Consider the following 120,542-nt stretch of genomic DNA (forward strand, 5'->3'; position numbering starts at 1 on the left):
TTAATAGACTCTCGAATTAAATCGCATAATCCGCAACTTAAACTTAAAATTTTTATTTTTTTTATATATTTGTAGGTTCATAGACACCTCACCTAACTGATAATTCAGTTCGAATTATATTGAATTGGAAATTTTTTAACTCACCATATTACATTACGATTTTGGACAAACCTATCCACCCCCACCTTGGACTAGGGGTGAGCAAAAAATCAGTTAAACCGAATAAATCGATCAAATCGAACCAAATTTTCGGTTATTTTGGAATTTCGATTATTTTTCTAAAAAAAATTAGTTAATTCGGTTCGATTTCGATTTTAAAATTTCTTACTCGGTTAAACCGAATAAATCAAATTAAAAAATAATTTATAAATTCTAAGTAAATAAATTTATAAATTCATAATTCATTAGTAAAATATTCATAATATTTTAAAAAAATTGATTAATTCAGTTAATTCGGTCAAAAACCGAATTAACCGATAAAATACTAGTTCGGTTTATTCGGTTTTTATTGAAAAATTCAGTCGGTTTGATTGGTTCGAAAAAAATGGATTTATTCAGGTTTCGATTAATTCGGTTCGATTCAATTCGGTTCGATTCAATTCGGTTCGATTCAATTGGTTTTAACCGAATACTCACTCCTACCTTGGACAGGCCCGTCTGATAACTTCGATATCCATTGATATTTTATTACCCAAAGAAGTTTTATCACTTCATAATTTTAACCCCTATTTAATTTTTAATATATATTTACATAATCTACTATAAAAAAATAATAACAAATCTTGAATGATTCATTAAAGTAAAATAATAAACTCTAATACATATGTTCTTAATTTATTAATATTTATAAAGAAAGACTATAAATTTTTCATGAATAATATTTATGAATTAAATTTATAAATTATGTTCATTAATAATTTTTTAATTAAATTTGTAAATAAATAAAACTTTTAAAATAAATAAAAAATTAAAATATCATATTTAATAACTACTCAACTTAAAATAAACAAGTTTAAAATAATTTTAAAATTAAAATTAAAGTTTTAATAATATCTAAATGAACGAATTCAAATTTAAAAAATTAATTTTGAATAACCGTTTTAGTGCTTTAACTAATTTTAGATTTAATTTTACTTAATTCAGTTAATTTATTAAATAATTTTTTTTCTATTTTTTTAAAATTATATAATATATAAGAAATAAAAAAAAGTTTTTTTAAAATTATATAATATTTATGAATTAAATTTATAAATTATATTCATTAATAACTTTTTTTATTAAATTTATAAATAAATAAAACTTTTAAAATGAATTAAAAATTTTAAATATCATATTTAAAAATAATTTTAAAATTAAAATTAAAGTTTTAATAATATCATGAACGAATTCAAATTTACAAAATTAATTTTGAATAACCGTTTTAGTGCTTTAACTAATTTTAGATTTAATTTTACTTAATTCAATTAATTTATTAAATAAATTTCTTTTTTTTCTATTTTTTAAAATTATATAATATATAAGAAATTAAAAAAAAAAGCCGTGGATTTCCCATCATGGCACACGTTAGTTATCCTACTCCTCCGAGGTGCAGCTTAACGCTGCGACCTTTATTACTGCGTCGGTGTCGGAGGGGCTTCGCAATCGCCGGCGGTGTCTCTCTCCCTATGGCCGACGAATCAGCGCGAGTTTCCGCCGTCGCCGGGTCGTCCTCAACCCGGAAGCGCCGAGGGCGGCCTCCCAGCGCTAAGAACAAGCCCAAGCGGGTCTCCGAAGTCATAATGAATCATTCAAGATTTGTTATTATTTTTTTATAGTAGATTATGTAAATATATATTAAAAATTAAATAGGGGTTAAAATTATGAAGTGATAAAACTTCTTTGGGTAATAAAATATCAATGGATATCGAAGTTATCAGACGGGTCTGTCCAAGGTAGGAGTGAGTATTCGATTAAAACGAACTGAACTGAACCGAACTGAATTAATTGAAAACTGAATAAATCCATTTTTTTCGAACCAACCGAACCAATCGAATTTTTTAATAAAAACCAAATAAACCGAACCGATATTTTATCGGTTAATTCGATTTTTGACCGAATTAACCGAATTAACCAATTTTTTAAAAATATTATGAATATTTTACTAATGAATTAAGGATTTATAAATTTATTTATTTAGAATTTATAAATTATTTTTTTAATTCGGTTTATTCGGTTTAACCGAATACTCATCCCTACCTTGGACAGGCCCGTCTGATAACTTCGATATCCATTGATATTTTATTACCCAAAGAAGTTTTATCACTTCATAATTTTAACCCCTATTTAATTTTTAATATATCTTTACATAATCTACTATAAAAAAATAATAACAAATTTTGAATGATTCATTAAAGTAAATTAATAAACTCTAATACATATGTTCTTAATTTATTAATATTTATAAAGAAAGACTATAAATTTTGTATGAATAATATTTATGAATTAAATTTATAAATTATGTTCATTAATAATTTTTTTTATGAGAGGTAATCCTTGTCACAACAGATTCCTGTCACAAATTTGTGACGAGAATCTGGACCGTTCGATTTTAAAATAGAAGATTAAATCCAGATCATCGCAATCACCCATTCAATTTACGGTCTGGATTTAATCTTAATTTTAAAATTTAACGGTCCAGATTTGTTGTGACAAATTTGTGATAGGAATTTGTTGTGACAAGAAACTTTTTTCTTTTTTTATTAAATTTGTAAATAAATAAAACTTTTAAAATAAATAAAAAATTTAAATATCATATCTAATAACTACTCAACTTAAAATAAACAAGTTTAAAATAATTTTAAAATTAAAATTAAAGTTTTATTAATATCTAAATGAATGAATTCAAATTTAAAAAAATAATTTTGAATAACTGTTTTAGTGGTTTAACTAATTTTAGATTTAATTTGACCTAATTCAGTTAATTTATTAAATAAACTTTAATAATATAAAGTTTGATTCGAGTCGGAGGTGGATAGATCAACCGGGCCATACAAAGTTCGGTTCAAATTGACTCGAGATTCGACCGGGCGGCTCACTCGGCTTAGATTCCCGAACCGGCTTCGTAAGGCGTTCGGCCGACTCGCGGTGGTTGGTCGGCGATAGACACCGGGTCGCCTCTCTATCTCATCTTTCCCGTTTAAAGCAAGCGTCGATGCGCCGATTAGGGTTGTAGAAGAGTAGGGATCCCGTCGATGGACGACTCCGACGACGATGCCGCCAATTCCCGGCCTCCTAAGCCTAGCACGTACCTTTCCTCCTCCAATCGCCCCAAACCCCCCTTCGGCGATACCTCGCCCCCTCCTCAGTTCGGCCGTCGCTACGCCGAGCCGGATGACAACGACGACGAAGAGGAGCAGCAGCAGAACTACCCAGATCGGCCTTCGGAAGACGAAGATGACGACGCGGGTGGTGGCCACCGCCGCGCCAGGGATTCCAGTGGTGAGGACGATGATTCCTCATCCGAAAGCCGTGGGAAGCGTCGGAGGATCGATAAGCTCGCTTTGAGGTTCGAATTTGCCCCGAGACTGCCCCCGCCGTCCGCGGCGCCCCCAACCAAAGCTCCCACCCGGACCTTGCCCCCTGAGTGGTCGGAAGATTCGACCTTTGTGCTCTTGGATGCCTGGGGTGATCGCTACGTTCAGAATGGACGGAAGAGTCTCCGAGCGGATCAGTGGAGCGAGGTGGGTAAGAAGGTTTTGCAGGCCTCCAAGATTCATCGGACGGACGCACAGTGCCGGAACCGGATTGATACCCTGAAGAAGAAATACAAAAAGGAGAAGGCAATTTTGACAGCGCATGGGAAATTTGGAAGCAAGTGGGTTTATTTCAAGAAGATGGATGCCTTGATGTCGCCACCATCGCCAGTACCATCAACAGGAAAGCAGTCGCTTCAGCTGCCTCCACCACCACCACCAAAGCTGCCTTATGGTGTTGATGCAGGAGAATATGTGTTTGCTAGATCCAGTGCCTATCAAGATCGTTGTAATGGTAACGGTAAGATGAGGGACAGTCCAGATAACAGTGGAAGTGAGGATTACTCTGATGGGTTCCCGCCAAAGAGGGAGAATGTATCAGAGAGTTCAGATTCTTCCTTTAGAATGCTTGCTGAGTCAATTAAGAAATTTGGGGAGATTTATGAAAAGATGGAAAATTACAAAAGGCAGCAGATGTCAGAGATTGAAAGGATGAGGAAGGAATTCCAAAGGGATTTGGAGGTGCAAAAAAGACAGATTTTGGAAAAAGCACAGGCAGAAATTGCTAAATTAAGTGAGGAACAGGGTGAAGAAGATGACGCTGAACACAGGGAGGACGACGAGGATGAAGATGATGGTTCTGCTGAGAATTTGAGCGGGTAGTGTGGCGTCACTTCTGTTGAGTTGATTTTCTTTTCCTGATTGGTTTTATTGCATTAGATCCTTTTTAATTTTCTGACAATACTTATTGCTGACCATTTGCTTGGAAAATAGATTATAGATTGCACCAATTTCTCCTAGAAATTTGAATTTTGCATGATCCAGATTACTTTAATGGTTAGCTTATATACTAATGGCTTTATAATAACATTTTTTTGTATGGCTTTATAATAACATTTTTTTGACTATGTTGCAACATGCATACATATGTTTTAGTCCACATTGAAACGAGAACTTTATCCCAAAACTATAACTATAACTTCCAGCCAAATGGAAGTTCCAACACTTTTTAATATTACTACACCCATTGGGACTAGAATGTTCAATGTAGCAGGGAGTTCTAGTTTCACTGGACATAGTAACATTAAAAGTGGTTCTTAATATGCTGATGAAGGGATTGATTCATTTGCGTGGGGACATTTGTAATTCATAGGGTATATTCGCATTCAAATTTTGGTAGTTTAATCTTATCAAATCCGTGTCAATTAGCTTATTATCGTCCATAAATCATAGAGCTCTATCTCCGACATATTAGCATACGAGAAGGAAGATCATCCATAAAGGGCATATAGCTAGCCCTTCACATGAATCCTATGGTTATATATTGTAATTGTTGATGCACATACTTCGACATTTATGACTGTTTATCATGGTATTTAATAATTGCATAAGCTACTTTTAAGCATCACTAGGATATGAGATCATGAAATCAAATGAATCTGGATTTTAGAAATGGAAATAGTTTCTTCTTATTTATGTCTTTTCTGGGACCAGAAGCTGATTTTCATTTTTGGAGAAGTTCTCTTCAATTTTGAGGCATGTTTAGTGGATTGAATTGTGTAGGACTTGGGCAATTTGGCATTTTCTTTAGAACTCGTCAACTTCTTTGCAGATTACTGTATTGATTAATTTCTGTAAGCTTTTAACCTTCAATTTTCTTTCACACTGTGTATTTGTTCGCAATTTTTTAGGTACAGATTGTTCTAGGCTTCTGATCCATTTTCTTCTTGTAGGGTTATATCTGCTTCCCTCTACCTTACTGCCTTTGTATGATAGATGAAGTGATTGCTTAGCTTCGATAGGCTATTGGGGATGGCTCTGTGTATCTACAAGTAAAGACTTACGACCAGATTTTCTGCTTCATTGTGGAATGTATTTTTATTTGGAAATAATTTAATCAAGTGCTAAGAATGGAGAACCACTCAGCCTTTGGTGGATAGTAAGCTTTGTATTTCTATCATGTTGTTAGCTAACTTAAGGCAATCTAGAGCTTATGGCAAACTGCCTGTAAACTTCTACATTTGCATTATTAATTATTTAAATAACTTTATCATCTCTCCTTGCATGCTGATGAAAGTTGAGTTCATAACTCTGCATTTTGTTTATTCTCAATGACCTGTTGCATGATCCTCATGAAATAATTTTCTGATTTGTCAACGGAATCCGATTCTTTCTTCGAGTATAACAGTGACAATGTATGTTTGGAATTTAGTTTCTCTGGTAAAAATTACAATCTCGGAAAATCTTACTGTCAAAAGGATTTTAAGAGTCTGATTCCTGCATCTGTGGCCATATCTAACATGATATTGTGATAGTTCTTTGTTGCTGAAAACTTCTATGTGCTGTTGGCCCAGTAGCATGGTAAAGCTTTGGTTTTGTTCGACTCATTTGCATCCCAAGTCTCAGAAAGAATTCAGTATCTGTGACAAGTAGCCGAATTACTGCAAGGAAGGATCTGAAGGTGAATTGTGCTTCGAAATAACACCAGTATCAGATGTATGAGGATGAGAATGAAAGAACAAAGCAGCAGTTAGTTCTATGCTTTTGCAGGTAAATGCATCATTTGCCAGCACTTCTGGTGACTTGAACAAACTAGCATCGCGCGCGACCCGGTAAGTAGCCGATAAGAAGTTATTACATTTGCCCTACTTATTCTGCCATTGAGCATTTCTTGCACTGGTAGATGCTAGACCAGATGTAGAAGTTCTTGAGGTTTTCGTGTGCCAGAAATCATGCAAGTTTTTGCCTTCAAATTGATATTATGATAGATGAATGTATTCTACACTTCCTATGATGTTTATGAATGATCTCGTTTGATCACTAGCACATGTTTTCTATACAAGTGTTTTTGAGTTCATGTGTGCCGATAAGCAAGAGGGCCACCGAGATGGTTGATCAGTCGACTGATTCTGTTCCTGTCTATACATAACTACTAAAAGGGGCATGTGTTCGCCAAAGCAAAGCCACAAAAATAGCAAAGAGTGTCTGTCTCTGCAACGGCAAAGGTTGAACCTCCTCTCCTCTCTTTCCTTTCCTCAAATATTCTTTCCTTCCATTTCCGGTGGTCCAAATCTTCATAGTTGAGTTTTCCTTCCATTTCCGCGGTGGTAAACACAGCGTAGTGATTTATCTTTTTATAAAAATCTTATAAGAAAACAGACACTAACACCGCTGTTCGCTATTCCCACTCCTCCACTGGCTTCGCCGCAGGCCCGCAGCTCCTTCCTCGCTATTTCATTTCTCACGCTGAGCCACGCCGAGGCCCAAATTGGGCGTCGGAATATCATCGTCGACCTCCCTCCTCACTTCACGCCGGCGATCCCGAGCTCCTCTTCCGGTTGCTAATCTGTCGCCTCTCTCGCCGCATGTCTCAAACCCTAACCCTAAGTCTCCACCCGATGCCCTCCCCAGCTGCTGGCTCGCTCAATGCGTCGCCATGATGATGGTCCTGGCATATCTATTCGCTCAGGTGATTCCTTGCCCTATTGTTAGAATGAAGCTTTTCCAGTGGTGTACTTGCTCTTACATTCCTGGTCTAACTCCGCGGATAGCGTGTTCTCTCGGTATGATTCTTCCGCATTTGTTCGGCGAAATCCGTCAGTTCTCTGGCGCTAAGCTGGTTTGGCGGGTCTGATGGTTGCCTGAAAGCTAGGGTTTGGAAACAGCAAGAAAGGGTTTTCCGCTATGCATAAGCATACATTTGCAGGATCGAATTTTCTATTTTAGGACTGAAACACATGAGTTGAAGGCAGCCACAACTTGATCAAGATGACGAGGTTGAGATCCCAAACCCTATGAAACCTGATCTGCATCTTGAACAGCATGCTGAAATTTGATCCCTTTGTTGATTGCACGCGTAGTTTGTAGCCTTTCGCTACTTTGTAAGGTCCCTGCACTTCCTATCTTTGTTTGATGTTCTTGTGCTACTTGATTACTCATCCATGTGCTCTGCAAACCTGAAGAATTAAGAATGACAAAAAGCTCATTGAAGAACAATGGCTGCCTTACACCAAGGCAGTATTGTCCATGTGGAGATCAGCAGTGTTACATAAGAACCGTCAAGGAAGACGAAGATATCTCAGCGGAATCGGCAGCTATTGCAGAGTCGAACCTTGTGCAGATAAGGGAGTATAATACTTCTGATGCCACTACGGTGGAGATGCCTTATGTAGGACAGTCTTTTCGAACCGATGATGAAGCTCAGGAATATTATACCAACTTTGCCAGGAAGAGTGGCTTTGCTACCCGGCGAGAGCGCTCAAAGGGAAATCAGGCACATCCACTTGGAGTTTATAAGCGGGAACTTGTCTGCCATCGGGCCGGAGTTCCTCTTCCCCGGAAGACTGCAGAGCTCAAACGTCAAAGGAACAAGAAATCGTCGCGCTGCAAGTGTGAAGCACAGATGATCATCAAGAAGAATGTTTCAAAGGGTACAAGCTGTTGGATAGTCGTCCATTTTAGTAATGACCATAACCATGAGTTGTTGGACAGCGAGGAAGTTCGGCATCTTCCTGCCTACCGGACGATACCTCCCGCTGTTCGTGAGCGCATTTTGGTTCTAGCAAAAGCCGGTTGCACTGTGAATCTTACGATGAGGGCACTTGAGATGGAAAGAGGGGTAAAGCCGGGTCAGTTATCCTTCACAGAAAGGGACTTGAGAAACTTTCTTCAAGCCTCCAAGAACATCGATCGCGATACCGAAGGATCAGAACTTCTTAAGGCCTGCACAAACATGAAGGACAAGAACCCAGATTTTCGTTACGAGTACACTTTGGATACAAATAACAAGCTTGAGCATATTGCCTGGTCATATCCTGATGCTATTCATGCATACAAGGTCTTTGGAGATGTGGTTATTTTTGACATAACCTACCGATTGTATGCTTACGATAGGCCTTTCGGAGTATGGTTTGGCGTCGACAATTATGGTAATCTCATATTTTTCGGTTGTGTTCTATTGCAAGACGAAAGATCAGCTTCACTGAGATGGGCCTTCCAGGTGTGTTCTTCTACTCATTTTGTTATTTCCCTTTGCATTCTGTTAACATGTTAATGCTTTTATTTCGCAGTCGTTCTTTAGCCTTATGGACGGTAAGTTACCGCAAACAATATTGACGGATTTTGACTTGGTATTGAGAGAGGCTGTGATGAATGAATTGCCAAACATCAAACATGTTTTCGGCATTTGGTATGTCTCACAAAGATTATCATGCTGGTTTTCTACCCTACTTGGATCGCAATACAACTCTTTTGTGAATGCCTTTCATCAAGTTTATAACTTGGAAACTGAGACTGAGTTCATGCACCAGTGGTCTCACATGGTTAATGAGTTTGGATTAGCATCCGATCGACATATAGCCATGCTATCACTTTATCAGTCTTACTGGGCATTGCCGTGCTTGCGCGGTTGGTTTCTCGGGAGTTTGTCGACAGGTTCTTGTTCTTCAGCATCATCTATCAAGTCATTCTTCAAAGCATTTCTGAATGCACAAGCCCGTCTAAAAGATTTTGTGCATCAGGTATTGCAGTATCATCTTAGTTGCGATTTTCGAAAACTATGACAACACGACGCTCTTTTGTAGGTGAGAATTGCGATCGAATTGCTGGATCAAGCCGGAGAGGAAGCAACGATGAGGCAGAATTATCAGAACATCAAGATCAAAACATGCATGCCCATTGAAGAACATGCTCTCGGCATACTCACACCTTATGCATTCAATATGTTTCAGAAAGAACTAGTATCGTCGACACAGTTTGCGGTTTATGAGTCGCAGCCGGAGACATACCTCGTTCGCCATCGATTGAGCACAGACGGAGGCCATATGGTGCACTCTTTTCCCTCGGAGCAACGGTTACACTGCAGTTGCAAGGAGTTCGAGTCCTCTGGGATCTTATGCAAGCATGCTCTTCGAGTGCTCTCTTTGAAGAACTGTTTCATGTTGCCGGATAAGTATCTGCCAATGTGTTGGCGACGCAAAAGCTCCTTGTTTCCGAAGAGCACGGGCTACCAATATCGGTCCCAAGCTTTGCGCTCCCTTTCGTCTATCATAATACAAGAGTCATCCACGGTGAAAGAACGCTTCACTTACGTGCAATGGCACATGAGTAAGCTCCTTAACCATGTGAGGACCATGCCGACATTCGATGAAGCTACCTCACAAACGGAAACCGTGGAATCGATCGATACAACAGTCGGCTACCAAAGGTCTAGAGCAAGACCAAGACAAGCAAAGAGTGCTGTCGAAATGCCAAAGGATAGACGAGAACTATTGGATTCGCAAGCATTCCCTGAAACATTCGACTTGTCGGAATTACCTTAGCCGATGATGATTGTTTGTAATCTTTTGTTATATATATGGGTCATACGTACTACAAGTCTATTTGTATGAATCAATCAATGGTAATTTTTTGCTTACATATTTATTCATAAATTAGAAGAGAAAATTTTAAAGAGTTTTAATATATATAATATAATAATTATAAAAAGTATTTTAAAAAATAAATTGTTTTATATTTGAATTTGAATTTGAATTTGAATGGTTAGCGTCGCATTTGAAGGAGCGATGACGTGTGCTGTACTCCTCGTCCACACGCTCCGCATCGAGAAGCTTCGCGAGAATTCCACCGCCATCGAGGGCCTATTTATTTCGATCAGATCCGATCTGCTTCTCTGCGAGGAGTCATGGCCGCTGCGAGTTCCTTTCCTTCTCTGTTCCCCAGATCGAGCCCTCCTTCCGGATCGCCAGCTCGCTTCTCGTCTCAGCCGCGGGGGAAGCTCTCCTTGATCCCTCGCGCGGCTACTCCCTCCTCGAACCCCTCGCCGCCGGTGACGGTGGAGCCTCTTCCCCAGATCGAGCTCGAGTTTTTCGGAGTAAGTCCAACTTCACCTCCCTCTACTCCGCTCCGCGATTCCTTCGTTGATTTTTAACCTAAATCCGTGATGATTGGGTTTGCTTGCATCTGTTTGTTGTTGTTGTTCGTAGCCTAAACCAGGGCCCGATGGAGCATACCCAGTCGACAAGGCGACCGCGATCAGTGGAGAGAAGCTTCTCCGCAACATTATGCTCGACAATAAGATCGAGCTCTACGCCGCCTATGTACGTGTCCGGATCTTGCTTCCTACCATCGATAGATCAATAAATTCTCCCATTGACAGATTCGCTGAACTGGTGACTTATCTAGGGGAAGGTGATGAACTGTGGAGGCGGCGGGAGCTGTGGCACTTGCATTGTGGAGGTAACGACCTATACAATGTATTTGTTCTTCTCATATTCATGTGCATAGATGTTCAAATGTTGGTGTGAATTAATCAAATAAACTGGATTAGGATACAACCTGATACAACTTTTCTAAGCGTTACATGTCTAGAATTCCTGGGATCATTCATATGTTTCAACTTCAAGGGGATGATTGACTAGCTAAAATAATTATTCTTTCTTTTTCAACTCAGGATTCACTGATATAGTCTACCATATGTGATACAATTATGCATTGTTCATACTTGTTCTTAAATTTAGATTTCTAATAATGCTGTTCATAGAATCCTTTGGATGCCTTGTAGTAAAGGTCATTCTGCATTTTAGTAAGCATCGCTGGATCCACAAGTGGAGGAGATGATTCCAGCATGAATCACTAATTGCTCATCCTAACTCTTCATTCATACAAAAAGCCAGCAGAACTATTTCTATCGAAGTTGTACTAGATCATAGAATTTTTCTCCAAGAATCTTGTCAAATTTCTGACGCACAAGAAAACATCAGTTTCAATCTAATAATAAATACATATGAAGTGTTTTGTGATGCTATACATACTTGCGTATGATCGCTATTCTGGTTTTGAACAATGCTGCAGATTCTTGATGGCGAGGAGCTTCTTAATGAGAGAACAAACACTGAAAAGCGATATCTGAATAATGTGAGTCATTTTTTTTTTAGCATTCTCGTTGATTTTCAATTGTCTATTTTGTAATGACATATTATTATTATTATTATTTTGTACAATATGTTTCCTCGAGCAGTTTGTAGTACCTCCACGTATTGATCTTAACATTCTTATTATATCGTCAAGTGATTGATGAAAAAAATTATCGCAATGTTTTTTGTGAATCTTTAAAGAGAGCAATCTGAAGCCTGCGACGCCTTCTCGACTTTCAACATTGTGCAAAATGCTCATGGGTGGATTTCTTTCTCTTTTATTTAGTATTTGAAATAGTAATTCATGCATTAACATATTGTTATGTTCTTATGATAACCACAGAAACCTGAATCTTGGAGGCTCGCCTGTCAAACTATTGTTGGGAGCAAGGAGAACTCGGGCAAGGTATGCTGCATGATAAATTTTACCATCGCTTCAATTAGTGTATATATAAGGGGTTTCATTTCGTTCAAAACTAAACAATCAAATCAAGATAAAGAGTTCGATTGGGTTTCTAGAAATTATAATAATATCTGAGCTGAATCAAGATTTTGAGTGGTTAAGTCGTAAACCAAACCACACTGAAAAATCGAAATAATCTACTTTAAATAATAAGGTGTATATTTCCAATAGAAATTTGTTGACTAAATTAAGATTCTTGAACTATATATATGCATATTAAAAAAAAATCAGTTAAATGTATGTGTATGATTTTTGAAATCGCGGTTTGAAAGACACTTTAATAGTTGGAGAAAGATTTTAGCTCAAATTAAACTTCGTTAAACTTTTTTAAATGGTTCAATTATTCTTAAAAAAAAGTAGCGTAGAAAATTTTAGATTTTATCCTGGTACGCTGTATAGTGAAATCCATCCGTAAGACGGAATGTGAATTTTATTCTTTGGATATGCGTGATGATTCCCTGATTGCCGACGCCTAACGTTCATTAGTTTTGCCTTCAGGTTGCTGTTCAAAGAATGCCCCAGTGGAAAAAGTAATTTAGCACAGCGCAAATGATTTTTAATTTTTTTTTCCTAAGCAACGACATTGTTTCCTTTTCCGGTAAAATCGTACAGCAAGCTGTGCATATATTGTATATTGAAAATGAAAATTAAATAAAAAATCAACCAAATTAATTAGTTGAGGTATATTTTGTCTGAAGTTACTTTTCAGTTTTGATATGATTTTTAATAATAGAAATCATGCAATTGTCATTTAGCCCTTCAAATTCAGAATTGCAGAAGGTTTTTTTCTAGCAAAAATAATAGCAATCAAAATTCCCTATAAAATGCAATATCGTAACCATAATAAAAAGCCCCTACAAAAAAACACGATTACATTCTTTCCAACAATTAAACTGGTAGGCAATGCTTTTGTAGCTATATTCTTAAACTGCAAAGCCAGGAAAAAAATTGCCATGAACAATGACCGCCAAGAAAATTAATACAGAGCCTGGCCATAAATTTCAAAAGGCAAATTTATTTGGTTGAAGAAGCTTTAGTAAATGCTAATTCGCAAGCCAAGGCAACATGATCGCTTCCCCATTTCTAAAAACGATTAAACAAATAATCAGTGCTCTATTTCCAATAGATTCACTGGAAAATGGTCAGACGGGATCCAACTTTACCTTGGTCGGGAAACCATGTGTCTGTCGTAGAACATGTTTAGGGAGCGTATCAAGCACTTTGGCTGTCTGAAGACCTTCAGAAGACCTGCGGAGTGTTATCCATTAGCAAAATGAAAACATTCCATATATTTTGCTTATCCATGAAAGAGAGATTTCACGGTCCTACAAAAGCTACAATGGTAACTATTTTTTTTTATAATCCAGTATTAACTTCTTTTGAACCAACTAATCTCGTAAATGACAAATCTAATTCAATGAAAGTTTGCTATCGTTCCAGAGTAAATCGGAAAGTATAGACGGTGTATCATTCCGCAACTAACATTCCAAGATTAATTTTCCCACCGGAGGAAGTTATTCCGTGGCTACAATGCATAACTAGTACCATATATACATTACAGTTATGTAAATCTATGGGTACTCCTTGCGTATGAAATTGCTTTGACCCAATTAGATTCAATGACATAAAACAAGAAACTTGCCATTTGGAGACAAAATTGACAATAGTCAATGTGGACTCAACACTTAGCATGACTATGATGCTCCATGATGATTTAGAAATTGTCGTATGACAACTTATTCCTCATTTTATTTCAATTTTTAATGGATTGACTTAGACATGAACCTATTACTACATCGATCACATCAACTTACTCAAATTGTACTATTATGATGACAAATTGAATATTATGTTATTTTCCAGATTTCTGGATAACAAAACTTTTTTTTAACAATTTATCATTTTTTATCTGAACCTTACGGTTCATAATTTGAAAATTCACCAAATCAATTAATAGTGTACAAACACAACTAAGTACTAGTGTTCTAGCCTAAGAACATGTTTGCCCCTACAGGTTGTAGTGGAATTGGTACTTGGATGGTAGAATTGTCACACAACAATGTATCAAATGTTGTGGCACCCACGTGACTAAATTCTCTACCAAGATTTTACCACATTATTATGCTTAGATTGATATTTTTTAAAAAAAGGACACATAGGTAGAAATGTAAATATCCTTTGTTATGTAAAAATTGGCAAACGTGGTAAGAAAAACACACACAAAAAGGGAGATGATTACCATATATAGTCTACTGTGCCCATAAATTGCCTGTTGTAACTGGTTACCTGGGGTTCTCTGGAAGGTCCCTTTGTACCTGCATAGTCCTATCGAAAAGAAAAGAAAAGAAGAATTTTATTCTCTCAGACTTGAACAAAATTATATCAATGGACTGAAACTTGCATTTGCATGTATCTGGATTACTTGATCATTATAGGTATGTTAAACCTGCCACGCTTTGTAGAGATGAAGAACTAAGCACTAACTTTGGATCCAAAAACAAAAACTTTAGCTAATGTGATAAAATGTAATTCAAGTGTTCCTTGTGATCAAACTCCTTACAGAAAATTCAAGAGAATAAAGTTCATTAAGCTTAAGCAGAAATAGTTGGGAGTAATATAGCTTGGTGATGACAGTTGATGATGAAGGGAAATTATTGAATCTTTTGAGTAGAAGAGTTGAAATGCCAAAGAAAAAGAGTAAACCATTTACCTCTACGTCAGTGTACACACTCCTCAGTTTCAAACTGTGCTCAAGATAAGTGCAATCTGTACTTCCTGATGCAATTTCAATTTCCACAGGGGTCCATGAATATGGATCGTAAGAATGCTTATCAGAATCATCAACCAATGAACATGAATTATTGGCAGATTCTTTCCAAGCTTCAATCCTTGATGGATCCAAAACCGGATCATCACCGAAATGGCTTACCTCATCAGTCCCCAAAAGTTCTCTGAAAAAGTTTGGGTCGGAATTATCCTCTAAATCAAAGGTATCTCTCAATGTATCGGCCACATCACCCACAGTGTTGTGATTTTTTAAATCATTGCTGCCAAGATTCACTTTAGAATCAAAATCTGACAGATTGACCGTTTCTGAAATTGATTGTTTAGGTTGACAGCATGCGCTGATTGCATTGTCAGATATGGCAGGGACTGATACCGAAATCACATCTGATGAGGATACCTTCACTGAAACATCATCATTGAGTACATTTTCAGAACCAGATCTCCAGATGTTAGTGTCACTCCATGGAGCTACACTGTGGTTACAGCCCTCTTGTATTTTGTTATGATCAAAGGCATCATGATAGGAAATACCAGCTGCAGCAGCTATTTGCTTTCGCGAATTGAATAGCTCTTCATTTTGAAATGATGATGACTCACAACCACCATCCAAATGATGGGTCAGAATTTGTTCTGAATGAGGGAACTCTGAAGACCTTCCACTTCCAGCAGCTGATTGATTAATGTTGGAAACTTTTGAAGTGGATCCTTGAATACGTTGCTCATTGCATCTGCGAGAATCAGTATCACGTTGTACAATACTAGAATCAGCAGAACAAGAGTCAGTACACAAGGTTTTTCCTTCGCCTATTTGGTTTGCAGGTACTTCAGGTGTTTTGTTCGTCCTATAAAACATTTGATTGTCAGAGCAAAGCTGAGATACATTTAGCGGGTTATTGTCATTTTGAGGCAGGCTTTCAGTAAGATCATTTTCTGCTTTAGTTTGAGGTTCGCAATTACCCTCAGTACCTACACTCATAAAGGGCTGAGCCCTGTAACAGATTATCAACATTTTGATTCACTAGCAAAGGTAAAACGTATGACTTAATAGAATATCAGTTACCTAGTGAGTGGTGCGGGGCCAGTGTATAACCTTGAAGAAGAAATATGTGCAGAATATTGTCCAGATATCTGATCCTTGGCAAGTCCAGAAAGATTTAGCTGCAAATTGGATAATCAAAATGAAAAGAATTAACAAAAGAGTATCAACTCTGTAGCTCCTGGTAGATATCCACTATAAAAAAGTACCTTTTGCTCGGCTATAAAGTCATAAAGTGGACTCTGAAAAAGAACAAAAAGGACAAGAATGGAATAAAAAACAGCAAAAAAGAAACATTTACACTAATTAAGGAAAAGCACTCTCATTGAGGATGAGAGTAGAACGATAATTAAGCAACAAACCTCAGGTGTAGAATTGAAATCTCCACAAACAACAACAGGCGCATCATTCCAGTTCTTAGAAATGGCGTGAGCTCGATGAAGGAGCGTCCTTACCTGTTCACCAACAGGCATCAACCAATACAAGTATGTTTATTCTGTGCTCTTTATGATATGAAGAGTTAAATATTCAATAAAATGCCTGGACAAATCAAAATAACTTTCGAATTAAAGTACAGTTATGTTAGTTCCATCAACTACAATCACATACAATTTGTCTTAATTTCCACAAGCAGTTCTTATGTGCAAATGAACATAACTGGACGATTGATGAAAAAATCTCACTAAAATACACAATGTTAATTTCTGTCCTTTAATAAAAGTAATATTGTGATAAAAATGGGTAGATATATGTGCAGATGAACATAACTGGATGATGGACAAAAAATTTTCACTAAATATATAATGTTATTGTCTGTCCCTTACTACAAGTAATATTGTGATGAAAAAGGATAGATATGAAATGCATTAATAATAACTGAAAATAAATGTGACAGGACAAAAAAAAATGAAAATATCTTTATGAGAAATTTTACAGTCTCGCAGTACCAGGTTTATGTTCTTAATTAAATGACTTAACATGGATAGAGGATATACAATATACCTGACCGAGCTTGATCTCTCCTCTCTTGGGATTGTAAAGAACATGGATATTACATACCACAATTAGACTAGCTCCACTTGATTGCTCTGAGCTGCAAAAACAAATAAATATTATATGCACTGATCAATACATAGTAAAAGCAACTAGAAATAGAAGAATAAATGTCAAACTGTGAAAAGAAGAAAGTATAATATAGAGCGGAACATCATTCACTGGACTACCAAGAACGCACAGTATGTTCCAAAATATATTTATCAGAAAGTAGACAAAGGGAAATCATTTCATGAATTTGAGCAGGATATAAAAAACACACGGACAGAAACTGGTTGTGAAGAATAGTTAGAGTACAGCCGCATGAGGTTCTAGTGCTCAAAAGATCAGTCAAGTGTTTGAAGGGCTTGAATTTGTTCGGGTTCACATTATGACCAGAGCAACCTTACCATTTCACCAAAGTTGTACACTTCATGGTAAAGAATGATGAATCAGAATACAAAACTGAAAGAAAAAATAAAACACATGTACAACACTGCCAAATACCAGCGAGTATAACAACACTAACAATTGTGAAAAAATATATTAAAATAAACCATACCGGCAGAAATGTACAATGTAAGACTAGCTAAGTAAATGATACCTTTTAGAAAAAGATGCAGTTTCATTATCAGCATGGCTTATGATCCTTGACTGGCAAATTAAAAAAAAAAAAAGATAATTAAACATAATTGAATATTGATATCAACTGAAAAATCAAAATCAGTAAACAGAGTATAAATGTGGATCTTAACTAAACCATTAGGACCTACTTCCAGTACACAAATCTGAGCAACATTATCTCTAAGCCCAAGTTTATTGAACTCAATTGACTCCTCATACTTCAACACAAATCTGATTCAGTATAAAACAATAAGGAGAATATTAATACAATGTTCCAAATGCCAAATAAGTATTAACAGCATAATAAAATATTTAGAAGATTGATACTGTGTATTAACAGCGAATTAAAACTATGTATATCCATCTGATACAAAAGAAAAAAGTCATTAACCATACGTAGACAATTGGAAAATATATATATAAAGATTCCAATTGAACAATAGATCCTAGATCATGCATTAAAGATTAGTGTAGATGAAGAAATACATGATTAATTTGTTGTTGGTTAATGTTGGCTTAGAAGCTACACCATAAAAGTTCACATTATTAAGTTCTAACTGGATGAAAATATATTTCGATCATATAAGTGCATTCTATTACTATATGTCCTGTTACAAAGCTAGAATTACCATGAATCATATACGGCAATGAAAAAGGGAAGGAGATATTAACTAGAATATTGAAATTTTTTTTCATGCTTTCATTTCAAGGCCAAGCGTGCCCATTGATCACACCATAGAAAGAAGAGGTGACAAGAAGACAGGTAAAGAAGTATTGTAAAAGTGCAATTGCAAGATCATCACACGCTCTATGCAGGAAAAGCATCTCCCTTGTCTTTCGTAAACTAGAGTGGTTGGTATTCGAATCCCCACATCTCCCTTACAGGAAAGAAATATTCTAATAATTGCAAAAACATTAAAGAAAGCATAGAAACTAACAAACTAATATAGTTTAAATGTGTGACAAAAACAATGAAACTAAGAGTTACAAGTGATCATGCCTGTTAGTTCTCCAAAATATGGCACATCCATCTACTGCATTTCCAGTTCGCATCTGATAATCAATCAAAATATCATTAAAAATGATAGAAGCAATAATCAGAATGTCTCTTCATTTTTTTACATGCACTCTTTGTATTTCTAGGATGACCAGCCAAGTAGTACAATCGCTCCAAAAAAAACAATAAACTAAAATAATATACTATGCATCAATGCATGAACCATTGAGTTGTGATACGAAGGCAATATTTTATGCAAAACCAGGGTAAGACAAGCATAACAACCTTCCAAACACCAGTATATCCTTGAGTTGAAAGTTGTTCTTCCAGATCATGAAATCTGTCAACTTCCTGAAAAGAATATTGAAATAAATTACCCGTGCATTAGAGCATACTTATGTGTTAGTCATAGGAAAAGAAGGTGAAAGTGGTTCAAACAAACAACAATCAAGCCCAATCCAAGAACAACTCAAGCAGTTTAAAGAAAAAGAATTACATTCTTAAATGTAATATTTGCAAACCAGGTATTTTTAGTACTTCATGACACAATCACATATCCACATGACAACAACAAAATCAATCAAAGAAAAGTAAGTGGCAACACAAAAAAAACAAAGAAGAAGATGCTGAAAAGTTCTGTCGACACATTGTATAACCATCTATCAGGTATATGTCACCTATAGAAACAGGAAATAAAGAACATCTACAGAACTTCAAAACTAGAGATTGCAAAACCATTTCAAAAGTCATCTAATACTAAGGATAAGAAATATGTTAAAAACCAATAAAAATTAATGATAATGCAGTTGAAAGACAAAGATGTATATGTATTTAAAAGTAACTATAATAAATGGTTATATGACATCCTTTCAGAGATGATATATGACTACCTTATTCCAAAAGGTAATGCTGTTTATATTAGCCATATGACGTTATGTAACCCCTGTCCCAACCTGACCTGACTGAGGCCATTTAGCCAAGCCATATAGCACGAACAGGACAATGGTTGAACCAAAAAGTCACAATGCGGTGTGGCAAAGAATCTTTTTGCCTTGTCCCATCTCACCTCACTTGTGCAGCTTATAATTAATTTATGATATATATTTTCCAAATAATTTTTTTTTATCATGTATTTTACTATTATGCCCTCAATCTGATTGGCATGTGAAGCAAGGTGGAGGATGGGGCCCCTCTTGTTATATGAGAGAGATGGAAATTGAAAAACTCACTCCACCCCACCCCGCCCTGCCACTATCTCTAATTGTTGGTCTCACAAAAATGAATAACCTATAGTGGTTTCTCTCAAGCAAAGCAAGAAAGTTCATAACAAATTATTTTCTGTTGTCCAAGTATAAGGAGAACAATCACCAAAAACTAACCTTTATGAGCAATTGAGCATAGAAAGGCCAAAAAAAAAGATTGCAACATAAAACCCTCTTAATCTAAACATGATTTAGAGTCAACAATGTACCTGAAGACACATTATGTCTGGGGTCCATAGTCGAAATTCTATAAGTAATCTTCTCTTTCGCCATTCCCAATCCAAAATGTATTGTGGTATATGAAAATAAAGCTTGGACCTATGATCTCTGGCAAGGTAGTCCGCAAGGATATTATAAGAGAGCACTACAAACCGCTCTGGTAGAATAATAAATTTAGTAAGAGAATACAACAAACCAAAGGTTAACTTGTACCCCTAGAAAAAAAATGCAGAATTGTTGATATAACAAATCTTAAAACCCACATACTTTCTTAGGACAAACATATATAGAGATTTTTAGAATGATTTCATGGATGGCAACTATTTCAAAACAATGAATTGAAGCAAAGATTTTGAGTAGGTAATGATTAGAATCTTTAAGAACAGATCGAAGTATCAACAACATGTAGCATTCAGGACAAAACCTTGAGCTCTAATGAGCAAATGAACATTAATAAAGGCTTTCATTCAAGTTTGACGTATGGGAATTTGATGCAAAAGTTCATTTGCTCATTTGGATATGCACATGTTACAACTATCTTGCATATATCTAGCTCTTAGAACAAATTACAACTATTTTGCATATATCTAGCTCTGGATTTGGATATGCACATGTTATTCTACAAGTATCAGTTTAAAACACGAAAAATTTTAGTTGGAAAGTTAATTGCCGAAGAATGTCTTTTTATGTAATATGCATTCTTATTCATGTTTAGACTTAGAAAATAAGCCTATTTAATGGAATGATTTTGGTGCAAACTTTGCAAATAAAGCATACATATAGACTTTTCTAGAATCGATGAATAACTAGAAATTGCAACTGACTCCTAGGGTTGAGACTAGCATCAACCTGGCTAGAATCCACCCCATTGACATTAACCTTACAAGCAAAGAGAGAAGGGGTTGCTAATAGAATTTTCTGCCTCACCAAGTCTCACCCTGTCAAACTCTATTTACACGCCTAAAATCTAATGTTAACTTTTGTACTTAAACCTCTAAAAAAATAGTACTTCATATATTTTCTTGCAGCAAGCTAGGGTGGAATGCAAAATAAGATTGCTTTACCATATCAACCATGGCCCACCTCATTTTTTGCAGTGTAGATTACTAAATTAATCTCAGCACAAGCTATTGCCATGATAAGTCACACCATGCAACCTTGCAGAAGGTTGACTAAGAAAGATGAAAGTTTGATACTATCAATTGGATTCCATGTCTAGGAGACTACTTAGTAGTGATGTATTCAGCAAATTTATGAAGGACAAGGTAATTTTTGTGAGACTTCCACTGAATCAGAAAAATTAAAAGTTTTATTTCGACGTTGCCAAAAAAAAAGGAGGGGGGGGGGGGGGGGGGGGGTGGGGTGGGATGGTCTTATTGATATGATAAAGGTAGTGTATCTTAAATACTAGTTTTATTGAGAACTACATGAAGTGTTGACAATTAGCTACTAGCATTTAATTTTATCGAAAATCAACTTTACTGTTTTTTTCACATATAGCCAATGTAAACTTGTTAGTCATTTTAAGCTAAACGCTATGGTTTGTCCAATTTACTGAAAAGAGTATTTCAATAAAATGTAATTGAGCTAGGATTACATATAAAGTTGAATTATATAGGAAGCTTTGAAATTAAAGTGCTATGCAAGAACAATAGTAAATGTATACACACACATATATATATAAAGGCAATATTAAGAGAAGAATGAGGGAACAATTAGGATGGATTGATAAATGCTACTTGTGAAGAATATATATATATAACTGCCTTTATAAATTGATGACAAAGAAAGATAGATGAGTGCTTCATCCATAAAGAGAATTCTCTTTTCCACTAGAAAAATAAATGAGTGAGACTTAGACTACTAGAAATATGATGAATTAATTTAAGTAAACCGGTTTATTGCCAATTATTCAAAATCAACTATATAAACTGTATCCCACAGTGAGTTCACTAGAACGTGATTTAGATGGGATTGATGACTGACATTCCCGTGGATGGATCATGCATTATGTTTAGCCTCTTCATGTAATTTGACCTTTCTCAAAGAAATGAAATGTATATAGCTTCACTACTTTGTTGAGCCAATTCCTTCGAAATATTGCCCATGATAGTAGTCCATTATGAATTTCATGTTTCTATTTTCTTCACACACAGAATCTCTGTTCCTGCCCAGCTTGAGAGGGCAAAATTAATGGTCACAACTCAGATGGCTAGTTTCTACACAATTTCCTTTCCAAGTCTGAAATGATAAGTGGCTAAGCTAAGTCGTGAAACAAAAGAAACATGAAACAAAAATAATAAAATCAAGCAAAATTTACTGCATAGGATCTGCACAATAAAGAAAGGAATTGAATTACCACATTCAGGAGGTGGTTGTGAGGAGCAGAAGCTCCATGTCCTATAATCTACCGGCCTATAAGGCGGACCTGGTTGGTGTGCCTGTGTGGGATAGGCAACAGGAGAAGTGTTGAAAGACGATTGAGGACCAAACGGGGTGGAAGGAGGATTGTGAGACGGCGGAGGATGGCCATAAAATGGAGCAGGAGTCCTTATTATCTGCGAAGGACTGCAGGAAGGATGGGGAGGACCATAGTAAGGCACGGACGGAAACGCCGGCTGGTGATGAGATGGATGATGACGTCCATCGGACGGTGGCTGCCACTGGCCATGGGATTGCGCCCTCGCGGTGCCATAAAATGGAGCAGGAGTCTTTATTATCTGCGAAGGACTGCAGGAAGGATGGGGAGGACCATAGTCAGGCACAGACGGAAACGCCGGCTGGTGATGAGATGGATGATGACGTCCATAGGACGGCGGCTGCCACTGACCATGGGATTGCGCCCCAGCACCGCGAGGGCGCCAAGAGCCGCTAGCGCCGCTCCGCCAACGCCGAAGATTCTCATTAGCCTCCCGAACGGTCCCGATGGGTGAATCCCCGCTGACGAACGAGGACCCAGCAACACCTTCCTGGGCCACAGCAGCTGCATCCGGAGGCGGAGGCGCTAGGTCACAATAACCGCGTTGCCACTGATTACGCGCCGGAACCTGCGGCAAGCAAAGAACTGGATCGGGATTCTATTCGAGCGCGAAGTAATTCTTCCACAACCTAGATCGACGGCAGATCCACGGATAGGATGGGCAGGAAGGGTTTGCTTACCTTCTTAAAGCGGGAGGAGGAAGACATGGCGGTGCAGGAGTTGGCGGCTTGAAGAGGAAGAGGAAATCGCATGGCTACCGTGCCCGGCACTTGCTCGCAGGGCCGCAGCTATGGATGGTGGCGCCGGTGGAGAAGACGAGGCGCATCGTCGCTGCGCCGCAGCACCGCCTCGAACCGACCGACAGTCGATCGGCTCTCGTTGCTGCGGTATTAAATCGAGAGCGGCCGGCCCATTTCCAAGCCGGCCACGACGAACCTGGATCTTCAGCTGAACCGGGTTCGACTCCCTAACGACTCGATCCCGCTCATAGTCGGATACAACGTTCACATTTCGAGCAGCCGGGTATTCAAATTTTGAGATCTTTTGAATGTTTGCTATTTTAGGCTTCAATGAGTTCCAGTCTTCATCATTGAATTGGAGCTCTTGAACTGGACATAAACGATTCAAATTCCAAGTATTTTTTAACCTGTGAAAAAAAAATGGACGGATTTAAATTTCAACCTTCTCTTCTCTTGCAAGTAAACGAGAACTATCGACAAAAGTTCTTTTCTTCTGCCCTAAATTCATCCAAGTAATCGCATAAGCATCAATTAGGAAACACAGTACATGCAAGAAATGGGGTTTTATCATTTGATCTAAATGCAACACCTGTTGATGAAATCTTGCATAATAAACCAGACGCAGGCAGATAAATCGACCGGTTGCAGAAAAAAAAAACTTAGGTTATTGGCTCAAATTGTAGCGGCAAGAAAACTCTGGCCTTGCACCTTGTTCCCAATCTCCAGTACAATGAAAGAAACCTGATCAAAATCATAATTGTCCTCCATCTGTGATCAAGAAAAACAAAGAAAATGATCCATCAGTAGATGCTAATGTTTATCGATTTGGAGCGGCATGCAACTTGCTGAAACTAAAGTATACAAGCTAAAGCTACTTCAGGTAATATGAGTACATGGCAATGAGACCCTAGGAGTTTGGGTATCGATGAGCCATCCTAGTTGTGATCGTACATCCTTTGCCAACAACATGATGAATAAACCTTTTTATTGCGGGAGAGATCAAAGTTCATACACATAACTTAGTTTGCAAAAAAAAAAAAAGCAGAAAACTGATGTAGCACACAAGGTATAATGCCAAAGTCGTACCGATAATTGCCTGTCAGAGTGAAATAGAAAAAAGTCCTTGATAATGTTTCAAATTACAAAACCTAGTATCAACCCCCATTTCTCCTGCACGATTCTGCAAATTATTGGTCTTGAATTATTTCTCCATTTCTCAAATTTTGATGTACATGACTCTGAAACTCTCCTCTGTTCATCAAAAAAGGTGAAGGCCCATGATCATGAGTCTTATCTGACTCTCTGTCTCTTCTCATCTTCACCATTTTCATGTCATAGGGTTTGAGCTAGTGAAATGAGCAATGAACTTGATCGACTTGTCATGTGGGTCCAAACCACTAAAAGGTCCAATTTTGGTTGGTCGATAAAAATATTCAAAATCTTCTTGGTTTCAGCACCGAGCAGTTTAAATCTAGTTTTCTTATTCAGGCGAAGCTACTAAATTCTCAAACCATGTGATGACTATATCATGCTTGGATAAAGTTACACCTCGTTTTCTAATCAGGGTTGAATAATAACATAGTACTCTGAGCAATGATCCTTCAAAGGCCATATGACACATAGCTTCCTTCCTTACCAAATAATTCTTAGCTCCATTATAATGGTTCTACATAACTGAAACCATGTATTTTGTCAATAAAGTTTCGACTAAAGATAAGGAAATAAGCTACGCTAGGCAACTTCTACACCTACACTGAGTTAGATGTTAAAGTAATCTTATCGAACATGTGTTCGGTTAGCAACCTAAACAAGTTCTAATTCTCATTACTCAACCAGTAACAATGAAAATGCACAACTGCCGAGCCTCATGCAAATACAAAGACACTATAGTACTCTGAGCAATGATCCTTCAAAGGCCATATGACACATAGCTTCCTTCCTTACCAAATAAATTTTAGCTCCATTATAATGGTTCTACATAACTGAAACCATGTATTTTGTCAATAAAGTTTCGACTAAAGATAAGGAAATAAGCTACGCTAGGCAACTTCTACACCTACACTGAGTTAGATGTTAAAGTAATCTTATCGAACATGTGTTCGGTTAGCAACCTAAACAAGTTCTAATTCTCATTACTCAACCAGGAACAATGAAAATGCACAACTGCCGAGCCTCATGCAAATACAAATACACCTCTGAAAGTGCCTCCATTTTGAAGAACATTTTATACTTATCATTGCTACAACTTGTAATGACCGATGCACCTCTTACAGATTACAGACAAGAATTACATTGCTAAAGTTCATGATTCTTCATCCTTAGTGAACTCAGACAGGTGTCTAATAACTATTAAGATAAAAATTTCAGAAGGAAAACATACCATATGATTTTTCATACATAACCCTTCCCAAGACAGTTCAAGCACCTCTGGATTCTAGCAAAAGACAAGTTCATGGAATCGTCAGTGAATGAGAGAGAGGGAGAGCTGAACCATTACACACTAGTTTAAAGTTACCTTGAGTAATTAGGTCTTAAAGTTGTAGAGAAGAAAGTTAAGATGAAATTTCTTTCTAGTAACTATACTTAACAAGGAACGTTGATGCCAGTGATCGAAATATCAACAAAAAAAAAAAGACAAAACAAAATTGCAGCTATCAAAGAATACCGACTTGTTTCCCTCACAAGTTGGGCAGAGACAAGGGTTGATAACTATAGGATCGTACATGGGAGACCACTCGATGGTGGATTTCCCCTTGCATAGTTTGCATCCATAGAAGCCTGTTCCTTTGCAAGCTGCACAGGCCGGAGCCACCTTCTTCTGCAAGTAATTGAAAGGGGACAAAAAATTTGAAGGCGTCGACGTAAACCTAAAAGGGGAAAATGACGAGATCGGTCTCGTTGAACTCACTCTCTTAGCTTCCATGAAGGACTGCAAGGATCGCATAGCCACAGAAGAAGCCAGAGAGAGGGTGAATAAGCCCCCAAAGAAGTACCCGGCGGCGGTCGCGAGCATCCGCAGCGGCCGAGGGGGGCCTCCGCTGGACATCCTGATGGAGATCGAAGAGGGAAGACAGCGCCGGAGGCCGGGAGAGAGATGGAAGTGCCGGCGACGATGGCGGACGCGACCAAGCGCCGTTGGAGGCGGCGATCGAGGGCACGGCGTGGGACTGTGGAAATGCGGTTGGAGATAAAACTCGAGCTCCTAAGTCCCGAGATTGGCTCAACCTTAACGGGGCGGATTCAAGACCGATCATTAACGGGGCGGATTCAAGACCGATCATTAACGGGGCGGATTGAACAGAAGTTAAAGATATTTTTTATTCTTAATTTATTCCCAGATTATTTTTAGTTAGATTTTAGATACACTAAAAAAGAACAGGCCCTTCGTCGTCTAGTGTAACAATATGTATTTTAATTTAGTTTTATCAAATTCTTATTTTAAGAAAATTTAAGCTTTTTAAATCAATCCAATAACAAAGACATTTCCTTTAACTAGCATTTTTGTTCCTTTTTAAAATTTTAGTGTTTTTGCTTTTTTTTAATTCCCAAGTGTGACGTCATCAAATAGGACGGCTCAGGTGCGCATTACGTGTGATGATTACGCAGAACAGAAATAGTTCCACGCCGTTCGTTCCCGCCTTCAAACGCCGCCTCATCTGACGGCGCGGGAAATGCCACGTCGACGCTTAAGCAGAACCAGCCGCTATTTTACGAATCAGTCAGGTGAAGGTAGACCGAGCCCGGTCCAATCACGAGCATTTGAACCCGATCACATCCCTAAAAATAAATATACGATACAATAAATAATATATTGTTACTGGAAGTCAATAAGATAAACCTTAACCAACATTTTGTACATTATAAAATTATTTTCTAAAATAAATTTGAAGTTAATTGATAAGAAAAAACACAATACAGTAAATTAAGCGCTGTTTAAGGGAGGAAATATTTAATAATTTAATTGATTTTCTACTTCTCGCTATAAATAACAGCTAAAGTGTCTTTAATCCACACTCGCTCTTCTAATCTACTGCCTCTTCTCTCGTTCCACAGTGAGAATCAGAGAGGGTTCGAGGAAAAGCAGTAGCAAAAGCAGAGCAATGGCGACCGGCGATTACCATTTTCCATCGCTGGCCTTCAGGGTGCCTAAGCGCCGGCGAACGGAGCGTCGCCGCCCCTCGCCTCCGTCTGATTCTGCGTTCACCGAAGCCGAGGAGGAGTGTATCCTTGCGCTCCTGGCCTTATCAAGGTCTCTTCCGTTGCCATCCACCAAAACAGCAGCAAGAGATGCCTCGTCTCTGTCGCAGGAGGATCAGCCGCTTCCGCTACCTCCTCTGTCTCCTCCTTTTGTATATCTGGCGCCGACAGAGCAGCAGAACCAGTCGCGCTATGAATGCACCGAGTGCGGCAAAGCGTTCTCTTCGCGCCAGGCCTTGGGAGGCCACAAAACCAAACACCGGAAGCGCCCTGCCGAAAACAGCGCCACCGCATCCGCCGCGTCAGTCGTCACCGGAGAAACAGATCAGAACAAGCCTCACACTTGCTCTTTGTGCCACAAGTCGTTCCGGACGGGGCAAGGACTAGGCGGGCACATGAGAGCTCACTACCAGAGCAATAAACGACAAGCCACAGCCGAGAGTAGTCCGGTGGCAGTAGCGCCGTAGTCTTCGCTGACGGAGTGCTCGACCATGAAGGGCCTGGGAATCGACCTCGACCAACCGGCGAAGCCGGAAGCCGATTGGGCTACGGAAGAGGAAGCGGCAAGCTTTTAGCCGGCGGCGGCGGCGGCGGCGGCCACGTCTCAACCTCCTCGCTTCTTTTGTTTCTTCTTTTTAAGTCGTTAATTAGTTGTTTGATTAAACTTAATCACGATTAGCAAGCTAATTAACATGATTAAATTTAATAAATTAGTTCTTTTGAAAAGTTTAGTTCTCTCAGTTGTTGCGCCTTAATACCGTTGGATTGGAATTCAAGGAGCAGGATTAGTCCTGGCGATCCACAACCAATTACGAGCATTAACTTAACGGAAAATAAAAATGGAAAATATTTTAACTATATTTTTTATTTTTTTATTTTAATCTTCTTTTTATTCTATTTTTAGTCAGAAAAAAGAATTAGTCAATAAAATTACTCACGTAAGTTAGATTTTAATATATATATATATATATATATATATATATATATATATATATATATATAATATGTACCATTATTTTCTTAAGATATGTATTTGATAACATGAATTAAAATGATCGAAATCCTGTTGAATTACGACTGTATAGAACATACAATAGTAATTGTTTACATATATTTAGTTCGCCAAATAACATTTTAGTCTATTTATTTAACAGAATTGCATGTTTATATATCACACATTATGCTTTAAAATATTTCGACCGGTCGATAAATATTTTTATGAAGACTGTTACTGTGTTGCTTAATGTGTTCGATTAGTCTAAAGAACTTCCTCTTTGTTAGACGTTGAATAGGTTAAGTATTTATGGGATGCTGATTGTGGATAAAGAATTACTCGTATTTCTAAATTTATCCGATTAATTAAGCTCAAGATATAAATATTTAAATTATAAAAAAATAGATAAATAAAAAAAGGGCCGTGATGCCTTTTATAATAGATCTAAAATGTTAATGAAAGTATTCTATTCGCTATTCAACCCTTGCACCCCATGGGAGGGTATTTCAAAGCATCTTTTTGCTCCTAAAAAAAAAAAAAATCTGTATCTCAACCACCCTCAATTAGTCTTATGGATTATCTCCATACGGAAGAGTATTTCCATGACCTCATCAGGATTCAACCCTTGCTATCAAAGTAAATGGGAAGGTATTTCAAAGTCATATCCTTTTTACTCCTTTGAGAAAGAAGGATTTCTACCTCAATACTTTTATAATCGTTTCCCACAAATAGCTGAAAGAAGATAAATTTAATTATACAGATAGAAAATGTATGATATAATGAATGATAAATTGTGAGTTCTTACGAGATTAGCCCTATAACATCTAAAATGTTACAGTTTTAGATCTTTTTGCTCCTTTGAGCCTTCCTTTTGCTTGCTTGTCCCAGCCTTGCCTTTTGCTTGCTTGTTCATGATTTCGCATTTGCTTGTTAGAGAGGTTGGTTTGGTTCAAATAAGTGGATATTTTGGTACTTGATTTGGTAATTTAAAAAAATATCAGGGCGATTTGGGTATTGGATTTTTTTTTTCCTTCTCGTATCTTCGTCTTTCTCCATCCTTTTCTTCTTCTATTCTTCCTTCCCTCTGCTCGGTCCGATCAAATGTCTGTAACTCCCTCGGCTTCCTCTCTCCCCGTCTTCTTCTTCTCCTTCGGATTGGTTCTCTTCCTCACCTCGATTCCGTCCACCTCCGGCGAATCTCTCACATGCCTCGCCGTTTACAGGGAGGGCGGCGCGCCCGCCGTCTTTCAATCGGCCAAGTGCCCGAGGTGGACGCTCCTCCCGGACAGCCATCGCCGCCCACCGCCCAATTGCCAGGCATCGGTGCACCAGGGCCGTCGCCGATCCCAGGAGGACCGCGTCGTCTGCGCCATCGGCATGCGGATCCCTTTCGCCGGTACGCGATCGCTTTGCTTCGACCCGACGTTTGGTCTTATTTGGGGGTTCTTAGTGTAGGATACCAGAATTTAGATCAATACAGATTGCAAGTGACCATTTGATTGCTTTGTTGATTCTGCTCGCTGAAAATCTAGTCATACATTCCAGCACCGCCGTTGCACTACATTATACTGTACTCTCTTGAGATAGGCTTTGTATTTTCATCACAAATGCACATGAACTGCTGCTTAAACTCAACAACATGAATTCAGATTTTAAGTTATAGCATGTTTTAAACTGGAGCTGGAAAACCTCTACTTCTTTAATGCAGAATTGTGGTGACCATAGATCTAACATGGCCTCGAAATAATCTTGCGTAGTTTTTGTCTAAGTGCGTATTGGTCCATCATTTTAATTTCCAACATATATTTTTTAATTGAATAGGTAGAAAAGGAATTGAGGAGCTTGATGTTGGACTAGTAGCTATTTTTGATGGACATAATGGGGCCGAGGCAAGCGATATGGCTTCAAAGCTTTTGCTAGAATACTTTATCCTCCATCTCTATTTCCTTTTGGATGGAATATATTCATCAGTTATGAAGAGATCTACTCATAAATTGATATACGAAGAGAATGGCTTGTCGTTTGAAATTGTTAGGCCTTTGCAAATGCAGAAATGGCAGTACCAATATCCAGAAAGGTACTCTCTCTCAATAGCCAATTAACCATTACTTCCTTTGTTCATGTTTTTGTCATATTTACAATTTGTGTCGTGTTTGCTATCTGTTACTGATTATCTTCCAGATCCTATGTTAATTTTTAGCTCCCTTATGATCTAACTTCTTTATGGGATGGTTTGCTACAATTTTTATTATCTTCATCTGGCTAACATCTACCTATTGGAGGAACACATTACTTTCTCCACCATCTCACAATAGTATATATAATTAAATACTGATTTAGTTACTGCATAGAAGTGGTCCAATCAACAAAAATACCTGATCATTCATATAGCCTGCGACAAACCTGATCATCCTGATTCTGATAATTCACAGCACAACACATTTTTTACATTCATGTAGTTACATGGTCTTTTTGAAATTTACTTGCCTTCATTGTTTTTAATCACATCATTGACATGATTTTAAGTAGGTTAGAAATAGAAATCTTTTGAATAATATGGTATTGTAAATCACAGATCCATCTGGATATCAACAAGAATATTTGATCGGACTTTTCATATGGAGATACTAAAAGAGTCTTTGTTGAGGACAATCCAAGACATCGATGCTACATTTTCCAAGGCAATTATAGATTTTTATTCTTAATTATCACTGTAATTCATGTGCTGCCTCTTGTGGACTAAAGCAAAACTCCTTGTTTATAACTTTGCAGGAAGCTTTGCAGAATAATTTTGAGTCAGGGTCAACTGCTGCTGTTGTGCTTATTGTAAATGGTGAAATTTTGGTTGCTAATGTTGGTGACTCGAAAATACTTTTGTGTACAGGAGACTCAGACCATCATAATCGAAGAGGTTTCTGTTTCTTGTTAGATTCCCCTCTTTTGCATACCATTTTACTGAAAACTTTAACTCTGGTTCTCTTTTGAAAATCAGTTTTAATTTAGAGTAATCAAGCTAACATTTTTTTCTCCGACTTGCTAACTTACTAATCCATCAGTTACTGTCACTTGGGCCTGTTGCATTCTCTTGTGAAGTTATTCCTGTAGCAATTGGTATATGAAAACAATAGGCACTGAAGGAATCTGATAATTATTCTAAACAAAATAATTATTCTTGTACATTGTAGGTAACTTGTCGAGGTTAATTAGACGAAGAAATGAAGGTGCCATTCTCCCTGTTGCTGAGCGCAAACTATTGAAATTGGCAATAAAAAGTGAACCAGTTTATTATGTTAAAGAGCTTACTGTGGACCATCATGCTGATAGAGAAGATGAAAGAGACCGAATTGAAGCTGCAGGTGGGCACATTGTTGAGTGGGCTGGTGTGGCTAGGGTGAATGGCCAGCTGGCTGTATCTCGGGCTATAGGTGACATTGGCTTTAAAAAGTAATACTCTTATCTCTAAAGTGGCCAATAACCTCTTCTTCCTAAATATAGATATAGATGGATCATTATCCTCTATTCTTGAATGATATTTCTAACCATCTAGCATTACTTATCTGGCCTCAAGGTCATGTTCCAAAAAACATGACATTAGAGCAATAGGTAAAATTAAAAAGAAAAAAGGCTCATGATGGGTATGTACAAATAATCGTGCATTCAAAGTTAAACTGATTCTTTAACTTGCAAACTATGGAACGATGAATGACCGTCTTAGTTCTGAAATAATATCATATAGCCTTTAAGAGTCATTGTGATGAAATCTTATTTGACTTGGCCTGTGAAATATCTTTCAATATGGTCGGATTCATCCTTATGGTTACTCATGTCTGAAATCCCATGGAAATGGCCACATTTTCTTTGATTATATGCATTGGACAAGTTTCGGATGGTTCAGGGAAGTATATTCTAGATTCTTTGATCAGTATTTGAGATAGTTAAATGTAGCAATATCAACATTTTAATTTTTTTTTAGTTTTTATTGGTTATTTCTGCTTGATATTTTTGTACTTTTATTTTCATTTTGAATCATCTCACCAAGTGTTGCTCCTGATCATGGTTAGATATGGCGTGGTCTCTACACCTGAGGTAACAGATTGGCAACACATAACAATGAATGACACTTATCTGATCGCTGCATCTGATGGAATCTTTGAAAAGCTTACCATGCAAGAAGTTTGTGATCTGTTATGGTATGAGAAAGTAAAAGCTAATGCACAGTCGGAATACAGCAACAACATGCCATACTCTTTGGCTGATCTTTTAGTTAATACTGCTTTTGAAAGGGGAGCCATCGACAACATGGCTGCTGTAGTCATTCCTCTAAAACCTAATAGTATATCTAGAATTTATGTTGAAAATGAGTTTAATGTAGAAGAAATCTCTGGTTCATCATCGCTGCATTTGCTGAAAGAATTAGGTATTGCACAATTTCTGGTAATTGTTTTGATTATTAGCTTTATTAATCTTATAGCATTTGCAGCTGTTGTTGCATTTAAGATATGCTTTTGAGTTCTTCTCCTTCTTTTTATCTAATAAACTCTCATTTCTTTTCTTGCCAATATTGCTAGAAAATGATGCAAGTGCTTCAGGTGTCATATCTATTGAATATTCGAACCAGATATTATCAAAGTTCAATAGGTTTTTGGTGAGAATTCAGTTCTAAAATTTGTATTATCCATTTTCATTTATTCTCCATTTTTGCAAGTTGTATGCAAACTGTGTGGAAAAAATGCTGATACATGTCAGCTCTATGTCCTGTAACTGTCAGCCACTTAATAATCTACTTATTTCAGTCATTTTGTTCATGAAGAGCTTAATTTGTTTAGGTAGTGGGATCTGTATAAGGTATATTTTATTTATGGTTTATTTTACTTAACACAAATTCAATAGCATGTCAAAAAATTAAATAATTAGAACCTAGAGCTTTTGATCATATTTCTTCCCTCAAACTTAACTGCATCCTTCATTCTAGCTTAACTGTTATTTGTACTCACTCTTATTTTAGGTTGAAACAGAACAGAGGAAACTTGGTTGTTTCTATCTGTCAGAAAATCTAAATGAGCACACAGATTATGTTTTTGAATCACCAAAAGTATTTCAAAATCGTGGAGATCATGGCTCAGTAATTGACTCAGAAGTACCATTTCATAGTAAGTCATTCCTCCCTATTCACAAAAAATTGAAATTCCCACGAAATTTTGATTTATGAAAACATACATTCCTGTGATCTTTTCTGGCTATCATTTCTATCTAAAGTTGTTACAGATTAACCAGTTTAGGTTACCACATTTAGGTTCTATAAGTATTTCAGAATGGTGTAGATCAACATTTCACAACCATTTATGGGAAATAACCCTCAATTTTAGTGCATCTAATTTTAAGTAAAAGCATAATAACTAAACTTCCATTTTTTCAAAGTTTTGGCTTGATGGGCAATTCACGTGGCACACTAGGAATTCTTCTGTCAAATGCAATTTATGTGATCAAGAGTAGCTTTTGCATACCTGGCTACCTATAAATTCAAGCCACGTTTTTAAATTAATACAAATAAAATAAGATGATGATTAACTAATATGCATTTATTACAAACGAGTAACTATGACATTGCAGCTTCCTATATGTTACTTACCAGGTGTTTCTTTTTCTTTTTTCCTTTTCATTTATATTTGTGGATACTAAGAAACATGTTGATACTTTTTTTCTTTCTTATCTTGATGGTTATAATATTTTTAATTATAGTGACCTTTTCTTATATTATTTTACTCTCTGCTGAGCTTTATATATGTTTCTCAAGTGTTGGCACATAATTATCTTGCTAAAACATTCTTAATTCTCCATATATGTATGTTATATTTCTGCATTTGGCATGTCATATATTTAGAATTTAGGAATCGTGTAGGATCAGTTATTGTCCAGACTTGATGATTTTTCCTACATGTTTCACATTCCATAATTCATACACAGCAACTGCCCAGGTCCAGCATATTGAATATTGGTTTGAGATTTGGCGTTCCTTTATTATCTTTTTAGTGGTCCTTTCTCCTGTATTTCTTCTCCCTACCTTTTCAATTTTTAACAATTGTCTTTTTGGATGATTATTGTTAGATTTATTCGAGATTAATGTGTTATTTTTCATTTTTAAGTTGCATAATTAGACTTATTTGGGGGTTAATGTGCTGTTTGCCATGATTTTATGTGGCTTCTATTTGCATATCATGTGTTCTCAGACAACTACGAACTATCTTATGCATTTTGTATTCCTTTGTCACTTTGGATTCACGACAGTAGTTTATTGGAATGCTTAGGTGGAGGGCCAGTGAAACTTTATAATGACCAGAAACTATGCTGGCATTTTGGGATCCATGATGGAGACAGGGGCCAATGCACTAGTCCCGATGTGTTTGTAAATTTTCTAGGTTTGCTTGACTCAATTCCTTACAGTGATATCAGAACTGAATCTTCAGAGTCATTTGGATACAAATTACCTAATTTTAGGTATCTCTCATTCTTGCTCAATGGAAAAACTTTCTTAATTTTTACTTATTACCTAATTTGTGTTGTCATGCTATGAATGTTTGGGAAAGCTGTGGACCTTCTTTTGTTATATTTAAAGAATGGGAATCTTGAATCTTTTGGTTCCTAAGAGGTCGAGAACCAAATGGTAATTGAAATCTTTTTGCAATTCTGACATCCTTGATAAGCATGTTGAAAATCCTTTCTGTTGTCAAAAACATATTGCTGGATTTTGAATATCCACGTCTCTCTTCTTTGCATTGACTTGTATGTGGTATTTTGGCATTGCAAGACTTGAGCAAAGGAAGAACTTAGTTGTTCAAGGCTTCAAGCAAACCCCACTTGCTCAACTCATATCTTACATGTTGTGCCACCTAGAAAAAAACTAAACTGATTTCGATTGGTCCAACATTGAGATTCATAATGACTCAATCCTATGTTACTTTCCCTAATAGGCTTGCCTAGTTTTCAATACTATGCTAGCTATTCTATAGCGATAGAGAGAACTAAATGGTCTTGCTTTTTAGGTGGATCCCCAAAACACTTGAAGGCAAGAAGAATGGTGGTTGTGACTTCAGGGAGATGAGGTGTATAACGTACGCACATCCATATATAAAATTTGTGGCCAACCACACCATTACTTATCTCGAGGTGAAAATGAGCTATAGAGGTTGAGGTGGAGCATGGATATATAAAGCAATAGTAACAATTACTAAATGGGTTATTCCCACTGTTTGGGTATGACCACTATTACGACCAACCACACCATTACTTATCTTGAGGTGAAAATGAGCAGTGCGATTGGAATGGAGCATGGACATATATTGTAGCAACAACAACAAAAAAACATGTTAGTGCCAACTATTTTGATATGGACATACTATAAGGCACCATATTCAAATTTAAACTCAGATAAACCTAGCCTCACACTTATATGCTTCATTGAGGTGCAAATCTATACTTGGAAAGGACGGGTCTAAATTAAGAAGAGCTTAGTGGGAGCAATTGCCCCTATTTATCCTAGGTAAACGAAGATAAGTTATATTTTCACAATAGCTCTTCTACAAATTATATGCAAGATCAACTTAACGTATGCTTCGGTATTGTTCCCATTATTATCTTGCCTATATCTCTTGTTTAAATCCTGAATCGGTTGGGTGCGTTGTAGCACTACGAAATATTAGATACTACACATGTTGTAGCAGCTACGATATTATAGCTACTACAACTACAACAGTTGTAGCTTGTAATTGTAGCAACTATGGTTTCATAGATGCTACAACTACAATAGTTGTAGCAGTTATGAAACCATAGCTGCTACAACATGAAAAATAACCTTAAATAAAGAGGACTAAAATTCTTCGGAGCCTTTGAAAAAGCTTTCAACGATATTTTTTGGGCCTAAGACTGGGTCGTTACTGGTTACACTCAGTAATAAATGTAGATTTGTGAATGAGTTTCGATTTGATATATTGTGTGTCTCGTGGTTAAACCCGAGTCAAAAGTTATGGTCTCTCAAAACTTTTCTGGCATTCACGTTATAAGCTATGGTTTCGTAGTTGCTACAACTGTGTAGCAGCTACAATTTACGAAATTGTAGCTGCTACAACTGTGTGATAGCTCAGTTGTAGCAGCTATGAAACCGTAGCTGCTACAACACGCTCCCGGTTCAAGATTTAGATGGGAAATATCGGAGAGAGATAATAATGGGAATAGTATAGTGGAGGGTAGTTGGGTAATTGTATATGAGGGTGGGGTGCCTTTTTGATAAAAAATTAAAGTAGGGTGCTATCTTGATGATTCAAAAAGTAAGGGGCGTCCTTTTGACTTTTGCCCAAATATTATCACTTTTTTTTTTTACAACAGTGACATTTTATGTGCAAAAGTTCTGTTGAGAAGGAACTTTTGAGTACGGTTATGCCTTAGTGAATTGTAGTTTATAATGGTTTCTTGTAATTTTCATGCACAAAGGTCTTGGATCCATAAATTTCAAAGTTGATGCTGTATGCAATCCTATCTACAGAAAAGAGAAAGGGGAGGACATAACATGACCATTCCAATTTTTAGCCCATTGGGTGAATGAGGAAGAAAAATGGACTTATACTGAATGCTAAGTTAGTATCCTTTGACGTGAGCCTATTTACAGAAAAGAGAACAGGGAGTTTGTAACATGACTGCTCAATTTTTAGCCTGGTGGATGAATAAGTAGGAAGAGAAATGGACTCAAACCCCTCCCTAAGCTGGTAATTACTGTATGTGTTAACTATTGCTATGCATCTGTGCCACTCTGTTTTTTTATTATTCTGTTAGAATACTTGGCTCTCTACCTTTTCTAGTTTTTGTTGTTTTGTTATATTTTCCTAACTAGCTCTACTATTTCTTTCAAATATATCTGATATCTTAGGTATGTTTTAAAGAGAAGGTTTGATCGCGGATCTTATGGTGAAGTTTGGTTGGCGTTTCACTGGAATTGTTCCTTGGATAGTGATACATACAAAAGTAGCCACAAAAAGTTTTATCATTTTGCTAGCACTATACAAATGGAGGAATCTAAGTGTAGTAGCAATGCAAACACTAATTCATCTAATAAATATTGTTTTTCTGATCAGAATGATGACAATCTGTTCATTCTGAAAAGGATAATGGTAAGATACTCTGCAGACACTTATTTTATCTGTTTAATTTTTCAGAATCTCCAGTGAGAGAAAATTTGAATCCTTTTGATTCCCTAGACATTTAGTGAGTTAAGGGCTTTTGGAATGTCAAAGAACTTGAGAGATTCATACAGTGATGAGTTAGTAAATTAGCCTTTTTATTCATGCTTCATTATCTTTTTTTTTGTACTTTATTCTAGATTTATTGTAGAAGAAACTTGCTAGGTATGGGTATATAAAGATTTCAATTGGTTGAATTTAGGTCGACTACTTTGGTGAACATCTTTTCTATGTAGGGTTCTAATTACATTTTAGGCAATAATGCAATGGATTCTGAACTTAGTCTACATGGTCTTTCTCAATATTTAGTTAAAAGTGATCAAAAGATTTAATATTAGTTGGCAGTATAGTTGACATAGAATTGAATGATGCATTCATGTACCTGATCTGAATATTTGAACTCATGCTTTATTGTTGTTAGTAATTTGTTGTGTGGCCCTTGGTTTTTTAAACAGGGGAAATTGTTCCAGAATATAAGTGAGCTAAAATAGCCTTTAGCCTAAATTATAATTGTCAGAAACAAGTTGATAATTGAAACGGAGGTGGACATGGAACCCCAGGAAAGTTTTAATCATAGAACTTTCCTACAACTATTTTGATGACTGCTAATGTATTTTTTTCTATACTAATTCATGCAATGAATATTTTTCTGGAAGTCCTAATTGTTATGTTTCTTCACATGGCATCTTAGCATGACCAAAGTGTATGGCATATGCCTGATGGAAGCCTAGTGCATGAATCTCCCACCAGTATCTTAGTTTTGGTTATCTCTGTAACTAGAAAGTATCTTGCGTGTGCTATGCTTAGTTCAACTAACATGGCAAAATATCTTTTTGATTGACAGCAGAGTAGCTTCTAAAAGAATTGTGTTGCGAAATTAGTAAGCACCATGGACATTATGCTTTATTTGAGAAAGAAAATATTTACTTTGGTTGTGGATGTTTCAGACGATTACTTTTCATATTATTTCTTTGATGCAAAATTATTGTTTGTGTAGATTTTTTACTTTTCTTATATGTGAACATTACAAGTTTGACTTACTGATATATTGTTAGGTGGAAAGAGGAAATAATGCTTATTTGAGTGGACTGCGTGAAAAGTACTTTGGCGAACTGTTTCTAAATGCTTCTATGTCTCTTGTGGGTACTGTTGGTGAATCACAGATTACCTTATATCCTATGCAATCTGATTCCTTTGGTTTTTGTCAAAACAATAATTCATGTGCTGCTGCCATGGATGATATGTTCAATGCGAAACCCAGAAATTACAGAGTTAGCTATGAAGAAGGTTTAAATAATATAGCTAGATATATAGAATCATTTGAGTCAGAATCCAAGGAATTGTGGCTTGTTTTTAAGAATGAAGGGCTGTCTCTATCGAAGTTAATATATACAGCAGAAGAAACAAAGTTATTCTCAACTGAGGAGACAGATGGAAAAATGAGGAATGTGCAAGTATTGCGTCCCTCTTCGTGGTGGCATTGGTTAAGGATGACACGAGATGGGCAAATGGGAATGAAAAATCTCATACGGCAATTGGTGTGTGAATATTTCTTGCGTTCTCTATTTATTTCCCTTTGTTAGCACTATACATGTCATATTTCTTGTAAACATATTAGCCACAATGCTAGTGGTACCATTAACATCTTTTGCTTTTTACAGATACATTAAGAACAAATTTTCATGTCAATTTTGTCCACAACATAGGCATTATTTCAACAATCTACTGCTATATATCCATTCATTATGATCATCAAGCTAGAACTAGCATAAAAATAGAACTGTCTCCTTCCCAGAAGTATCCTTGAGGCATGCCTCACATCTCTTGAATTGTTTGATTTCTGTTAATTTTGGGTTACTTAAAGAATTTCATCTATTTGTCCATGAAATATTGAAGAAGTCTACATTTCTGCTGCAGTTTGGGCAAGCACTTATTTATATCTCTGATATTGAATTACTGAATTGGTGGGTAATATCTCAGAGTTTAAAGGTGTCCGTGTCACTTTGACATCATCTTTTTAGTCAAAACACAAGCATAAGCTTTGAATCATCAAATTCAAGTACTGTTGGTGAAATGATCTCTTGATGCTGTTGCATAGTCTGCATAGACAATCAACAAGAGTTACCCTGCATTGGGCCTGACAAAGTGATCCACTGTCCTTATATTTTGCAGTTGATTTTCTAATGCCTACATGTGTGTTAGGCAATTAGGGGTATAAACGAGCCAAGCCGAGCTTAATTGTGTTCAAGCTAGTTTATTTACTTATTGAGCTTGTTCAAACTTGAGCTCGATCCAATCTGATCTAGATGGTATAGTTGTCATTAAAGACAATGTTCTGATATTATATCTCTGGTCATTTCTTCATAGCGATATTGCACATCGCTGTCCTTTGCATGGAACATTTTTGCTCATTGTCATCCCATTTAGTTTTATGCTTTTATTTGTCTAAAATGTAGGAAAACTTGTTGGATCAAAGTGTCTTAGAGAACATCCATGTTGGCTATGGAAATTCTTGTTTTGCTTAATACTTATTTTGCCTTGTCACGTTTGTTTCCTTTTTTACCTGACTAGTGTCTTTTATGTTTCTTTTTTAATTTGACTAGTTACTGGCTCTGAAGGCGTGTCATGATCGTAATATTACTCATAGAGATATTAAGCCTGGTATGCATATTACGACCTTGTTTCTTGCTAGCATGTTTTAGTTGCTAATCCTAATACATGAGATTCATATTTCTCTCCTATATCTACTTTTGAACTTTGTAATTATGATATACAACAAGTAAAGGATCATTCCACTCCATTATAATGCATTTTTAATTCTCATAGGCAGCAATCATTTAACTCTATATTTCAGTTACACTTAAACTCATAAAATCTTGTTTCTAATTTCCTTATACTGATAGTTTTTCCTGTGGTATTTTACTTCTGCCATGTAAAATGCAATTACTTTTTTCTTTATGTTGACACTGAGAGCAAATTAGTTTTTGGTAAATATAAATGACATTCAATTTCTTTTCATGTCATTCCAAATCAACTGATGATGCAGCCTCTGTTAGAGGATACCCTTTTAGGATAGACATAGAATTCTGCATCAACCAATAACTACCTCTCATTCTTTATAATCATTTGGTTTCAAAAACTTGCATTGGTTGCCTGATTTAGTTAAATCGTATATTTACTGCATATTTGATATAAATTGTTGACCGGCAACTGTTAAGTTAATGTGTGCTATTTTGTTTGCAGAAAACATGATTGTATGCTTTGAAGATGTGGACACTGGAAAATGCTCAAGGGAAATTCCTAATGGAGAAAACAGAAATCGTCTAAAAATGTAAAGAGATTTTTTCAGTTACCTATGGGCTTCCTCTCAGTTCTCTATTTACTGATGCTGGATAATTTGGTGGATGGGCCAATCATAATCCAATTTTTTTAATAATTGAGAAAACAGAATGCCTACTAGGTTCAGAAAGATGACTATTTTGATAATAATTGTGTGCTTAAATTTGCATTTTGTTTTCTTAATCTATTAATAAGTGGTACTGGTTATGTGACTGCTAGACTGTTGGAGCTCTTAATTCTGCTAGAGACAACAGTGAAACATATGTTAGCTCAATTCTTTTCTTTCTTGAAGTAAAACTTATGAATTCCTTTTCTGATCTTCAATCAATCAAATTAATGCTCATCATGCCACAATTTGAGAGAAAAGGAACTGCATCAGGTGCTGCTTATTGCACCAGATGAGGTGTGATTACTAATATAATTACTAAAATATAGACAACTTTAGGTCTTAGCTTTCTTTTTTTCTTTCCTTTTCCTTTCTCACTTGATTACTTACAATTATATGAATATGCTTGTTTAGACTACTTTCTGTTTTATTCTACAGGCGAATTATTGATTTTGGCAGTGCTATGGATGATTTCACCATGAAGCATCTATATGGATCTGGGCCAACTAGGTAGGAAACTTCACTGACATGATAGTACAAACATATTTTGAAGTTTGAAATCTTTCAAGAGAACATTTTCATGACTGTCATTCTAAGGTTTCCAAGAACAGAAACTGAATTCCATAGAGCTTATTAGAAATGGTGAACAGGTCATGCTAAAGCAGAATAGCTTACTTGCAAAAATATTATTGACTGCTATATTGGGCAATAAGGCAGAATCATCCTTTTTCTGTTGTTTAGGTTGTAGCTTGAAATAACTAGTAACATCTTTGATGCAATCTGTCTATTCCTGATTTATCATTGCTGTATTTTTTTTGGGGTCTATTTTTAGATGTGATTTAGATGTTTTATTAGGCATTGGATCAATTGGCAAATCTTGAGCCTTTGTTAGAGTTTAAGTATCGCTGAAAATTTCATGCGCTTGTTTAATTGAATATTATTGTTGTTCTATATCATCAGGTTTGCTTACTCCTTTTACCTTTATGGATTTCAGGTCTGAACAGACCTTTGAGTATACTCCACCAGAGGCTTTACTTAATGCTAGCTGGTTTCAGGGGCCAAAAAGCGTAACACTAAAGTTAACAACTTTCTTCTCTTCTTTGTATATTTTCATATTAAAAATCCTAAGGATATTCTTCATTCAAGTGTTTTCTCCTTTCATTTGTCATTCTTCTTTTGAAACGTCTATTCAACCGTTTTTCTGTTCATTCATCTCTTTCACGAGTGCTAATAAACTTGCTTTATTGTACATTACTTCCTTTCTAGGTATGATATGTGGAGTGTGGGAGTTGTGATGCTAGAACTAATTTTAGGATCCCCTCATGTGTTTGAGATAAATGACCGCACCCGTGCTCTGTTGGACCAACATCTTGAAGGTTGGAGTGATCATACGAAGGAACTTGCTTACAAGTAAATTCTTTGTCAAAACTCAAGTAATAATTTGGCTTATTTTCATCTTAACCTCTGTAAGGTTCTTGTTGCTCTTATCATTTTACCATTTTACTTGATCTGTGATCATTTGCAACTTTTTAATCAATGTATAACTGTTATACTATAGTTGTCAGCGTTAATTGCGGAAATATATATCACCCACTTTATATTATAATCAGCATATATTCTTGAACTTATTTATGATAAATCATTAACTTTTTGAGATCAGTATCTCTTTGTAACAAAGCAAGATCCCAGCACTGCTTAACTTCTCGTCAAATCTTAATGTCAACAGACACCTAAATTTGGCAAATGCCATTGAGTAAAACCAACATAAGTCAACAGATATTAGTTGACTAGTTGATCTACAAGATATAATTAAAAGAAACATTAATGATTGAATGATGCGATTCTCTAGGTTTTTTTAGCAATAGCAGCTCTCTTTTATCTCTCCATTCTAGGTCCCTTCTACCTTTTACATTTATTGCTACTGATGTTTGAAATGCAAACAAAAGAAAAAAAATATCGATGTTTGACTGCATTAATATGCATAGTATAATTGAGTGATCATGATCATAACCATTCGTTCTGAATATATTATTTGCATGTTTTGGTTTCAGATTGAGATCGTACATGGAGATGTGTATTTTAATTCCTGGAATATCTGCAAATCATTATCCAAATGGTGGTAGAAAAGACAATGTAAGCCCTGTATTACCATCATTCTCATTTGTTCGTATCCAATATACCTCCCGATGGTGTTTCCTTTCACTCTTTTGCTATTCCAACCAAAATTATTTGTCATTTTTTTAGAATAGCAATGTGATTGTGATAAAAGTTTCTTTCCTTGCGTCGATGTTGGTAGTTGGTATTATTATTCTTATCCATGACATACATTTGTAGATATATATTGAAAATCATGAGAATAAAGTTTGTATGACACTAGTAAGATAATATCTTTTTCCCTTTAATCAAGGTTGATGTCTCGCCTGCCTCTTGGAAGTGTTCCGAAGAGTCTTTTTTTCTTCAAGTGAAAAGTAGAGATCCTCTTAAAATCGGGTCAGTCTCTAAAGTTATATGCTGCAGCGAATGTTTATGGTTACTAAATACTAATTAAATTAGAATTAATTCCTCTTATGCTTTTAAATTCTCAACAGCTTTCAAGATGCCTGGGCATTGCGATTAGTACGTCAGTTGTTAGTATGGCATCCTGTAAGTCATTTGCCTCTTAACTTACATGCAAAAAAAATGTGTGTTTATTTATGTAATCAATCGACACGATCCAATTCAGTATAATGACATAAATTGGATGAAAATCTTAAGAATGTTTCCTTCTAATAATTCAAGACTTTAGGACTAGGGTTGTAAACAAGTGAAGCTGAGCCAAAGCTTTATAGTGTTCAAGATTGTTTGATAAGGTAACTGAGCCAAGTCAAACCTTAAATGAATCAAGTCATTGAAATGATTGTTCAATCTTAGCTTGATTTCTTTTTTATGAGCTTGAGCTTGGTTTTGATGTTATCAAGCTTTCAATTCAAGCTTGTTTGATTATTTGAAAGTTTTACATTTAAGCTTGTTTGGTGGATTATTGAACTTGATAATATAAACTTATTAGTTCATTTTAAAAGTTTTTTTTTGTTTATTTAGCATTTTAATTAGAGTTTTATTGATGAACATGGTTTACGAACATTGTTCACAAACATGGTTCACGAATATTAACGAGTTGAACATATATGTGTTCAAATTTGTTCTTTTAGTTTAACGAATTGTTCAAACTTGTTTATTTAATCTATCTTCTATGTATTGAATGAACATAAACAAGTTCTTACCAAATCAAACACCAAACTTGTTCACGAACGTTCGGTTCATTTACAGCCCTATTTAGGACACATCAAATATGTGTTCAAGAAAGTGTTGCTCTATAAGAGACTTCTCTGAATTAATACTTGGGACGCCCATTTCTTGTTTTTTATTCTTGAATTTTGTTTACTTCTTAAATGAAGTAGGAATTTGTGGAATTTTTTCGCATTTCGTTGATCTTCTATTCTTTAGCTGATCTTGTGTATCCTCTGATGGGAAATCTTTGTTCGAACACCATAATCTTCTACATACGATATCCTCCTCTAAAATCTAAATGGTGCAACATTGTACTAACTACATAGTATCTTTCCTACTTCATGTGATAGCTTTCACAGATACTGTTATTGTTTTTTGTCAGTATCTTTCCTTTACATGTTTACCTCTGTAATTTATTTGTCTCGTAGGAGGATCGCTTGAGTGTCGATGAAGCCCTACGCCATCCTTACTTTCAGACACATCATTAAACAAGCCGATCATTAAACAAGCCGTTACAGCGGGATATTTTTGTTTTCGGGTTTGTGTATCTCCAGTGATTGAACAGGGTTCTATGAAATGCTTCTTCTGCCAAGGGTGAGGAACACATTTTCCTTCTTAGGAGATGGAAATGGCGAAGAGTCCAGGATTTCAAGGTACTACAATCATTACTTAAACTTAAATTAAGCCACTAATTTCTCCTGATTAACATTTTACTCCATGTACCCCTCTAATCCCAGAATCATCCTATTACATCCTAATTTGATTTAAGGACATTAACAAGATGGATATAACATTTGTTTGCAGGCGAGCCTTCAGCCCTTGATCTCTGTTAGCCACTGCCTCAAACGTGTAAAGGCTCTGGAGCCACAATGAGCAGTTCACTGTTGATCATCACAAGACGATTTGCGTCGATGCCGCTATCGAGCAGAGAGATGTGTTCGATCAAGGCTGGGCATTTGAAAATGACCATGTTGAGAAGCAGACTCACGAGTTTGTATTCTGAGTTCCGTCTTTAGCAAACAAAAAATCAATATGAAATATGTATATATAAAGAGTGTTTTGTTATCCTGTATGTTCATTTGTGAACAATCCGTGAGCACTTAATATTAATTATTTTTTTAAATTTTTATTTTTTAAAAATTTAAATCACTTTAACTCCTAAAACATTAAGTGCTCACGGATTGTTGTGCAAGATAACATTTCACTGTAATATATTTAAACATTGATATCTGGCTGTTGTATATTTTTAATAACTTAGTCTCGTTCAAATTATCGTATCAAGTGAGCTCCCAATTTTGTGTTTTCATATCAGCCAGGTGATCAAATTTTTTACATCTCTATTTATTTATCATCTTGTATTGAAGTGTGATGGGTAGGGATGAGTATTCGGTTAAAATCGAATCGAATCGAATAAATCAAAAATTGAATAAATTGATTTTTTTCGAACCAATCGAACCGACCGAATTTTTCAATAAAAATCGAACAAATCGAACCGATATTTTATCGGTTAATTCGGTTTTCGACCGAATTAACCGAATTTTTTTAAATATTATAAAAAATTTACTAATAAATTAGAGATTTATATATTTATTTACTTAAAATTTATAAATTATTATTTTTATTTAATTAATTCGGTTAATTCAGTTTAATCGAATAAGAAAATTTAAAATCGAAACCGAACCGAATTAATCGAATTAATCGATTTTTTTAAAAAAAATAACCGAACTTTCGAAATAACCGAATCGAATTAAAAATTCGGTTCGGTTTGATCGATTTATTCGGTTTAACCGAATTTTTGCTCACTCCTAGTGATGGGGAGTTTTGGTGTAATGGTGAAATGTTGTTGTGTGAGCTAAAAATTATGAATTTAAATTTTAGAAATAATCTTTGCAGAGTAGGATAAAATTGTATGTAATAAAATTTTCTTTAGGACCTTGTAATGAAAATTTTGTGCATTACGCTGTTCTTTTATCTTCTATCGAACTGTGTTGCTCCTGATTTTGTATTTTTCACATCAGCCAGGTGATCAAATTCTTTACATCTCTATGTATTTATCATCTTCTATTGAACTGTGTTCTTCATTAAGGATACCAAGCCTTGTGCAAAACATTAAAAGGGCTCCTTTTATTTTTATTATTCTTAAACGAACATTTCATTTAAAAATATAAAAAGGGATGGTTCATCTTTTTTTTTTTTTAATATTATTATTTTAGTATGATTGTGATAGTTTTGGTTAAAAGTTATAGTATATAGCATGTAATTTTAGTTAAATTATGTCAACTTTGATTAGGAGTGGAAATGGAATTGGTAATGAAAATATTGATATTTAAGTTTAAGTTTAAAATATATATCTAATATTTGAATTTAATTAGAAATTTGAAAAACATAAATGATTAGGGCTTGAGCTCGAATTAAAATGAAATTTGAGTTCGAGTTGTTCTAATTTTGATTTGAACATAATTGAATTATAATTTAAAATGATTTAAATTTGAATTTAATTTGACTTATTGGAATTTTAATTTAAACATATTTATATTAAAATTATAAAAAATAAATATAGTTTGATTAAGTCCCACTTATAAATTATTCATAAATAATCAAATAAAATATTATAGTTTTAAAAAAATTATCGATTTGTTTGTACCTCAATGTGTAATATTCAGTAGAAATTATTACAACAATATTGAGACTGACTGGGATTTATCTTTTTTTTTAAGTAGAAATTATTACAATAATATTAAAATAATTTTGATCAAAATAATTACAATACATTTGATTTTTTTTTAAATTCCTTTTAAAGATGGGCATCTTTATTATTTTCACCCATGGTTTAGGATAGGGTGAGTATTCGGTTAAAACCGAATCGAAAAAAGAATTAATCGAAAATCGAATAAATCGTTTCGAACCAACCGAACCGATCGAATAAAAAAAAATGAACAAACCGAACCGATATTTTATCGGTTAATTCGGTTTTCGACCGAATTAACCTAATTAACCGATTTTTTTTAATATTATAAAAATTTTACTAATAAATTAGAGATTTATACATTTATTTACTTAAACTTTATAAATTATTTTTTAAATTTAATTAATTCGGTTTATTCGGTGTAACCGAATAAGAAAATTTAAAACCGAAACCGAACCGAATTAACCGATTTTTTAAAAAAAATAACCGAACTTTCGAAATAACCGAACCGAATTAAAAATTCGGTTCGATTTGATTAGTTTATTCGGTTTAATCGAATTTTTGCTCACCCCTATTTATAGTTCGTTGGAAAAAAAAAAGAATGAGTTTATTTTTGTCTCTTTTTTCTTAAATTAAATAAATAGAGTAATACAAACAAATTAATGAATTCAATAATTTCTTCTTTTTCAAATTTTTTTAAAATTATATAATATATAAGAAATAAAAAAAAGGTCTACAAAGTCATAAAAAAATCAAAATAAAAAACAAAAACAGAAAAACACAGCAAAAACAGGAACAAAGATGAAGGTTGACTCAAGTTGGACTCGAGCTTAATAAGCCGTTGGATTTCCGTCAAATGGCGTTGACACGTGTCTTTCTCTCATTAGTAGACTCCACGTCATTTATTCCGGTGGCTGTGAGTCATACGACATCACGACGGTTCGGCACAGGTTAGCTATCCTACGTCGAGGTGCAGCGTTACGCTGCTACCCTTTATTACGGCGTCGGAGGGGCTTCGTTGGTGTCTCTCTCGCTATGGCCGAGTCACCGCGAGTTTCTGTCGGGTCGTCCGAAGTTCAGATTCCTCCCTTTTGAAGACGGCGTCGACATCGTCTGACCTGTCAGATTTCGTCAGCCGTCACCGCGTCGGCCTTCCTTCGCCATCGGCGCCGTGTCTGGCGTCTTGTTGCACCAATCCCACGGTCAGAGCACCTTCACTCTACAGGGAAGCTTCGGGTTACTATCCCTGTGCGGCACGCTACTCCCGCCGATAGCGGCGGCGGCACTCCCTCCGGGTACTCCGGCGCCTACGCCGCTAATGATTTCTCTGTCCGGCTCGAACGGACAGGTGATCGGTGGCGCTATGGTGAAGTTGATGGCTGCGGGGCCGTGCTCATTATGGCTGCTGCATTCTCCATCTCCGACGGCGATGCGGCAATCAAGGACGACGACGGCATCGTGCCCCTGGACCCCCAACGCACGCCCGCCCCCTTCCGCTCTCCACTGCACGCCTGCCCTCTCGCCTACCTTTCGTCGCACGCCCGCCCCGGCCTCTCTCCGCAAACGCTCCGCCTCTTGCCCGCGTCGCCCGCGCACGCCCGCCCCATTCTTTGATTTCTTGGTTGTCGCCCGCCCCATTCTTTGATTTCTTGGCCGCACCATTCTTTGATTTCTTAGCCGCCGCCTTTTGCCTGCCGCCCGTCGCCCGTCGCCCGTCGCCCGCCGCCCGCGCACGCTCACGCTCCGCCTCTTGCCCGCCGCGCCCGTCCGCCCCAAGATTTTATTTTTTTTCTTTACTTCCTTTTTCTCATCCAGTTACTTTTTACGTGTGATCAAACTGTTGTCGAACTGTTCTACAGTAGCTTACTGTAGAAATATATAACAAGCTCAAAGTTTCAGACTTTGGTATGATGTTATGCTAGGATATCGTACATTTTATTGGAAGATGAAGGTGTAACAGGTTCTACACTGTTTTTATTTTTAATTTTAGCTGATAAGGACCTGCTTTACAATAGTTGCATGTGGAAAAAATATATTGATCATGTTCATGCAGAAATTCTTTACAGATCAGTAACTGCCTAGTGTTTTATTAAACTTTAATCTGCAAAACTTTGCTATATTATGGTACAGTTGTCATTTGACATTTGTGACAAAGTTGTACACTGATATTCTATTTTTCTTAACATTTCTGCTTCCATGTTGTCAAGCTCATGCAAACTAGTTTTTCAGTCGAGAAAGGAAAAGATAATTTCCAAACAATAACAATGTACTGATGATTATTAGGGGTGAGTAAAAATTCGGTTAAATCGATTAAATCGAATCGAATTAAAAATTCAGTTCAGTTATTTCGGAAGTTCGGTTATTTTTTTAAAAAAAATCGATTAATTCGGTTCGATTTCGATTTTAAAATTTTTTATTCGGTAAAACCGAATTAATTAAATTAGAAAAATAATTTATAAATTTTAAATAAATAAATTTATAAATCCCTAATTCATTAATAAAATTTTTATAATATTTAAAAAAATTGGTTAATTCTTAATTGATAAAATATCGGTTCAGTTTGTTCAATTTTTATTATAAAATTCGGTCGGTTCGGTTGATTTGAAAAAAATTGATTTATTTAATTTTTGATTAATTCGGTTCATCAATTCAATTTTAATCGAATAATCATTTAGGATTAGAAGAAGGTTGATTTTGTTTTAATAATAAATAAATGGTTTCAATTATCGAACGGAGATTAAACTAAAGTAAACCGAGCCTGTTGGGAGAAACAAAACGGCAAACCTTTCTCGTAAAACCCTTGATCGCCGCCACCGCCGCTCACTTTCCTCCCTTCCTCCGCCTCGTCAGTAGCGTACTAGACGCCGCCGCCGCCGCCGGTCTTCTCTTGCGCCGCGAGGTCCCTGCAAGTTGCTCCCCATCTCTTGTCCTCCTCTCCGGACACTGCCACTGGCGACGCCATAGGAATCGGCCTTCCCTACCGTCCTCCTCACCGCAGATCTGCGTCGGCTCCGGGATTCTGAATCCGCGTCTTCTGCTTCTGGCCCGCTGCGCTGTCCCTCCCTCTGTGCGAACGTAAAGGCTCTCCTCTTCTCCAGCGAAGAGAATCACAGGCGAGTCGGTGACCCTCTACCTCCCTCCAATGGAACTTTGTGCTTGCTTTTCCTATTGGTGCATCTTTCATGTGGATATGCTGATCGCAGAACTCAACTCTATCGAGTACCAGCGAGTGGAGTTATACTTGTGCTTGTTTGTATTGTATCTTCCTCCAATTTTCTATATGTAACTGCTTTGCATTCCCAGGTAGATATTGCCTTTCTAACCCATCCCTTCTTTAGCAATTGAACTAGATCTAAATGAAAAAAAAATCATCACAGTAGCATGGTTCTCAACAATCCAGTTACCTTGTACTAGGCGTTGCATTTCCAGATCTATAGTTTCTATCGAGCCCATCCCTGCTTCGGAAATTAAACTAGATCCCAATGAACAACATCACAGTATCATAGCTCTCAACGAGTCATTTATTTTAATTAGAACCGGTTGTGTGAGAGAATATCCACCAGAGATAGCTTTAAACTCTAGATAACTGACTTTTGTTAGCAGGTGAGTAGGTAGCCTTCCTCCATTTGCTTCATTTTGTGTTAACTGCCTTTGAATATTGATCATGAATTTCTAAGTTTCCTTATGCAATCCCCTCTCACCTGATTTCTAGGTTGATCTCCACAATTGGGTTTACACTTTCTTGCTTGCTTTAATCTTGGGAAATTTGAAGTCTCCATCTAGTTACTTTTTATCTTCTCCCCTTGATTGGATTAGGTGTGACTTTGATTAATAGACTCACTTTTGAGTCATTTTCTTTTGCAAATACTTGAATAAATTTTAAAATTTGTATAATTATTGAAAGTTTAATTATTTTTCATTCGTTTTTATGACAAATATGATAATAAGAATGGATGTTCGAATTCATTTTTTTTAATTTCATTCGTTGTAGAAAATAAGAATAAAATAGTTTATTCATTAATTTATCTATCATTCCAAGATCTATCAGCCAACTTATCTATTCAAGGAAAGTGTTCTAATGTCATCTCAAATCAATTTTTTCTTTACAAGTGCAGCCAACAAACAGTACCCTTTTTTTTTTTTGATAAAAATGCATTTATTTATTTCTGATTTCTTTCTCATTTATAGGCATTTGCTTCGAGCCAAGTGAAATTGCCCTAATTGAACTACCACTCTGACGACAAGGTCGACAAACGATCACCTACTAAAGTGCTTCTTGCCTTGTTCTTCTCTCTCCTTATCACTATAACCCCAAGTAACCATCAGCCAGATGAATGCAATGCCATCAGATTCTGCATCAACAAGCTTTGTCGATAGAGTCGTCGTATGTTTTTCATTAGATTCTTCTTGCATTTGCCTTTCTCTTTCTTTGTAGTCCACCTATTGCTAATACCAGGGTTCTCAGGTTCCAGGCGACCATGTTTTGGATCTTACCGTAATGGCTAACCAGACCATCAAATTGGGGGCAGGGCTGCGTCAGGTGCTATTATTTTCTTTGCAATTTTGAATTTTGTCTTTTGTTTTGTCTTTTATGTTATTGGTTCTTCTCCATCTTATAAAGTAAAAAAAAAAATCTCTTTTTTTGATCTGACATACAGGATGGTGATACAATATCGGTCATGAAGGCTGGGAAGTTGAGAATTTCAAAGCCCAATAAGTATTGGGTTGAAAGCTCTCACAAAAGGGTGAGTAGATTTTTTTTGTCTATATTTTCTAATTGGTGGGTAATAAGTCAATGTGTCTTAACAGCATTATTTTTTGATGATAAAACTAGTCTCTGATGGATAATGGTGCGTAACTCTGTTTCTTAATGCTAGTCTTTGAAAGGAGTTGGTCTAATTTTATGTGAGAGATGTATTGCATTTGTAGATTTATTATTTGCAATTAATGCACCAATTGTCCATATGTATTTATGTTGTGAATGAGTTTTGAACTTACCTTTTGTCGTTCTCTGTCGAGCCTGCCTAAATATTGTAGTATACTGTTGCAGTATGTGCCTTGTGTGGAAGATACAGTTCTCGGCATTGTGGTGGATTCTAAATTTGATGTAAGTATAATGCAAAATTTGCACCTTTTTCCATATGCAGAATTCATAGGTTTTCTTTGTGGTAATGTTAAAATCTTTTCGTTCTAGATTCTGATGAATACTCTAAATAATCAATAGCTATCTCACTGGCGGAACATTTCAAATAGCTCACTGAATATTTGATATACTTTGTCCCTATGACTGTAAAGTTACTTTATGGTTAAACAAAAATTTTTCTTTGCAATTTCAAATTTTCTCTCAAGGTAAGAGAGGCGGAGGCTTACAGAGCCTTTTATTTGATGAATAAGAGGCATCAGCCAAGCTTTTTTTTTCGTGCATCACTCGAACTTATTAGGCAAATGTAAATTATGCTATCAAATAATGTGTTTGGTTATGCAGTAGTTCAATTCTTTAGCAATATGATCATTTTTCAGAACTTTTTGGTTGACATAAAAGCTCCTATGCTGGGTTTGCTTCCTGTTCTCGCATTTGAGGGTGGAACTCGAAGAAACATACCCAAGTTTGAGGTACATAACCCTTCAATTTTGTTCTTTTTGGCTAATTTTGATTCCGAACATCAATGTCAATATAGTCGACAATGATTTTAATATAAACTCTTTATAGATGAAATTTCTGATCCTTAATCTTCTTTTTTTCCTCTCTCATTTCAAGTTGTACAATTGGTGGTATGACGTTAAAGGGTCCCCCGTTTGAGCCGCATGTGCGGCCTAGGTGGATTTTGAAAGGGCCCGCATAGCGACCACATATGTTCACACATGACATATGCTGTCTAGTAACACAAAAAATCTCCACTTATATCAATTTGGGTTAAACCAGATCGACAATTATATTTCATTGCAAATGATAAATACTTTAGGTGCCAATATAATTATTTTTTAATATTTTAATGCTAACTGTTCATGCTCTCGATAACGAAATTTATGTTGAAAATACATGCTTGGCTTAAAGAGTTTGAGGTATTGGTGCAGATTGGTACTCTACTATATGTCAGAGTGGTCAAAGCTAACAACACCATGAATCCTGAACTTTCTTGCATGGATGGTATACTCTCTTTTACTTTGATACTTGTATATCACGGTCATCTCGGATTGCGAACTACTGATTCGCGGCATTCTATTGCTTGTATGTTCAACTCGCTGGTGTCCGTAAACAGAGACAGGGAAAGCTGCTGAGTTTGGCCCACTCAAAGATGGCTACATGTTCGAAACCTCGACTGGCTTAGCACGCATGTGAGGAAACACAAACCTGAATTTCTCGGTTGCGAGCGGTTTCAGTTATTCGCAGGTTGTATATCATCTTTCTCCCTTATCAGGTTGCTAAGTTCTCCACCCTGCCCGGTTCTTGAAGCTCTCGGGAAGAGTTTGTCCTATGAAATTGCCATTGGTATAAACGGCCGTGTCTGGGTACTACACCCTCACCGTTTTCATGTTTTACACTCTCGATTCTCGAATTGTTCGTTCCCGTTAATTTATCGACAATTGTCGCTGAACCGCAGGTAAACGCTGCCTCCCCATCGACAGTCATTCTGGTGTCGAACGCAATCATGAATTCAGAGTTTTTGAGTGGCACGCAGCAAAAGATCATGGTGGAGAAACTCATGAAGAGACTTCAGTGATGGTTTAGTGCTTCTTGTTAATGTTGTTTTGTGCCCTTTTTTCTTGGTCTAGCTCACTATGCCTATGAACCTAAACAGGAAAGTTGTTCCATACGGTTTGACAAATTTCTTATCGATATGTTGTTTCATATGCGATTTGTTGCTTTGATTTATCTTAAGTGAGTTTTGTAATTTGATATGTTGGTTCATATGCGATTCTTTGCTTGGATTTATCTTAGGTGAGTTTTGTAATTTATTCATACAATTACAAGTATAGCTTATATGGCTAGAACTTATATTGTCATGCATTTTTAATATATTAGAGATAATTTGTATGATAGTAAAAATAATATAAATAAAATTAAAAAAAGTGACTTATTTCAATGAATAAATTTTAATGTTTAAATTATCATTATTCATCATTTCACCAATTTCTTTAACCATAATTTTTTGAAATTTTAGTAACACATTTTATAGACAATTATTTGTACAAATTTGATGGACTATGTCACCCCAGCGATTACAAATTTGATGGACTATGGACAAACATAGTTAAACTTGGACAAATTTTTATGATATATGTCATTTATTAATTAATATAATTAATCTTTATAAAAAATATTCTATAAAATTATAAAAATAATATTTTAAATCTTAATCACGAGATGTCTCTGTGACATCAACACTCCCTTTTATCTAAAAATTTTATCGAACTGTTTAAATCGAAATTGAATAAATTAATTTTTTTTAATCATACTGATTAAACTTTAATTAAAAAATTCAAATAAATTAAATGAATAAAATATCAATTAAAATCAATCAAAAATTAAAATAATTAAATTTTTGATTAAATCGAGATTCGAAGTCAAATTCGAATTAATAGATTTAATAAAAAGATACTATATCATTTTAATTTTTTAATATATAGTATTTTATGATAATAAAAAAATAAGGAAAGTCCAAATAAAGTGATTTAGTTTATAATTATAAAACAATTAAAAAAATTTTGGGATAATTACTAGTTCCGAATTGTATTAGGGCTTAAACAATAAAATATTTTATAATTTTAATTTCTCCTCCAATAAATATTATATTATATGAGTACATTTAAAACAATTAATTCTATTTAAGTTAGATTAATAAATTTTCCAAATAAACAAAATAGTTTATCTAAATAAATAGCTGGGGAACAAGGAGCGACTCCGCAAACGCCACCGCGGGCGGCGGCGGCGGCGGCCCGGCCGCGGCGGAGTCTCCATGAATTATTCTGACTTTCGCAGCGGAGGCGGAGGCGGTGGGTCTCCGCAGCCTTGTGCCCATTGCTGCGAGCGGAGCAGAGCAGGGACTGAGCTTCTGCTCCGCTCGCCCCGGAAAACACCTACCACCATCCCCACCGCCACGGACGCGCGTCGCTTCGCGTGCCCCGCCCCACGCGGACCGCGCCGGCGTACGCTCCCCTCAAGCTCTAAGAACCAACGCGCCCCTTGCCTGCCCTATTCATGACGTTATCTGGATCACTGGATGGATGGCGATCGCGTGCTAGGGTTCCTTCCTGTTCCCCCAAATCTTATTTTCACTGTATTTTTTTTCCTATTTAAGCTTCCCCTGAGCTTCGGATTGGATCTTCTGTGACCACTCCTTCTCATTCCCGATTTCAAAAAGGAAGCTTTTTGACCGGAGATCGAGTAGCCAGGGAACAAAATTTCCCTTTTGCGCTGTATTTCTGGTGTTAGATCTTGGCGGAAGGAACGGGGATGGAGGCGGAGCGGCGGCGTTGGGAGCGGCGGGCGGATTTCTTGCAGAGCGTCAATCTCAAGTATGTGAAAAGTACCATTACTTGGTCACCCACTTGCTTACCCTGTTGCTGGTCCCGCTGATGGCGGCGATCCTGCTGGAGGCGGCGCGGACCGACCTCGACGAGCTCCGCCGCCTCTGGCTCCACCTCAAGTACAACCTCGTGAGCGGGCTGGCGTGCTCCGCGTTCCTCGTCTTCGGCACCGCCGTCTACGTCATGACCCGCCCCCGCCCGGTCTACCTCGTCGATTTCGCCTGCCACCGGCCGCCGCCCGAGCTGAAGGCGTCGTTCCGGTGGTTCGTGCAGCGCTCGCAGCTCTGCGGAAGGTTCGACGAGTCGGTGCTCGAGTTCCAGCGGCGGATCCTGGAGCGCTCCGGCCTCGGGCAAGATACTTGCTTGCCCATCGCGCTGCACTACTCGCCGCCTCGGCCCTCCATGGCCGCCGCCCGCGAGGAGGCCGAGCAGGCCATGTTCGGTGCGCTCGATTCGCTCTTCCGGAACACCGGCGTGAAGATCAGGGACGTCGGGGTTCTCGTCGTCAACTGCGGCCTCTTCAACCCGACCCCGTCGCTCTCCGCCATGATCGTCAACCGCTACAAGCTCCGCAGCAACGTCAGGAGCTTCAACCTCGCCGGCATGGGCTGCAGCGCTGGCGTCATCGCCGTCGACCTCGCGCGCGACCTCCTCCAGGTCCACCGCGCCACCTACGCGGTGGTGGTCAGCACCGAGAACATCACCCAGAACTGGTACTTCGGCAACCGCAAGTCGATGCTGATCCCCAACTGCCTCTTCCGCGTCGGCGCCGCCGCGGTGCTGCTCTCCAACCACTCCGCCGACCGCCGGCGCGCCAAGTACAAGCTCTTGCACGTCGTCCGCACCCACCGCGGCGCCGACGACAAGGCCTTCCGCTGCGTGTACCAGGAGCAGGACGAGGCCGGCATCGTCGGCGTCTCGCTGTCCAAGGACCTCATGGCCATCGCCGGCGAGGCGCTCAAGGTCAACATCACCACCCTCGCCCCCCTCGTCCTCCCCGTCAGCGAGCAGCTCCTCTTCTTCGCCACCCTCCTCGCCAAGAAACTATTCGCCGCGAAGTTGAAGCCTTACACCCCGGACTTCAAGCTCGCCTTCGACCACTTCTGCATCCACGCCGGCGGCCGCGCCGTGATCGACGAGCTGGAGAAGAACCTCCATCTCCGCCCCGCCCACGTCGAGGCTTCCCGGATGGCGCTCCACCGCTTCGGCAACACCTCCTCCAGCTCCATATGGTACGAGCTCTCCTACACAGAGGCGAAGGGCCGGATGCGAAAGGGCCACCGCCTCTGGCAGATCGCCTTCGGCAGCGGCTTCAAGTGCAACAGCGCCGTCTGGCAGGCGCTCCGGCATGTCGAGCCCTCGCCGGATTCTCCATGGGAGGGCTGCATCGACTGCTACCCAGTCGAAATCATCGACGCCTTTCCTCTCGCAGATCACAAGGACTCAAATTGACCGATTGTGCAGACCTTCGTCGTTCCCTCTATCATCAGCATCTAATCTTCAGAGTTCATCTGCAAGAACAAAGTGATTGCCATTGTTGTTGCGTGTTTTACTCGTGTGGATTGAAGAGGAATACGGTTTCACTTTGCTCCTTTGGAAAATCAATCTGCCTAAAAAGTTTTCGTCTCCATGATCTTCAAATTATTCCAACAATTTAACAGCAATTCATCATTTTCGATTTGCTTTGGCTTTTGATTGTTATACACATCATGATGTGTTTGGACAGGTAAGGATCTGGAGAGAAATGCTATGCTATGCCACATCCGCGATCCATCGCTGCTATTGCCGTCCTCGCTATGCCGTCCGGCCACCGTCGGCCTCTCCCTTGAGCGCGATCGACGCGTAGTTCGCCGGCGCTCCGCCCGGCATCGGATTCCGACCGGATAGTGGTCGGAATTCGACGTAATTTGGTCGGAAACAGCCATCCCCACTGCGCGGTCACTGTCGACAGCGATCGAGTCGGATTCCGGCCGAATCGCGATCGGAGACCGATCGAGGAAGGGCCAACGTCGCACGTTGATCCTTCCTCGGCCGGTCTCCGGCCACGATTCGGTCGGAATCCGGCCCGATCGCGCCACTACCGTGGCGCAGCCATTGTCGACGGCGATCGGGCCGGATTCTGACCGAATCGCAGCCGGAGACCGGTCGAGGAAGGACCGGCGTTCCTCGGACGCCGGTCTTTCCTCGACGCTGGTCCTTCCTCGGCCGATCACGATTCGATTGGAATCTGACCGACCGACAATGGACGCAATGGGGGCGACTGGACCAAATTACACCAGACACTATCCGGCCGAAATTCGACGCTGGGGCCGAGTGGCGCATCGATCGCGCTCGAGACAGCGGCCGGCGATAGTCGGACGGCATGGCGACGGTGAATCGCAGGTGTCGCACATAGGTCGTGCAGCACGGGTCGCGCAACATAGCAATTTCAAGGATCTGGATATTTAAATTATATATAAAAAATGATAAGATTTTGTTAAGATATGCTCTCATGATCTTTATATATAAAAAAAGATTTGCCTTGATTATTCAGTGATGCCGGTTCATGTGGTTGCATGGTCTCTAATCTCAAGTTCCATCTAATTGGCAGTTTGTTCATGCTTTCTGTTCTCTTGTTTAAAATAAAAATGCAAATAGGACTGACCGAATCAAACTGATTGATAATGCATCATAAAAAATTGAAATACAATTAAACAAATTGAACTAATATAAAATCGATTAATTCAATCGATTAACATTGTAATTTATATCGATGGTTTAGGGTTTAAAGTTAGAGATTGATTTCGGGACCCTATGATTTGAGAATTGGCTGATTTGCTCCTGGGACATAACTGAGTTGGTTACGATGAAACAGATTTGCAGAACATGACAAGGGTTCGAATCTCGACGAAATCAAGTAATACCCTCCTCCGTCGTGACCAATTGCAGTTTCTCGATTTACTTCCTCATAGATGGTTGTGAGACCGACCGTATAGGACCGTTAAGGTGACGGATTTTATCTTTTGTAGAAGAGAATTGGATAATTGAACTAAGAGTAAAGTTTATCGTCAATTGGGTAATCTCGTCTACTACATCATGATTTGCAAGTTCCCCTCTCACGGGGATGAGAAAATATATTCCCCGCGCTATCCATCAAATGAAGAAGTGCTTGTTTATGTCAAAAAAAAAAAAAAAAATTTCAATTTCTTTTCGCAAAAATATTTTATGTAAAATTGACGGTTTAGCTCAACCCTAAATATAAAACAATAACAAAAACAAAAATAAAAAAGTAGTTGGGCCATATTTTTCCAAAAGAACAATGATTTGAAGGCGATTAACTACCAAACTCCACCATCCTCAATCACTCAATTGCTATCACTATTAGTAACAAGTAGGTCACTTGTATTTTCCCATAGACACACACAAATTGTGACATTTTTGTTTGATGTTCTTATTATTCTCTCATGCTCCACAAAATCCTTTGGAAAAATAACATAGTTCAACTCGAAGTCCATTAATTAATCCTCAAACAACGCTCCATCCCACTCAGCACACTTTTACTTTCAAAAATATTTTTTTTAATATTATTAGGGCATCCACGCTATCGGATATTTCATCCAAATATTTATGATCTCCACATCCACATCATCAATCAAATATTTCTTACTTCAAATATCCCAACTTTCACAATCAAATATACCACAAATCAAATATTTATAGATCCCACCTATTATCTCTATCTCACCTATTATATTATTTTTTATAATAAAATAATTAAAAATTAACGGATAAAACTTTTTGCCTGATGATTTCAAATCTCCTCATAAATATCCCCTTCAATAGGGAATATTTGATAGTAGGGGATATTTCTTCAAATATCTCCATCAAATACCTCCTATTGGAGATGCCCTTATAGTAACCTCCATCCCACCTCAGTATATTTTTATTTTCAAAAATATCTTTTTATCAATATTATTATAATAACTATGAAATCATAATTATTATATAATAGTCAATATTATATTATAACAGTTATACTACTATACAAATAGTAATTGCTATAATTATATAATTGTAACAATTATAAATTTATAACTACTATAATTATATAATAATTAAGAGATCATAATTAATATAACTATAATATCATTGAAAATAAAGATATTTTAAATATGATCTTTATAATATCATTGAAAATAAAAATAGATTGGGAAGATGTTATTTTGATAATAAATGAAAAAAAAATATCTTTTGAAATTTCAATGAAATTTTACACTTTACTTGCAATAATTAAAAAGTGTTTTGAATAAAAAGTGTCTTAATTAAAAAGTGTCTTGAATAAATTCTTTATAGTGATCGATTCTACCGCCAAAACGGTTTCATAGTAAAAAAAAAAAACCCCAAAAGGATTTTTTGAAGGCACGGTACCACTATGTTGATAAGAGCCTACTATTGAAACAACATCTCAATCAACAAGTACATATTGCTAAGAGGACTCAAATCCGAAACTCCATAACATGCATTTCCATGCTTACCACTTGCAATAAGTCAAATTTTATTTTGATAATAAATAAAAAAGGGCATCTTTTGGAATTTCAATGAAATTTTACACTTTACTTGCAAAATATTTAACTTCGCCTACAAGCTAAATAATTAGTTAAGCCACAAACCAAAGAGATTATGATAGAATAATAATAATAATTTATTTTTATAATCAGAACCTTAAAATTAAAAAAAATAAAATAGTAATCATGTGAAACAGGATATTTATTATTTATAAGGGAGGTAGATGTGTCCTTTCCGCATTCTGTTTATTATTAAATTCGCTTTTATTCTCTTCCCTCGTTGAGCACGAAAGAGTCGAATTGATCGAGGAAGCGAAGACTACGAGGAAACGACTCCCTCGCCCTCGATCGCTTCGCGTCCAATGGAGGAATCCGGGAGCTCCGGCGGCGGAGGCTCCGCCGTTTCGCGGGAATCTCTCGTCAGCGAAGGAGTGCCGTCGGCGTCCACCGCCGTCGCCGCTCGCTTCGGCGACTACGCCAAGGTATTCGGCGATCTCGAAGGTTCGTGCTCCATCCCCTTCCTCGACCTCCCGTCCGCCTTCGACGGCCTCGACGACGCCCCTCCCGGAACCCTCGCCTACTCCGAGGTCTTCGGCGCTTCGTACGGCGAGTTGTTTGCTGAACCAGAAGAGGCCTCTTCTTCGGATCCAAGGGCAAGGTGTGTCCATCCTCCCTTTCTTAAGCGTTTGTGATTGATGTAGGCTGTTGAGTCGATTCCCAGAAAAGTCTCATTTTGGTGTGATTCTGGAGTCGATTTCCATTCTTAGATGAGATTTTTTGCTTTGCAAGTGTAGTTCTGTGTGCCATCCTAGAGGATTAGGCCCTGTTGGTTCCTTGGTGGAAGGGAATTGGGTGAGAAATTGGATGGCATTGTTCTTTGACCTTTTAGGGCAAGCGAGGTATCGAATTGGATTGCACAGACTACTGGTTTCGTGGTCTTTGAAGAACATTGTTTTGGTTTGGAGTTGTCGGCAGCATCATGAACTTATCACCTCACTAGAATGACAATGCTAAGTTAATTAAATTTTCTTTAATATTTCTCGTAAGATATGAAATTATAATAAATGAAGGGAATCCTAAGGCAAAGATAAAATAGGATAAGAATATGTATCATAGGATAAGACCTGTGTATGATAGACTTTTCCTTGAGATCCGAAATTCTATATTGCCAGGAATTTCATGTATTAGACTGCCTATTTTATAAAATTATAATAAATACATACATAAAAAGAAAAAGATCAAGAAGATTTAATTAATAATGATAAAATTTATTTAAATATATATAATGATATAGTGATAGAATGACATACAAAAATCTATATAATTGAGTGAGATAAAATTTAATTATTATATATATAGTTTTTATATCCTACGCGTCTTATAATGCGCGACTCGTCTGCGACAGAAGATTCAAGACGTCCAAAATAGTAACAATATAATTATTTATTTTATTTTTTTTGGCTTACAAATAAATCATTTAAGATTTTTCTTTTAGAGTTTAGAGATTGAGTTATAATATTAAGCACAAAAAAATTTTAAAATAAAAAATTTTAGTTGCTCATGGAGTGTGTCGGATAAAAAGTGCGAGATAACAACCCGACATACTTTGTGTGCAATTAAATTTTTTTATGCTAAATATTATAACTCAATCCCTAAATCCTAAAGGGAAAATTTTAAATGATTTTATCATAAGTAAAAATAAATAAATAAAAAATAAAAAATTATATTGTTACTATTTCAAACATCCAAGAACACTTTCGAACGCTCTTCTATCACTTATTATCACGAATTATAAAGCAAGCAGGATATTAAAACTATATATATATATATCAATTTACTTCTTCCAAGTAATCTTCATTTGCACTAAGGATCTTCTTCATCCTAACTATTTAAAGTATGATTGATAGGTTAGATGAAACTTGTTCCTCTCTTGAGCTTCATATACAAGCATAGTTATATCACTACTAATATTCAAATCAATTAAATTAAATCCTATTAAACTCAAGTTAATTACATACATTGTGCTTCAAATAGATTCAATTGTTTTAAAGTTTTCTTTAGTCTATGTCTTTAATAGTAATGAATTCAACTGTTTTAATTATAGATTTTATTAGTCGTCTTTGTATATATTAATACTATCTCAATAGTCATGTTGTCTCCTTATTTTTGTTTATCAGAAAAACCACTGAGGAATCAACTAGCAGCCATCAGACAATGCTAGACTTCAAAATCTTCTCCCCTTCACAGTTTCATGGGAATCATATGACAATGGCTTATGAAGAAGGTGACTCATCGTCATCGAACTCCATTGTCGATAACCTCTCTACACAACCCAATGTGTCGTATAGTAAGGCTGGACAAGGAATCAGAGAGGGCATTTCAAGTGAAAGAATACATGTAACTCAACTTCACACTGCTTCCACATCAAGTCTTGTGACCGGCGGAACTGCAGACGGTTCGCATACGACTTCGAATGATCGTATGCGTAACGTGAAACGCCAACAGAAGTCACCGACATCCTCTTCTACTACTTCAAAGACCTCAGAGAATTACTCAAAAGCAGATCAGAAACACTCCATCAGTAAGCATTCTGTCGTCGAAAACAATAGCGCAACCGCAAGCTATTCTTCATGTTCGTCTAGTAGTTTCACATTAAGTGGGGATCTGTCGTCCTCTGATACTACCGATATGACTGTGTCTAGTGTCGGTCTTCGACGACAACCCACACAAGTGCCACTTACATTTGAGGAAGTAAGCATGTTCAAACCCATTTCTATTTGAAAAACCTTCCATGTTAACCATGAGGATGAGACTCATCAAGGCTCACTGCTGGTTTTATCAATTTGCAGGTCAATGTTATGTCTGGTGCCGAGGCATCGGATGCTCTCGTAAAAGCCATGGAATTTGCACAAGCTAGACTAAAGATTGCGAAAAGCTCGTTGGAGAAACGGCATCAAAATCTTCAGAAGAACAAGAAGCTAGGGCAATAGCCATATGCAAAACATGAAGAAGGAGCTTTTCTGGGGCAGGAAAGCTCTGATGAAATGCGAGTTTCTTCGATGAATGAAGAAGTGATGCTTTTGGATGAAGAAGATGCAATAGATGATAAATCTGCAAACAATGTGAGAAAGGGAATGGGAAGGGACCATGGTGACTGCAAATTGATTGAAGATGTATTTGATGGAGGAAGATACTGCACGGAGAGAAATATAATAACAAAGGAACCCAAACAAGTCTAGAAAGATGATGAGTGAGGAAGAAAGAAGAAGAAGAGTGGCCAGGAAGGAGGAATTTTCTTTTGTTTTGTCAATATTGAAGGAAGAAGGAGCAAAGTCAGAGATCTTTTCTATATATAAATTGTTACAAGTGTCTAGTCTCCAAATAATAATAATGATTTCTCAATGAAGAAAATGTAAAATATAATAGGAATAATAAAGATTTTTCGAATTTTAATTTCTAGTCTGCATCTTGCATTGCATTATGGTTGTTAATAGAAGTTTGTATTATTCTGTCTCATTGGATTTTTAATTAAACATAATCACTCAGTTTACGGATTAATGAGAAATATATTATTGTACAGAAACATCATCCCATATTAATTGCCTAAATTCAAAGAGTGTTAAGTCCAAAGATGAGACCAGATCATTCATTTTATTACACTCTAAAGGAGTTGGTTTACGTTGTCAAATCTTCTTGAGCAAAGCCTTCAAGTGTGGTTGAAGACTAGTCATCATGGTAGCCATTTGAACAACATACGAAAGTTCACCATCAACCTCCTTAAACACTCTTGTAATCTCCTTCACCTGGTGGATACCAAAGGTTTGTTACCATCATAGACAAAAACTGAACTGACCTAATGTTCGAACTCGAACAAGTTAGAATCGGATTGCTCTCCGAGTCAATTTCCAAGTAAGAAAAGAAAAGAAAAAAATGAACTGGTTCAACCACCAATCATTTGGAAATTGGAAGAGTAGGTGAATTTTTTAGTTATCATGGTTTATGAATTTTTGACTTATCAAATGCAGTTTAGCTGAGTGACCTACTGACCATGGACTTAGTCATCTCAATGTTCGAATCAACTGGTCCAACCACTAAATGAATGACCTAGAATTCATCCCATTCGATTTCTAGTTTGCCTTTGATAACTATGGTTACTATGATACACAAGTCTAGGTTCTCTCCCTAGATCTTGCTACTGTATTTTCAAAACTCCCCCAGGAGATTGAAGTACTCATCCCCTCGGGTCGCAGCTTTCAAACTGGACCAACCATAAAAGTTAGCTAAACAGGGATGGTCCTATTGTTTCAACAAGATTAAAGGAAAGAAAGCTAAATTATTTGTGAAGCTAGGCAACTATGTGCATGTAAAGTTGACATAAATACTTACCATACAAAAACAAGAGTTAGAGGAGAACGAGTAAAGAAACAACGTAAAAATGAATTGTAACTGAATACCGCATAGTATTAGTACCTTGGAAGCATTACCAACAAGTTCACTTTGAAGTGTTATGGCCTTGCTTTCAGTATCGTATGTGCCCTTCTGCAAAATCATGAATCACACAGATGCCCATAGCAAAGGCCATTGAGAATTATAGGTAACAAGAAAAAAAGGTGATTAACATGATCTGATAATTTGGTATTTTCAGAGAAGCGAATGTGAATCCCATGAAGGAGTTTAAAGAATTTGCTATAGAGGAGCCCTTTACAACCGCTTGATCCAGGCAGATTGAATCCCAACTGCCCAGTTCGGACGACTGTAAAGAGGTCCTCCATAGGAAATCCTTTGGAGGGCCCTCCATAGGTTTCACATTTGAACTCAACCTTTTTTTTCTTCCATCATTATTGTGAGGACAAAAGAAGATGAGAAGACAATGTTCTTCCAAGGAGCTGTATTTGCATGCTTGCAAATAATGATGATCTTATCATTTAAGTTCACAGTATTCTAGCACTAATTGTAGCAACAGTTATATTCATACTCTCAGATAATTATCTTGTATTATACTATTATATTAGATGGGCATAAGTTATACTATTGAAATTTCATTAGGTGATAGAATAATTTTAGATCCGTTTGCTTACTAATATATGAGTTTAAGTACTACATTAAGTGTGACTTTATGTCAATGAATCTTTAGGCCATATTTATTTGGATCGGAACTGGATGGATAGATGATACAAAATATGTAATAAGATGGAAAATTGGATGTATGAGAAACCCCTCACTTCCACAGTTTTGATTCAGCTCGAGTCAAATGGAAGAGACAACTGATCATGTTCCTTCAATTTCCCATTACCAAAATACCCACACAAATTGCGACCTGGCTAATTGATTAAAATATTTTTATAATGATAAATATTTTGAGGCCTAAACTGTGCAACTTACTTGCGTTCTGATGTTCATTGGGTTGTGCCACTTTCCATAACCCCATCAAAGATAAGGTGAAAACAGCTAGGCATTCATCCTTTTTCATTTAACTTGCGCATCAAAGGCTTGGGAAACGACTCTTCTTCTTCCAACACATGTTGGTTCGATCTCAAAGCACTTAAGGGTAGCAATTATTAACTAAATGATAGCACCAACCTACTGAAAACAAAAAAATGGTACCAACTATTATAATAAAAGGATAACATAACTAAAAGTGTAGCACCTAATATAACTTAAGGGAAGCATCTACCTAATATGACACCTAACATAACAAAATGAACCTACAACAATAGATGTCTAACACCAATGTTAACCAAAGGGTAGCACCTATTTGTCGCGAATAAGAAAATGGTAGCGCTTGAGCTAACTAGAGAGTAGCACCTATCATAATAAGAGGTAGCACCTCTCATAAACCAATTCTAACACCTAGTAAAGTGTAACACCTACCTACTAGAAACAAATATTGGTAAAACCTACCACAACAAAGTCATAGAACCTAGCATAACTATGCTAGCACTTATATGAGACCTTCACACTAGTTCTATCCCTTTACTACACATGTTCTTTGTAAGGTGCTTCCATTTCATTTACTCAAAAAGGAGCTTTCTCAAATTGTAACCTAATAAAGTAAGTGGTGGATTTAATCCCTAATCCACCATTTTTTATCCTAAAACAATGATAGTTCAGCTTCACAAAACCAAAATGATACGTTAAAAGTTTTAAAAAATTCGTTTTGTGTATTCCTTGAGAGGTTTGAACAGATCAATAAATACTAGGGATTCACTTCAATCTCTGATCATGGAACTCGAGGAAACTATGCAGTGGACCTGAAAAGAAGGCCGAAAGAGAGTAATACCTGGACCTCGACAAGGCCGGTGCTTTGGGCGATGACCACTTCGATGGAGCCATCGGGTTTTGGGCGCCAGTAGCCGCTCTCCGAGTGCATTGGCTCACCCGATGCCAGCTTCCATGTCTTCTGGCTATAGGCTATCACAGGCTGCAGCAGGGACGGAGCAGGCTACAAGGGTTAGCAACTCTGCACTATTCACAATCGATCGATCTGCGGTAGGGAAGGGGGAGAGAGAGGATACCTTTCCGGAGTGGGAGAAGACAAGCTCTTCGCCGTAGGCGAATGAGTTGATGGTGGGGAATCCGCCTTCGCCCTGACCCTTCCACCTCCCCAGAAGAAACGAGAGAGGAGCGATCGCGGGGTGCAGCGGCGGTAGGGCGGAGCCGGCATTTTCCCCTTCCATTTCTCTTCTTTCTGGTTCTGCCGCCTCGAGCTAGCGTTGGATTTGGAAATATCGCTCCGCTCTTAGGGGAAAATAAAATAAAAAAAATAAAAATGGTCCGCTTTTTCTTATTTATTTGAAGGCAATCGCGCACGAAGCTTGAAGTTCTCGTAAATGAGAGTTTAAACGAATACATTTATTTATCCAATTTAAAATTTTAAAAATTTGAATGTTAATATTATAAAATTATCTGTTAAAATTATAATAGTTATAAAATTATAACTGCTACAATATAATTTTTTTAAGACTAAAATTATTTCAAACCTTCAAAAATACTTTAAATGATATTTTTTAACTTGAAATCAGATCGTCATGGATTCTACTTAGTAATTAATTGTAGATTTTTGAACGAACTTATACGTCGCACAATTAAAAGTTATGATCTTTTAAAATTTAGAATTTAATATTCATGCTGTGTATACAACTACGATTTTATAGCTACTATAATATTATAGCAGTTATAAAACTATAATTGTTATACAGTTGTAATAACTATAAAATTATAACGGCTACAATATGATTTTTTTTTAAGACTAAAGTCATTATGAACCTTTAAAAAATTTTAAATGATATTTTTTGAACTTAAAATCGAATCGTCACGGATTCTACTTAGTGATTAATTGTAGATCTCTGAACTAACTTCAATGTAATATCTTATGCATCGCATGGTTCAATCCGAATAAAAAATTATAATATTTCAAAATTTAGTTTAATATTTAATAACAATTCATATGATAACAACTATATTATAACATGAATACTATATAGTTGATATATAATTATAACAACTACGAAACTGTAATTGTTACAACGTGAATGTTAAATTTTAAATTTTAAAAAATCATAACTTTTAACTCAGGTTGAACTAGATGACGTATAATATATTAAATAAAAAGTTCGCTTAGAGATTTATAATTATATAATTTTAATTTTTTTTCTTGTGTTATAGTAACTACGAAATTATGTTGTTAACTACAAAATTGTTCACAACTATATAGCTACTATAACGTATTCGATTTAGATTGAAAATATAGACATGATAATAATAAGTATAATAGTGAAAGATAATTATATCATTTTATTATAATATATTTTTAATAAAAAATTAATATAAAGTGCATTCTTGACAATTCAATAAAAAAATATCTTTTGACTTTTAACCTAATCTTTTTAATTATTATTAAAATAAATATCGAGATTAGTATTAGTATTTTTTAAATTAAAATCCTCTTATTTTAACTGAGTTAAAATTACTCTAATATTGCTCTTAAATTGCTTCAATATTTATATTAATTTTGACTATAATTATTAGAATAAGAGTGTCTTTTAAATGAAAAATAAGATGTTGCTTATTTTTGACAACAACAAAAGATTTTCAGCCCTAATGATTATAGAAGTGCCTTTTGGTAAATACAAAAATAAAGGGCACTTTTCCATAAAATACTCACGAAGATAACTCCTTCCATGGGGCGAGCTTTCCGCTTCAGCGATGGCTCTCAAGTTCGCTTCCCCCTTCCCACTCTTCTCCCCCACCGCCGCCCCTTCCCCTCGCCGACCGCCGTCGTCTAGTGAGGTCCGCTTTTCCCGCTGGAACAACGCCAACGCTGAGCCTTTCGTCCGCCGTCGCCGCCAGCAAAAGGAGATCGAGGACGACATACGCCGCAACCGCCGCCACCAGTCTGCCTCCAGGATCGCCGAGGACGCCGACGACGAAGATGGGGGATTGGACTTCCCTCATCAATCTCCTGCAGATTTCAGGTCCCGCGGCACCCCTTCCTCCCCCTCTGCACGTTCCATCCCCGGCAGAGCTTCCAAGTACTCCAAGCCCCCGGTTAACTCCAGGGACGCACGTCACCCTGCCTTCCGCCGGACGTATAGAGCGAGGATCCCGCCTCAGGTTGACGGCGAATCGGGGATTACGGTGGGAGAGAACGGGATTGCTTATCGGATAGGAGGTGCGCCATTCGAGTTCCAATACAGCTACACGGAGACTCCAAAGGTGAAACCTTTGGCTCTGAGGGAAGCTCCGTTCTTGCCGTTTGGTCCAACCACCACACCAAGGCCGTGGACAGGGCGAGCTCCGCTCCCACCGAGTAAGAAGAAGCTGCCGGAGTTTGACTCGTTCCATCTCCCGCCGCCGGGGAAGAAAGGAGTGAAGTCAATACAATCACCTGGACCATTTGTGGCTGGGTCGGGTCCAAAGTACCATGCTGCTTCAAGGGAAGAGATATTGGGAGAGCCTCTGACGGAGGAAGAGGTCAAGGACCTTATCAAAGGGTGCATGAAGACTAGGAGACAGTTGAATATGGGTATGTTTCATAGATTTATCTTCTCTGAATCATAATCTGTCGATAATTTGCTATTGATATCAAGGCTAAACTAATAGAATTTTAGTTATGCGAACGTCTCATTGTTAGAGTCTATCTGGAACTATCAGTTTGAACTTCCTTCGCATTGTATAGAGTGTCTATCTTTACAAACAACTTTTGCTTGCATTTCATGGAACTGACTGTGGTTATTGCCACATAACAAATGATTCTCTCTTATAATTGAATGCCACTTTTTTCCTTGATGAGCAAAACATTTCATGTTATATCTTGATTATCATGGTTTAAAACATTCCCAATCAGATGTACTTATTACTCTTTGTTTTCATGAAAAATAGAAACTTATCAGAAAATTCAAACCAGGATCCCCCTTTGCATAGTTGCTTTATAAGATCTAAAGAATTCCTTGCCATGGTCGATATTTCCAGGTTTTAGAGTAGTTTTTTTCTAGTTATGCAGCATTCACACAGTTTCTTGCACAAGATACACCTTGTAAATTCATGTAATATAATTGTGACTACCTTCAGGAAGAGATGGCTTAACGCACAACATGTTGGACAATATCCATGCTCATTGGAAAAGACGGAGGGTATGCAAAATAAGATGCCTAGGAGTGTCTACAGTTGATATGGATAATGTTCGTCAGCAATTGGAGGTTTGTACCAACTTGATCTTTTAACATGTGGAAAATTGATTAGTTTATTTTGTGTTCCATCTTTTATGTTACTTTGGTAAATGTTGGAGACTCTTATTAGATTATATTTGATCTTGAGTGGTATCGGCTTGGAATATGTTTGGTGCTATATGTTCTATAGATGTTAGGTATCCTGAATCAAAAGAACTGTTGTGTGATTTATGAAATTGACAAGATTTGGCTGAAATAGAAACTTCAAACATAAATGAATCCCCAAAGGTTTTTGAATCTTCACAAATTTCCTCTGTGTGATTAAATATTCAAAACTTGATATAAGAAAAGGTTTAAAACAGTGAAATCCCAAATGTTGTTATCTGTGCTATGTATTATAACTACTATTATCATGACCATGCTGGAATGTAGCTGGTCTGTCCTTGAAATATAGGAACCAACCCATGCCGATCTTAACAGCCTAACCAATCATTGGGTTCATGCCAATCACCTACAAAATCTTCACCTCAGTGCTATGTGTATGTCACACATGATTCATTTAATCAAACATGATATATCGATATCCTTCTAGTGGAACTTGTCTAGTGCTGAAATGATCTGGTGATGCTTGCTTGGCCAGATCAATGTTATGTTCAGTTGATATTCTGAGAAGTATAACCAATGATGTATTGATATAAAAGCTAATGTCAAAGTGTTATCTCAACGAACTGTATTTATTCAGATGTATATATACGAGATGTTTAAAAATTACTTGTTCGACTAGACCCATTATTTGCCAAATTCAAAAATGTGCATGAATCAACTATCTTAGCATGTTGCCAACTCCTGAATATTGTCATCTTGATAAGCTTCTTTATATCATTGCTTGTTGTATGCTGGTAGGAGAAAACTGGAGGGAAGATTATATACAGTAGAGGCGGTGTTATCTTTCTGTTTCGTGGCCGAAATTACAATTACAGGACACGTCCCAGATTTCCTCTTATGCTTTGGAAACCTGTGACACCTGTCTATCCACGGCTGGTTCAACGTGTACCAGAAGGATTAACATTGGAAGAAGCAACAGAGATGCGAAAGCGAGGGCGCCAGCTACTCCCTATTTGTAAACTTGGTAACTATTGTTTGACTTTCTACAATCTTTTCTGTTGATCATGACTTCCTACACCATTTATGGACTAGTTATGTTATTCCTTTATGATTTTGTTCCTCAATCATATCTTTTATTTCTAGTTGATCAGAAAGTTGGAGATGTTCATGTCATAGCATGACTCTCAGATCAAATTTGCTTATTGGAACAGGTAAAAATGGTGTGTATAATAAACTGGTTTATCACGTTCGAGAAGCATTTGAAGCATGCGAGCTTGTCCGTATAAACTGCACGGGTATGAACCCAAGTGACTACAAGAAAATCGGCGCCAAACTTAAGGTTAACTATCTACAAAATTTTAATATATTCCTTAGTTATTTTGTTGCTAAAGACCTTCACTTCCTCTCTTTGACTGGATTTTACAGGACCTAGTTCCATGTGTGCTTCTTTCGTTTGAACATGAGCATATACTCATGTGGCGAGGAAAAGACTGGAAATCTACACTTCCAGCAATAAAAGATAATGGTAATGAAGCTACAGAACTCAGCAGTACTGACCTTACAACTACATCTGGTACGAACAACTCATCATTTTCCAAGGAGATGTTCGATGTAAGGGCTACGGTGAGTCCTTTTGAGGAGCCTAGCATCAGTGAATCTACCAAGGCTGAGGATTTGGATGCACATCTAGAAGTTATGGAGACTGCGTGCATATCCAACTCAGAAGGCACTGATGATTTATTAAGAGAGACAACTAGCAGTTTGGAGAAGATTACTAACACGACCTCTGGATTTTCGAATCACCAAGATCCTAACACTACTTTCCTTGACACCTCTTCCTCAGGTTCTGGATACCACGCAGAGTTGCGTGAAGATGAAAATCAACAATTATCATATCCTGTAGAAGATGAGGACTCTGCAGTTATTGTGGGTTCAGCGACGCATGATGGTGGTGATGCATCCACCAGACTCGATAGCACTGAAGTGAATTTTGGGATGGAGATGGAAGAAAACAATTGTTTACTGGAACAGAAACCATGGTTAGAGGGAGTCACTTTTCTTCTGAGACAAGCAGTTGATGATGGCTCTGCATTGATCTTGGATGATGATGCATCTTCCGATGCTAATATCGTGTACCAAAGTTCAGTAGAATTTGCCAAGACCGCTCCGCCCGGGCCTATTTTTAGGCACAGAACCAAGAAAGCCACCCAACAGGCAGCTGAGCAAGGAAAGGACCAAGGAATTGAGCAAATTGAGGAGGTTGAAGTGGTTGCAAATTCCAATAGGAAACGCGAAGGCAGGAGTTCCTCGCGGAGCCAGAGAAGGGACAATCTCCCAGAAATCCTCTTGGATGTGGTTCCACATGGAAGTTTGGGAGTCGATGAACTGGCAAAGCTTCTATCCTGATTCTGAGGTAATCGATTTGATAATTTCCATTCTTTTGCTCCAGCAAATCAAAGTGAGGAACAGATGGAACAACTAGTGATTCGGTCATGAATCTCCTGAGGCAAGAGTAGATGATTGAGAATCATCTTCAGTTTACAAGATATCTCAAGAAGAATCCAAGAGGCTTGAGAAAACAGTTCCCAAGGTGTGAATCTAAGAATAGTCATTCAAGTATGAATGTGTTAATCTTTCAGGACAAATCTTTTATAAAGGAGATTCATGCGAGGGTCTCCAAATCATTTTCAAGTTGTATTAATTTATCTTCCTTTGGAGGTTTGTTGACTAGTTGAACAACTTAGCTTTGATTTAATTTCTAATTTTGGCCATTTGTAAATGAATAGTTGAGATTAAATTAGTCGAGCATTTTACTTGAAAGTGCCTTTTAGTTTAGCCTCTGTTTTTTTTCTTTCATGAATTGTCAGGGTTTTGTTGTCACTTACTAAATCCTAAATCCGTGGAAGGATAGATTCACAATTCATTTGTGAATTGATTGTGACTCCATTTTAGTTATCCTCGTCTTATGAGATTTACGTTTTGTTTGGGAGGACATGAAGGAAGAGGAGGGAAGGGTAAATAAGAGCAGAAGTTAGGGGTGAACAAAAATTCAATTAAATTTAATAAATTAATAAAATTGATTGAAGTTAAAATTTTAGTTTGATTATTTCAGAATTTTAATTATTTTTTTTTTAATTGATAATTCGGTTATGTTTCAATTTTAAAATTTCTTATTTGATTAAATCGAATAAACTGAATTAATGGAATTAATCAAAATAAAAAAATAATTTTTAAATTTTTAAATAAGTAAATTTATAAATCCTGATAAATTTTTTATAATATTTAAACAATTCGATTATTTCGGTTAAAAATCAAATTATTAAGTCTTTTATCGGTTCGGTTTGTTCGGTTTTTATTTAAAAATTCAGTCGGTTCGGTTCGTTTAAAAAAATTCGATTCGATTCGATTTTGGTTAATTCGGTTCAATTTGATTCGATTTTAATCAAATACTCACCCCTAAGCAGGAGTCAGGAGATGAGGGAAGAGAAGGGGAGGGTAAATAAGAGGAGAAAAAACTCTTATTTGATGAGATTAAAAAAAAGGAGAAAAGAGAAGGGTGTAAAGAAGGGAAAGAGGAATTCAAAAAATATTTTATTTTTATTTTAAAATATTAATTCTTAAATTAACTCATCTATTTAGATATATCGATATTGCACAGTCGCTCCACACACAACGCGCACCATCACCGTCTAATATAAATTCAAGACATGATCCGGATCTACACTTGGATTCATAACTAAGTCAATAGACCGATTATCCATTCACCCAATTCGTTGGGCCGATTATGATTTAGAAGCCCAATTAACCATCAAACTATGATATTGTCTTAATGTGGTATTAATTTTAAAAAAAATCATATTTTTAAAAATTAATATTACTGTAATACAAACTCTATAAATAAAAAATTTATTTTATCATTTCTACATTATCTTCTCTATTGTTGAATTTTAATTTTATAATTATATTTAAAAAAATTCCGAGCGAATCGACAGTTCTGAAAATCATGAACCGTCAGTGGTTGCTTTAAGATATGTGCTAAGATATCAATTAAGACCGCACGTGATCCAAGCAAGGTCGCCGGAGTTGCTCTCGCTGGAGTTGGAGGTGGCGAGCAGGGTGGAGAATCATGGCCGGCGACGTGGAGAAGATGGTCATCGTCGGGCTCGTGTGGGGCGCCACCAACGCCGTCATGCGCCGTGGGGCCCTCGTCTGGGATCGGAAGCTCCAGGCCCAGTCGCGCGCCGCCGCTCCCGGCAGAAGAGGGCTCCTCCGCCTCCTCCTTCAGTGGATCGACCTCCTCCTAACCTGGCAGTACTCCCTCCCGTTTTTCATCAACCTATCGGCCTCCGCCGCCTTCTTCCACATCCTGGGCGGCGCCCCCATCTCCGTCGCCGTGCCCGTGACTAACGCTACCACCTTCGCCGCCACGGCCGTCGCCGGCATGATCCTCGGCGAGGAGATGCGCGCCGGGACCACCTTCTTCGGTACGGCTCTGATCGTCTTGGGTGTTTGGATTTGCATTAGATCTGGAGATTAGGGTTCCTAATTTGCCCCAAAATAAACCCTTTGCTTTGCTTGTGAAGATTTTTGCTTCTTGGTAGAGTTCACGATTGCTTTATCAATTACTTGCGATTTCAGTGCATGAATTTGCCCATTGAAAATGGTGCGACTGAAATTGCTCAGAAAAATATATAATCATGCTTTGAGAAGTAAAATTCACTACTTTTCTTATCAGTTACTTGCGATTGCTTTGCATGAATGCGTCCACTGCAATTGGTGAGACTGAAACTGCTCAGAAGAACTATAACCATGCCCTGAAAATTTGCAGTGTAGCTGACCTCAAATAGTTGAGACAAACAATTTAGCTTATAGTGCAACATCTGAAGTATCCCTTGATTGTGTCAAATTAAAACATTGGATGGCATTTGACATTATTATTGCCAGCCTTAGCAACATATGGGTTATCTGTGCTAAAAAGATCCTTCCTTAAGTAGTTGGTCCTTAATCATAGAATTGATTTAGAAGTTCGATGTGCATCTCTAAATCTCTCTATTTGTATAGGCCATATTGTCTAAGTTCAATAGTCCTATTGTGATTTCATTGGAATTCTACTTGTCTAAATCTCACTTGAAATTATGCTACAAATTTCATTCTATGGTGCTTGTAATCTTTTCAAGTTAGCTCAGTTTATGCATGTCGAAAAGGACTAATTGGTGGTAACTACATATTGAACAACTAGATACAAGAGTGGTTTTGGAGAACCTAATTATGTATATGTTAGCAATTCTGGAAAACGACACTCTCCTCGGAAACGACTTACATGCTTAAATGAAACTCAATGATGGACTCATTTCAGGTTGACTAGCATATGAGCTACAATTGACAACAAAGCAAGCAATAACTACATCCTATAGTAGATTAAACCATAGATATTCCAGTGTACCATGGCATTCATATACCTCAAGTCTAATGAAGTGCCCAATAATTTATGATTCAAGAGAGTTATCAGCCACTGTTTTGTATTACTCCAAGACTGTTAATTCTAGACTACAGCCTGTGAGGAGGATTACAGCTTCTGAGATTTACTGAGCACAAAATGTCTTCTAGGAATAACAATATTAAATGTTGCTCCTGAAAGATTCAAGTATGCAATGCAAATTACTTAATAGGTTCTGCATTGAGGTTGTGAAAGAAAAACTTCATCTATGCCTTGTTAATTCCATCTTATTGTTACTGGATGATTTGACATTCACGTTAATTTAACTCTCTTAGCGGTCGTGAATCTGTAATTTAGCAAGCTAAAAGCAAACTTTACCAGTGCCTCAGTCTATGAGAAACAATGACTCTGTTCTTTGTTAAGAATTAGTTGTTGATGGAGCACTGCTTAACATTTCTTCGATTGCTAACATCTTTTTAATTGCTTGAATCTCTTCATTTGACAAAGTTCCCCATCAAATCCTTAATGACACATATCGGGGCAGGGTTGAGTTGGCTACTGCAGAGTAGATATTGCTACAATGTCTTCCACACTTAGATTTGTTTGTTACTCATAATGAGGTGAACTCTCCGAGTTAACGAGGATGAACTAGATCCAAATTTGAGTATTTTGGTAGTGCAAACTTGAGGCACATATTATCGAGTCGAGAGAACAAAGATGGCAAACTACTAGGTCAACGAGATTTGAATTTAAGCTCACAACTATCTCGTTGTCAAGACAAGTAACATTTTTTTACCTTCTATTTTTTAGTTACAAAGAACCTATTAAGAAGATGAAAAATTCTTAATAAAAAATTCTCTCGTAATTAACAAAATTATTGTGAGATTTCAGATTTTTATTTTTATGCTTTTTTAAGTATAATTTGTTTGCATATATAATGCCAAAGCTTGTTAGAAATTAATGCACAACAAATTTTGATTTTATAGTTTGTGCTTTCTTTTTTATAAAAAAAAAGATGGAATTCATCATCCTAGCGGTTCACACGGTTGGTTCTACGACCATATGTGAGGAGATAAATTGAGAAACTGCAGTTAGTTATGACAAAGGAGGGTATTGCTTGACTTCATCGAGATTCGAACTTTTGTCCTCTTCTACAACTCTGCTCTGTCGTAATCAACTCAGTTATGTCTCAGGAGCAAAAATTATATTGGGTAAATTTTTTATAGTGATCGGTCTCACCGCCGAAACAGTCCCATATCAAAAAACCTCCTAAGAGATTTTTTAGAAACATTGTATCACTATGTTGATAAAAGTTTATTGCTGAAACAGCACCTCAGTTAACAGCTATATATTGCTAAGAAGACTCAAATCCGGAATCTCAGCCAGCGCATGTCTCTGTGCTTTCTTTGTTTTTTTAATAGTGGAGAAGTTCTGTCTTTTATTATTATTATTTAATTTATAGGAGGCATTTTGAAAATCGAGCTTTCTGTTTTGGGCCTTAAAGGTGGGCCGGGTTAATTTTAATTGGGCCGGATTTTTTGGGACCTCCATTACTGATTAAAAGCAAGTTCCCGGGTGAATGCTACTGAACAGCGAACACACGTCGCTCTCTTCGTTCTCTCTCTCCCGCTCCTCGCTCGTCTCTCGCCGCTCTCGATCTCGTCGACGAGACGCTCGTCGGCGCCCGCAGTCTCCGTCCCGATGTTTGCCGACGGCGGGAAGAGTATCGAGCGACCCGGCCCTTCCAATCTGCACTCTGCGTCGAGCATTTGGCCCAGCTATTTCCCACAAACGGAGTTCGCCTTGAGCGACCGAAGGCTCAAGCTCGTATGCCAGCTCGCAGACTTCTTCTCCACTTCCCAGGCGGATCATTTCCTCTCCCAGGTGGCGCGTTCCTCTCTTCTGTGCGTGCTCTCTTGGTTTCTGTTTTTCTACCACTCCAGAACGATGGATGGTTGGTGGTTCTTTATCTATGTAGTTTCACTTGTGATACAATGATAGCCCGGAAGGGTTATGTGCGACGAATCGTACTGTATTTCTTGGATAGAGCTTTTCGAGGGAATGCAGATTTGTGGGCGTTTAGGGCACGTGGATAGGTTTTGGTCGAGAGTATGCAGATTTGTGGGAGTAGAGCTACGTTAAGCTTCTGTTTGCCAATGCAGATTTAATGGTACCCCAAAAACTTATTGCTCAATAAAAGGTTTTTTTATGCCAAGTTAGAATGGAAGGGAACTGGAATATCCCGACCTCAAAAGTGATTTACTGCCCAATGGGATGCTCTGTATCTCCTAATGAATACATCTGGCGGATAGCCCCCTTTCACGTAGGATCATATGTTGGGCTATTTCTTTATTTGTGCACGAACTTTAAAGTGGAGTGTATAAATCTTACAGCATTATTTTTTAAATTTTGATTTGGTAGCACCTAAGCTGTAATTTAGTAGCACGTAAGATACAATTTGTAATTTGGCAGTACCTATAATGCAATTTGATAGTACCTATAGTACAATTTGATAGCACCTATGATACAATTTAGCAACTCAGTGATTTTATGCATATAAAATAGTGCTTTAAGATTTGTGTACAAATCCACTATAAGATTCATGCACAAACAAAGAAACGTTCCTTCATTTGATCTTGCTTGAAGATATCCTTCATGCTAGTCCCATCCACTCTAGATGCCCATTTCTTTCTCTTTACCTCTCTTTTCTTCTTCATTGATCCAATTATCGGAATTTCAATTTGGAAAGTACTTATTCTTGGATGATGGCATTACATTTTAGAATTGATTTCCTACCTTAATTTATCATTGATGGTTTTGTTTTCTGGTTCAGGTGCAAGATGATTGTGGTGTATTATCTCTCCCTGTTGATATGCAACAATTCCGCAAGCTATGTGGAGTTGATGAATTTTATGTCATTTTGGATGAAGAGCCGAAGGAAGCTATTTTGTGCATGGGTGCTGCAGTCCACATGGTATGTCTCTTGCATTATATAACTTGTGTCCTCATTTGTGCTGATTACTGATCCTTACTCGATCTACAAACAGGTTCTCCCAATGAAGAAAAATAATTACTTTCTGGAGGATATAGAGAAGATAAACATTCGATTGTATAACTACCCTGAATCAATGATTACTTTAAAGAACTTGAAAGCTGCATATATAGGTGGTGGTTTAACTTCTCTTCTTCTTCTTCATCTTTTTTTTTTATTTTAATTTCACTAGCCTACCAATATTCTAGTGAACCAAGATAAGGGCTTCAGTTTATTACAGGAAAACTAGTTTCAGTGCATGGTTCAGTTGTGAAAGTCAGCACAGTAAGACCTTTGGTTCTGCAGATGGACTTTGCATGTGGAAAGTGTGGAACTGTTATCACACGCATATTCCCTGATGGGAAGTTTTCTCCTCCAATAGTCTGCTGCATCCAGGGATGCAGGAGCAGGTCTTTTAGTCCAGTTAGATCCTCTGCAAAACCAATAGATTTTCAGAAAATAAGGTATGTTTTGTTTTCTCTTAACATAAGCTTAAAGTTTCATGTTTTTCTTCTGAGATTCAATCTTGATGTTGTTTTTCAACTCAGAATTCAGGAACGTCTTAAATCATCAAGTCATGAAGAAGGTCGGGTGCCTCGCACTGTTGATTGTGAACTAACTGATGATCTTGTTGACTCTTGCATCCCTGGTGATGTGATAACTGTCACTGGTATTATAAAAGTAATAAACAGCTACATGGACGTTGGAGGAGGTAAAATTTCCTTTCTTCTAGCAGCTAGCACTTAGCAGTGGGTCCGATTTTAGAATTGAATTTTCACCTTGTGGATTTTTAAATAGGACATAACAATAAGAATAACTGAACTCGATCAAATGGAATCATTCATTTAGAACAACTTAATGGAATAGTCTTCAACAAACAGCTTTTGATACTTACTCTTCATCTACCTCTCTTGTACCCTTGTGAGATACTGACCCTCGGATACCAACACTCCAAGTAGACACTCAGATACCAACACCTAGTGACAAACTTCTTAAGTTCCGAGTGTTATGAGATTGGCAGATGCATTAGCACTATCAAGATTCTATTGACTTTAGCCCCTCACTTATTCCAGTCACATAAAGTGGTCTATTATGCTTTGTTGTGCCTAGGAGAAGACCATCATCATTAAAGGTGATGGATGATACACGACTAACATATAAAGTTTCTTTCTTTTTATATTCAATAAAGAAAGCTTTTGTAGGTTATGTAATCTGTGTATGGGAACATGTCTTAGTTCTGGAGACATTATCAAAAGATCATATAGGCTGAGTTAAAGGATAATGAGATAGCAACAACCTGTGCCATAGAAGGTCGACCAAACTTATTCACATTAATTATAATTCTTAATTCCTGATTGTATAACCATTTAGTTCCTTCCTATATTGATCCTTTTTATGTTGGTTTCAAGAGCTTCCATTTTCCTTATCTCTTTTGAGAATCAAGATATATAAATTATGCCTTTTCATTTTACATGTCACTGATTTTTCAGGAAGGTCCAAGAACAAGCATCAAGGATTGTACTATCTATATTTGGAAGCAGTTTCGATCAGAAGCTTAAAATCTAATAACACTGAGGATGTTCAAGAAAACAATTCCAAAAGTGGAGCATGTACGCTATCTGATTTTATTTCGTTTTCACCTAAAGATCTTGAATTTGTGGTGAAATTTTTTGAGGAGCATGGTTCCGATGTATTCCGTACCATACTTCATTCCTTATGCCCTTCTATCTATGGGCATGAACTTGTAAAAGGTACACTTTCCTATATACTTCTTGTGATATATGCATTGATCTAAATTATGGTATCTTTTGAACCAAAAATGCAAATCTGATCTTTTCGATTAATAATTTTTTAAAAACTGATTTTTGACTTCCTTGTAGGCCAATGGCTTAGATAATTGCACTCTTTAACAAGGAATATCATAGCTATCATTGAAACAATGGACAAAGTTTATTTTCTTTATTGTTTAGTCAGTTGTAGAAAAGTATAGAGGATAAAAAATAGACAAAGTTAAAAGATGTTGAGATTTTTGTGATCATTTGTTCCTAAATCTTATGCAATAATGACAAGGACCAATTATGGTAGAACTGATTTCAGAAATTCCATGGTGAATAGGGATTGATGGAGCAGGGGTATAAGCACACATCCTTATCCCACATAAGAAGTAGGTTGAGGTGGGTTACAGTAGAAAATATCTCTTCCATCCCTGCATACTATTGGGAACATGACAGGGCTGAGCGAGCAAACCCATGTGAATGACTACAAAAATAACATGAAACTAATCAAGAAAATGCTTGGGAGACACGAGTCCCATTTTCCTAATTTCTCAAGGTTAGAATAGGGTGACCATAAATCCTAAAAGATAAGTTATTAGGTAGCATGCTAGTGCTGAAGCAAGCAAAACCATGTGAATTGACTACAAAAAATAGCATGAAACTAATCAAGAAAAATGCTTGTGTGACGCATTTCCCATTTTCTAATTTCTCAAGATTATAATATGGTGAGACTATAAATCCTAAAAGATAAGTTATTAGCCAGTGCCTAATTTTGTAAGCCTACAAGCCAAAGGACCATCATCTAACACATGTTCTTCTATTCAAAAATTCAAGAAAGAAGAAAAGTGCAGTATCTTTATCTATGATATTTTGTTTTATTGTTGATTACATTGAATCCTTTCCACAGCTGGCATTGTACTTTCATTATTTGGGGGAGTCCAAAAGCATTCTCGGGATAAGAACAAGGTCCCAATTCGAGGAGATATCCACATCATTATTGTTGGTAATTATCATTTATTTTTTAAAGTAGTTTTTTAGTTAGTTTATTCAGTAAATTCACTCCTGTGGTTTTCTATTCGTAATTTTTAAATCCACTTTGTGATTTTCTGTTATTTTAGTTGACAGTACTTTTGGCTATATAAACTTTGACATCTCAATTGTAGGTGATCCTGGATTAGGTAAGAGTCAACTTCTACAAGCAGCAGCATCGGTTTCCCCTAGGGGCATCTATGTGTGTGGCAATGCAACTACTAATGCTGGACTAACTGTTGCTGTTGTGAAAGATCCTATGACAAGTGATTATGCATTTGAGGCTGGTATAGTTTTGGTATCACGTTCCAAGTTGTCGAAGTTGCTGTTCCTCTTTTCATTTTTTGTTTTTATTTTCTGGTAGGTTGTTAGAAGCCACATTTCTGCCTTTCATTTTGTGGGAGTTTTCAATGATGTAAGGAAGCATGTGTCAAAAACAATTTATCAAGGCGACACATACCATATATGCCATATTTAACATAATTGATCTTCAGAATAATTGATTCAGAAATATGCTCTTTCCATAAAGTAAATTATAAAATATCTTGTGCTTTGTTTGAAATAATTTTGTAGTCACTATGATGTATAACTTATTACAGCCTTGAACTATGAAGTACTAGAGAGAGGAAAAAAAAACTAATGAAGTCAGTTTGATGAAGTTAATTACATTTATAAAACTATGAAGGGGTGTAGAAGAACATTGGAGATGGGACCCTATTTTTCAGATAATAATTCATTTTCATTATAACCAAAAAAGTGATTTTTCTGTCAACTGAACTTGAGAGTTTAAACAGATAGTGACTCATTTTCATTATAATGAGAAAACTGATTTTTCTGTCAATCCAACTTGAGTGTTTAAACAGATAGGGATTTAATTTTGGTTTATCCAGAATTCTGATTTTTATGTTGGTTCTATTTATATTTAAATGACTACCCATTACATAGACATGTTTGTGGTTGACCTTACCATAGGTTTAAACAGGTGCCATGGTTCTCGCTGATCGTGGGTTATGTTGCATTGATGAGTTTGATAAAATGTCTGCTGAACATCAGGTACCATAATCTGATGATTGCAGATATGCCTTCTTTAATTTTTCTTGCCAAAAAATGAGTTCCTTATTGAATTAAGTATGTAGGCTCTACTTGAAGCTATGGAACAACAGTGTGTCTCTGTTGCAAAGGCTGGGTTGGTGGCAAGTTTGTCAGCTCGTACGTCTGTTTTAGCAGCTGCAAATCCTGCCGGTGGTCATTATAAGCAAGTTTCTCTTAGTTTCTTTTGTATACCTTGTGAATTATTGTCTAGATCATTTTGTCCATGTCTTCAATAGAGACATCTTGCATGACAATTTGTTTGAGATTGAATTGAACTTTCTCATGTTTTAATTGAACAGGTCAAAATAATGTGTTTAATAAAAGTAGAGTTTTTAGATACATTAGGCATAACGCCCTAAGAGTCTTTAGTGCTATTATTAGTTTCCCTTGCCAGCAATGTGTTTGACATGCATATAGACTAAAATGTGGGATTCAAGTTTAAGTCAGTATATTTTTGTTTGTTATTGGTAAATCTTATTGGTATGAAAAAGTAGTACCTTCTCGCTTGGGACAAACTAAGTTGTATGATTAATTTATTACTGAAAATGATGAAAGTTTTGATGGATGAAAAATCTAGAATAGAAAATCAAATAAATCTTTTCCTAATTGTAGTATTTGACAAGTACAAGGAGGATGTAAAGATAATGATGGTGCAATTGTGGTGTGGAGGATTGAAGGTTATGACAAATTAATAGGCAAGCTACATAGGAGCTGGGGGAAATGACAGCATGTGATAGAAGCAATCCATTTTTTCCTGTGAGAGCAAAATGGTGTATTCTTAGGCTTCACGATAGAAATATCATGTGTGGATATTCTAATAAAGCTCCGTACATGGTTATGGATTAATTGTGAATGACACTAGTGAGTTTGCTATTTTGGAACAATGCAGGAATATCATTTGCAACTACATGTCTACATGGTTGAGATTTTAAATGAACACCTCATATTGATGAGTTGTCTTGATGAAGGAACTTGTTTATAATTGTTACTTCAGTTCTCTCATTTGTTGATGATATTACATTGTCTCTACAATGATAACTTCACTAAATTATTTACACGTACGATACAATTGCAGTATTTCTCATTTGTTTTAGGCTTCTCTTTTCAGAGTACAACAATATCATCTTTATACAGTGAATCCATTATTTTTCTGAAATCCTTTATTTTGCATCACCTTGGATTTTCTTTGGGAGGCCTATTAGTTCTGATTGATGAGTTTTCATATTGACTCAATGCAGTCGTGCAAAAACTGTGAATGAGAACTTAAGAATGAGTGCCGCACTCCTCTCACGGTTTGATTTGGCTTTCATATTGCTAGACAAACCAGATGAGCAGCTGGATAAGCGTGTCTCGGACCATATAATGGCAGTTAAGTTACTATTTTCAGTAGTTGCCTGTAAATCTCTATGTTTAAAATAATAATAATAATAACAGTCTCAATCCTTGTCAGTGTAAGGGTGACATGCCCAGCATCTAAGATCAGATATATAATTGCACTTTAAGGGATTAATAGCATGCTTATTGAATTTTAATGGTAAACAATTATTTTGGTATGCAGCTTCATACTAGAGATATGGCGCACTTGACTGCAAAGAAGCAACGGATAGGTACTTTTTCCTTTCATTGATTTACATTTCAAACTCCTATAATCTCTAAATTCATTACAATATCTGCAGCTCCTTCTGACAAGAACGTGGAGTCAAGTATTCTGGATGGTTCTTTGGCTTCCAGGTTAAGATTGAATCCTGTGAAAGACAAGGATTTTGTTCCCTTGCCTGGTTCTCTTCTTCGCAAGTACATTGCTTATGCGAGAAATTTTGTCTTCCCTAGGTAATTACGTTAATACTAAAGGCAATACACTTTCAAAATTCTTTAGCAGGTTCTTTCTCATACCTTCATCTTCTTTCTCTTAAGGATGTCTAGACCAGCAGCTGAAATTTTGCAGAACTTCTACTTGCGGCTAAGAGACCGGAGCACCTCAGCTGATGGCACACCTATCACTGCTAGGCAGTTGGAAAGCCTAGTAAGGTTGGCAGAAGCTCGTGCTCGATTGGATCTCAGAGAAGAAATTACTGCTGAAGATGCAAAGGTAGCTTTCTGAAATTTTATCATAACTTCTGCCCTTTTACAGCATGTGGCATGATTCTCCATTTGTTTCTTAGGCTTGTTGTCATAAGTAAAATACACAAGCATTTACCGCCAACTAAATCAATTTAATGATCTTTTGAACCAGTCCAATCAGAATATTGAAGGCAAATATTAAATTTATTACGGCCAAGCTAAATATTTTCTCTTAAGTTGTTTGGGTTGATTCTAGCAAACAACAATAAATCATGAGCCTCAATAAATCATGCACCAATGGTTGTTGGAACTTCTATAATCAAAGCTAAGATTTCAAATGATTAGAGGAAAATCTTCAGTTTTCTCTCTCTAGAAGTGGAAAGAATATCCAAGTAATTGTGATTGGATCACCTTGATTGAGAGTTTCAGATGACTTTATCTCTTTCTGCAAATGATAATACTCGTTCCCCTTCTATCTCTGTGTAAACCATCCACATTTTCAGATAGAAGCTTGATAGAAAGGCTTTAGCTAGTTTGTGGCGGCTGAAATTTCTCAAGTAAACATATAACTACTTGAACTTATTCTAGAATATATGAGGTGTACCTGTTGCTTGTTAAATTCTAAACTTGTTTGCCATTGATTTATCAACTCAATTTGTTTGAATTAAAGAAATATAAAATTATTAGGAATGAAAAGAAAATTCATTAAATTAGCTTGGGTCACGCGGCACTGAGTTAGAGCAAGTTGGTCGATCCAATTTAGAGAATTGTTTTGAATCCGATCCAAACTATGTCCAGGGCTCATATGCCAGACTAGCCAATTCTGCGATCCAGGTCCATTAACATAGGAGAGTGCCTAATTCATTCTGTCAGTGTCTCATTAGCCAATTCTGCGATCCAACACGATTCCAGATCACTGGTTGTAATTACATGATCCATTAACATAGGAGAGTGCCTAATTCATTCTGTCAGTGTCTCATTAGACAAAAAATTAAAAGCATATTAGTCTTACAGATCTTTTGTTGTCCAGTGAAAAAATCATACAGCTTTTTTTTATTTTTTATTTTTTATGTTTGTATAGGGCATGTTTAAAACAAAATTGAGTCACCAAAAAAACACATGATTTAAGAGATAGACATTGCTAGTTGTGTATAGTCTTGCATCAAGAATTTTGCTGACGATCCTTGTGAGGATGATGCGGTCCATGATTTGTTTAACTGGGGTGGGTTTGGTTGCAGGATGTTGTTGAGATCATGAAAGAATCTTTGTATGACAAATATGTCGATGATCATGGCTTTGTTGATTTTGGCCGAAGTGGCGGGATGAGCCAACAGAAGGAAGCAAAAAGGTTTCTCAGTGCACTAAACAAACTATCTGAGTTGCAACAAAAAGATTGTTTCTCAATTTCCGTAAGCAGCAAAATTATCCATTTGCATAAAATTCAAAAGACGCTGCGTTCTTGTTTTCTGATGCACGCGTTACTGATGCCAGGAGATATACAGCTTGGCCGACAAAATCGGCTTGCGAGTTCCAGACATCGATACCTTTGTGGAGAATTTGAACAGCGTAGGCTATCTTCTTAAAAAAGGGCCAAAGATGTATCAGGTGATTCCTTGTGAACCAGTATTTACTCTACTGTCTCTTGGTAAATCAAAATGCTCCATGGTTTTACATTGTGAATAGAGAACTCCCTGTGACTGAAACAAAGAAAGGACACCCTCATTCAAGCACAAGAACATTTGACTTGTTTGCAATGTTGAGTGAATTCAGTTAATCAGTAACATCTAGATAATTGCTAATATCTACGATATCAGATTCATTTAGCATCATCCTGCAGTAAACATAAGTGTAAAATAGGATTAAAGATCTAGTTTGTGAACCAGATATTCATGCTCAAGATCACTAACATAAGTAGGCAATTTTGTTTATGCAGGTTCTGTCTTCATCCTACTCGCATAGTCAATCCGCCAGATCAAGATGCTGAGGTATAGAGCTGCTATTGAGGGGATTAAAAAAAGACTTTCATAAAGAAAAGAATCGCCAAGGAAATAATATTCCATCTTTACCATGTTAAACATTAGAAAATTCTCTCTAACACAGACAAAGACTGAAAAGATCAAAGTTAGGTCAAAATTCTGTCTTATGCAAGTCATTTTGAGTTAGGCTACATGCATCCGTCCAAACAGCATTGTTGCTAGAATCAAAATACAATCAAATGGTGTATTAAAAGGAGGCACGGACGATTATGAAACTCCTGATACTCTGATTCTCCGTTTAAAACATTGGTAATTTCTTTTTCTCAAATTCATCCGTTTGTCTTCATTCTAATAATTTCCAAAAGATGGAATCCAATCTTGTTTGCCTAACTGTCTCTGTTCTTGGCTTGGCCCTGAGCCTGTTTGCCTAACTGTCCCTATTCGTGTCTTTTCCTTGATTTGGTTTCTTTAGCAGCCTTTGGGACTGTATAAGAACCTCGTCCCCGTTCTCACAGACACATATCGGGCATGGCGGAGGTGCTGGAGGAAGCGTCAAGCTTCAAGCTTTTTGGCGCCCTGATCGTGAGGGAGCACCGGCGGGCGCAGGAGGAGGAGGCGGTGGCGGTTCAGCCACCAGCGACGGCGGAGGAAGCGAGGAGAGTGGCGGCGTTACCGTGTCCGAGGTGCAACAGCGAGGACACCAAGTTCTGCTACTTCAACAACTACAACGTGAACCAGCCGCGGCACCTGTGCAAGGCCTGCCGTCGCTACTGGACCGCCGGAGGCGCCCTCCGTGATGTCCCCGTCAAGGCCACCATCCGGAGGAGAGTGAAGCAGGGAACTTTTGACTCGGATTAAACCATGAGATATTTAATATATTAAATTAAAGTTTGTTTAAAGAATGTATTCGTTATTGGATGTAATACGTAATGACCCAATCTTAGATCTAAAATTCATTGTTTAAAGTTTTTTGGGAGATTTCAAATGATAATAATTATTATTATATTAGAGTTATTTAGAGTTTTAAAACTATTTAAATTTTTATTTAGTTGTTAAAATATTATCTTTTATTTTGAATCAATTATATTCAATTAAATCTTGAGGCGGCTGCTTCTCTGCATTTGGTGATTTTCGCTAAAATTTCGCTATGAAAATGAGCTTTTAGAATAATTGATATTATGTCGTGCATCAATTGGTATCAGAGCGCATCAGATCTGATGGAAGGTTATCGTGATCGTAATAGGCATGTTCCGATTGAGGAAGTCCAGTACCGTGATCGTAGCGTTCAAGATGTGATGATTAAGGATTTATAGCTGTAAGTTGCAAAATTAACCCAACGTTTGACGGCATAGGATTTTGAAAATTGTGTGATCATTGATTGTGATTTCGAGCCCACTTTAGAAAATTCATATCACAATCGTGATAAATTCCGAGCACGTCGTGATCGAGAGGAATGATATGGAGATCTCAATTTTCGAATTGATCTACTCGAGTTTTTTAATATATTATAAACAGAGAGATTTGTTGATTGGATTAACAAAGTGAAGAGAATTTTTTATTATAAAGAAGTTTCCAATCGTGTGAAAGTGAAATTGATTATCATCAAACTCAAAAGGTTGAACATCAACATCGTGGGAGCAGTTGCGTTGATCACATGATAGACAAGGCAAAGTCAAAATCACTAATTAGGAGAAGATAAAAAAGAAAAAGACAAAGAGTTACTTTTTTCCCTTTAGTTACACTCAAATTTTGTTCCAACGACTTCATGCATTGAAGTTGGGTGCAATATCAGTCGATGATTATATGAACAATTTTTACCAGTTGATTATTTGAAATGATCTATTTGAGACAAAGGAGCAAATGGTGACACAATATTTAGGAGGAGTTGCATCAATCCTTACAATATGTCCTTAGTCTTCATTTGTTGTGGATTGTTTTAGAGGTCTATTAACGTGCCCTAGCTATTGAAAAACAATAAAACAGAAAATCAGTGATTAGGGGCGACCAAAACAGTCAACCAATTTGCCCTTAGGATTTACGTCCTATCTGGCAGCCATTGTAGGTTGATTCTAAGCCCTTATTAGGTGTTTTCATTGCGATAAGCAAGGCGCATAAAGCAATCAATTGTGGGAAACTTATTAATTAAAAGAGCAAAAATTTGTTGATTGAGGAAGAGGTGGGAGACGAGACCAAGGCCATTAGCGAGGCAATGTATGACAATAATGAAGTTGACTAGGTGTTTTATGATGATGGTTATGAAACTTTAGTCGTTTGCAAGAGTCTGCTAACTCTTGAAGACGTCTAATGCTTTCAATCTAAAGCGACTGATATAGAAGGATAACTTTCAACTCAAGTTGAACTACAGAATAATATATCAAATGGAAGATCTATATTTTTTTCGGAGGCTATTAAACTTTTGTTTAATTGTTGTTAGGGAATTATCTTTTATTTTGAATTAATTTTATTTGATTAAATCTAAAGATGATTTCTTCTCTCCATTTGATAATTTCGGATGTCTCCTCTAAAATTTCATTGTGAAGAGCTACCCATTTAATAAAAAATCCCCACAAATTCACCACACCATAATTAAGTTTCAAACTCTATATATCTAATTTATGACAGACTAACCATCTCACCATTACCCACATCTCCCCCTTGATAATTTTGAGATTATATATTGTCTGAGTTGATTACAATAAGCAGAGTTGCAGAATGGACAAACATTTGAATCTTGCCCAAGCTGAGATAATGCCCTCTTCCATCGTGTTGACTACAGCTTCTTGATTTACCTCCTCGCAGCTGATCATGAAGTCGATTGTATAGGATCGCTGGAGTAACGAATTTCACCTTTTGCAAAAGAGATTATGTATTGTGATCTGTATACATCATTCCATGTTAAGTTGATCGACAGCACTAGTAGAGTTGTAAATTAATTAATATGAATTGTGATCATCAATATTTTCCAAAATTATTTTTGTTCGAATTCATATTATTTCAGCTCAAAGTATTATCCAAAATCTGTTCAAACAATAACAGCGTTGAATATTTAACGTTGAGATCAAAATACACTACACTATCATGTCTATAATCCAAAAAAATATCGCCAATCTTTATCGATGTTCCAATGACTCAAACAATAAGTTCCTTTCAAGGTTTAACAAGGAATGTTTAATACCCATAACAATATTAGAATTGTGAACTCGATCGGACAGTTCTTCATTTCATGCTTGACTAAAATTGAAATGAGATCAGGGAATGAGCTCCTCGACCTTAGGAAAAAGAAGACTAGTTTTATTTCTTATTGAATGGAATGGTAGCATCTACTAAGCCTGGAAAATAATCGTTTTAGAGAAGATTGCCGCTGTCGATGTCCTCGTTCATCTCTTCGGCTGTAGCATTGCCGCCGTCTACATCACCTTTGTTATCGGAAGATGCATAGGCCGAACGGCGAGCCCGTGTTTGCTGCTGAGTAGGCTGACAAAATCAAAAAGGAAGAAAAATGTATCATGAAACAAGCATATTGTCCATAAGAAGCAAGGGCAGTCCCATTGATTCATTCTTGGAATACTATTGTATGCTAACTGCTAGGTCATTGGAATATACTCTTAACCGCCGAAGAACTATCATTCAGTGAATTATCGTTAAGGATCGATACCTGTAACTTTGGTCGGAGTGCCTCAAGGGGTCCTTTGGGCTTCTCAGCCCCCTGCTATAGTAGTAAACAAACCATGTCGAATGATAGAAGAAAGACAATTCAAACATTCTTAGCTATTGCATGGAACATGATACCGATACCTTTCCTAAGGCCCAGTCTGCCGAATCAAAGTAAGCTCGTTCGTGGTCCTGCATTACTCTCCAGAATTCAAAAATGTTGGTTTCTAGGAATTCAATGAAGGGAAGTGAATAATCAGCTATGTTACCATAATAGATCATCACTTGCCTTGGAGATGAGAGGCGGTTTCTTCGGCACAATTCCTCCATACTTCTTCTTGATTACTTCCTCCTGCAAGGAGTCATTTGTTCCTAATGACATTTTCAGAAAAACAAGACATAAAAAAGGATATATATTTTGGCACTCACCTCTTGTTCAGATGATGGCATCTCATTCACCTCAGTTTGGTTCAAATTCTCACCAACATCCATGTTTGACAGGAAGAGTTCTGATGAATTTAAAGAGGACATTAGCTAGAAATTATGAAGATTAGAAATTTTGTAGAAAATTACACAGATAGACACTGTAAGTAAAACAAACAATGTTATGATAAGTAAAACTAGTTCACACAACATGCAGATGAACAAAACGGCCCCTGTAGATTGATCAACAAGAGAATTTTGAGACAGACAAAAGGAGAACCAGTTAGGATTAGGAAGCAATCTAGAATTCAGTAATCTTTCTCTGCTCCAGCTTAGAGTTTGTAAATTGCATTAACATTCTCTTCATTGCCTTCACTTGAGTATGAGCTTTTGTGTACAGTTGACAAGAACAGTACTAGATTTGTCTGTAAACAAGGCACGCGCGATGCATCTAGAGGTGGAGCAATTCAACCTAAAGATAAATATATGGCATTGTACAGATTGGATCTCAACGAATCACCATACGACCAAGTGCCCAAACACAAGATCAGAAATGAATCGCTTCATTCTCATCGCTGTTCCACAAATCCCTAACCGATCTACCTGACCGGTCTCAGGGTAGCAATCCTCATAAGCGAGATGGGATTCATGATAGGAAGAAAACTAAAAGTTAGATTTTTGCTATTGAAAGAACAGATTGCGCCGGAATCATGCGATGCGGGAAACAGACGGAAATCGAACAAAAAAAAAAAAAAAAAGAAATAAGAGATTTGGTAAAAGCTAGCAATGGAAAAAGTAGTAGCTTCCAGTACCTCCGGCGAGAGATGGATCTTGAATTCAACGATGTTGAAGACGGAGCGAGAGGTGATCCTTTCCTCTTCCTCCTCCTCCTCCTCTTTCTCCGCGTCTCCCCATATTCCACGATGCGACCAGAGACGAGAGAGGATCAGAGGAAGAGACGACAAAGAGAATCCCGGGACAGAGTACAGCGTTGATGCTCCCCTCACAAGCCGAGCGTGTAGGACCCACCATATCAATAATAATAATAATAATAATAATAATAATAATAATAATAATAATAATAGCTGCCAATCTATTTTTCAATTTCAAAAAATATCATTATTCGAATTTTAAACTTTAATTAAAATTGTAATTTTAATTAATTGATCAAATTTACTATATATTAAATTGTTCCAAATTAGCATTTCATTTTCATGACATTATTTTTTTTCTTCTATATTTAATTTCCTTATATGTGTTCTTCTTCTACAATTCTTATTAATCTTTTATTGGTTGGGTTCACCTTTGCTCAAGGAATCTACAATACAAGATTGGTTGGGTTGTAAATGAATAGAATATTTATAAATAAATTTAATATTTAATTTGATAAAAATTTATTTAGATTAGTTCTCTATTTCATATAATTTAAAAAATTTATATTAATATACATTGTAAAATTATTTTTAAATTATGTATGTTTTTATATATTCAAATAATTTTGTATTGATCCGCATGGATTTTTTTTGTTTTTGTCAGATTTTTTAATGTGGGCTCCGCTCAAGTACTTGGCCCGGCCCACGTTCACGCCCTATATAAGAGCGAAGCCGTGGCAGCCGTTCTCGTTCCGGTTCCGAATTGCTTCGGATCACGAACTCCTTCTCCATCCTCTTCTGCTTCTCGAATCATCGCCGTGAACCCTTGCACTCCTCCATCCTTCATCCGAGATTGTAATCCCAGTCGTCCTCCCTTCCTTCGATCGGTGGATCGCCGCCCTTCTTCCGCCATGAGCATGGAACCCTTCAACAGGTGCGTCTGCTCCGGCAGATCTAGCCGCCTCCGATTTCCCCTATGGATCGGTGCCATAATCTCACATTTAGCATCAGGATTTGGCTTATTTTGAATCCGTTATAGTTGCTTTTGCTATTCTTCTTCTGTGTAGTGATTGGGTTGTTTGCTGTCCAGGCTGGTTAAGCTCGCTGCGCGTGCTTTCTATGATGATGTAAGCATTATGGGCGAAAGCCAGTCTAAGCCTGGGAGGATCGACAACAGGGGGATGGCTGTGATTGTTCTTGATGCTCTAACTAGGTTACGATGCCGCTGTTTACTTTATCTGTTTTCCCTGAAACTGAACCTGATCGGTAAAAGTTTTCTTGCTAGCGAAGTATGATTTGAATGGAGACTTTGAAACAAGAGAAAAAGAATTTTTATTGGATGACCGCCACTTGTTACAAAGACTAGGTTATAAGAGAAATATTGTCTTGTTTTTATTGAATTATAAATTCAAGTTAACATTATTGCCATGACATAGGCGACAAGTTTTGTACAATTGTTTGAACCTTTATGTGTGAGTAGTACTAGTTACCCAAGGAGTCATAGGGATGACAATTATTTTAATCTCTAGTTGGATCGACAATTGAGTTAGTTTTATCTTATTTTAAAGTTCAAAAAATCAGTTCTCTAGGAACTTATACATCACAGGTTCCTTAGTCAAATGCAACTATTTATTAATTCATGGTAAAAGTAACAGCTGATTTCTGTCTCTTTTCCCCCTAAACGCTTCTAATTTGATTAAGAGATAATTTTTTCGACCTTTCATTTCTAAATCCACATGTTCATGGTTTATTGTATCAGGCGTCAATGGGTCCGTGAAGAAGATTTGGCTAAATCCTTGAAATTGCATTCCAAGCAACTGCGCCGTACTTTACGGTTTTTTGAAGAAGAGAAGCTAATTACTAGAGAACATCGAAAAGAGGTTAGTTTTGTGCTGGTCATTTGAATAGTCTGTGTAATTTATTTGCATTGTATTGAGTTCTCACTAACATCTACCACAATTTTCATCTAGCTGTTATCCATTTATGATATATTTTTCTAAATATTTAAAATAGTGAATACAAATTTGAAGGTGTTTCATATTCTTGCTAGTATTTTATCACCATACGTACCTTTATAAGGATGATTGTTATTTCTGAATTCCAGCTAGACTTTGTCTTGCTAGGCTAATGTCGTCATCCCTAAGTCTATCATGCTTAAGCCTTTGCTATTATTTTCTCCCTATGCATCATTATGTTTATAGAAGGTTACACTAATTTTTAGTTTCTATATATGCACGGAGGTCTAATAAGTGTAGGTTGGCTTATGGACTTTTGCATAACATATGTTGATACAGTATTGATGAAAGTGATACATGAAAGGCCCTAAGAAACTTATATGGAAAATGCACAACATTAGCTAGTAAGGATCATTTAAATGCACAACATTAGCTAGTAAGGATCATTTGATTAGCTTAAGATTATGCATAATAACCTTGTTCTTTTTCCTGATTTTCAGTAGATGTAAGTTAGTCTATTAGATTTTCATTTTTATCATTATAAGGTTTATTCCACTCGTGCAAATTGGTGCTTGCATCTAAGGAAACATTTAGAGTTATATATGTATTTTTTTGCTTGACTTTGATTTTGGCTATTCACCTGACATTTTGCATTCAACAAGAATCTGTTTGTACTTTTCTTCTTTAAAAATTCTACTCCAGACCTTTATGATTTTGTGGTGTGCTCATTGTCTCATCTTTTCAATGTAATAATCTTGTTTTCTGGCCAGAGTGCTAAAGGCGCAAAAATTTTTAATGCTGCAATTGCTGCTACTGGTGATAGTCAAACTACTAAAGAGGGAGAGGAGAAGATGAAAATGCATATGCATTCATACTGCTGTTTAGATTATGCACAGGTTAATTTTCTTTTCATCTAATCTGTTAATCATGCATGAAATTACTTGTAGGAGCATAGTTTAAGAATGAAAAGGGGGGTTTTGATGCATGTAGTCAGAGAATTATTTTTATGTGCTATTAATTTCCCCTTTTTATGTAAATGGTAAAATTCATTCTTGCAGATTTTTGATGTCGTTAGATACCGAATGCATCGAATGAAGAAGAAATTAAAGGATGAATTGGACAGCAGAAATACGATTCAGGAGTACATTTGCCCTAACTGTGGAAGAAGGTTCCTTGAAATCTCTCATAATTTGTATTTTTCTAGCTTGATGCATTTGTGATACTGAGGCATGATGATTGTTCAGGTATTCTGCTTTTGATGCACTACAACTTGTGAGTATGGAGGACGAGTATTTTCACTGTGAAAATTGCAATGGTGAACTTGTTGCTGAGAGCGAGAAGCTGGCTTCTGAGCAACTTGGTGATGGGGATGATAATGCTAGGAGGAGGAGGCGTGAAAAGTTAAAAGACATGTTTCAGAAAATGGAGGTAGCTTCACATTAAGTAATATTTGTGTTAATGATCATGTGTAAAGTTAATCGTCATTTTCTTTTATATGCTAGCATGTGTAAATTTAATGATGTATTTATTTTGGTTTTTCGTCTATCGCCTAATTACCAGCATAATATTTTGAGTTAAGTTCTCTATACTATGTGTCATTATGCTTATGAGTTTACATAGTTCAAGAGAAACAATGAAATGACTATGAGTTCACTTTTCTTCGTTAAAATATTCAGATTGACTAACTTCTACTAGTGCCTTTTATTTTTATGTATTTGTCAGTGTTGTTAGTTGGCACAAATCACCTATATTTCTTAGTTCAGTCTTGATCTGTTTGCCCTCTTTTCAATCATCACTTCCTCGTAGGGCTTGTTTGTTCTAGCATTAGGACAACTAGCAGTATTTTTCAAAGAACCAATTGTACTTAATAAGATTCCTTTTGCATAAATTTCAGTTCCTATGCATATTCTGTTATTTCAATGATTAGGACATATTTCTAGCGCCGTACTTCAAAATATTCTGTGATGATCCATCATATTCTTTATCTTATGGGTTTTCCTTGATAGACAAATAATTATAATCTGCCATAATTTCAGATAAACTGGAATTCATCTGTTTATTGCTTATTCAGAACTTTGTGAAAATAACAACTTTTAGCAGATGTTTAAACAACTTGTGAAATTTGGAGTTTTGCCTTGGTCATCAAGCCAATATTAGTTACAAAATTATTTGATGACATTAAGGATACAATAATTAGACCAAAAAGGAAACTCATTGAGGAAAATGGAGGCTTGCTGTATTTGTTCATGGAACCACGTATTAGACATCATTCTATTAAAAGTTATATCTCTTTTACTGAATGATTAATTACACACTTAGCAGTTTCATATTAATTCTTTTTTGAGATGAGGCTGTTTCTTATTAGAATTTCAGTATTTGGTCATACAATCCCTTCTCTCGCTATATTTATTTATTTGAGCTCCATCATACTCGTGTGCTAAAGGAAGTGATTTGCTTGTATGCCTTTGCGAGGGTCCAACCAACTTGAAGGAAGATAGTATAGGTGACAAATCATATGTGGCTTCTAAGTAGTTTTGGTCACTTGTTACTTTGTACATATGCAGGATCAGCTCAAGCCTTTAGTAGTGCAGCTTGCAAGGGTGAAAGATTTGCCTGCTCCTGAGTTTGGAACATTGCAAGCATGGGAAGCAAGAGCACGTGCTGCATCTCAAGCTAACAGCGATTCTAATGCTAGTGATTTTTCAAAAAATATCCAGGGGCAAGGTTACAGTGGCACACCAATGCCATTCCTCGGCGAGACAAGTGTATGTCATCTTGCACTTTGAAGCCTTGTTGACTGAAAAAAAATAAAAGAAAAATCTAAGCATCCATATATTTGGTAAATATTTATCACTCAGAAACACTCAAACCTTATTGAGAGAAAATAGGTCAAGAGAGTATAATATAATATGTTCAAAGACAATTAATAGATATTAGAGTAAGAAATGCTGAATCTATTAGCTAGGAAGATGTGCAATGAAGGGAGATCAAAGAAAAATTAACCAATGAATTAGAAATGATTTATTTAAATATTTGTATAGATATTATCTTGTATAGAGTTCAGTTGAGGGATCTAATCAATTCAAAATGGTTGGGCAAACACTGCTTCATGATGATGGTGATGAGAACATTAACTCCCTTTGTATTCATCTTTTACTTTGGTAAACTTGCAGATTGAAGTTGCTTTATCTGGTGTTGAGGCAAAGGAAGAAACTGAGCCTGATATAAAACCCACAGCCATGAAAGTTCTACCTCCCTGGATGATCAAACAAGGAATGAATCTTACGGCAGAGCAACGCAGAGGGATTAAGCCTGAGCCCAATGCCGAGCACAATTCTGATGACAAGAAGTCAAGCGTGGATGACAAGAAACCAAGTGCAGATCGAGACAATGAGAAGAGTTTACAGGCTAGTGCATGAAATGAGACATGATAAATTGAAAATTATGTGAATATAGTGATCGATTTTGTGGTTTAAATTTGCATATTCCTGTTGCTTATATTTTACAGGATGAATATCTGAAGGCATATTATGCTGCTTTAGTGAAGAGGCAAGAAGAAGAAGAGACCTCTAAAAGAATTCAACAACAAACAGAACTTTCGACAAGTGTTGCTGAAGAACCTGTTCATCGACGTGTTGGCATGAAATCAAAACGCGAGGATGATGAGGATATTGAATGGGAGGATGCAGCTGGTACTGGTATGAATTGGCCTTTTGATTTTACAGAGTTTTGCTTTCATCTTCTTTCTGATTTTAGTTTAAATCCTGGTGCTGGAGATTTATCCATTTTTTTCCTGTTATGATCATTGCTATAGAAGCTTTAAAAAAATAAACCTTAACTGTTGACCAAATTTGGAACATTTAGCAGATTAGGTCAATCCATCCAGGGCTTCAATAAAAAGGTCTATAGATCTCAAACCGGAATTTAGTCAAGTTATGAGGTGTGCCAGGCCCACTCTCAATCTGCACATGATAAGAAACTTAACGTAGTTATTGTAAGGCTAGGCCATCATCTGTAACTGCTGCTCGAGTAAGTTTTAGCCATATACAATGCATTGAACTCGACGGTTTGATACCGTTTAGGATTCGTGTAGCCAACTCCCAAATAGTAGAGTACATGGTTTGTTGTTACTATGATTTGCATCAGATCCCAACAGCCAGCAGAAAATGTCAAAAAAAAAACTCATGAAAATTAATCTCGACATTATTGCAAACCTAGGCTATCATCAATATCTTTGTGAGTTGCTATAGAATTCATGTAGGTGAAATACCAAATAGTTGATCTCTGGCATTGATAGGGCTCGATAGATAGTGTTCATGATCTTCGTCATCTAATGTCTAATGATTCTTTCCAAATGATATCGCAGGCAATTCAAGTAAGTCTTTAAAGCTTGCCGATTTGAATGCTGAAGCTGATGCATCTGAGGATGATGACAATGGCGACGAAGATGACGACGACGACATCGCCTGGGAGGAAGGTTAACTGGGAGGAAGATGATACCTGAGTGTTTAAGAAGATACCACTTTCCTTTCTGGATTGGTTTCATTCACAAACCATCCTGAGGACACATTTCCACTGTTTACTTGATGTGGTGGAACATTCAAATATACGAGTGATTAATGAATAGGGACGGTATAAGAAACGAAAATTATAGACCGCAGTATCATTCTTTGCAACATCTTGCTCAATTTATAATGATAAATGAAGCACATTGGCTTTGATCCTTTTGTCATCAGTTGTGATTTGAGTTATGATGGGGGCGTTGTTTAGCTCAAGGAATTTTTTTAATCCTTATTCCTTTATCATTTAAAATAAACCCCAAAAAATAAGAGGCTTTATTTATTTAAAATTTTAATCATCAAATTTTCAGATCTTTAAACATGAAAAAGGCATATTCTATACTTTTTAATTTGCCGTAAAATAACGTCTTTTTCAAAATGCCAAACAATATTAAGAATAAAAAAAATATTGAAGCCTAATAACATATATTACTCTATTTACCCAACAAAGAAAGAGACCAGGCCGCGAATGTCCACACTGCGGCACCATATTTACATTAAGAGCATCCGCAACGTGAGTTAATCGCGAGTTAATAAGGTGATGTGGGAGAAAGAGGAAAGGACGTGGGAGAGTGAAAATGGAGAGAGATATTTAACACGTTCAGAACATTGAACGTGTTAAACGGGACAGTGGGTGGATCGCGCACTACGTGGTTGAATTTTTACACGGAGTCGATCAGTTGATCGACCACATGTGGTGGTGGTCGATCAGGTGGTCGACCACTACCATGTGGTCGACCAGTGATCGACCACCAAAGTGAGGTAGGCGTTATAAAGCCACGTCCATTGCAGTTGCTCTAACAAATCATCTTAACAGGCCGCGAATGTCCACCGATTTGCCTGTCGCCCTCCCAGATGGATGGTCAGGGTGCATCTGCGCGTGGCGCTTCAGACGTCTAAACCTTTGCCTATGGATCTTATCTATTTTCGTCCCAGGTTCGATCGATGAACCAAATCCTCGAATCGAACATTTTGGAAAGGGCGCGAAGGAGAGTTTCGTGATTGGAAAGATAATGCCATGTCCTGGAGGACATCGACAAACTCATAACTCTACCAGGTACGCAATTTTGGCATAGAAAAGATTTTGATAAGCTTCGAAAGCACATGTTCGCTTAAAAATGGACAGAAATAACCATTTTTGTTGCTAGCGAAACTTGATTGCCTCACTGATTTTAAATTGTTACCTTTTGGTGTGCTTAGGTTTAGATGCTTTGTGATCATGTGATTGAGCAATCAATGGGTGTTTGTATCAATATTGTGCTTGTCTTGGTCATGGATGTTCTAACCGGGACAGTCTTGTGTTGTGCCAAGGCCTGAGTGTTTGTACCAACTAGAGCTCAGACCGACCTTAAGCCCTTCATTTCATAAGTCCTGTTTCACTTGCAAAAATGAAAGATCTGCTAGTTTTGGACTTACCTCAGCTCAAGCTAGGATGAAACGAGATAAAAAAAATGTCAATGATAAAGTGAGGTTGTGCACAGTTACTGACATGAATTACTAATGTAGACATCAATGAGCAGGTGCTTCTCTTGGGAGAACTTGGTTAGGATGACTAGCAAGATCTTCTGCTTAAGAATGACTTTACTAAGCTATTGACAAAATTTATGGGTTAAAGAGACAGATTATCCTAGCGAATGTATGAATGTAGACATACCCTGATGTTTTTTTATCACTTCTCTTCAACCACTCTAACTCAATGAATGAAGTTCAGTGGTGTCCATTTGACCATCTATCTTCTTAGCCTTCATGGTCATATCTTAGCCAAGGCAAGTGAAACTTTTGTAGTGGATATCAGAGAGAATGGGCATTTTGGTCCACTATGGCCATTGGCAGTCAGTGAGTCAGAACCCATTAGCCAAACCAGCCATATAATGCCGATGAGCAGCCTATATAATAAGAAAGTTTGTATGATGCTGATGATAGATAAAATCAATGTACAAAGTTATACATTCCTATAAGTGGAAAGATTGTTTGTCTTTAATTATGACAATGGGATTAGATGGATCAATCTTACTCCTATAATTTTTTCAGCAAGGTTGGCACAAAGAAAAGTGTATTATAGGCACTTGTGAATCCTACATTAACAGCTCATTTTGACCCAAACTCTCTCTCTCTTTTGTATAATACGATGCCTTGGCATATAGATAGACATTGTGACTAATACAATGATCCTCTTTCATCCGGAGATTTTTGGTGCCTACTTTCAGTTTGTTCATTAGACTTAACATATACAAAACATTGCATAACCTCAGTCAATTTAGATACATCTAATGTCTCTTAGGCCGGTAGTTGATCAAGGATTTATTCCAACCTTGAAGCCTTATAATTGTATATACAACTCCCAATCTAGAGTTGGCTTTAGCAGTTAGAATTACGGACTTACTTGTGTCTTGTCTAGATTTCACCGTGTTCTTCGTCAAAAGACTAACGATATGATCTTAAGGCTAAAATGCGAAAGATGTTTTAGTTTTTGTTTGATTATTTATCCAGGTATTTTTACTCCAGAATCTTGTTTCACATTAATATCAGAGATTGTTCATTCCATGAAGGGCTTACAGATTAGTAGCATTGTTCGGTCAAGGATTTATTACATACTACCCTTCATTAGTCTCATATTAGATGATGTTATATAGCTGAAGATATTACCTCAATCAGCATCATTTTGCAAGTTTGCAAGGTTTGGCACTTGATACTCTTGCTTATTCAACTGTAATGCTTTCTACCACTAGATGGATGTTATTTCCATTTAAAGATGAAACCAACAATTATTGTTCATGATTCAACAAAGGAAAAGTCATAGAAATTAATTTGATCCTTAGTTTGCTTGATTTTACAGCAAAATGAAAACCTACATTTACACATGCCAAAAAAAAATCCCTACAAATGTGATGCATTTTTCTTCATAGTCGATTGCAGACTACTTGAACCATAAACTCTCTTGTTATGTTTCATTGCGTGTGAATTTGATAGCGGAAGGAACAGCATGTGACAAAGATGACTGCCAGTTTTATTTTCCCTAAACTTTCACGATATATCGCAACTATTTGGTTGAACCATTTGATATGAAGGGATTCCATTCATATATTCTTTCACAGATTCAACAGCCTATCAAAGAAACTATTAAACATCATGTTTGATGTCACTACTAAAGAACTGCTTTAAGCATTTCATGGATTCTTTTCGATTATGATAGTAGACTGTTAGGTACTACTAAAGACTGGTTTTGGCTACCCAATATGTTTTCAGATGGAAACCAGTAGATTGTCTCCTCTTAAACAATTAATCTTAATAAATAAATCATTATTTTGTAAACAAATTGTATGCTGGCAAATTTGTAATGGAAGAGGATGCATCAAATAAACCCAAACTTGGATCTATTTCCTCTCCTCCATAATTATAGGAACAAGCTGCAATCAAAGTGTCCCTCTCCATTTCAAAGAGACAAATTTGAGCAAATTGAGTCCATGGAAATTGGAGAACAACAGTCTTAAGTTTGTTCCAGCTCCTGTTCTTATTGTCACCTAGCAAGCATGATTAGAATCTGCCAGGAATGTGTCCATGGACACATCTTCTCAATAGCTCTCCTTGTCTGCATCTCAGAAACCAACATGGGCATAGTGTCATGATCAAGGCCCCAGTTTTCTCATTTGCGCACATGTCCAATGGCTAAACTCTTGTTTTGTTTTGTATCTACATATCCATGTGACCATACAAATAATATATATGAATCATTAGGTAGGATTAGGACACTCCTAGGTTGGCCTAGACTTGCATAGTTCTCACATTTACATTCATTGCACCTATCCACATTCTTGTTCTGATACTCCTTGTGCTATCAACTTGTAGGTATGAATTGGCAGCTTGATGATACTTTCATGAAGGGAGTAAGGATGAGGGAAGCTGGAAGATTCCCTGGCCCGAGCCCAAGATGCGCTTCGGATCGAACCGAGCCTTGCTCTCGATGAACCTGTTCCATTTCGGACCAAAATGGCTGGCCCACTCTTCCTGAGTCTTGTAGTGGGGGAGGTACTGCTTGATCTTGATCTGAGCATGGTGGCAAAACTCTAGTATCTCTTGGTTCTGGCGTTTCAGGTGTGTTAAGCTCTGGGTTGGATCGCCGGAGTCCGGCAGAGCTGATCGGAGAAAGGCCACCAGGTAGAATACATCCTCGTCCGGCGTCACCGCCGAACTCCTCTCATCCCACCTGCAAATTTAAACAGCTTGATCATACTAACACAAACCAACTATTTTGCATTGAAGATAAGCAAGAAGGTCCCAAGATAGTTGGAAGCTGACCAACCACAACTCATACTCTGTGTTTATTATAATAGAGCAATGATACGTAGCATGAAAAAGTTCAACATGAAACCAACATGACACACTCAACTGCATGTCTAAGACCCACATGCATGTAATAGGACCCACAGGAATGCAGTTGAATATGTCATGTTGATTTCATGTTGAAATTTTTCATGCTACATATCATTGTTCTATTATAATAATAGTATCTTAATGCATTAGAAAATTAGCTAATGACTAAGATTAAGTTATCTGAAGATTATAATTTAATGTTCTTTTTCAGAAGAAAGTAATAAGAAATAGGGTGTTGCATGCAGGTGTTCATACTTGTGCTTGTTCATGGGGTAGATGAGGACGGGCCCGCCGGTGTTGTTGCCGAGGATCCCCCGGAAGACGGTGGCGTCGAAGTCGGCGATCCGCGACGCCGGCACGAAGAGGTTGAGCCACGGGTGCGGCACCTCCCACAGCCCCTTCCCCCGCAGCCTCTCCTCCGCCCGGTGCACCCGCCGCAGGAACTCCACGTACGTCAGCTCTGTCACGAACTCCGTCGCCGGAACATACCTCAGCCGCCGCAGCAGCCTCTCCACCGCCCCGTCGACCTTGCCACCGCCGCCGTCGTCTTCGTCGTAGTACTTCGCCATCTCCAAGCAGTAGAGCACGCGTCGCTCGCCGGCGACGGAGCCGATCTTCACCGGATTCTTCGGCGAGAAGAAGGACGACCTCCAGCTATTGATGAGGCCTTCGTCGACGATCACCAGCCCCTCCACGTAGTCGAATCTCTCGCCGTCCAGCGCGATGAGCCGCTCCTGATCCCTCGTGAAGGCGGCGAAGTCGGCGTACAGCACCCGGATCCACCTCACCTGAGTAATTAGTCAACTAATGACTCCATTAGTTCCTAATTACCGTTAAATTATCTTGGTTATTACCCTCTGTGGGGCCCGCTCCAGCGCGATGCGGGCCCTGGTGATGATCCCGAACTGGCCCAGCCCACCGAGCACGGCGTGGAACAGCTCCGCGTTCTCCTCCTTCGAACACGTCACCACTTCTCCCTTCCCTAAAATTAAGCCTCGGAATTTTATTTTATTATTTTGAGAAATTTATTTTATTTTTGGAATTTTTATTGTAGAATTTATTGACCTGTGACGACGTCCAGCTGGAGGACGTTGCTGATCTGGGGCCCATGGTGGAAGGCCTGGCCACTGACGCCGGCGTTGGCAAGCGTACCGCCCACCGACAGGTGGAGGTAATCGGTCCACGACCTGGGTGCGAGTCCGCCGTGGGACAGCGTCCAGCTCAGCACGTCGGCCCACGAGTCGCCTCCCCAGACGTCCACGTAGTACCGGCCTCCGTCGTACACCGGAGTCGGCCTGGGGGCGGGGAGGTCGCCGTGGGCCATCTCGACGACGAGGCCGCCCGGCGCGAGGGCCTGCCCGTGAGTGGAATGCCCGCGGCCGCGGGCGGACACGGCGACCGAGCCGGCGGCGTGGGCGGCGCGGAGGAGCCCCGCGACCTCCTCGGCCGAGCGCGGCCTCGCCACCGCCGCTGGCGCGGCGCGGAAGAGCGCGCCGAAGTCCGTCGACACCGCGGCCAGCGCCGCGGAGTCGAGGCGGACGGCACTCCCGCTGCCGACGAGCTGGAGCAGTGGCTCCGCCGGCGCCACCGCAAGGCCAACGGGGGAGAGAAGGCCGCATATAAGGGCGAGAAGCAGGGCGAGGGCGTGTCTCTTAATCGCCATGTCCTGCGGCGGCGGCGGCGGTGGTGGAGGAGGGCGGGGAGATGGTAGAGGATTTATAAGAAGGCGTGGGGAACAAAATCTCTGGGTGCGTGGAGATATCGCCAACGTTACACGAGATCGCGGTTTGGAGGAGATCCAACGTAACTTTATTCTTAGGCAACATTTCATCCAGCCCCCTGTCACTTTAAATTCCCAAAATAGTAACCAGCAATTGGACAGAGTAGAGTAAAATGAAAATTTCCTCTCACTAAAAAGGAGGCAAAGTATATATATAGCGACGGAGAAATACACGACCCCTGCGTGACACCCACAATCCCCACCTGCTGTCGCTGCCGTCGCCGTGTCATCCGACCACCGTTGGCCACCGGACCGGGCGCGATTGACGCGCGACTCACCGATGCATCGGCCGGCGTCGGATTCCGGCCAGATAGTGATCGGAATCCGGCGAATTTGATCGGAAACCTCCGATTGCGGTGCCGAGCCACCTGCAGGTGAATTGCAATCGGTTTCCGGCCAAATCGCGGCCGAAGATCGGCCGAGGAAGGACCGCCGACGGCCGGTGGTCCTTCCTTAGGCGTTCTCCGGCCACGATTCGTCGGAATCGCGACGAGCAGTGGCTGCGCCGGATTCTGGCCGAATTGCGGTTGGATTTCGACCACAATCCGGTCGGAATCCAGCACCTTTCGACGCGCCGACGAGTGGCGCATCGATCGAGCCCGGTCCAGCTGCCGGCGGTGGTCGGACGGCACGGCAACGGCGATCGGAAGCGGGGGGTCGAGGGAGCGACACTGTGCATTCCTACTTTTGGACGGTCAGATTTGCACAATCGCGCGTGATGGACGGTGGATTGGCTGTTTGGCTGTCGCCCACGGGCGCGCATGATGGTGTCGCGCAGAATATCAAAACTATATATATATATAGAGAGAGAGAGAGAGAGAGAGAAATGCTATTATGTACCGATGAGGAATTCACAATCCATGTGCGACATTCGTGATTCACCGTCACTGTCGCTGTCGTCGTTCGTCGTCCGGCCACCGTCAACCTTTCCCTTGGGCGCGATCGATGTGCAACTCACCGGCATTTCGTCCGACGTCGGATTCCGGTCGAATAGTGGTCGAAATCCAGTGAATTTTGACTGAAAACAGGGTCGGCAGTGGCGCGGCCACTGCCGACCGCGATCGCCCCTATTTTCGGCCAATTCACGATCGTCGGACGGTAGAGGATGGGTTGTCGTCGCACGGCGGTCCTTCCTCGGTCGGTCTCAGATCGCAATTTGGCCGTACCATCCAGCGATCGCAAATTGGTCGGAAACATGGTCGATCGCGGTCGGCAGTGGCGTGCGCCACTGTCGATCGCGATCGGCCCTGTTTTCGATCAAATTCGTCAAATTTCAACCACTATTCAGTCGGAATCCGTTGTCGGACGGAGCACCGACGAGCGATGCGTCGATCGCGGCTATATATATATATATATATATATATATATATCTTTTATTAATTATGAGTTAGGGATTCTTAATTAATTAATCAGAATTTGTGGTTTTTCAAATGCTGATTTCTTAATTAACTTCAATTTGTGGAATTTAGATTATGCATCTGAAATTGAGTTAATATAGTCATTAATTAGGATCTAGATAACGAGTAGAGCTAAACAACTAGAGAACTTGTAGTTGTAACTAATCTTTAGAGGTTGGGTTTGATACGCATATTTATATATTTGGACCGATCGATTGTTTAGTTTACATCGAATCATTTCTCATTATTTTTGTGAGGAAGAATCGACTTTCATATCTTCCTTGGTACACAAACTAAAGCAAGAGCGATTAACAGTAAGAACATGATAAAAAAAAAAAAGATAAAATCCTTTCTAAATTTAAAAAGAAATGAAAAATATCAACTTGAGCGGCCAAGGAAAGAACACTTGGTTACATGTCTAAATCTCTTATCGCATTTGATTCCATCCCATGGCATCTCGTGCACATTGAGAATTTGAGTTAGTTCATCGAAAGAGACCTTAGACTCAATGGAAATTGCTAGCCAATCGATAACAATGGATTTTAAACCTTAGATTTTAATTGCTAGTCAATTATATTGATAGTGATTCTTGAGCTTTATACTCTCATCGCACTATATGGAAACTAAAATTTTGATGTTGCGATCTTCACACTCAACAATGACTAAGTAGATATTTGCTCTAATGATAAGCGAGCTAAATTGAAGGACTTTAAGCCAAATGTTAAAAGTTTGAATTCATATAAAAATATTATTTGAAGAAGCTTAATATTATTTTTTTTTTAACCTTAAACGCATCGCCCATCACACTATAGAAACTAGTCCAAATGTTTTGATGTTAATTGCAAGAAGGCATGTGATGATAGGAACTATAATGAATTCAATTTGTGATTTGCTTGCTAGTGTTAATTACTCGTCTTTGTCATCTATCTCTATTTCAATAGTCCATAAGTAATGTAGATTTTGGCAATATTATGACATATAACATCGAATTAGAAACATATAACATCAAATGTAGAGGACACCCATGTCAATTACCATGCTTTTTTATCCGAATGATTTTTTCCACTAGCGTGTAGGGTTTGAACTCATACGATGGCCTTATTAGGAGTGATTGCAAAATGTTGTGTGGGAATATTTTGTAACTAAAACAAAAGGTCGATTTCATTATTTTGAAGTAAGATAACCTTTTAGGGTTTAGGGTACGAATGAATAATGCATAATGTGATAGAAGGACCACCATGTGACTTGTCTTGAGTTTAATTTGGAAGTATTCATTTTAGATTTGGTCTCTCATACATTAGTGTGATCGTTCATATCGTTTTCTACATTTTTTGTCTACTTAGATGATGGAGAGCACACCAAATTATCGCTTGTCCTCTTATGGCGGTAGGATTCCATTGCCTATAAGGGTAAGGTTGTCACTTGCCCTCGGAGCATGATTGAGTTGGTTAATATGAGACAGACTTGTTGAATTAGATAAGGATCGAATTTCAACAAAGCCGAAGCAACGCCCTCTTCGTATTGGTCAATTGCAGCTTCTCTATTTACCTCCTTATAAATGATCGTGAGATCGATCGTGTAGGACTGATGGGGTAGCGGATTCCACCATTTGCTAAAGTAAGGGTGTCAATTCAGATGGATCAGATGCATTTAGGTCAGGTCGGGTCAAAGCAAAGGTATTATAAAAAGAAATTTTCAATTCGAATCTAATCCAATTCCGAACTCAACCTAAAAATTATAAATCCAAATCAAAGCTGAACCCAAATAACCTAAATAACTCAATTAAAAAAGATTTTTTTATTATTTTCTCGTATAATTCTTCATTTCTATCATAATATTTCATTATTATCATACTAACTTTCTACTGTATAAAATATCTTAATTTTCAAAATAAAATTTAATTTAATTTAAAAATAATTTCTCCATCCTAAATTCTAATCAATCCGAACTCAATCCGATCTGAACCCGAATCTTAAAATCTTCAACTCTAATCTAATATTTTTCAAATAGACTCACGAATTCATCAAATTCATTATTGAGCTCCCTAATTACTTAGTTCATCACATGTGTTTGATTTTATTATTTTAAAATAAAATGAGAGAAGCATCAACTTGTTCATCTATGTGTGTAGATTATGGATATTGACAATCATTTCGAAGATCTTTGTTAACTTTATAATCTTTTTTCTACTTGTTTGTTGGCTCAATTTGACCTATCGTATCCGACGTTTTTATCAAAAAGGCTAGATTGGTTCCCTAGTGGTGCTCACCCTTGAGGCCTCGAACCAACTTGGCCACGAAAAGGTCGCTTAAGAAAACAAAGAAAAGGAAGTCGCAAAATCCACTACAATCCATATTCTGTAATTCGTTTGCAATCCAAAATGTCAAGTCTATAACCACACTTGGTATGATGGACATAATAAAAGTCACAAATTCATGTAACATAAGATAAATCCTAAACAATTTTTCTCCATACTACCATAAAAGTAAAATTTAAACAAATCCCAAATAACCTTCGACTGTAAACATCCTATAAAGTTGAGCAAAATGACACCTATTTTTCAGCCCAAAACACAGCACTGTTTTGAAATGGGTTTCAGCAGTAAAACATTACTGCCTTAACTTGATCTTTCACTTGAGGAGCAAACTGTACTTGGACAGGTGCATCTCTCGTCTGACTCGGACCCGAATCGGTTTCGAACGATTCGCTGCCTTCCATGTAATAGCGAGCTCTAAACGCGACCAAGTGAGCGTAATATGCTGGCGGAACTGTAAAAGAGACAAGGTAGATTTCATTGCTATAAAACAGTAACATACGAACGACCAGGAAAGTGGAAGGAGTGCAAAACTCACCGATAGAAACTGAGCGAGTGCACCGAGCGTACCTGTTTTTGGCAAGCAAGAACAAAAAGAAATTTGAAGTAACATAAACAGAAATGCTTGAGATGAAAAACTGAAATGTAACAAGAGAAATGCTAGTACGTATAACACAGGTTGTTGGTTAAGGTCTGCAATGCATTTGCGGAAAATCTGTTTTCGTCGTACAGAACGTGATAATGAGTAGGCTTGCTGGTACCCTGGTTATAAGAAACAATACTAGTTACAAAAACATTGTATTTGTAGAGACTCAAAAGCATAGATCAAGCACAGCTGAAACAAGCATGGTCCGAATAGACTTAAACCTGTCAAAATCAGTATGCTTTTAGTGTGTTTCACATTGAAATTATTCAATCAATACCTGAATGCCAGCATGACTACATAAATAAAAGTCGAATTCTGTTGGATGACAGATTTTCGTATCGACAACAGTGCCTAAGAGCAAAAAGATTATTAGTTCTAAATCCCTGAGAAAATTTTAGAATCAAATGCAACTAACCAGGCAAAATATTCCCACTTCTGTCAGTCGAATTTTTATTTCTATGGTCTTCAGGGAACAACCTTGTGTGATGTCGCTTCTGGACTACGATAAATGTGACCGGAGGTAGATATCCCTCTTGTAAAGAAGCACAAGCCTGATTTCATGAACAGAAACAACAATGTAAATGTTACGCAGAATGACGATAAAGCATTGATGAAAAAATAAACCTTGAGACAGAATCACACCTTTCTTATAGCATCCATTTCTTTGAGCAACACCTCGCTAAATTGCCCTTCACTGACCCCATCTCTGCGATAAAAACATTCACAATCAATTAATCATATCACAACTATTTTGTTTCTACGGAACTCATCTAACCTATAGAAAAGTATTCTATGAGGTTTTTGATTTGTCGAGCGGTAGAATGCCATTAGCAAATCCCTGCAAGACAACACATATGTTTAGCATCAATCTCACTAGAATTTACACAAACGAGCAACATAGAAAATTTACCGTATCATGCCACCAGAGACTTGTCCCCTTTGAGGGTCTTGTTCAACTTTATACAGATCACTGATCATTTCTTTTCTGTGTTGTTGAGTCGCGAATAAACCTCTATATTTGGTGATATGAGGCCAGTCAATTGAGGCTACAACCGCGGCAATGGAAGACAAAGAATCCTCCCCTGGGGATGGGTGTGATACATCAGCTCCAAAGATAATTGTTGGTATATCAGTTACAAGTGGAATCCTGCGGTGAATCGCATCTTCTAGTACCGTATTGCGTCCACCAGTCTGCTCAATTATACATGAAAGGGGATTAGTATACAGGCAGATAATTAGCTGGCAATCATGGTCAATCATAGTGGACAGAATAATAACTAACCTTAACATTGATCTTCAATGAGACATTTTCCAAATATTGTTTGTTGCATCTAGATGCCTGCCTTGGATTGCAACATTGTGACACGATACCGAGCTCAGTTTCACAAATTCTCTTGATATTCCCTGTCATCCACCACAGATTGAACCAAAATTAAACAATAAATTTTCCGTGCTTCTGAGGATAGTCATTAGGCAATACCGTAGTAGCCCTTCACTTCTGGTAAGATCACAATCAACAATTGGATGTGCTTCCCTTGAATCCCTAATCTTTTAAAAGCTTCTATTGAGCTATTGTTAATGTCTCTCAAAGCAGCATCTAATCGATCAGCACGAGCAAATTTGAAATTGACAAAAGGTCTTTGGGTTGATTGCCTTTAAAAAAATTTTAGTAGAATCAAATAGATTATATAAATGTGGACAAGAGAAAATTTTAGTAATTGACATGAAGCTTCCATACCATTCCAATGTTATTACACATGACAATCAGGTCACCACAAAAGCCATATACTTCATCTTCATGAAGTCGCGACAAACTCAAGCATGTCCAATAATCAACAGAAGCACCATTCACCATTTTCTGCGAAGCAACAAAGCCACCATGTCAAATAATTAGTCAACAAAGAGAAGTACAAGATGTATATATCGAAGTGCAAATAAGAATAAGAAATCGTCAACAGATCTAATCAATTCCTTTTTTTAATTTTAAGATAATACGTTCTCATAAAAAAACATCGAAATTGAAAACTCTAAAAAACTTGATCCTATTAAAAACTAAAGACAAATCACTAAAGTTACAAGCAAAAAATAAAAAAACATGTTACCTTGTTTATCATGTTCCACTGACCAATTGCCGGATTGCAAGATTTTTCTCTGCCGGAGTCGTGATACATTAGCTGTAACATTCCAAACAAATAGATTGAAATAAGTTAATTCATAGCATTAGTAATTACACAGAAACAGTAGATATCAAAGCCAAGAATTACTATACAAGGGTCAAATATTTAGAGGGAAAATACCAATACCTTAGGAGGAGGTAAAACACGAGCTTCTACGGGAGTGAACTCATACTTCATCTTCAAACCAAATTCCTTCATGAATACATCATTATTGTAGTCGTTTTGTTGAACCATCTGGCAAATCATAGTGATATAGAAGTTACACTAACAAGCTTTGGAAATCTTTAATTTAATTATATCAAAAGACATCTAAAAGTTTTAATATTACTATAGTACTTCAAGGAACAAGAACAATGTGCATAGTATCACAAACCTGAAAAATGCTCTGTTCTCTATCAATCGGCCTCTGGCATGTACTTTTTAATATTGCAGTAACTTGTCCCTCATTCAGCTTTTTGGTATAGCGTTGTCCCTCAACAATTCTGCAAACCTACACATTCACAAATCATTCAGTGAAGAACATATGTTTGAGAGAATTAGTAGATCATATATGTACCTCCATTGGTAAGTAGACTGGTTTGCTCTCACTCCCAGCCAGGAGGCAAGGCCATGACACACACTCCAAATTGTAATTATACCGTTCCTTAAAGTATTGGACCACTGATATCTCAGATTGTGTTTCGCTGATAGGAAACCTAGAGAAAGAATTCCTTCAATATAGAAACAATAAGTATGAACACAAAATTTTCAAACTATTATGGAGACCGAGACTGTACTTTAGCTGTTTCAGTGGCTCCTTTGTCAATCCACTGATCCTGTATCGTATTCTTAAATCTCTTCTGTGAACTGCCTCAACTCTTACACCGCGCATGACTCGCTTGACCTATCAATTTTAAGGAGTTTATATAACAGATAAAATATGTAGCATCAACAAATCAGATTCCATTAGACATGTATCGATGTATTATATACCACGCTGACAAGACTAAATTACAAAAAGCAGCAACCACAATAAGGAATCAATGAAAACGTTATAGACCTCTATTTGGCAAGAACATATAATGTACACATTGCGAAAAACTAGCAACATTAAACAACTTTACTGAGAAAAATAAATGAAAGTTTATGATTATTTCATAATAGATTGAAATGTGAAAACCTTATCTCTGTATTGATCAGACAAGGGCCTTGAAGCATCCCGCAGATTAAGATACTCAAGTACAAATTCAACAACGTTCATGGGCTTATAGAAAGATGTCGCCGAGATATCTGCAGAAAGAAACATGTTATCTCAAAAGGCAAGGATAACCATGGTAATATGCATAACAAGGAAAAAATGAACCCATTAGGATCAATTAACTGCTAACACAAGGGATCATATTAAAAGACCTAGGCACTTAATCAACAAAAATTGCAGTAACACAATTCAGATGACATGTTACTGAAAACTTTAGTCGAAAGATTACAGCCCGCCTTGTATAATGGAATACCCTAGATGAATTGATAGTGTCCTCAACATTAAAAAAGAATATTGAAAAATAGATAAACCAATGAACACTTCCAGAAAGACTTACCTATGTTCAAAGACAAGCCCATTTGTGTTGGTCGAAGGCTTTGATAATAGCCCCTCCAGCATTCCAAGCCATTACCAATGGATTGCCGATGCCCAAAATTGGGGGAAAAGAAAGAACGCGCTACCGCAGTATACCTGAACCAGAATAAATTGCAACGAAAATAATAATAATATAGTACAACTTGAGAAAATTGTACAGGAAAAAATTGAAACAGGGGAAGTATACTTGATAGATGGAGACTCCCTGAGAACAATATCAAGGGCTTGAATGACTTCTTGAGGTGCATCAATTTGTCGACCAGCTAAAAACTCCTTCAGATTATGTATGCTTGCGTTTCCAGCATGTTTAATAATCACTCTAAATTCCTTAGCCCTCCTGAAGAACACGAAGAAAACCACATGATTTTAGCACAGACAGTAAGCATAAATCAGACGAGAAACAGTACCTTTCGGCTGTTTCAGGCAATGAAACCGTGAACTCCTTTGACTCAAAAGGAAAAGCACCAGCCGTATATAGGCTCTTCCTTCCATCATAAGCTGGCAATCGCTTTCCCAAGGCTTTATCCTTGTGCACCTTGACAAGCTCAGAGATAATTTTTCTATTCGTAGCTTTGGATGCTGATTCCGGCGCTATACTCACCTAAAAATTTCAGAACAATGTATACTCAAACAGTGAGAACGTACATTATAGCCCTAATGAACACGAAAGAGAAATAGAAACTCACATCATAGTGAAAAAGGGCATTGTCGGCGACCTCCACTAAGAAATGGTTTGCCCGAACGACGCACTTCTTTCCGACGGTACCGAAATCTGGCCGAGCCGGAGGCCTCAAGCCCTTGCTCGACACCGGAGGAGCCACCGACGGAGGAGCCTGCTCCTTCGCGGGCTCGACGATCGCGAGTTGCCGAAGTTCCTCACTGATCGAAGAGGAAGAAGGCGCATCTACTGTTGCAGAAGAATGCGCCGGCAAAGGACGGTACGATGCAGTAGACGATTCCTGATAACTAGGTGACGGAGCGTATCCGCCTCTTCCTCCTCCGGCTCGCGATCTGCCGCCATCGCCAGGAACCCGACCGCCCCGGCCACGACCACCATCACCAGGAACCCTACCGCCTCGGTCACCGCCACGGCCACCGCCACGGCGACCACCTCCATATTCTCCTCGCCCGCTAGACATCGGAGCAGGTTCAGGTTCGTACGGGAGCAAGTGGGCAGTAAACCAAAAGAGAACGTGGTGGGTGAGCGTATGAACGAACAGCAGAGGCGGTTGGGATTCTACTTATAGAACGTACTCATCCTCCGCACGTGCGGAGCGAATGCGGTACGTTACCTGGGTGACGGACGGTCCCAGCTGCCTGATTCAACTCGGCGGACGGTGACGATCGACCTACATGTGAATTACCCGTTCTGCCCCTGTCGTTTCGAATCGTTGCCTTCCTGCGCAAGGCAGCGCACAAAGTTGGCTTAAAAGAATAATGCGACGTGGTGGGGCCCAAAAGAATCGTTACGAAATCAAAAAAGATTTTCACCCTCTCAAATTTCCAATTTTGCTTCACTTTGCCCCCGATAACGGTGGTCCTTTCCTTAACAATAAATACCGACTGCAATAATCTGAAATTTTCCTAAATTCCAAATTTATGCAAAACAATTCCGAGAACTTTGAGGGTCAAATGAAATAATCTTACCTTTAGAAATTAAAAGAAAAAATGGATCTTTCTAGAGAATGAAAAAGTGATTCTTGAACTGGCGTTCTGCTTCTGGGTGACTATTTTAGCCCAAAGCTTGTTATTTTCATTTTAGTTATTCCTTATTATTATTATTATATATTTATAGTTTATTTTTATTATCTAAAAAATACATATTTAGTATATATTCGTTGACTATAAGTCAAAAAACATAAGACAAGTCAAGTGGAAGTGGAGTTGGTGGACCAAAGCTATCAATAAGCTTAACTAGTAAGGAAGTCGAGGAATAAGGACAATAGATGAGTCAAGGTCAGTACATATTTAGCTTATATTTGTTGATAAAATAAATTAGAAATATAAACCGGACTTGGTGGACTAAAAATATCAATAGACAATAAGCTTAACTAGTAAGTAAGTTGAGCATTGCATGTGTCAAGGCTAAAAAAACTAAGTCTAATAGATTGAGCATAAAAAGAGAAATTAGATGTAGCAAAGAATTTTTTTATAATAATTTAGATTGTTCCGGGCGGTACATCATGGATGGTTCAAACGCTGATTTAAGACTTGTCGACGTGCACGTTTCTATGATGATGCTGCGGAAGGAGAAGAAGAGACCTACAAAGTACTCGAAAAAAGTGAGAGTTAGAATGACACCGGAGATAGATCTCGGTAAGCCACTCCGATGCTCAAGTTAGGGTTCGACGCAAAGAGTTTAATGACTTGGGGAAGTTAGGGTTTATGTGTACGTACCTCTGCCCATGGGCATGGACTATCTTTTTATAGCAGTTGATCTCCGAAATATTAGCAACCGTTTGAGAAATATTCTGACATACTTATTCCGTACTAGAAAGATTTCGTCCGTTGATATATATTTGAGAATGCGTTCATGTTTCCTCGGAAGAATTAGTTCTATCCTCCCCGATTTAGGCGGAATGACCATGTCTTCAAATAAGTATCACTTGTCGAAGGTTAACCCTGGAAGCAGGAAGCATGTTGAAACCGAGCTATGAGGTCGGCACACGATGTAAGAGGCATGCCAAGACCGAGTCATGAGGTCAACATATGCTTAAGGAAGCATATCAAGATTGGAGTAAGAGATCGACATATGCTTAAGGAAGTTTATCGAGATCGGAGTGAGAGGTCGGCATATGCTTAAGGAAACATAACGAGGTCGGAGTGAAAGGTCAGTTCTGCAAGGAAACATACCGAGACCGGAGCGCGAGGTTGGCATATGTTAAGAAAACATTTTGAGACCGGAGCGAGAGGTCGGTATATGTTTAAGGAAGCTTATCGAAATCGAAACGGAAGGTCGGCATATGCTTAAGGAAGCATATCAAGACCGGAGTAGGAAATAGGCATATGCTTACAGAAACATATCAAGATCGGAGTAAGAGATCGAGGTTTCATGAACTAGCTCTAAAACTAATCTGATACTTATTTTTACATAACCACTAAATAATTTCACTGGATTATAGATATTTAAATTTTATGATCTAACTAATTTTGAAAGTGACGTAATGATAAAAGTGAATAAATTCTAATTATCTAGAGAATCTATCTCTTTCCTTACCACCGGACGTATGCGTTAAGTTTGATCTATAAAGCAAATTGAGAGTGATATTTAGAATAATCGAATCGTGTAATGTGAATTAATTGGAGGTTGGTAGCTTTAACATAGGTCTATCGGAATAAATTAATAAGTAAGATTTCTAAGTGGATTTGTTGGAAGAAACATAATAAACTAAATGCTTGATAAGCAAGTAAGTATCTTTTGCTAAGTTAAGTTAATTGAACTGGATAAGTGACATAATAAATTGATTGTGCTTTATTGACTTGATTTGACTTGGGAGCATGACTTATGACTCCAAGTCGACTATGTAACTTAGGTTTGATTCGATCGCAATCCAAACACTTTTTTTTATTAAAACAAAATTAAAATTTAAAATATATGAAGTTAGAGAAAAAGGAATACAGGTATTTTTAATTGAAAATAATATTGATGAATTTATCATATCAAACACGTATTCAATTTAAAATATATATTTTATATATTTAACAAAGAGTGCAATTATTTTTCAAAATATACTTCCATCTGTTTCACTAATTTTTTTCTAACTAAGGAAATCAAATTTAAAAACTTTGGTAACTTACTGTCGTCTAGGCTTGAGGTTCGTTTGATCCAAGGTGATTGTTGATAACTTTATTATGTAATCTTGGTTGGTTTAGATATGAGAGATTTTTGAATCATGTACCATGCCCGCCACATAAATCAACATCAGCGTAAGGGGCATGTAATTTGGAATACGATTACTTATTCCCGAGGCATAGTTAAGTTAGTTACTACATATGTAGCAGACTTACTGAAGTGAATAAAGGTCGAATCTCGACAAAGCTGAGGTAATGCTTTATCCGTAGTGACCAAATACAACTTTTTCAGTTTATCTCCTCACACATGGTTGTGGGGTCAACCGTGTAGACCCGTTGATTGGTAGATTTCACTTTTTTACTAAAGTCGGAATGTGATTATCTCAACAGAGTGAGATTTTCCTTGATTTCGAGATTAGTGAGAATCCATCGTGATACGGCGGGGCGATGATACCTCATTAAGGATAAAGTCATAAAACCGATTTATCTTTAAGATTATGAAACCCTAAAATCGTTTCCTCTAAAGAATAAGGAAAATATATCAAAATATTTCTTAAACAAATATTTCATAATCTTACTAAAAAATTAGAACGGATATCTTACAATATTTCCTAAACGGATGCTAATATTTCAGAAATCAACTACTATAAAAAGGTAACCTATGTCCATGGGTACAGGTACGCATACATCTATCATAATTTTCCCAAATCATTAACCTTCTTCCTCACGCCGAATCCTAACTTGAGCATCGGAGTAACTTGCCAGGACCCACTCCCACACCATTCTAATATTCTTTTTTAGTGCTTTGTAGGTTTTTTCATCTCTCTGGGCCGATTCTCTTTGAGGATCGTGCACGTCAGTAGTTCTGAACCGATGTCTAAACCATCCACGATGTATTGGCCGAAACACATCGCAATAAAGTCGTCAAGCACAATCAGCGAGGGCCGAGGGCGAGTAGCTCCCGATCATTGAGCATGAACAATGAGGATGATGCTCGCTCGACGTCACCGTCATTCCTTCATGCGGAAAGCTCGTCAAGGGAGGGGGGGCAAGAAGTGGCTGGTGGCGACGACTGACAACAGTGGGCACGTGAGATAGCAGACGGACGTGCAAGACGACGACATCAAGGGCGCATAATAGTGTATGTGTGAGGGACGATGGCAACGACAACGAATGCACGATTGTGTGCGTGAGGGACGATATTTTTTTTTTAACTTAGGTTTTCATTAACACTTTCAATTAAATCAATTAATTTAGTTAGGGGAGACAAACAAAATAAATTTATTTTAAAATCCAATCAAATTATCCTTAAATAAATTTAAAATAATAAATTTCTAAAATATTATTCAAATTTATTTATTTATATATATCATTATTATTATTATTATTATTATTATAATTTCGAAGATCTTTGTTAACTTTACAATCTTTTTTCTAATGCGTAATCAAGTTGGAAAAGATTCCATAAGAAATCACTTGTTTGTCGGCTCAACTTGACCTATCGTATCCAAAGTTTTTATCAAAAAGTCTAGATTGGTTCCCTAGTGGTGCTCACCCTTGAGGCCTCGAACCAACTTGGAAGTCGCAAAATCCACTACAATCCATATTCTGTAATTCGTTTGCAATCCAAAATGTCAAGTCTATAACCACACTTGGTATGATGGACATAATAAAAGTCACAAAATCATGTAACATAAGATAAATCCTAAACAATTATTCTCCATACTACCATAAAATTAAAATTTAAACAAATCCCAAATAACCTTCGACTGTAAACATCCTATAAAAGTTGAGCAAACCGATACCTATTTTTCAGCCAAAAAACACAGCACTATTTTGAAATGGGTTTCAGCAGTAAAACATTACTGACATAACTTGATCTTTCACTTGAGGAACAAACTGTACTTGGACAGGTGCATCTCTCGCCTGACTCGGACCTGAATCGGTTTCGAACGATTCGCTGCCTTCCATGTAATAACGAGCTCTAGATGCGAGCAAGTCTGCGTAATATGCTGGCGGAACTGTAACAGAGACAAGGTAGATTTCATTGCTTTAAACCAGTAACATACGAACGACCAGGAAAGTAGAAGGATTGCAAAACTCACCAATAGAAACAGAGCGAGTGCACCGAGCGTATCTGTTTTTGGCAAGCAAGAACAAAAAGAAATTAGAAGCAACAAAAAGAAATGCTTGAGAAGAAAAAACTGAAATATAACAAGAGAAATGCTAGTACGTATAACACAGGTTGTAGGTTAAGGTCTGCAATGCATTTGAGGAAAAGCTGTTTTCGTCGCACAGAACGTGATAATGAGTAGGCTTGCTTGTCCCCTGGTTATAAGAAACAATACTCGTTACAAAAACATTATATTTGTAGAGGCTCAGAAGCATAGCTTGAACAAGCATGGTCCAAATAGACTTAAATTTGTCAAAATCAGTATGCTTTTAGTGTGTTTCGCATTGAAATTATTCAATCAGTACCTGTATCCCAGCATGACTACATAAATAGAAGGTGAATTCTGTTGGATGACAGATTTTAGTATCGACAACAGTGCCTAGGAGTGAAAAGATTATTAGTTCTAAATCCCCGAGAAAATTTTAGAATCAAATGCAACTAACCAGGCAAAATATTCCCACTTCTGTCAGTCGAATTTTTATTTCTATGGTCTTCGGGGAAGAACCTTGTGTGATGTCGCTTCTGGACTACGATAAATGTGACCGGAGGTAGATATCCCTCTTCTAAAGAAGCACAAGCCTGATTTCATGAACAGAAACAACAATGTAAATGTTACGCAGAATGACGATAAAGCATTGATGAAAAAATAAACCCTGAGACAGAATCACACCTTTCTTATAGCATCCATTTCTTCCAGCAACACCTGTCTAAATTGCCCTTCACTGACCCCATCTCTGCGACAAAAACATTCACAATCAAGTAATCATATCACAACTATTTTGTTTCTACGGATCTCATCTAACCTATAGAAAAGTATTCTATGAGGTTTTTGATTTGTCGAGCGGTAGAATGCCATTAGCTGATCCCTGCAAGACAACACATATGTTTAGCATCAATCTCACTAGAAGTTACACAAACGAGCAACATAGAAAATTTACCGTATCATGCCGCCAGAGACATGTCCCCTTTGAGGGTCTTGATCAACTTTATACAGATCACTGATTATTTCTTTTCTGTGTTGTTGAGTCGCGAATAAACCTCTATATTTGGTGATATGAGGCCAGTCAATTGAGGCTACAACCGCGGCAATGGAAGACAAAGAATCCTCCCCAGGGGATGGGTGTGATACATCAGCTCCAAAGATAATTGTTGGTATATCAGTTACAAGTGGAATCCTGCGGTAAATGGCATCTTCTAGTACCGTATTGCGTCCACCAGTCTGCTCAATTATACATGAAAGGGGATTAGCATACAGGCAGATAATTAGCTGACAATCATGGTCAATCATAGTGGGCAGAATAAGAACGAACCTTAACATTGATCTTCAATGAGACATTTTCCAAATATTGTTTGTTGCGTCTAGATGCCTGCCTTGGATTGCAACATTGTGACACGATACCGAGCTCAGTTTCACAAATTCTCTTGATATTCCCTGTCATCCACCACAGATTGAACCAAAATTAGACAATAAATTTTCCGTGCTTCTGAGGATAGTAGTTAGGCAATACCGTAGTAGCCCTTCACTTCTGGTAAGATCACAATCAACAATTGGATGTGCTTCCCTTGAATCCCTAATCTTTTAAAAGCTTCTATTGAGCTATTGTTAACATCTCTCAAAGCAGCATCTAATCGATCAGCACGAGCAAATTTGAAATCGACAAAAGGTCTTTGCTTGATTGCCTTTAAAAAAATTTTAGTAGAATCAAATAGATTATATAAATGTAGACAAGAGAAAATTTTAGTAATTGGCGTGAAGCATCCATACCATTCCAATGTTATTACACATGCCAATCAGGTCACCACAAAAGCCATTTACTTCATCTTCATGAAGTCGTGACAAACTCAAGCATGTCCAATAATCAACAGAAGCACCATTCACCATTTTCTGCGAAGCAACAAAGCCACCATGTCAAATAATTAGTCAACAGAGAGAAGTACAAGATGTATATATCGAAGTGCAAATAAGAATAAGAAATCATCAACAGATCTAATCAATTCCTTTTTTAATTTTAAGATAATACATTCTCATAAAAAAACATTGAAATTTAAAACTCTAAAAAACTTGATCCTATTAAAAACTAAAGACAAATCACTAAAGTTACAAGCAAAAAAAAAACATGTTACCTTGTTTATCATGTTCCACTGACCAATTGCCGGATTGCAAGATTTTTCTCTGCCGGATTCGTGATACATTAGCTGTAACATTCCAAACAAATAGATTGAAATAAGTTAATTCATAGCATTAGTAATTACACAGAAACAGTAGATATCAAAGCCAAGAATTACTATACAAGGGTCAAATATTTAGAGGGAAAATACCAATACCTTAGGAGGAGGTAAAACACGAGCTTCTACGGAAGTGAACTCATACTTCATCTTCAAACCAAATTCCTTCATGAATACATCATTATTGTAGTCGTTTTGTTGAACCATCTGGCAAATCATAGTGATATAGAAGTTACACTAACAAGCTT

General features: G+C 37.5%; 16 protein-coding genes and 2 pseudogenes across 22 annotated transcripts in view; 12 read left to right on the forward strand and 6 right to left on the reverse strand.

Annotated features, from left to right (window-relative positions):
* The first annotated feature begins 3,167 nt into the window (after positions 1–3,167).
* On the forward strand, positions 3,168–5,784 carry LOC141831932 (uncharacterized). Of its 2 annotated transcripts, none has more exons than XM_074719359.1 (2): positions 3,168–4,409; positions 5,465–5,784. In XM_074719359.1, exon 1 carries the CDS (start codon positions 3,231–3,233, stop codon positions 4,392–4,394), a length of 1,164 nt encoding a protein of 387 aa, XP_074575460.1. In that variant the 5' UTR covers positions 3,168–3,230; the 3' UTR covers positions 4,395–4,409; positions 5,465–5,784. The 2 variants fall into 2 exon arrangements, with proteins under 2 accessions (XP_074575460.1, XP_074575459.1); XM_074719358.1 differs by having other exon boundaries at positions 3,168–4,390.
* Positions 5,785–6,942: 1,158 nt separating this feature from the next.
* Positions 6,943–10,124, forward strand: LOC141831980 (protein FAR1-RELATED SEQUENCE 11-like). Of its 2 annotated transcripts, none has more exons than XM_074719433.1 (4): positions 6,943–7,612; positions 7,694–8,730; positions 8,801–9,250; positions 9,314–10,124. In XM_074719433.1, the coding sequence occupies exons 2-4, from the start codon at positions 7,702–7,704 to the stop codon at positions 10,049–10,051; spliced, it is 2,217 nt and encodes a 738-aa protein (XP_074575534.1). In that variant the 5' UTR covers positions 6,943–7,612; positions 7,694–7,701; the 3' UTR covers positions 10,052–10,124. The 2 variants fall into 2 exon arrangements, with proteins under 2 accessions (XP_074575534.1, XP_074575533.1); XM_074719432.1 differs by having other exon boundaries at positions 6,943–7,200; positions 7,333–8,730.
* Positions 10,125–10,413: 289 nt separating this feature from the next.
* On the forward strand, positions 10,414–12,791 carry LOC141832271 (photosynthetic NDH subunit of subcomplex B 3, chloroplastic). 2 transcript variants are annotated; one of them, XR_012602107.1, is made up of 7 exons: positions 10,414–10,602; positions 10,715–10,828; positions 10,914–10,967; positions 11,583–11,645; positions 11,846–11,905; positions 11,988–12,050; positions 12,606–12,647. XR_012602107.1 is itself a non-coding variant. In XM_074719765.1 (6 exons), exons 1-6 carry the CDS (start codon positions 10,414–10,416, stop codon positions 12,639–12,641), a joined length of 519 nt encoding a protein of 172 aa, XP_074575866.1. In that variant the 3' UTR covers positions 12,642–12,791. The 2 variants fall into 2 exon arrangements, 1 of the variants encoding a protein (XP_074575866.1); XM_074719765.1 differs by lacking the exon at positions 11,846–11,905 and having other exon boundaries at positions 12,606–12,791.
* A 138-nt stretch (positions 12,792–12,929) lies between these two features.
* LOC141831755 (carbon catabolite repressor protein 4 homolog 6) lies at positions 12,930–23,360 on the reverse strand. 2 transcript variants are annotated; one of them, XM_074719160.1, is made up of 15 exons: positions 23,224–23,360; positions 22,424–23,111; positions 20,055–20,221; positions 18,869–18,934; positions 18,587–18,639; positions 17,736–17,817; positions 17,567–17,616; positions 16,933–17,023; positions 16,293–16,385; positions 16,140–16,172; positions 15,955–16,052; positions 14,818–15,883; positions 14,347–14,432; positions 13,271–13,355; positions 12,930–13,190 (listed from the first exon to the last, which is right to left on the reverse strand). In XM_074719160.1, the coding sequence occupies exons 1-15, from the start codon at positions 23,293–23,295 to the stop codon at positions 13,122–13,124; spliced, it is 2,799 nt and encodes a 932-aa protein (XP_074575261.1). In that variant the 5' UTR covers positions 23,296–23,360; the 3' UTR covers positions 12,930–13,121. The 2 variants fall into 2 exon arrangements, with proteins under 2 accessions (XP_074575261.1, XP_074575260.1); XM_074719159.1 differs by having other exon boundaries at positions 17,718–17,817.
* Positions 23,361–29,588: 6,228 nt separating this feature from the next.
* On the forward strand, positions 29,589–45,504 carry LOC141831612 (uncharacterized). The gene is made up of 21 exons (XM_074719004.1): positions 29,589–29,870; positions 30,296–30,551; positions 31,050–31,155; positions 31,247–31,385; positions 31,660–31,918; positions 32,536–32,891; positions 33,043–33,119; positions 33,480–33,624; positions 34,780–34,969; positions 37,392–37,632; positions 38,757–39,239; positions 40,305–40,362; positions 40,945–41,032; positions 41,585–41,656; positions 42,141–42,224; positions 42,413–42,556; positions 43,198–43,279; positions 43,554–43,636; positions 43,735–43,789; positions 44,842–45,066; positions 45,218–45,504. Exons 1-20 carry the CDS (start codon positions 29,852–29,854, stop codon positions 44,899–44,901), a joined length of 2,997 nt encoding a protein of 998 aa, XP_074575105.1. The 5' UTR covers positions 29,589–29,851; the 3' UTR covers positions 44,902–45,066; positions 45,218–45,504.
* A 5,787-nt stretch (positions 45,505–51,291) lies between these two features.
* Positions 51,292–53,906, forward strand: LOC141831383 (uncharacterized). 2 transcript variants are annotated; one of them, XM_074718738.1, is made up of 9 exons: positions 51,292–51,483; positions 51,565–51,639; positions 51,758–51,844; positions 52,150–52,206; positions 52,620–52,712; positions 53,175–53,247; positions 53,360–53,435; positions 53,519–53,609; positions 53,702–53,906. In XM_074718738.1, exons 1-9 carry the CDS (start codon positions 51,430–51,432, stop codon positions 53,819–53,821), a joined length of 726 nt encoding a protein of 241 aa, XP_074574839.1. In that variant the 5' UTR covers positions 51,292–51,429; the 3' UTR covers positions 53,822–53,906. The 2 variants fall into 2 exon arrangements, with proteins under 2 accessions (XP_074574839.1, XP_074574840.1); XM_074718739.1 differs by having other exon boundaries at positions 51,448–51,483; positions 51,572–51,639.
* A 1,093-nt stretch (positions 53,907–54,999) lies between these two features.
* Positions 55,000–57,254, forward strand: LOC141831381 (3-ketoacyl-CoA synthase 4-like; annotated as a pseudogene).
* Positions 57,255–60,486: 3,232 nt separating this feature from the next.
* Positions 60,487–63,595, forward strand: LOC141831382 (uncharacterized). The gene is made up of 3 exons (XM_074718737.1): positions 60,487–60,830; positions 62,350–62,923; positions 63,022–63,595. The coding sequence occupies exons 1-3, from the start codon at positions 60,535–60,537 to the stop codon at positions 63,160–63,162; spliced, it is 1,011 nt and encodes a 336-aa protein (XP_074574838.1). The 5' UTR covers positions 60,487–60,534; the 3' UTR covers positions 63,163–63,595.
* A 123-nt stretch (positions 63,596–63,718) lies between these two features.
* Positions 63,719–66,893, reverse strand: LOC141832425 (peroxynitrite isomerase Rv2717c). The gene is made up of 4 exons (XM_074719929.1): positions 66,688–66,893; positions 66,453–66,593; positions 64,643–64,711; positions 63,719–63,975 (listed from the first exon to the last, which is right to left on the reverse strand). The coding sequence occupies exons 1-4, from the start codon at positions 66,847–66,849 to the stop codon at positions 63,856–63,858; spliced, it is 492 nt and encodes a 163-aa protein (XP_074576030.1). The 5' UTR covers positions 66,850–66,893; the 3' UTR covers positions 63,719–63,855.
* Positions 66,894–68,377: 1,484 nt separating this feature from the next.
* Positions 68,378–72,765, forward strand: LOC141831833 (CRS2-associated factor 1, chloroplastic). The gene is made up of 5 exons (XM_074719234.1): positions 68,378–69,197; positions 69,743–69,870; positions 70,744–70,969; positions 71,157–71,284; positions 71,371–72,765. The coding sequence occupies exons 1-5, from the start codon at positions 68,378–68,380 to the stop codon at positions 72,349–72,351; spliced, it is 2,283 nt and encodes a 760-aa protein (XP_074575335.1). The 3' UTR covers positions 72,352–72,765.
* A 1,252-nt stretch (positions 72,766–74,017) lies between these two features.
* On the forward strand, positions 74,018–75,329 carry LOC141832442 (uncharacterized). The gene is made up of 2 exons (XM_074719945.1): positions 74,018–74,429; positions 75,302–75,329. Exons 1-2 carry the CDS (start codon positions 74,072–74,074, stop codon positions 75,304–75,306), a joined length of 363 nt encoding a protein of 120 aa, XP_074576046.1. The 5' UTR covers positions 74,018–74,071; the 3' UTR covers positions 75,307–75,329.
* A 1,754-nt stretch (positions 75,330–77,083) lies between these two features.
* Positions 77,084–87,316, forward strand: LOC141832197 (putative DNA helicase MCM8). The gene is made up of 18 exons (XM_074719683.1): positions 77,084–77,266; positions 78,216–78,356; positions 78,430–78,547; positions 78,655–78,877; positions 78,962–79,125; positions 79,904–80,164; positions 81,096–81,191; positions 81,352–81,504; positions 82,200–82,270; positions 82,354–82,472; positions 83,548–83,677; positions 83,868–83,916; positions 83,986–84,139; positions 84,224–84,398; positions 85,609–85,779; positions 85,862–85,975; positions 86,304–86,655; positions 86,819–87,316. The coding sequence occupies exons 1-17, from the start codon at positions 77,084–77,086 to the stop codon at positions 86,352–86,354; spliced, it is 2,373 nt and encodes a 790-aa protein (XP_074575784.1). The 3' UTR covers positions 86,355–86,655; positions 86,819–87,316.
* Positions 86,875–87,204, forward strand: LOC141832556 (cyclic dof factor 4-like). Its single transcript, XM_074720047.1, has one exon. It carries the CDS (start codon positions 86,875–86,877, stop codon positions 87,202–87,204), a length of 330 nt encoding a protein of 109 aa, XP_074576148.1.
* Positions 87,317–89,463: 2,147 nt separating the features above from the next.
* On the reverse strand, positions 89,464–91,383 carry LOC141831975 (uncharacterized). Of its 2 annotated transcripts, none has more exons than XM_074719427.1 (6): positions 91,233–91,383; positions 90,427–90,506; positions 90,287–90,349; positions 90,142–90,189; positions 90,002–90,052; positions 89,464–89,820 (listed from the first exon to the last, which is right to left on the reverse strand). In XM_074719427.1, the coding sequence occupies exons 2-6, from the start codon at positions 90,487–90,489 to the stop codon at positions 89,692–89,694; spliced, it is 354 nt and encodes a 117-aa protein (XP_074575528.1). In that variant the 5' UTR covers positions 90,490–90,506; positions 91,233–91,383; the 3' UTR covers positions 89,464–89,691. The 2 variants fall into 2 exon arrangements, with proteins under 2 accessions (XP_074575528.1, XP_074575527.1); XM_074719426.1 differs by having other exon boundaries at positions 90,002–90,055.
* Positions 91,384–92,059: 676 nt separating this feature from the next.
* On the forward strand, positions 92,060–97,951 carry LOC141831974 (uncharacterized). Its single transcript, XM_074719425.1, has 10 exons — positions 92,060–92,226; positions 92,383–92,505; positions 93,052–93,172; positions 94,018–94,143; positions 94,306–94,415; positions 94,492–94,675; positions 95,812–96,012; positions 96,421–96,654; positions 96,756–96,945; positions 97,614–97,951. The coding sequence occupies exons 1-10, from the start codon at positions 92,204–92,206 to the stop codon at positions 97,727–97,729; spliced, it is 1,428 nt and encodes a 475-aa protein (XP_074575526.1). The 5' UTR covers positions 92,060–92,203; the 3' UTR covers positions 97,730–97,951.
* A 3,493-nt stretch (positions 97,952–101,444) lies between these two features.
* On the reverse strand, positions 101,445–103,929 carry LOC141831723 (cytokinin dehydrogenase 5-like). Its single transcript, XM_074719129.1, has 4 exons — positions 103,243–103,929; positions 103,032–103,159; positions 102,433–102,965; positions 101,445–102,010 (listed from the first exon to the last, which is right to left on the reverse strand). Exons 1-4 carry the CDS (start codon positions 103,838–103,840, stop codon positions 101,680–101,682), a joined length of 1,590 nt encoding a protein of 529 aa, XP_074575230.1. The 5' UTR covers positions 103,841–103,929; the 3' UTR covers positions 101,445–101,679.
* A 3,832-nt stretch (positions 103,930–107,761) lies between these two features.
* On the reverse strand, positions 107,762–113,297 carry LOC141831510 (protein argonaute MEL1-like; annotated as a pseudogene).
* Positions 113,298–117,534: 4,237 nt separating this feature from the next.
* LOC141832557 (protein argonaute MEL1-like) overlaps positions 117,535–120,542 on the reverse strand; it is a 5,527-nt gene continuing 2,519 nt past the window's right edge. The window contains exons 9-21 of the mRNA XM_074720048.1: positions 120,394–120,501; positions 120,193–120,264; positions 119,834–119,953; positions 119,577–119,748; positions 119,379–119,500; positions 119,007–119,287; positions 118,872–118,934; positions 118,739–118,802; positions 118,512–118,647; positions 118,374–118,447; positions 118,129–118,223; positions 118,001–118,032; positions 117,535–117,916 (exon numbers count right to left, since the gene is read on the reverse strand). Coding sequence (XP_074576149.1) covers positions 117,744–117,916; positions 118,001–118,032; positions 118,129–118,223; positions 118,374–118,447; positions 118,512–118,647; positions 118,739–118,802; positions 118,872–118,934; positions 119,007–119,287; positions 119,379–119,500; positions 119,577–119,748; positions 119,834–119,953; positions 120,193–120,264; positions 120,394–120,501 — 1,512 coding nt within the window. The 3' untranslated portion in view covers positions 117,535–117,743. The remainder of the gene's footprint in view (positions 117,917–118,000; positions 118,033–118,128; positions 118,224–118,373; positions 118,448–118,511; positions 118,648–118,738; positions 118,803–118,871; positions 118,935–119,006; positions 119,288–119,378; positions 119,501–119,576; positions 119,749–119,833; positions 119,954–120,192; positions 120,265–120,393; positions 120,502–120,542) is intronic.

Source organism: Curcuma longa, chromosome 7 (assembly GCF_044706935.1).
Source record: "Curcuma longa cultivar G26 ecotype Majalengka, Jawa Barat chromosome 7, ITB_CL_G26_1.1, whole genome shotgun sequence".
Lineage (NCBI taxonomy): Eukaryota > Viridiplantae > Streptophyta > Magnoliopsida > Zingiberales > Zingiberaceae > Curcuma > Curcuma longa.

What these genes read in the sequence shown, in the direction of transcription:
- LOC141831932 (XM_074719358.1), top strand. Translation starts at nt 3,231, where the DNA reads ATGGACGACTCCGACGACGATGCCGCCAATTCCCGGCCTCCTAAGCCT. An exon ending in TCTGCTGAGAATTTGAGCGG is followed by an intron (nt 4,391 to 5,464) that starts GTAGTGTGGCGT and finishes TTCTTCTTGTAG; the next exon opens with GGTTATATCTGCTTCCCTCT.
- LOC141831980 (XM_074719433.1), top strand. Translation starts at nt 7,702, where the DNA reads ATGACAAAAAGCTCATTGAAGAACAATGGCTGCCTTACACCAAGGCAG. An exon ending in CACTGAGATGGGCCTTCCAG is followed by an intron (nt 8,731 to 8,800) that starts GTGTGTTCTTCT and finishes TTTATTTCGCAG; the next exon opens with TCGTTCTTTAGCCTTATGGA. An exon ending in TAAAAGATTTTGTGCATCAG is followed by an intron (nt 9,251 to 9,313) that starts GTATTGCAGTAT and finishes GCTCTTTTGTAG; the next exon opens with GTGAGAATTGCGATCGAATT.
- LOC141832271 (XM_074719765.1), top strand. Translation starts at nt 10,414, where the DNA reads ATGGCCGCTGCGAGTTCCTTTCCTTCTCTGTTCCCCAGATCGAGCCCT. An exon ending in AAAAGCGATATCTGAATAAT is followed by an intron (nt 11,646 to 11,987) that starts GTGAGTCATTTT and finishes TGATAACCACAG; the next exon opens with AAACCTGAATCTTGGAGGCT. An exon ending in GCAAGGAGAACTCGGGCAAG is followed by an intron (nt 12,051 to 12,605) that starts GTATGCTGCATG and finishes TTTTGCCTTCAG; the next exon opens with GTTGCTGTTCAAAGAATGCC.
- LOC141831755 (XM_074719159.1), bottom strand. Translation starts at nt 23,295, where the DNA reads ATGCGATTTCCTCTTCCTCTTCAAGCCGCCAACTCCTGCACCGCCATG. An exon ending in GATATACTGGTGTTTGGAAG is followed by an intron (nt 18,640 to 18,868) that starts GTTGTTATGCTT and finishes ATTGATTATCAG; the next exon opens with ATGCGAACTGGAAATGCAGT. An exon ending in ACTGCATCTTTTTCTAAAAG is followed by an intron (nt 17,024 to 17,566) that starts GTATCATTTACT and finishes TTGTTTTTGCAG; the next exon opens with CTCAGAGCAATCAAGTGGAG.
- LOC141831612 (XM_074719004.1), top strand. An exon ending in TCGATGCTACATTTTCCAAG is followed by an intron (nt 31,156 to 31,246) that starts GCAATTATAGAT and finishes ATAACTTTGCAG; the next exon opens with GAAGCTTTGCAGAATAATTT. An exon ending in AAAATCTCATACGGCAATTG is followed by an intron (nt 39,240 to 40,304) that starts GTGTGTGAATAT and finishes TAATTTGACTAG; the next exon opens with TTACTGGCTCTGAAGGCGTG.
- LOC141831383 (XM_074718738.1), top strand. Translation starts at nt 51,430, where the DNA reads ATGAATGCAATGCCATCAGATTCTGCATCAACAAGCTTTGTCGATAGA. An exon ending in GAAACATACCCAAGTTTGAG is followed by an intron (nt 52,713 to 53,174) that starts GTACATAACCCT and finishes GTATTGGTGCAG; the next exon opens with ATTGGTACTCTACTATATGT. An exon ending in GTATAAACGGCCGTGTCTGG is followed by an intron (nt 53,610 to 53,701) that starts GTACTACACCCT and finishes GCTGAACCGCAG; the next exon opens with GTAAACGCTGCCTCCCCATC.
- LOC141831382 (XM_074718737.1), top strand. Translation starts at nt 60,535, where the DNA reads ATGGAGGAATCCGGGAGCTCCGGCGGCGGAGGCTCCGCCGTTTCGCGG. An exon ending in TCTTCGGATCCAAGGGCAAG is followed by an intron (nt 60,831 to 62,349) that starts GTGTGTCCATCC and finishes TTTGTTTATCAG; the next exon opens with AAAAACCACTGAGGAATCAA. An exon ending in TGCCACTTACATTTGAGGAA is followed by an intron (nt 62,924 to 63,021) that starts GTAAGCATGTTC and finishes ATCAATTTGCAG; the next exon opens with GTCAATGTTATGTCTGGTGC.
- LOC141832425 (XM_074719929.1), bottom strand. Translation starts at nt 66,849, where the DNA reads ATGGAAGGGGAAAATGCCGGCTCCGCCCTACCGCCGCTGCACCCCGCG. An exon ending in TCTTCTCCCACTCCGGAAAG is followed by an intron (nt 66,594 to 66,687) that starts GTATCCTCTCTC and finishes TCCCTGCTGCAG; the next exon opens with CCTGTGATAGCCTATAGCCA. An exon ending in TTGTTGGTAATGCTTCCAAG is followed by an intron (nt 63,976 to 64,642) that starts GTACTAATACTA and finishes GGTATCCACCAG; the next exon opens with GTGAAGGAGATTACAAGAGT.
- LOC141831833 (XM_074719234.1), top strand. Translation starts at nt 68,378, where the DNA reads ATGGCTCTCAAGTTCGCTTCCCCCTTCCCACTCTTCTCCCCCACCGCC. An exon ending in ATGTTCGTCAGCAATTGGAG is followed by an intron (nt 69,871 to 70,743) that starts GTTTGTACCAAC and finishes GTATGCTGGTAG; the next exon opens with GAGAAAACTGGAGGGAAGAT. An exon ending in ACTCCCTATTTGTAAACTTG is followed by an intron (nt 70,970 to 71,156) that starts GTAACTATTGTT and finishes TTATTGGAACAG; the next exon opens with GTAAAAATGGTGTGTATAAT.
- LOC141832442 (XM_074719945.1), top strand. Translation starts at nt 74,072, where the DNA reads ATGGCCGGCGACGTGGAGAAGATGGTCATCGTCGGGCTCGTGTGGGGC.
- LOC141832197 (XM_074719683.1), top strand. Translation starts at nt 77,084, where the DNA reads ATGTTTGCCGACGGCGGGAAGAGTATCGAGCGACCCGGCCCTTCCAAT. An exon ending in TTACTGCTGAAGATGCAAAG is followed by an intron (nt 84,399 to 85,608) that starts GTAGCTTTCTGA and finishes GTTTGGTTGCAG; the next exon opens with GATGTTGTTGAGATCATGAA. An exon ending in AAGGGCCAAAGATGTATCAG is followed by an intron (nt 85,976 to 86,303) that starts GTGATTCCTTGT and finishes TTGTTTATGCAG; the next exon opens with GTTCTGTCTTCATCCTACTC.
- LOC141832556 (XM_074720047.1), top strand. Translation starts at nt 86,875, where the DNA reads ATGGCGGAGGTGCTGGAGGAAGCGTCAAGCTTCAAGCTTTTTGGCGCC.
- LOC141831975 (XM_074719426.1), bottom strand. Translation starts at nt 90,489, where the DNA reads ATGGATGTTGGTGAGAATTTGAACCAAACTGAGGTGAATGAGATGCCA. An exon ending in TGCCATCATCTGAACAAGAG is followed by an intron (nt 90,350 to 90,426) that starts GTGAGTGCCAAA and finishes GACTCCTTGCAG; the next exon opens with GAGGAAGTAATCAAGAAGAA. An exon ending in CAGACTGGGCCTTAGGAAAG is followed by an intron (nt 90,056 to 90,141) that starts GTATCGGTATCA and finishes TTACTACTATAG; the next exon opens with CAGGGGGCTGAGAAGCCCAA.
- LOC141831974 (XM_074719425.1), top strand. Translation starts at nt 92,204, where the DNA reads ATGAGCATGGAACCCTTCAACAG. An exon ending in AGCATGGAACCCTTCAACAG is followed by an intron (nt 92,227 to 92,382) that starts GTGCGTCTGCTC and finishes TTTGCTGTCCAG; the next exon opens with GCTGGTTAAGCTCGCTGCGC. An exon ending in ACATGTTTCAGAAAATGGAG is followed by an intron (nt 94,676 to 95,811) that starts GTAGCTTCACAT and finishes GTACATATGCAG; the next exon opens with GATCAGCTCAAGCCTTTAGT.
- LOC141831723 (XM_074719129.1), bottom strand. Translation starts at nt 103,840, where the DNA reads ATGGCGATTAAGAGACACGCCCTCGCCCTGCTTCTCGCCCTTATATGC. An exon ending in CCAGCTGGACGTCGTCACAG is followed by an intron (nt 103,160 to 103,242) that starts GTCAATAAATTC and finishes GCTTAATTTTAG; the next exon opens with GGAAGGGAGAAGTGGTGACG. An exon ending in TACCCCATGAACAAGCACAA is followed by an intron (nt 102,011 to 102,432) that starts GTATGAACACCT and finishes TTAAATTTGCAG; the next exon opens with GTGGGATGAGAGGAGTTCGG.